General features: G+C 49.7%; 12 protein-coding genes across 15 annotated transcripts in view; 7 read left to right on the forward strand and 5 right to left on the reverse strand.

Annotated features, from left to right (window-relative positions):
* Window positions 1-13,067: 13,067 nt before the first annotated feature.
* On the forward strand, window positions 13,068-15,105 carry LOC311308825 (photoreceptor outer segment membrane glycoprotein 2-like; the record flags this gene model as incomplete). The annotated part of the gene is made up of 3 exons (XM_084437887.1): window positions 13,068-13,648; window positions 14,078-14,324; window positions 14,839-15,105. 3 exons carry the CDS (start codon window positions 13,068-13,070, stop codon window positions 15,103-15,105), a joined length of 1,095 nt encoding a protein of 364 aa, XP_084294013.1.
* Window positions 15,106-16,998: 1,893 nt separating this feature from the next.
* Window positions 16,999-36,022, reverse strand: ubr1 (ubiquitin protein ligase E3 component n-recognin 1). The gene is made up of 47 exons (XM_084438831.1): window positions 35,972-36,022; window positions 35,145-35,404; window positions 34,757-34,835; window positions 34,344-34,454; window positions 32,852-32,979; window positions 32,560-32,698; window positions 32,040-32,102; window positions 31,803-31,929; window positions 31,521-31,628; window positions 29,728-29,816; window positions 29,538-29,636; window positions 28,960-29,114; window positions 28,753-28,852; window positions 28,256-28,384; window positions 27,937-28,117; window positions 27,689-27,750; window positions 27,364-27,474; window positions 27,189-27,254; window positions 26,974-27,075; window positions 26,502-26,565; window positions 26,266-26,390; window positions 26,111-26,163; window positions 25,921-26,023; window positions 25,705-25,753; window positions 25,422-25,576; window positions 24,889-24,988; window positions 24,644-24,747; window positions 24,363-24,443; window positions 24,060-24,241; window positions 23,477-23,688; window positions 23,297-23,393; window positions 22,973-23,125; window positions 22,656-22,756; window positions 22,430-22,526; window positions 22,182-22,330; window positions 21,953-22,008; window positions 21,743-21,839; window positions 21,331-21,398; window positions 21,091-21,238; window positions 20,888-20,975; window positions 20,606-20,742; window positions 20,395-20,503; window positions 20,016-20,072; window positions 19,814-19,891; window positions 19,422-19,592; window positions 18,531-18,632; window positions 16,999-18,228 (listed from the first exon to the last, which is right to left on the reverse strand). Exons 1-47 carry the CDS (start codon window positions 36,014-36,016, stop codon window positions 18,087-18,089), a joined length of 5,232 nt encoding a protein of 1,743 aa, XP_084294957.1. The 5' UTR covers window positions 36,017-36,022; the 3' UTR covers window positions 16,999-18,086.
* Window positions 36,023-36,598: 576 nt separating this feature from the next.
* On the forward strand, window positions 36,599-44,437 carry atxn3 (ataxin 3). 2 transcript variants are annotated; one of them, XM_084438745.1, is made up of 10 exons: window positions 36,599-36,643; window positions 37,559-37,723; window positions 37,826-37,870; window positions 37,984-38,069; window positions 38,192-38,258; window positions 38,396-38,483; window positions 38,581-38,716; window positions 38,814-38,983; window positions 39,132-39,297; window positions 41,518-41,653. In XM_084438745.1, the coding sequence occupies exons 1-10, from the start codon at window positions 36,620-36,622 to the stop codon at window positions 41,606-41,608; spliced, it is 1,038 nt and encodes a 345-aa protein (XP_084294871.1). In that variant the 5' UTR covers window positions 36,599-36,619; the 3' UTR covers window positions 41,609-41,653. The 2 variants fall into 2 exon arrangements, with proteins under 2 accessions (XP_084294871.1, XP_084294870.1); XM_084438744.1 differs by lacking the exon at window positions 39,132-39,297 and having other exon boundaries at window positions 41,518-44,437.
* A 2,059-nt stretch (window positions 44,438-46,496) lies between these two features.
* Window positions 46,497-49,169, forward strand: serpina10b (serpin peptidase inhibitor, clade A (alpha-1 antiproteinase, antitrypsin), member 10b). The gene is made up of 5 exons (XM_084438046.1): window positions 46,497-46,559; window positions 46,863-47,485; window positions 47,781-48,054; window positions 48,175-48,322; window positions 48,584-49,169. Exons 2-5 carry the CDS (start codon window positions 46,879-46,881, stop codon window positions 48,773-48,775), a joined length of 1,221 nt encoding a protein of 406 aa, XP_084294172.1. The 5' UTR covers window positions 46,497-46,559; window positions 46,863-46,878; the 3' UTR covers window positions 48,776-49,169.
* Window positions 49,170-49,188: 19 nt separating this feature from the next.
* On the forward strand, window positions 49,189-53,524 carry ddx24 (DEAD (Asp-Glu-Ala-Asp) box helicase 24). Its single transcript, XM_084438047.1, has 9 exons — window positions 49,189-49,248; window positions 49,468-50,525; window positions 50,657-51,211; window positions 51,324-51,477; window positions 51,567-52,079; window positions 52,310-52,385; window positions 52,473-52,661; window positions 52,994-53,123; window positions 53,231-53,524. The coding sequence occupies exons 2-9, from the start codon at window positions 49,472-49,474 to the stop codon at window positions 53,491-53,493; spliced, it is 2,934 nt and encodes a 977-aa protein (XP_084294173.1). The 5' UTR covers window positions 49,189-49,248; window positions 49,468-49,471; the 3' UTR covers window positions 53,494-53,524.
* A 457-nt stretch (window positions 53,525-53,981) lies between these two features.
* Window positions 53,982-55,590, reverse strand: LOC311308946 (ubiquitin thioesterase OTUB2-like). The gene is made up of 6 exons (XM_084438048.1): window positions 55,336-55,590; window positions 55,146-55,226; window positions 54,932-55,050; window positions 54,723-54,807; window positions 54,383-54,574; window positions 53,982-54,207 (listed from the first exon to the last, which is right to left on the reverse strand). The coding sequence occupies exons 1-6, from the start codon at window positions 55,336-55,338 to the stop codon at window positions 53,998-54,000; spliced, it is 690 nt and encodes a 229-aa protein (XP_084294174.1). The 5' UTR covers window positions 55,339-55,590; the 3' UTR covers window positions 53,982-53,997.
* Window positions 55,591-56,058: 468 nt separating this feature from the next.
* Window positions 56,059-60,194, reverse strand: ccdc197 (coiled-coil domain containing 197; the record flags this gene model as incomplete). Its single annotated transcript, XM_084438414.1, has 9 exons — window positions 56,059-56,226; window positions 56,362-56,478; window positions 56,596-56,706; window positions 56,799-56,974; window positions 57,132-57,214; window positions 59,059-59,216; window positions 59,446-59,622; window positions 59,835-59,877; window positions 60,070-60,194. 9 exons carry the CDS (start codon window positions 60,192-60,194, stop codon window positions 56,059-56,061), a joined length of 1,158 nt encoding a protein of 385 aa, XP_084294540.1.
* A 2,449-nt stretch (window positions 60,195-62,643) lies between these two features.
* Window positions 62,644-65,764, forward strand: asb2b (ankyrin repeat and SOCS box containing 2b; the record flags this gene model as incomplete). The annotated part of the gene is made up of 8 exons (XM_084438419.1): window positions 62,644-62,699; window positions 62,986-63,155; window positions 63,368-63,523; window positions 63,842-64,087; window positions 64,218-64,389; window positions 64,488-65,091; window positions 65,210-65,363; window positions 65,607-65,764. 8 exons carry the CDS (start codon window positions 62,644-62,646, stop codon window positions 65,762-65,764), a joined length of 1,716 nt encoding a protein of 571 aa, XP_084294545.1.
* A 982-nt stretch (window positions 65,765-66,746) lies between these two features.
* LOC311308999 (protein FAM181A-like) lies at window positions 66,747-67,568 on the reverse strand (the record flags this gene model as incomplete). Its single annotated transcript, XM_084438124.1, has 1 exon — window positions 66,747-67,568. One exon carries the CDS (start codon window positions 67,566-67,568, stop codon window positions 66,747-66,749), a length of 822 nt encoding a protein of 273 aa, XP_084294250.1.
* Window positions 67,569-72,150: 4,582 nt separating this feature from the next.
* Window positions 72,151-80,848, forward strand: LOC311308648 (proline-rich membrane anchor 1-like; the record flags this gene model as incomplete). The annotated part of the gene is made up of 4 exons (XM_084437647.1): window positions 72,151-72,333; window positions 73,368-73,509; window positions 76,287-76,419; window positions 80,749-80,848. The coding sequence occupies 4 exons, from the start codon at window positions 72,151-72,153 to the stop codon at window positions 80,846-80,848; spliced, it is 558 nt and encodes a 185-aa protein (XP_084293773.1).
* Window positions 80,849-86,735: 5,887 nt separating this feature from the next.
* unc79 (unc-79 homolog, NALCN channel complex subunit) lies at window positions 86,736-119,128 on the reverse strand (the record flags this gene model as incomplete). 3 transcript variants are annotated; one of them, XM_084438717.1, is made up of 51 exons in its annotated part: window positions 86,736-87,070; window positions 87,197-87,238; window positions 87,320-87,397; window positions 87,785-87,988; window positions 88,153-88,336; window positions 88,467-88,642; window positions 88,820-88,909; window positions 89,018-89,095; window positions 89,204-89,308; window positions 90,503-90,613; window positions 90,834-90,902; window positions 91,013-91,186; window positions 91,513-91,598; window positions 91,720-91,832; window positions 91,987-92,025; window positions 92,125-92,265; window positions 92,518-92,620; window positions 92,763-92,879; window positions 93,431-93,532; window positions 94,399-95,703; window positions 95,840-95,989; window positions 96,149-96,311; window positions 96,644-96,826; window positions 97,313-97,614; window positions 98,186-98,254; window positions 98,689-98,868; window positions 99,254-99,455; window positions 99,666-99,847; window positions 100,967-101,124; window positions 101,203-101,351; window positions 101,540-101,619; window positions 101,900-102,035; window positions 102,552-102,779; window positions 103,049-103,252; window positions 104,929-105,069; window positions 105,936-106,059; window positions 106,204-106,394; window positions 106,732-106,962; window positions 107,114-107,285; window positions 107,626-107,843; window positions 109,392-109,420; window positions 109,892-109,932; window positions 110,333-110,421; window positions 111,341-111,405; window positions 111,553-111,682; window positions 111,815-111,870; window positions 112,022-112,117; window positions 112,375-112,545; window positions 113,384-113,697; window positions 117,073-117,193; window positions 119,107-119,128. In XM_084438717.1, the coding sequence occupies 51 exons, from the start codon at window positions 119,126-119,128 to the stop codon at window positions 86,882-86,884; spliced, it is 8,103 nt and encodes a 2,700-aa protein (XP_084294843.1). In that variant the 3' UTR covers window positions 86,736-86,881. The 3 variants fall into 3 exon arrangements, with proteins under 3 accessions (XP_084294843.1, XP_084294842.1, XP_084294844.1); XM_084438716.1 differs by having other exon boundaries at window positions 97,313-97,650; XM_084438718.1 differs by lacking the exon at window positions 98,186-98,254 and having other exon boundaries at window positions 97,313-97,650.
* Window positions 119,129-123,162: 4,034 nt separating this feature from the next.
* The window catches only part of LOC311309525 (BTB/POZ domain-containing protein 7-like), a gene marked incomplete at its 3' end in the record, with an annotated part of 22,283 nt that continues 7,945 nt past the window's right edge, over window positions 123,163-137,500 (forward strand). Inside the window, 4 exon segments of the mRNA XM_084438851.1 lie at window positions 123,163-123,371; window positions 129,946-130,194; window positions 131,727-132,823; window positions 132,825-132,903. Of these exon segments, the coding sequence (XP_084294977.1) occupies window positions 130,113-130,194; window positions 131,727-132,823; window positions 132,825-132,903 (1,258 nt within the window). The 5' untranslated portion in view covers window positions 123,163-123,371; window positions 129,946-130,112.

A 137,500-nucleotide genomic window follows, 5' to 3' on the forward strand; every position in this document is an offset into this window, starting at 1 on the left:
AAGGCGCTCAAAAGCCTTCATTACCACAGAGGTGAGGGCAACGGGTCTGTAGTCATTGAGGCCAGTGATCCTTGTTTTCTTGGGACGGGGATGATGTTAGAGGTCTTGAAACAGGCTGGTACAGTACGTGGCATGACTCTAGTGAGGTGTTGAAGATGTCAGTGAACACCAGGCTAATCAGACAGGTTCTATCTCTTGAACAGGCATGCTACTGTGTCTGATATTCAACCTTGGTCCTTGCCTAAAGCCTTTGGCTTGGCTTGCCACTTACTAACTACACTGATTACAACACTGTTGAGATGTATGTCATGTCCTTGATGACAAAATGCAGAACACTCACATTCTCATGATTGGGAAATAACTAGGCGAGCACTGGCAGTCTGTGTTGTTACACTTTATTATAGGAACTTTATGCACCTAAACAAGAGCAGCCAGGTTAAGGACATTCCCTTGAAAGATGGCGGGTGACCAAGATAAAATGGCACAAAAAAAAACTGACTTAATAGGGGTCAGAGATGGGTTCGGCAGGAGAAATCCTGCATTAGCCAGTATTAATATCCCCGCGGTTTCCTAAGCGTTCCTCCAGCCAAGCACATGACAAGTATTTATAAAGGCGCTCTACAAACATCGGGCCGTTATTTGTATCCATCAGCTAGCAAGCGCCGTGTCCTCCCTGTAGGTGATTAATGTGTCATTTCGCCACTCCGCAGCGGCCACATATTTCCATGACCGTTATCAAATCACAGATTAGTGTGAGTTATTGTACGTGGGTGGTCAGGAAATTGATTTTGTTCCAAGACTGTGTGTCCTGGTGTATGGGTTTTCTGCGTCATTATGTATTACCAGAGGTTTCGTTGGTTTTGAGCGTCTACATTGCAGTGTGTGTGATGAGATCCACAGTGTTGGATTTCTTACCTGGGGTTATTACCGCGTTAGTGCTCTTGTATTACACACTGCGTGATGTAAGTGAAACTATTGGACTGAAGTAAATCTATGTGCTCATGTAACCTAACCTGATGCCTACAGGTAAACTATGTGCAGCCAAGACCCAATCACTGTGTACTCTGGTTCCCTCCATACTGTATAAGGCATCTAAAACACTGTCTGCTCTGTGCAGTAAAGCCTGTTGTTACACCTGGTGAGGTCATACTAGCATCATACAACACACAACAAACACAGATGCACAAACTTAAGCACACACACTTGAATAATGCAGTGTGTGGGGGCTCTTGGACAGGCCAGGGACCCAGGGACCCCCAGCGCAGAAGTGTGTCAAGCTGAAATGTGTGTTAAGTTATTCACCCCCAAAACGAGAGAGAGAGAGAGAGAGAAACGAGAGAGAGAGAGAGAGAGAGAGAGGGAGAGAGAGAGAGAGAGAGGGAGGGAGGGAGGGAGGGAGGGAGAGAGAGAGGAGGAGGATAGAGAGAGAGAGAGAGAGAGAGGGAGGAGAGAGGATGCAAGCCCCGTCTGTCCCACTGGGCCCTGCTGTGCAAATGTGGGGCGAGAGGGCGAGCAGCAGCCAGCGTTGGAGGTCATCCATTTTTCATGAGGAGGAAAAGCAACATCACTTTGGTAAAGGAGGAAACTACAGAAAAATCTGGAACAGAAATGTGAAGGACATCATGCTATGCTCTAAGAACTCAGTGCAGCGTTGGTCTTTATGCTTACAATCATCTCAAATGTCCTTTTATCTGCTGTAAGGATTGAGGCAGTACCGATCATCTAATCTGAATTTCCAATTCAAGAATCATTTAATAATGTATGCCATATCAATAATTGCAGAGAGATTAATTATTGACCGATGTTTTTTTTGTGTGCGTGTGGTATTACCTTATAAGGAGAGGGGTGTGTCCAGTCATGCAGGCCAGGTTGCTACGGAAGTCAGAAGCTGTCACAACAAATCTGACCACTCTATTAGGAAGCCGAACCCCATGTGACAGCAAAGGGGATGTAGAAGCTTAGGGTCAAAGGTCAACCCATGGCAGCCATGGTGACGATCATGGCTGTTCTAGGCTTGGTTGCATTACGGTAGTGGCTACTTCCCATAAATTCAGAGACCGGTCAAACCCTAACCACAGCCCTAAACCTAGCCTTACCCCAACCCTAAATCTAAACCTAACCTTAACCTAACCTTAACCATAACCTAACCCTAAACTTAACCCAAACCTTAACCTAACATAAAACCCTAAGCTAAATGGCCTCTGCGTTTATGGGAACTACGGTAGCCTTTACCGTTGCATTACAGCGAGGGGAATAACATTTAGCATTCTGAGTAACTTCACCAGCTCCTTTTAGAAAATCACTGTTGCATTTATTTGCATGTGCATAGTTTTAAATGAGTTACTGTGATTAATCTATAAAATCAACAATCTATTTATTTTATTTATTTATTGAATATTTCCGCAAAGAAAAAAAAAGAAAAAAGAGAAAGCTCTAGAAGCCGTGTGTGTGTATGAGTTGATGAACAACATAATCACTTGCTATTAAATCTCTATTTTGAAATGTTCATCTAATTGTGCATGCACATACGCACACACACACACACTCATAATACAACATATCTAACATAATACTGTATAATATCTTTAGCATAATATAATAATTCTTTGCGTGACGTCAGGCCTTCTTCACACGCTTGACCCTCCTGGGCCACGCCCCTCGCTGCCGTGGCGTGCCCTGCTCCTGCTCCGCCCGCTGCTGAGGGGCCGTCCCAGAAGCCCCGGGGGCTGCAGGCTCCTCCTCCTCTGCCTGCACCATTGGGGGACAACAGGACAGCGGCAAACAGACACAATTAGGCCCTCATATCCTGCACTGTGATGTGGTGGGGGGTGATGAAATATCCTGTGCCCATTAATCTCTCCGCAGGGGGGTGGAGGAGAGTCCAACCGCAGGGTCAGGGGCTGATTAAATGCTCCTAATATGGGCCATTCATCTCCCTGTGAATACCCTGCATGTGTTGCCACAACACAACACAGTGCAACGTAACACAACACAACATCATCAGTCTTCTTTATCCATCATGACTCTCTCTCTCCATACTAATATTGCACATTTTCACAAATATCCCATTCATAAACATGCCAACCTTGTTTCCTCATAAACGATGTTTCCTCATAAATGATGTACGTACAGTAAGAGGTCACGTTGGATGTTTACCATAAAATGTTATGATTTACATAAATTATTATAAATGAACAGTGGTAAATTAAGTCATTCTAATATCCTGCGTCCGTGTTATCTTTAGCTAGTCCTGCATTTAACTACTGATGATAATGACTTTATAAGACTCAGCTCAGTATTTCATTTTCACCCATTAGTCATTGATATCTCTCAATCTGCCAATCTATCAAAACACAGAACCCTGTTACTCTCCATCACAGATACAGTACGTGGCAGAGATTACAATCAGTTATATACAAAGTAAAATCAAGCATTATGCGTTATAATATGTTAATACTAGAATAAGACACTATTCTTTTTTGGCTTCACCAGCACAGTATGTGCAATATCAGCACTTCAGAAGCAGCCACCATTAATACAGACTGTTGTAACAAATATACTGCTGCTCGCCTAAAGCCCCTATCATCTGGTGTGCCATGATGTATTAACTTTCCTTAATTACATTTCACCTGCCTGGTTCCATATGGCTCCTGTGACTCCAACAGAACAATTAGATGATTACATCCCAATTAAGCAATTATCTAATTAAATCCAAATTAAACAACTGCCTAATCATATCCGTAGAGCTGCATTACAGTGCACATGCTGTTCATTCACTGCTGACATCATACGTTTACCGGGTCAATTTAACTCAAATGGTTTTTGAATGATTTATTACTAAAACAGAATTATTGTTTTGCTTTATTTTGCGATGCTTCTCAGTAGATTACATCTTTGGCCAGTGAGGATAAGAATCTGGTTTATACTGTATAGAAGAAGAAGAGGGAGGGGAGTGGGAGAGGAGGAGGAGGAGGAGGGGGGGAGGAGGGGGAGGAGAGAGGACACCTGCTGGGTTGGGCTGGGCTGGACGGGGCAAGAATGAGATCATCTAAACTGGAGACAATAAAAACTGCTGGAACAATACTGCCCTCCTTTGGCCATAGTAACTATATTTTTTTATAAATTCAAACATACACACACACACATTCACACACACTCACAAAATACAAACAAAAGCACACACCCACACAGCCACACACACACACACAAACACACACACACACACACACACACAACTGTGCACACACACACACACACACACACACACACACACACACACACACACATACGTCTATTAGACTGTACCTGTTCGACCTCCCACTTCTCTCCTTTCTGCTTAGCTGACTGGTCCAGAGCGGTGGGACTGGGAGAACATGGCCGCCCAGGAGCAAGAGATGTCCTCTCTTCTGAGTATGACAAATCAGAATGTTCTTTAACTACAGACAATGTGTTGAGCTACATTAGCCACTCTCTGTCTGTAACAGGAAGAAGACACACAAACACATCCAGGGATACAGGATGGCGAAAGAGAACGGAGGATGTCAGGGTCACTTGTCATTTGAAACTATTGATTTAATTAAATGTCACAGTGGTTCCCTGCTGTGTGTTGCTGTGTTCAGCCGCGGGGCCAGTGACAGGCAGGGGCTGGATTGTGATCCAGCAGGCTCATGGTTCCCCCAGGTGGTCATCGGTGCGGCCCAGCAGAGCTCCATCTGCTTGAGGGTGAGACCAGTGGCAGGCCCAGGCCCGGAGCAGGGGGTGGGATTCATATCTCCCCCCCCCCCCCCCCCCCCACCAGCAGCCAGGACCCCCTGCCTTTCAAGACACACACCTCAGTCCCCCTCCCACTGTGGACCTGGAACAGCCCCGCAACAACAGCCAAACAAACACAGCACACACACACACGCATACACACACACATGCACACAATCACATTTCATGGATCAGGGGCTGGTCACGCCTGTTAGCCATGTGTGACACCACCAGTTGCCTGCCAGGATCAATCCAGAGAAAGGGTATTTCTTTCTCTCTATGCTTCCCTTTAAGTGGGAAAACATGAAAACATATTCGATTCTTCAACATAAATGGTAAATGGTAAATGGACTGCACTTGTATAGCGCTTTTCCACCTTAGCGGCACTCAAAGCGCTTTACAATGGCCTCTCATTCACCCATTCACACACACATTCACACACCAATGAGGGTAGCTGCCATGCAAGGTGCTTACCTAACATAGACAAGTACTGTAGATAATACATCCTATGCATGGATATGAATCAATGATACTGACTCTGGTGGATAACTATCCTTCCGTTGACCTTCAGTAGTGGTGACACTAAATAGCTTTTCTAAATGCAAGCCTGTTATCTCTACACACATCCACATGATTTCCAAAGAAACCTTTTGGGATTCAAAATGGCAAATATTACATCTCTTACGGCTCTGTATATTTCCTTGTTTGTTGCCCACCTGCAGTTGTGTTTCTCTTGTTGTTTATTGAAATTGCAGCATTATAACATACATCAGAGTGTAGTGATTTGCATATGAGCGTGTTGTAGAGACATTACCTGGCATGGTGGGCACCTGCTCGATGGGGGGCAGCGGGCTGCTGGGGGCTCTCTGTGTCTCCGGGGCCTGTTCCCACCAGCTGTCCAGTCTGCAGTGGCCATGTCGGCCTGAGCTGCTCCTGACACCGGCTGTCTCCTTCCCGGGCGAGACCTCGACCGCTCCAGGGAGCCCGTCCCTGCCGGCGGTCTCTGCCCCAAGGGAGCGGCGCCCGGGGATGAGCAGGGAGGAATCCTGCAGGGAGAAACGCCTCCCGCGCCTCCCCGGGCCCCGGCTGTCCGGCTCCCCCTCCGGGGCTGAGCAGCGGTGCGGCCCGGTCAGCAGCAGGTCTTGCTGGGTGGCCTCGGTCAGCGCACAGGAGGTCAAGATCTCCGGCTGGTCCACTGCATGCTGGGAGTCCCGTCGGAAACACTCCAGCGCCTCGTCAAGCTGCAGTGGCTCAGACGCTCTCTAAATAAGCAGAAATACAGAAATACCATTGGCCAACAGGTGATTGATTATCCACTGTACATAATGTATGTGATTGGATAAGAGACACTTCACCTGCAAGGGCTCCAGTTCCAGGAAGCAATGAGATTTGACAGGCCCAATCGCAATGGAGGTTTGGGGGAGGACTCTCTCTGATTGGTCTATTGAAGCTGTGACAGTGAACACAGACGTCACATTCGGAGGCCAAGGAGTGATATCTTCAGACACACTCTTGCAGTAGTCCAGTTTATCTGCAAATATATTATAGATTGCTATCAATGTCGAGATGTCAATTGACTTGACATCTCGTTATCTCTCATTGTCAGATGCAGGTGCTCACCGTAGTCAGGTGTCAGGAAGTTGTGGCTCTCCATATGACTCGCGGAGGGCACTGATTGGTTGTCTTCATTACTGTAAAATTGAGGAGGGAGGTTCAGCCTGCCTCTTGGCCTGTCAATCAAACAAGGTAATACTGTATGTTGAACATGCACTGTAGAGGTCTAATTTACTCTGTTTCATTAAGTCATTCAGTCTGTTTTTTGAAGGCATAATCTAAATACTGAGCGGGTGTCAGTTTGTCATCAAAGGTGTGAGGTTTGTGTGAGGTCACCTTCTGTCTAAAGGAAGGTCCTGGACCGCAGATCGTCCTGCAGTCTCCCCCGCCAGCGGAGAGGAGCTGGTCAGGATCTCCTCCGCTCCCCCTAAGGAAATAACAAATTATTTTCAGGATCACTAAAAATGGAGCTAATGATTTGGTGGTGAAGGTGGAAAAGGCAGCTATTAGTCTACAGCTCACTCTCAGTGAAGAACACCAGCTCCTCCACGCGCTCCTTGCTCAAGCTGTTGAAGGAGTCTGAGTCTGCGGCGCCCTCTAGTGTCAGTGCCAGGTCAGGGCGGCCCGGGGGCGCGTCCACCGAGGTCGCCCCGCTCTCCTCCCGCCTGCCGTGGCACTCCAGGAGGGCGGAGATCCACTGCAGCGTGACGGTGCTCTCGTACTCGTACGGACGCCCCCGTGTCGGTCGGGGCGGGGAGGACGAGGCCGAGGTGAGGGAGGAGGCGGAGTCAGAGCTCTCCGTGGAGGCGGACGGAGCGGAGAGGTGACCCGGGGACCGGGGCTTCTCCTGTATTCAGAAGACAAACACGGATGAAGTTTGTGACGTGCATCGTGGTTAAGACAGCTCATCATCCTCCTTTACGTTATTATACTTATCAACACAGCACTGGTCCTCAGCTCATTCCTACACTCACTTTGCCACATGGGTAATATTCCGCAGTTATGAGGGGCTGATCTTCCTCCAGGTCAGGTCTGTCCACTGGGGAGGGACCAGGGAGGAGGGGAGGACCAGGGAGGAGGTGGTGTAGAGCCTGGCTGGACACGCCCAGGCCGCTGCGTCCATTCTCCGGGGCCTCACACATCCAGACCACCTCACTGAGACCCAGGTCAATAGAAGGAAATACTTGATTGTGCTCACAGACACGGACACAGCAGGTACAAAGTGTCGGTCTCTTGGATAATGTACCTCGCTCTTATTCGGGGCGGGCGCAGTTGTCTCACGGCCTCCCTGAGCAGTCTGAGAACATCCTCTGAGGACAGTTCGTTGGTTTTCTGAGACTGGTACAGCAGGGCGGAGAATGGGCGAAGAGGCAGACCTGCAATAAAACGTCGCTGTGAATTCAGTCTTCAGGTTCTCATGTCATTCATAGTCGTTTACTGTAGTAACAGAAATCCGTACCTGATTCTTTCACTGCCAAGTGTGTCCACAGGGTCCTCTGCGGTCGAAGAGAACTCTCTTCTTCTCCATCATCATCATCATCATCATGGTCTTCACTCTTATTACAGCAAATGAAAAAAACAATCATAAATGTCTGGAAACAGTTCACATGTCCCCAGGGCCGGCGTCTCCTATAGGCGGAGTAGGCAAATGCCTAGGGCCTCCAGCCTCGCAAAACTTTTTTTTTGTACTCTATATAAAAAGTGTTAACGTTCTCATTGGATACTGTCCATGCCAGAGATCATAAAACCTAGATTTCAGTGAGGCCTTCTCTCCCCCAGCAGTACTGAACTGTAGATTGATCTGATTGGCTCCATTCGAACATTATACTCAAGAGCGTACTTCCTGCTGCTGATAGCCTAAGGTTACATTACGAAGGAATGATAGCGCCTCAGTCTTTATTGCTTGATGGTGGGTGTATTTCAAAAGGGGGCCGCCACAGAAAATGTTGCCTAGGGCCTCCAAAAGTCTAGAGCCGGCCCTGCGTGCCCCCCTTATATCTGCAGTGTGAATGTTTCAAAGAGATCACCTTGTACACTACTGCTGCTTTGCAGTTTGAAGCCTCCGCACACAAGCCAAGCCGCTCACATGCTTGGAGGAAGTACCTGACAATGTCATCACTTCCTGTGTGGCCTTTTCTTATAAGCGCCCAGGCGTCCGTGACCCGACTGAGAGAAAAACATAAACACAACAAACAAAACGATACCGAAACTGAATCATAAGAGTTACATCTTGCTGTGCAGCCATCGTGAGCGTTATCTGGCTGTACCCATTCTGCAGGAGTACTTCCACGCAGAGTTTGAGGTCGTCGGGGCCGTCCATGGTGGGGCCTGTCCAGAGGAGGTACTTCAGTGCCGCGCGGGGCTGCTTCCTGCGGAGCAGGCTGCGGAGGATACAGCGATGCTGCCAAGGCCGCCGGGGGCTGGCGGATCTGGGGCTCAGCAGTAGCTCCATGGCGCCCTACACAGGGGCATAGGTGTTTGGAAACTGCAGCCGCCATTTTGACTCCGATGCAGCTATGCGTAAGGCGTGGATACCAGGCTGTGTAGAGCCCAGCGGCCCCCTGGTCGACGTACCGACACGTGGCCGTGGTCGAGGAGCCAGAAGCCTCTGATCTGCTGGGAGACGCGGGGAGGGATGGTGAAGGCGTGGCAGAAGGACTGCAGAAGGTTGTCTTTGCACTGCAGGAAGTTGGCCATGTCCAGGATGAAGTACATGATCTGAGACATACCGTGTTAAGTGCGGTTCAGACATAAACATTAAAAAAAATAAAAAATAAAATAAGATGGTCAAACTCACTCAAATATTTAGAATAAAGACATTTTGGGAGATTCGTATTAGTTAGGATACAATGGCCTGGACGGACATGTTGTCGACGTGAGGCACCAGAGCCAGCTTGAGCACAGCCTGCAGGCTAGGGGGAGGGTACACCTGGTCTGCGCAGTCCCCCAACGTCCAGACGGGTCCGCGCTGTTTGTTCACCTGAGCCACCATACCCTCGATCAGAGAACTCCACCTCTCTCTTCCCCCCTCCTCCCATCTTGTCGAAGAAAAGCAGAGAAACAAGGGGGATGGTGGGGAAAAGGTGAAGTATGATTGAGGAACGAGGAGGAGGAGGAGGAGAGAAGGAGGGAGGGAGGGAGGGAGAGAGAGAGAGAGATTGACCTGAGCCACTATACCCTCGATCAGAGAACTCCACCTCTCTCTTCCCCCCTCCTCCCATCTTGTCGAAGAAAAGCAGAGAAACAAGGGGGATGGTGGGGAAAAGAGTATGATTGAGGAACGAGGAGGAGGAGGAGAGAGGGAGGGAGGGAGGGAGAGAGAGAGAGAGAGAGAGATTGACGAGTTACCCGGGTGTGTGCACAGAGGCCCTGCGGTGGCTGTGATCCATCTCCCTCCACATCTGGGAGATCCGCTTCAGCTCCTGGGCCTCTGTCGGGACGAGCAGAAGACACAGCGGCACATCCATCAGTGTCTGCCTCGCCCAGGGGTCCACTAGGAGAGGTTTTATAGCGAGGCGGCGTTCCCGCCGCCGTTATAGGCGGTCCTACCGGGGTACTTGGGCAGGAGTCCCGTGATGCCCCACCACTGCACCAGCCTCCCCAGCCAGATGTGCCGTTTCAGGGCCCGGCGCTCCCGGTCCCAGCAGCCCCGCCCCACGGCGGAGAACCCGCTCGCTCCGCTGCACGTCTCGCACGGCACCCCCAGGCCTGAAGAGAAGACATGCACGGGCAACAACAACCGACGGTAATTATCCGATGCGTCCACGAGCGGCTGCGAGTTCCGGAGTATTAAGGAAGTGTGTAGCGCGGAGCGGTACCGTGCCAGAGGTGCGCCAGGCTGAGCTGCCTCCTCCCCCACTGGGCCAGGATGAGCAGGTTCCTCAGCCTCTGGACCAGCAGGTGCACCCTGGTGAAGGAGCTCTGCTCCAGGAACATCCACAGGCCCTGGCAGCGACTGAGACCTGGAGCCGGGGGGGACCAGTGAGGAAGAGACCGTCAAGTTAGGGGGGATATACTGTATCTGTGGTAGGCTACTGTAGATCTGTGGTACTGTAGATCTGTGGTAGGCCTACTGCCGGCCCTGCGAAGGGTGACTACAGTGTACCAACTTACACAGGGTGAGTAGTTCCTTTTTAGAGAACTCTGCTGTTCTCTGCACCCAGCGGCTGAAGGTGGCGAGGCGTTCATCCACCTCAGCGTCACCTACTGGCAAGACGAAAGAAGAAATGGCCGCACTTGTTACGGCATATATCCCTCCCAGGACAGATGAAGATACGGTAGAGATATGAATGCTCTCACGTTCGGCTAAGAGGCTGCGTAGCCAGCGGAGGATGACCCTGACGTTGTTGCTGGCCAAGGCCCGGGACCACTGCTCCTCTGTGTCCAGCATGCTGGTCTTCGCTCTCACACCGTGAACAGTGAGGGCTCAAACTGAAGTATAAAATGGTTGAGTGACTGCGGGCGTCTTTACAAGCAGGCTTTAGACAAAGACAAGTTCCTGTTTGATGCATATCAAGGGATTTCCTGCATTGATAAAACATACCGCTCTATTCCTCATTTCAATAGGTCATTGCTGAAGCTAATCCCTCATATATATTCACAGTTGGCTATGCAATAATCCCACTGCATTGGAATGGAGACCTTAAACAGAAGAATGTTAAGCCATAGGACAACATGAACGACATTCTCTGACATCAGAGGTTCACTGCTATTCAGACATTTACAGATACATTTAAAGACACAAAACTTAGGACTTCACTCAGTCTATTAAACTGTCATGGATACTGTACATGAAGCAAGTGAACAGGTGGACTAGTTAGGTAACGTGGGGCGGTAAGTAAGCCTGGACATCTTCTCTTCATGATGTTGACACACCACCAGGTCCATGGACCGTTTGAGAACAGATTATCGCTAGTTATTCCATTTTTAAAATGTTTTGAGGTAGGCAGCAGAAAGAGACGCGGTCTCCAGAACCTACCTGTCCTGTCCTGTCAGCGTTGTGGTACAGAGTGGTAGAGTGGTGGAGTGGTGGAGCGATGCCAGCTTGGGGATCATGTCATCTCTCTGCGTGGATCTGCTGACTGGGACAGTAGAGAGTTCTCTTCTTACACAAGCTCCTTTGGAGCAGGGTAATCCAGTAATCTCACTCTTGGTGAACATCTCATTGGTTGACTTGGCTACGTGTGTGTGTGTGTGTGTGTGTGTGTGTGTGTGTGTGTGTGTGTGTGTGTGTGTGTGTGTGTGTGTGTGTGTGAAAGAGAGAGCGAGACAGGGAGTTAGACAGCATGTGCTTGGTAGGACTGAGGCTCATTAAATTAGCTACTGTAGTACAACTGGTAAGAGGCTGAACTCTGTCTTCATTCTCAGTCAGCGCAAACTCTCTCTTGACCCATTAAAATTCCCAGATGGCTTGATTATGTGTAGTACTTCAACCCAAACACCAGAGGGCAGCACTAACTTATTTGCCCTCTAGTTGAGAATTCAGATGTTGAAAAAAATTCAATCTTAACTAATATGACACCAAAACAGTATTTCTAATGTTGCACAACCTCTTTGCATATGGACATATAATATCGAGTTATTACTATGAATATTATGGTATATGATGTCAGCACTGAATGTTAGATTTAGCCTTTGTGCATCCCCTTCACTCTTTCAAAGTCATAGTAAAGGAACAGTAAGACTTCTCATACCAGGAAAACACACACACACACACACACCCACACCCACACCCACACACACACACACACACACCCACACCCACACCCACACCCACACACACACACACACACACACACACACACACACAAGGAATCTGGCCACTACTACTTTCAGGGCTGCCGCAGTCAGATTTGTGCAGGTGACAGAAGGTGGTTGCAAATCCCCGCAGGGCTGATTAATGATTAGAGCTGATTACAGGGAGTGGAAGGACTTGGCCAGCAGACTGCGATGCTGCCGGCCACAGGCGTCCGCTCCACCGGTGTCCCTTCAGCCAGCCTGAGGGCCGAGAGGATGTCTGTCCATAGAGGGGAAGACCAACCCCTAAGCACAGGCCGGAGGGGTGTAGGACCGACCATGTGAACGCTACCCCACACTGAGGTAGGTGAGGTTGGTCGACTCCCCCTGTTCCTAGTCTGCAGGGAAGACCTGGCTCTGCTGTGCACTCAGCTAAAGCACCTAAAAGGACCTCTGTCTGTTTGTCTGTCCGTGAGTGCAGGTGAAGGTCCTCAGGGCACTGCTATTGAATGGGAATCCTCAGGTGTTGTGTAAATAACCTATTAGAAATAATTGTTGCTTCATCCTGTATGCTGAGTTTTTTTTTTATCGTTTTATCTTCCTAGAATAGGTCTTTGTGTCTGATATCGAATGTCAGACCGATAATTGCTGCATCAAAGTGTTATGCTCTTGGATTCAACTGCACTGGATCTGATTATATGTCATGCTTCATATCTGTCAGCAAAGAGCCAATTTACTTTAAATACAGCACTTCAGAGAACATCGTGTAGGCACGCATTCAGTGTGCTTATGTTATATTGGATATTGATCGTCATTCCATTTTCATTTCTCAGGCCTTGCCGACACCTGTAAATGGAATGCATGTGGTCCGGATATTGATCATAACTAAGCTGCTTATGTGAGGACCTTCAGAGTGCTCCCATCCGTAACCTCCCCCCCTTCCTAAGTCCCCCATAAGAGATAGATCCCTACACCCCCCTCCCTCCACCCCCCACCCTGACCCCAAACGACACGACCGATCTAAGATGGCCGTCCTGCGGGTGAAGTTCACCAAAAACAAGAGGGACAAGCTCGCCCAGGTGCTGTGGATTCTGAACTGGGTCTCGGTGGTGACGGGCCTCATCCTGTTCTGCCTGGGCCTCTTCCTGAAGGTGGAGATCAACAAGCGCTGGGAGCTGATGGCCGAGAGGGACATCCACTACGTCCCCAACATGCTGATCGCCGTGGGCCTTATCGCCTGCGGCATCAACTTCCTGGGCGGGAAGATCTGCTACGACTGCGTGGACACCACCAAGTTCCTGCGCTGGAAGCTGGTGATGCTGCCCTACATCATCTGCACCTTCTTCTTCACCTTCTCCGTCCTGGTGGGGGCGCTCATGTGCTACAGCATGCACAGCGAGCTGGAGGACTCGCTGACCCAGGGGCTCAGGGACGCCATGAGGTTCTATAAGGACACGGACACGCCGGGGCGGTGCTTCCTGAAGCGCACCGTGGACCTGCTGCAGATCCAGTTCCAGTGCTGCGGCAACACCGGCTTCAGGGACTGGTTCCAGATTCAGTGGGTCAGCAGCCGTTACCTGGACATGTCCCACAGGGAGGTGGTGGAGTAAGTAAAGACATGTCCTACATACAGTACATGGTCAGGTCTACTGGTCATGTCCCACAGGGAGGTGCTGGAGTAAGATAAGATTGATAGTATGTCCTACAGTATACATGGTCCAGTCATAAAGGGAGGTGATGGAGTAAGTAAAGATTGATAGGATGTCCTACAGTATACATGTTTCAGCCATAAAGAGAGGTGATGGAGTAAGTAAAGATTGATAGGATGTCCTACAGTATACTACATGGTAGGTTCATACAGAGCGCCTTGCTGTCATCGCTGGGCTCCTCAGTCCGTGCGTAGACTAGATATTCAAGAAAAGACGTCCATTTACAGTCACCGTAACCGTCGCGCTCTCCGACCCAGAGACTGGGGTATCCCACAGTAACATCTCCCCTCCTTGTCACCCCCCCCCCCCCCCCCCCCCCCCTCCAGCCGACTGAGGAGCAACGTGGAGGGGAAGTACCTGATGGACGGCGTCCCCTTCAGCTGCTGCAACGTCAACTCCCCGCGGCCCTGCATCCAGCACCAGATCACCAACAACTCCGCCCACTTCAACTACGAGTACCAGGCAGAGGAGCTCAACCTGTGGATGAAGGGCTGCCGCCATGCACTGCTGGAGTACTACACACACATCCTGCAGTCCATCGGACTCACCGTGCTCATCATCTGGCTATTTGAGGTCAGAGGTCATGCCGTGCCAGGAAGTGTCTTTGTGTGTCTAATAACGGTTGCGTTTCTACGGTCCGATAACGGTCGCGTTTCTATTATGATCTCTGCAAAGGTGATCTAGCTCTTGATGGAAACGGATTAATGATGGTCTGATCTGTGTGTAGCTGCAGTAGGACATAAGTCTGTGAGGAAATTTATTCCGACAGGAAGTGGAATTGTATGTTGCCCCCTGGACCCAGACCCACACCCTCTCTACTTCTGCGCTGTGATTAGTCGTTTGTTCATTCACTTTGCATGCTGCCTAATCCCTTACTAAATCTCTAGTGTAACATTAGCCCCGGGTGATCCATGCAGCTTTCTTCGTGGACACACCCTTTGTCCTCTCTCTGCTGGGTCATATGTGACAATCCCAAAAATACCTACAGTTGCTTTGACCACATACATATATTACATCATAAATAGTTTGTGAACTATGAGTTGATTTACAGTAAACAAGTGACCGTGTCGTCGTCTCTAACCCGTAGCTCTCGGTGCTGACCGGGGTGCGCTACCTCCAGACCTCCCTGGAGAACGTGTTGAGGCAGGGGGACCCAGACTCCGAGTCCGATGGCTGGCTCCTGGAGAACAGCTTCGCGGAGACGGCCCGCTCCAACTTCAACATCATCAAGAACCTGGGCAAGTGCAACCAGATCGACACGGCCAACAACGGAGACCCCAACATAGACGTCCCCTCCACAGCCCACTACGGACCAGACAGTGTGCGACCAAAGCAGATACCCATTGCCAGTTGACCTCTGCCCTAGCACCTCTCCAGGGGTCCTAGTGACAATAACAAACATGGCTACTGTAAACAAAACCCTGTGGAAAGGACGCTTCACGCGGGTCTTGGACTCTTGTGACTGGCCAGGATTTTAAGATGAGTTATGTCCATGAGAGCAGATTGGACAAATTAAAATAACAAACTGTTTTAGCCCAGGAGATCAAGATAAAGAATGATAGAATAGAATGTAGGATAATCAATTTCAGATAAGAATTAGCAACTGGTTTAAGAGTGAAAGCCAAACAGTACTGTATCTACTACACATTTACTGTAATCAGCCACAGAGGCCATGTTTATTCAAGCCAATACAATAATTCAACATCTCCAACAAGATGATATTTTTCTATTTCCATTACTGCAAATCAAAGTCAACAGAACAGTAAAATACATGTTATGTGCCTCAGCCAGACTGTATCGCCTACAGACACCGTAATCTAAACTGTAAGGACCACTGTGAACGTGAACACCACTGAATATAGGTAGAAGGGGATAAATGGGAAATAATGCCCCTTAGTGATTAAAAAAAATGAAAACAAAACTAGCTCTGTCCTGTTTTATTCTCTGTAGACATCCCCTATTTCATCGAGCACTGTAGACCAGTGCACTGCAGATTGTATGTTGTGAGATTGTAAGTGACAGAGTAATCATAATCAAGCCTTTAACACATTGATCTGGGACAAGGTACATCGTTTTGTGACTTAAGGAGGCTGTGGGAAGCCTATTGCGGGTGTAGTTCAGTGCTGTCGGTGAGAAAATAATTGCCATAATAACTATACTATAAGACCATTATGAACCTTTCGATCTTTTTTTCAAACACAAGATCATTCCTGTATCATTAAGTGGGAATATGACTGCTATCAGACATTTAAGGGACTGCCTCCTACGGAAGTGTGTAGACTGAGAATAAGGTTCCATCACTTAAGTCACCATCACAGGTGCTATCTTTGTACTCTGATGTGCAACACTTGATCATCAAATGTGTACAGTATGTCCATTTTCCTTTCATGCTGTGAATTGTTAAAGTGCACAATAAAACAGTGTTCTTATTGAAAGTCAGTGAGTGTATTATAGGGATTGGTCCTGCCCGGGATTGGGGACTGTAGGAGGTGGTCCTTGAGACCCTCCAATGTTAATGACGGCCCATAATCTGAGAGCTAATGGGATTCACCTCCACGTCTCAGCTCAGCTCCAGCCAGTCAGCATACACACATATTATTACTAGAACACAGGGACAAAGGGAAAAAGGATTTAAAGATCGCTCTGACGCGCTGAGAACTACAAATTTCTACTGAGAACTACAAGCTACTACAGTAGCTCCTCCTTCCTGGCAAGAGTCCAGTGTGGCGTCTCTCTCTGTCAAAGCAGCGCAGCACAGGACATGAGTGAAGCTTACGAGGCACTTTTAAATCCAATGTATTACTATTATTATTTCACAATGACATTAAATGAGGTGGTGATTTTAGCACGTGCTATTCATCATAGTAGTGTGTTCCTCAGCCGCCATCAGCAGCCTGCTCCCAGAGCAGGTCATTGGCCAGTCAGACTAGTCCTGGTAGCCAGGGGCTGATTACATGACTGAGCACTCATCCTGCTGAGCGAGAGAAGCTAAGGGGGAACGGTAGGAAAATAGGATTCACACTAGAATACAGCACTACGGTAGCCATTCATTAATATCTATGTATAGTAACTGGATATTCTCTTTCTGTAACATGTCGCTACAACGGTCTCTTTCGCATCATACGATCCCTTGTGATTGGTTCCTCATCAATGAGTGGGGAATGGACACCATTAAAGAGAAATGGTATTCTAACTCGTATAGAGCATGATAGAGGAAACAGGAGCTGGTCATCTACTGTAGATAATATCTTTATTTAAACAGCCTGGTTATCATACAGCACTGTTAAGCACATGAGGAAAATAAATCCAAATAAAACCATACAGTATATGCACACATCTTCAGCTTCCTGAAAAGATTGATGTATAAAGGTCCACTTAATTATTAAATCATATCTTAGTGCCGTATATTCTCTCCAATAAAATGTACAATATTGTCTCAGGCTATTGCAGTAGCATTTTACTTCTGTGTTTTATTGTCCTACTCGTTGCTGGTAGGAAGCGGCATCTCCTCCATCATTAGTGTTCTATTGTAAATAAATTTGAATAGAATATCCACAGCAAAATGTGATTAGAACAATCCCGGTTTTGAATTGAGCGGTTCCCATAAATAGTTCCTCTTTCAAAGATTAAAGACGTGACAAAGAAGTGTGTGATGCATGTATCTGCCTGGCCTATCGGGTTTCCTCATAGTTAGCACGGTAAATATGCCGTTTTCACCCAATTCTTTACAAGAACTGAGAACAAGATAAATTAATATACATGCATGTTTAGAGAACAGTCTGGATGTAATTTCAAGTAACTGCTGTATAATGTGAAGAGAGAAACGCGGCCGACATTTTAGGAACGTTTCAGAGCCAATATAAACAGATCGCACGACGAGATCTGATTTAACCACACACACACGAGCTGACGATGACAGAGACATATCGGGGTGTGTTCCGTTCTTTTTTTCTGTATTTCAAGAAAAGCGACTTTGGAGAGGAGCGGGGGAACGTTGTTCCGAGTAAAACTCAGAGGTTCCCTCGCGGCAGACATGAGGCCACTCGGCCCTCCCACTCGTCGTCTCCTTCTCTCTGCCCCGGCTGTCTGGACTCCGTTCGGGGGTTGTGGGGGAGGGGAATGGCTGCTCTGGGGAGGGGGCGGGGGAGGCTCCGATTCGCTGCGAGGATGTGTGTGTGTGTGTGTGTGTGTGTGTGTGTGTGTGTGTGTGTGTGTGTGTGTGAGTGTGTGGGCGCTCGTGTGGCTGCGTATCAGGCGGAGCGACGCCGCAGGGCCCTGCTATACGGCGGCACCCTCCGCCCCGGGGGCCCCGCCCAGCACGCACGGGCGCGCCTCTCACAGCATCTGCCACTCGAAGGCGAACATGACGTTGACCACCTCCAGGCTGCGGGCGATCTCCTCCAGGATGCAGTGCTGCTGCCACAGGTGGTGCAGCTTCCTGTAGCGCTCGGGACACAGGTGCAGGGGGTTCCCCCTCCTGGACAACGCATAGATAAACACACAAGCGCACGCACGCGCACACACACACACACGTGCACACGCACACACACGCACACACACACACACACGTCTGTCAGTGATACATGATTCTAACCACACTACTAAGGGTCAGCTTTGGAAAATATACATAAAGTCTAAAATCTTAAGTAACTGTTGAGGTGAGAGAGAGAGAGAGAGAGAGAGAGAGAGAGAGAGAGAGGGAGGGAGACAGAGAGGGAGAGCGAGGGAGAAAGGGAGAGAGAGAGGGAGGGAGGGAGAGAGAGAGAGAGAGATGCCTACCCTAGCTGGGGATCCGTCTCGCCGTAGTCGTCAAGGTAAGGAGCGGGGTACGTGCTCCCTCGCGTCTTACTGGCCATCAGTACGATCTCACACTCCCTTATCCTGATGGGGGGTGGGTAGAACAGTTAACGGTCGGAGCTCTGAACCAGACCCACCCAACCAGGCGTGACCGTACCCCCGCCCCGCCACCCACCTGAGGAACATGCTCACCCCCGCCCCGCCACCCACCTGAGGAACATGCCCACCCATGCCCCGCCACCCACCTGAGGAAAATTTCAAACCCCCGCCCCGCCACCCACCTGAGGAACATGCCCACCCCTGCCCCGCCACCCACCTGAGGAACATGCCCACTCCCGCCCTGCCAGCTTCGTCACCCACCTGAGGAACATGCCCACCCCACCCCCGCCCCGCCACCCACCTGAGGAACATGCCCACCCCCGTCCTGCCACCCACCTGAGGAACATGCCCACCCCCGCCCCGCCACCCACCTGAGGAACATGCCCACCCCCGCCTCACCAGCTTCGTCACCCACCTGAGGAACATGCCCACCCCCGCCTCACCAGCTTCGTCACCCACCTGAGGAACATGCCCACCCCCGCCCCGCCACCCACCTGAGGAACATGCCCACCCCCGCCCTGCCAGCTTCGTGACCCACCTGAGGAACATGCCTACCCCCGTCCTGCCACCCACCTGAGGAACATGCCCACCCCCGCCCGCCAGCTTTGTCACCCACCTGAGGAACATGCCCACCCCCGCCCCGCCAGCTTCGTCACCCACCTGAGGAACATGCCCACCCCCGTCCTGCCACCCACCTGAAGAACATGCCCACCCCCGTCCTGCCACCCACCTGAGGAACATGCCCACCCCCGCCCCGCCAGCTTCGTCACCCACCTGAGGAACATGCCCACCCCCGCCCCACAGGCGGCGGCGTGCGCCGTGCAGGCGCCCACGTCGTCCCCGTCCAGCTGCGTGTTGCAGCAGGTGCTCTGGGAGCACAGCATGGCGCCGCAGAACAGGCACAGGGTGGGGTGCTTCCGCTCGTCATCCGTGGACTTGGGACACCTGGACGAGGACGGAGGACAGAGAAAGAGAGAGAGGGAAAGAGAGAGAGAAAGAGAGAGAGAGAGGGAAAGAAAGAGAGAGAGAGAGAGAGGGAAAGAGAGAGAAAGAGAGAGAGAGAGAGAGAGAGAGAGAGAGAGGGCTTAGGGTAGTGAACCTCCAAAGTGCACTTGTCCAGACCAGGGTGCGCATGAGTGTGGCCGGTTTTTGTGTCGCCCACTTACTGAAAGTGACTGGCTTGATTGAGGAGAGCGCTGTAATCCTCCGGAAGATCGATTAAGCGGTTTCTTCTCCTGGGGTACCTGCAGCCACGGGGGCGAACAATCACATCGGGTCCGGTTTTGAGTCGCGCAGAGACTAGTTACGATACGAGAATTCTCCATGTGAAATCCATCAGGCGGTTGGAGAGTGAGACTGTGAGCTCACCTGATTGTCTGGATTTCCCCTTTCAGGGCTTTGGTCACAGCTGGACTCCCACACCACCTGGGGATCAGAAGAAGGCAATGACTTGTACAGGGGCGGACTGGGGAAACAATTCAGGTCGGGCAACGTAGCCCCAGTCGGCCCACTGAACGGGCTTTCCGATTTGTTGAGTGGGGGGGGGGGGGGGGGGGGGGGGGGTCTGAGCGATTTGTTTGGCCGGGGGGGGCATTCGTGCTCGTGGGCATCCAAGCCGGCCCACACCGGCCAACTTGACGACTGGCCCATCGGGATTCGTCCCGAACGTCCCGATGGCCAGTCCGCCATTGGACTTGTAGGATCATGCCTTGTAGCCTTGTCTAAATGATGCATTTCCTGAACCTACCTCTGTAGTAAGGGAAATACAGTTGCTCTGTGCTCCTGGAAGAGCTGGAACAAATTGGAGGGCAGAGACAGATAACTGCACAGCGCCTCCACCTGGCTTTGAGTTGTAACTGCAACACAGAAAGGTAGACATAATATATGGCTCAACAAAACTCTCACGGAAGCCTGAATTCAACACGTACTGGAGCAGGTGGGAACCTTGAGGGCGCTACCTGCAGTACTGGAGAGCTCCTCTGGAGGTGGCACTCCTGTAAGGCAGTTGAAGAAGAGGGCGGCGCAGCGCAGGAAGGGAGTGACCCCTCGCCTCACCCTGTCGGCCACAGCGCTGCTGGACACGTCAGGCCTCAGTCTGGGACACACGCACACACCCACACGCGCACACACACACACACACACAAAACAATCAACCCTTCTCTCCGCACTAGCTGCTAAGGAGCACTGCGACCTGCGTCTCGGACAGAAGCGCACTGAGAGGAGAGAGGCGTGGCCCTTACCCCTCGGTGATCTGCGACACCGCGGCGTACAACTCCGCCGCCGCCTTCGCCTCCTCACCCTCCTCCCCACACGACACCGCCGGGAAATCTGCGCACGCACGCACACACACACACACGTAGAAAGACGAGGCGAATGGTGAACCCTCGTTTAGTGAACCCCTTGACGAAAACGAAAGAAAACCGAAGTGCGGTCGCGGTCCTACCTGGCGAGGTGAGCAGGACCTGCAGCGTGTGAGCCATGGTGACCAGGTGCAGGATGTGCAGGTGGTTGTAGGCCGAGCTGACGGCGGAGGGCTGCAGGTCCACCGCCTCCTCCTGGTAGAGAGCGGGAACTGACAGCACCAGCGCCACCTGTTGGGCGCGCAGGGAGACAAGCGTTAACGGGAGGGAGGGGCGGGGCGCGAACGGGCGGAGAGACGGACGCCGGCCGACAGGCGGCTCACCAGGAGATGGAAGAAGTCCACGTCCAGGAGAGAGGGAGTGCTCTCTGAACTCATGGCGGGCAGTAAGACTGGAGAGAGAGAGAGAGACAGAGAGAGAGAGAGGAGTGTGTGAGAGAGAAGGAGGGGTGAGAGAGAGAGAGAGAGAGAGAGAGAGGGGAGAGAGAGAGAGGGGAGAGAGAGAGAGAGAGGTGAGAGAGAGGTGAGAGAGAAGTGAGAGAGGGGAGAGGGAGAGGGAGAGAGAGAAAGAGAGAGAGGGGAGAGAGAGAGGGAGAGGGAGAGAGAGAGAGGAGAGAAAGAGAGAGAGAGAGAGGAGACAAATGTTATGACCACAGACATCTTCACAATGACTGACCAGGGTACTGTGGTGGACAGATAAAGCTATCTGGAGAGCGTTTAGTTTAGGCGAACGTACCTCCTAACATGCCGGCGAAGTGCCTCTGGACGACGGTCTGCGAGCTCTTGATTCGCTGGGCCGCAGAGAACTGGACCACCGCCTTCAGTCCGGCCAGCTGAAACGAACACAACACAGCACTCACAACTGACCGGCTACTGCCGAGACCAACGGCACAATTTAACGGAAAGAGGACTTGGACTCCCCGTGGGTCTACGCATGGTATCTCACCTGTCTGTTTTGTAAAGAGCCAAACAGCATCTTGTCCTCCTCCTGCAGCATGTTCTCTGTTAGGAGACAGAACACACACGGGCATGAGCAGAGAGCACTCCAGGTTCAGAGAGAGAAGGAGAGAGAGAAGGAGAGAGAGAGAGAGAGAGAGCGAGAGAGAGACAACATGAGAAGGAGAGGAGGAGAAACGGCAGGTATTGGGGTGGAGTGGAGATCCGGACAGTCTTACCGATGGCCTGGATGGTGAAGGCACAGGTGTTCCAGGTCATGACGGGCACGCGGGGGCACAGCTCGTTGGGCGCCGTCTGCAGCCCCACCCGGTGGACGGTGGTGGCGCACACCGCCAGCATCTCCGCTATGCTGTCCGAGTACTTCCTCCTGCGGAGACACGCACACGCGCCGCGCTCGCCGTCATTCAGAGGCCAACGCGAGTCTCTCAGAAACATCCGGAAAGGACTCAGGGTAGCGACCACTCACGGCTCTTGCACTCCGAAGCTGAGGATGGAGCGGAAATCCGGCTCTCCCTCCCCGCAGAGCCCCGAGGCCCCCGCGTCGCTGACCTCACTGCTGACCTCTGGAACGCACATCAGAAGGGGCCAGAGTTACTCTAGTGACCGGGGGGGGGGGGGGGGTGAGCTGGGGAACTGAGGAATTGACATCATAGGGGGGTTGAATACAGTAGTGTATATTTATATATCCGTACCAGCTCCCTGAGTGACGAACTTGAGTCCTTTGATTCGGGCGGAGAGGACCTGGATCCAGCGTGGGAGGGTCAGCAGCTGTCCCACCAGCTCGGCGTTCTCACTGCAATGAGGCAGAGTCGTTCAGACAACCGGCCTCGCTTCATCTCGGGTTCATCTGTTTTCAATTCGCCCGGTTCGACTCGAGATGTTTTCCTTCCTAAAATAGCGCCGTCGGACGTCACGCATACGCGACCCCCGCGGACATAGAGTGCCCTTGAGTAGCCTCTGTGGTGGAGGCGCGCGGCCGCCGGTCGGAGCGGCGCCCGGAGGGACCTACTAGTTGATGGTCAGCGCCTCCAGGGGGATGAGGGGGACCACGGTGTTGCACAGGGACTTGCAGAGGGGACACAGGTACTCCCCGTTCTCCAGGTCGATGATGAGCTCGGCGTGGAGCCGGTTCCTCGTGGTGTTCTGGACCGCCTCGAAGTACCTGGAACACACAGGCGAGAGTCGCCGCCGGACATGAGTGCGGCGCCGATGGGCCGAGACGCCGAGCGCTCCCGGGGATGGCGCGGCGCCGATCCGAAAAAACGGCGGCGATTTCTACACCGCTACGATTTGACGGCACGCGCTAGCCGTGTGTTTGACTGCAGTGACTCACTTCTGCCAGCAGGTGGCGTGCATGACGTGTCCGCAGCTGCCAGTGTGGGTCCCCACCGCCAGGTCAGGTGGCATGAAGAGGGGGTAGGGCGACGTCTCTTGAGGCACACAGAGAAACACCCAGGGCATGAGCACATCATCTTAACCCGCAAGAAAGACGGCAATGAGATGGGAGACTGACCGTCTGCTGCCTTGTTGGCCAGAGTCTTGCCCCGGCACTGGGTCAGCACCGTGGACCTCTGGACGCAGGCGGTCAGCACCATGGCCGGGGAGCGGGCCTGGACCTCCTGCTCCTCCTGGCACAGGATGCAGGTGAGGACCTCCCTCTCGGCCGGGGTGGACCCTCTGTGAGGCCCCACCGCCACGCACGACTCCCCCAGCTCCATGGCACAGCTACCAGACAGGGGGCGAACGTACGGCATTACTGCAGCAATGTCATGGTCAGAGGGACACAGCACTCCGAAAAGGACCACTGACTTAGATGATGAGCTAATTCTTTTGAAGAGAAAGACTCATTCCAGGAAGAAATACCTAAAAATGACCCCCTAATAATAATAATGCGATTTCAAACGAGAGGCCAATTGAGCTCCCTCTCTCTCTCCCTCTCTCTCTCCCTCCCTCCAGCTCCCTCTCTCTCTCTCTCTCTCCCTCCCTCTCTCTCTCTCTCTCTCTCTTTCTCCCTCCCTCCCTCCCTCCCTCTCTCTCCCTCCCTCCCTCCCTCTCTCCCCCTCCCTCCCTCCCTCTCTCCCTCTCTCCCTCCTCACCTCTCAGCTGTTTCCATGGGCTCTCCCGGAGTCCCACATTCCAGAATGTTGTCATACAGCATCTTGTTGGACTCGATGAAGTTCTTCTGCATGGCCGACATCTGGGCCATGATCTTCTGCCGGTGGAGCTTGGCCGCCTCCGCCTTCCGCTTCCGCTCAGCCTTCTCCTTGTCCTGGACGTTCTACGTTGATCACACACGCACACACACACACGCGGCGGGGTGAGGCTCTCTCAAAGAGCAGCACACAGGAAATGCTCTAGAATAATAACGTCTCTGGATGTCGTCTGCGTGTTCTCCCTACCTCCTCCGGTCTGCTGGTCTCCACACTCACAGAGGCTGCTGGACTGGACTTCTCCCTAAGGCACTTCACCACCACAAACATCTACCAGAGAGGGGAAACGAGACAGGGGAGGTTCACAGAGGAGGAGGAGGTCAAAGGTGAGCTGGCCTCCAGCTGAGTCTGCTCCTCCAGCAGAGCCTGGCCTATCAGGCGCAGGGGCTGTGACACACAGATGACCCCCCCCCCCGCCCCCCCCACCATCTATGCAAATGAGAGGTGACAGATTCCGTCACGTGACCCACCTGCAGTGTCCACTTGATCATGTCTTTCTGAGCCTCCAGGGAGGGAAGGGCCTTGACTTTCGACAGCAGGTGGAACACAGACTTGCCGTGCTCGGAACCGATCCCTGAAAGAGAGACCAGACAGGAAACGTCTCAGAAGCAATGGAGGATGAAAGCTGTGCTCTCTCTCCACATGTTCCAAGGAAGAGCAGAACTAGGAGCGGAGGGACAGCGTTAAAACGACGCTGAGAAGTCGGCACACTCACGACGAGCCTTGAGGCTGAAGTCGAAGGTGACCTCCTCCACGGAGCTGGCCTCCAGCTGGGTCTGCTCCTCCAGCAGAGCCTGGCCTATCAGGTGCAGGGCCTGAGACACACACACGCACATAGGCAGGTACACGCACAGACACACACAAACACATACACGCGCACACATACGCACAGACAGACGCACGCACAGACACACGCACACACAGTGTCAACTACAGCTGGGGCTGAGCAAAAAAGGACAGTGTGGGACAGGGACAGAGACAGAGAAGTAGAGTGAGAGAGTGATAGAGAGAGAGAGCGAGCGAGCGAGAGAGACAGAAGAGAGAGAGAGAGCGAGAGAGAGAGAGAGAGCGAGCGAGCGAGAGAGAGAGCGAGCGAGCGAGCGAGAGAGACAGGAGCGAGAGAGACAGGAGAGAAAGAGACAGAGAGAGAGAGAGACAGAAGAAGAGAGAAAGAGAGAGACAGAGAGAGAGAGAGAGAGAGAGAGAGATACAGACAGAGAGAGAGAGTTGCTGATGGAGAAGGCTCACCCTCTGGATCATGGCCTCTGTCCACTGCGTGGCGCGGTCCTCGGCGGCTCTCTGCAGGACCCTCCTGAGGACGTGGACCAGGACGTCGCAGCAAAGCAGACGCACGATGCTGGAGAAGGCCGGGCAGAAGGGCGGGGGCAGCGGGGGGCGCAGGGCTGGCCGCGGAGGGAGGAGGCACCGAGGGGAAGGACACCAGGGGTTGATGAGTCATGAGTAGACACGGGCGAAAACCACACTGGCTGCATAGAGCAGAGCTGTGTAAAACGATGGGGGTGACGCTCACCTTTATCACTGCCATCCTGAGTCCTCCTCTTCTTCTGGGCGTCCTCCGCCTGCAGAGGTAGAGACAGAATGTTTGCACGCGAGCCACTCGCCAAAACTACGAGAAGCAATGATGACAGGAAGCCGACTGTTTCTAGCGATCATCGTTCTCGACTGAAGAAACGTGTTTCTGAAGTGTTTGGTTTCGCGACAGTGGTGCGGGCAGCTCCGCTCCTACCTTGCTGTGCTGGGATTTCGAGTAGTGGTAGTAGAACGGGTTGAATTCCGCCAGACATTCCTTTTTCACTTCATACAAGCCATGTCCGGAGACGCCAGGTTTCCTGGAGAGGGAGGTCAAACGGTCAGTGTGTACATTCTCCTCTGACCACTAATGACCTCACCCTTGTGTTGATCCTCTGTCCACTCACTTGAAAGTGGCCACTTTGGGGATGACCGTTTCCAGGCCGGTTTCATGGCTCTCCTGTGAAGAGAGAGAGAGAGAGAGAGAGAGACAGGACAGTCAGGAGTGGCTCGTTAACGTTGCGCCGGGATCTGGAAGGTTTGTAACGGCGCGGCGTCTCACGTTCTCCGGCAGGCGGTTGACCAGGCCGCTGTGGGCCATGGGCTCGATGCACAGCAGGTGGATCACGTCCCTCATCGTCACGTCCTCCTTGGTCACGTGACTGATCCCTGGGACGTATCGCTCCCCTGGGGCACATCAGAAACACTCTGGGTGAGATATCATACAAGAGCGACACAGACAAGACCGACATTTTCTTTACAAGAGTCGATATTGAGAATACGACTCGGAACACTTACCGATGATGATTATAAGGAGGTAGAGCATCTCTTCGGTTAACCGGTTCCACTGTTTGAGGAGTTCCTACCCAGATAAAATAGAGTTTACCATTATACCAATTATAGTACCATAGAATGATTTACCGCTATACTAGTCTCATGATACCAGACACCGCCTCCAAAAGTCTGGAGACATCTCCATTGAAAATCGTTGCTAGAACAGCGCCGAAAACTGACACTACCAATCAGCACCACTGCCTACATCTCCAATAGGGTGAAGGGCCCGCCTTACCGGAAATGTTGTGCTCCAAACAAACTGGAGTGGACAAATGTCTTCAGTCTCTAGTGGAGCGCAGCGTTTAGAAACTGACTTACTGACTTATGAGTCTACCATTATATCAACTATAGTAACACAGAATAATTTAACATTATATACCAACTATAGTACCGCAGAATCATTTCCTATCAACAGGTAGGTGTGGATTTTTCTTACTTGGTCCTTGCTTGAGGTACTTCCATTAAAAACGTCAAAGAGCTCAAATTTCAGCAAGATCAGCATGAGAAAGTGGTTGGGGTCCATTTTGGAAGCAGCAATCTGGGAAACATTTGAGAAGACGGGTCAATTTCTATTTGTTAGTAAACCAACAAGACCTGAAGTGCACTGCGTTAAGAGTCCTTATCAAACATCTCCTCTTGATGGAAACTAACCTGTAGCATGACGATGTCCTTATCAAACATCTCATCCCTGCATTTCACATCCTGGTAGTAATAAACCTGGAAACAACATCACAATCCGTCAGTCCCCTCAAACCAATAGGTGTCACTAATCCTGAAGCTCGGTCAGATGACGGCAGCACCTCTAACATCACCGGATGTCTCTCACCTGGCTGACCAGCGAGAGGCCGTTCCGGCGCCACATCTCGGCAGAGACCTGGGCGGCCAGCACCACGCAGCGCAGAGGCTGCTCGGCGAACTGGGTGAAGTCACAGCTCTCCTGAAACACAGACAACACGACTGACCGACTGACCGACCGACCGACCAACCGACTGACCGACCGACCAACCGGCTAGCCGGCATGCCAGCTGGCAATACAACGACCTTACTGACTCAGTAACTCAGCTCCGACTGACTCCATCACTAAGCACATTTGGAACTCAATCGTACGGTGAACAATACGCCTCGATAAGATCATGTCCGATATCACTTACGGGCTTGACGTACTCGTGGAGGCGTTTGACTGCGCCGGTCCTGCACAGGTTCACGTACAGCCCTGGAGACGAGCAGGAAGTGCTATTAGAGGTTTTACAAACGACGCATGTACAGAGTAACACACACACAGGAACAAAAAGGTACAACGAGATCCTATCGAAAAAAACGAGCCACATTCCACAGTCCACAGTGCATTGAGCAGAGCAGAGGCAGACAGGGGGACAGAGGAGCTCTCCTCCTTCCTCACCAGCGAGCAGCCTGGTGATGGGCAGGTAGATGCTGACTGGCTCCTGGGACACCTTGTAAGGGTGGATGTTGAGGATGTGCTTGCACATGTAGTAGTCTGTGGGCTCGCTGCCGAAGGGCTGGTTGCTGCAGCGCATCAGCGCCTTGTGGCACTCCTTGAAGGCCTGGAGCAGCACCGTACCCTGGGGGGGGGGGGGGGGGGGGCAGACGAACACACAGACACGCGGTCAGGGACGGACAGACGCGGCGGCGGAAGACAAGGGGGGACGCCGTGCGCATCGGGGTTCTGTGGCCGGCCGGTGGGGTCTCGAGGGACTCACGTCGGACGAGCACCAGTCCTGGAACATGGCCAGGATGTGTCGCAGCTGGATCTGGATGGAGAAGCCGGCCTCCCACTCCGGCTCCACCTCGATGTGCTGACCAAACTGACGCTTGACCTCCTCCATACCCTGACCAGAGCAACGCTGGGTTAAGCAGACATCTAAGGCCTCAAGTCATATTTACAGGCAACTGCATTACATTACTGTGTACATATCTAGTGTATATCACAAACATTATAATGCATACAACAGATATCTCACCCATGGGATTACATAATACACCCATGCCTTTATTTGTACAGCCAGTACCACCCCCCACACAGGTTATTTATATCTATATTAATAGCATGTACATAACACATAAACATAACCTGTACCTTTATTTGTATAGCTCATAACGGAGACGGCAGCAATATTTCACCATACACTGTACCTTATACATTGTGACAAATCAGAATCTGAATACATGAGTCTGTCCTTCCGACGGGGGACGGTACCTGCATGCAGCTGAGGAGCCCCAGGAAGACGCGGAAGCCCTCCAGGAACTGGGTCCTCAGCAGCTCGGTCCACACCGAAGGCTTGCTGATCAGAATGTACCTGGGAGAGGGAGGGGGGACACGACCATGTGGGCTGAGCACCAGCTACAGTAGCAGGCATAAGGGGAGTCTTCTTGAAGGGGCGTCACTGGCCGTCGCCCTCCTCACCTGAGATCGTGGAAGATCTGGATGCGGAAGAACTTGTCGGAGTTGTAGCCCTGGAAGTGGAAGCGGAGGTTGGCGTCCAGGTGTTCGCAGAGCATCTCCATCAGCGTGTCGACGATCACCTTGATCACGTTCCCCTCCTCGATCAGATGCCTGGCCTGGACGCACGGACACAAGGTTCACGCTTTCAACTGGTCACCACATGGTAGTCAGTACAGGCTGGAATACATGGGCAGAACAGGGTCTGTCTATATATATATATATAGAGAGAGAGAGAGAGAGAGAGAGAGAGAGAGAGAGAGAGAGAGAGAGAGAGAGAGAGAGAGAGAGAGAGAGAGAGAGAGAGAGAGAGAGAGATGCATGTAGGCGTATGTGCGTATGTATGTATGTATGTATGTATGTATGTATGTATGTATGTATGTATGTATGTATGTATCCTTATTTGGTCAATAAATGTTTTGATATATATATATATATAATTACAATACACAACACAACAATAGTAGTCTTTAAATTTAAGTAAGGATTGTTTGTTCCTCATGGCTTTAAGTCATCTGTCTGAGAGAGAGAGAAACCCTTACCAGTGTGGGTACGGTGAAGATCTGCACAGACAGAGCTGTGATGGATATACTTCTCTCATGGTCATCACTGATGAAGTCCTTCTGGAGCTGTTTATAGTGCTGAGGTCAGGACGCAGAGGAGAGAGGGTTTCTGGGTTAGAAACAGCACTGACAGCACAAAAGACAAAGAGGGAATTTCTGAGATTCGTACCTTGGTGAACTCTATTGCGAAAAGCCTCTTGTACTCCGTCTCCATCAGTAAGCTACAGAAAATCAACTCATGGACTATCTTGCGACCTCCTGTAGGAATTAAGGAAAAGGAAGAGGAAGATCTTAGCTAATATTACACCCCATTTTTGGGTGGACAACTTTGAATCTGAATGGCGGCAAGTTCAAATCGGTGGCAAGACCCTGGTTCGGCCTCATTTTCATCCAAGGGGGGGGTCCACATGCGTGTTCTTCCTATTCACTACAATATGATGTTGTCATGGTGCTCTGCTCTGGTCTATCTGGTCTATCGCTGGACTGGAGAATAATACCATACCAACCAAGAGGGTGCGCTGTTTCCCCAATAACAAGCCCTGGATTACTAGTAAAGTGAAAGCCCTACTGAACAAGCAAAAGAGGACTTTTAAGGCAAAGGACCAGAAGACTTTGACAAAGGCCACTAGGCCGAAACGTCTGATTGATCAAATCACCCAGCATCGAGAGCTTGAGTGTGCGGTTTCATTTCTTTTTACAGTATATTTCAGCCGTTACCGGCACTTCTCCAAGACCACGGTGTGCGTTTTCTCCTTTTTCCTCATTCTCAAGTGCCTTCAACACCAATCTTGGAAAGCATGTTGATGGTCGATGCATGTGGACGCCCCCCTGGTGAACTGGATTACGGTCTACTTTACTGGTAGACCACAGTATGTGAGACTTCAGGACTGTGTGTCAGACTGGTCAGCAACACTGGAGCCTCACACAGTATTGTCCCCCCCCCTCCTGAAAGACTAAAAAAGTCTAAAATAGCGGACTTTTAGATCGCGGCTAACGGACATTTTCTGACTGGGAGAGATCATGAAATGAAAATATTTTCTGTTGCTGTAGCTAGCTACATAAGTAAACCACAGTATAGTGTATGTCTTCTGATGTTAGTAATTACAGTAAGTAGGCCAACATTAGCTGGGATATGAGTTGTGAACTAAATATGTATTCAAGTTGGTTCAAATTTTTCCCATTTAGGCTATGCATTTTCAGCAATGCTTTTGCGATTTAGCATTCACGTGCATTTTCTGCAGGAAATGTATTTTTTTCTAGTAATATGTTTTTATTTGTTGTAAATATTGTTAATGTTTAATTACGTAAGCACTCATTTCATCTCAGCTCAGTGAAGAGAAATGCACCGATATAAAAAAACATGGATATCTAACAAACACCTTACGTCTATGACAACACTGTTGACACCATGTATCCATGACAGGCACGCCCCGTGATAACAGTAGTAGTTTCGGGGGGCCTACCACCCCCCCTCGAAAAAAATCCTAGGGGGAAGACTGGACTCAGAGACTCAAGTCTTAGTGGCAGTAGTTACAGAAGGAAGAATGCTGGTCGAACGGAGGGCCATCATGGACAATGTCTCCCACCCTCTTCATGACACTCTGGTCAGACAGAGGAGCACCTTCGGCGGCAGACTGATTCTGCCAAGGTGCTCTATAGAGCGCGTCTGTAGGTCCTTCCTACTAGCTGCCACCAGACTGTTCAGTGCATCCCCTGACTGGCTGGACGGACCTGAGCCAGCTTGGAGTGGGCCGAGACGGTTTGTTTTGGTGCTCAGACGTTTCTTAGACATGACGGTTAACATTATTGATATGACTTGAATTTACACACAACTTGACTTGACTGAGCCGACAGCCTGATTGACTTGAATTGACTACAGCTGAGATTGTGGACTCTCATTTTTACTACTTTTTTTTTTTTTACTACTACTCCGTCAGACATGGACCCGCCCGGACAACTTGCCTTTGTAGAGCATGGAGTCATGCAGCATGAGCTGGCTGATGAGGCTGGGCCGGTCCCCCTCTCCGCTGGGCTCCAGAGCTACCTGGCAGAACACCTGCCTAAAACCCCCTGACAAACACAACACGACCAGATCAGAACACATAACTGGACTATCACCTTCAACTCAACTTCGGTTTAGGGCATACGATTTCACATGATTGCAAGACTAAATCTGAGATGTCCAGGAAGCAGATTACAGGTGTAGATTTTTGTATCAGTGAATGGTGGACGCAGCTGCCATACCGGAGTCTGAGCCAACGATCTGCTGGAACCAGGTCCCCAGACGCAAGGCGAAGCTCTGGTGGGCCATGACGGCCGAGTGGAGGATCTCCACGCGCAGGGGCTGCAGGGAGATGTGCTCCGAGTTGGACTGCAACGCAAAGCAGGGTTCAGAGAGCTGCCCTCTGGGACTTGAACCAGGAAACGCTGACATGGTGATGATGACCCATTGCATTCATAAAGGATGTGGTTGAGGTTTACCCTGATGAGATCTCTGGCTTGCTGGCAAGAATGGAGGGTCCCTCGCTTCACTGCCCGGCGCCCCTGCGTTCAGACGATCATTGTCAGTTTCAAGTCCATATATCATACCGACATCATCTCGCCACCTGTACCTCTACATTAGAGTGCCATAATTTCTGTGTATTTGTTAGTAGCACCATGTAACAGGTGTAATACATGAGTAGCTTGTTTTAGCATATTTTAAAACCTCTGTGACCTGGATGCATTTGCGCAGAAAGGCAATTCAAAATAGTTTTGGGTAGAAACATTTGTATCAGGCACTGGTAACACATTTAATACTTTTTTCTGCAGGTATATGTTATTTTTAATATCCATAATAGCGGAAATAAATAAAAAACTGAAAAAAAATTGAAATACACCATAGTAAGGAGAATATTGTAAAGTAATTGTTAATATACAGTGCACTGATCATTACAGGAGGATAGCATTTGTTTGTATTTTTATACCTAACTAATGACTGATGACAGAACACAGAAAGTACCTCTTTATCGATGAGGGCTGTGTGTGTCTGGGCCTCTGTTTGGTCGCAATGAACCGAGCGCTGCAGGGTGTAGATCACGTGGTCGTAGGAGTGGTGCTCGTCATTGTACAGCACGCAGTAATACGTGTTCTCCTTCACCCTGTACAATGGGACACAGTCAGACAGACAGACAGTCGTAAAACATGGCTGTAATCAAACCCGTTGGGATCTACGATACCGGACTGAACCGCTGGCGTTAGCTGCGGGTACGGGGGCCACGGGTACGGGGGCTGCCGGTGCGTGGCGGCGGTACCTGGGCTGCAGCTCTGCTGACAGCTCGCCGTTCTCCTCCCAGACCAGCAGGTCTGTGGCGTAGCGCAGCAGCACCTGGAACAGCTTCTGAGCGCGCTCGCGCAGACCCGGCTCCAGCACGCACTCCTCCTGGGGGAATTACACGCCGTAATCAGCTATTACGCTATAATCAGTAACGTCTGTGAAAAGAACACGTTAATTACACAGCCGTCTCACAAGACGAATGGAAGCGTATTTTCTCACATGATTAAGACAAAAGATGAGAGTGGAGATTGGGTCGAAAATGCTTCCAGGACACGTACTGTATAAACAATACAGTACGTGTATAAACAATGTATAACTTGGCCAGCGTTCAAGATCATCAGATACTGTAAATGTTATTACAATAGCCCCACTAACTACCTACTACTTCAGCTCTAAATGGACACTCTTGATTTTAAAGTTAAACCACATACTGTTTTCAGTAATAGCTCCATCAAGAATAAGGCAAACAATTTCACCATATAAGACCACAACTGACATCCTACAGAGTCAATCACCATGCCTTGAGGACACAAAGCCAAACGCAGCAACATGGGAATTTAGACAAGCGTTCAACATCTGACACATGGGCAAAACATACACACACCGCGTGGATGTTTATTACCACCTCGCACAACCTTGTCAGAATAGGGTCTGGAATCTATCACAGAGCATTAGGGTCTCGGCCCTCGCTCGTCTGAGAGATGTCGTGTTTCCGGCCGTCGTCTTGGGAGGTGCCACTGTTACAGACGCAGACAGGACGCCAGGAAGCAGCACACAGGCCAGCGCTGGGCCCCCTGTCAGACCCGCAGCCTTTAGCACAAGCACCTGCTGTTTAGGGAAACAGACGATTAACCGCAGGCGCAGGGGCCAGCCGTGTTTGTTCAAGGAACCTGGGTCTGATCTTATCAGAGGAAAAGTCCAGTGATCGTCGCACGCTGAGAAAAGCAATGACAGCCGACACCTGGGAGGCATACAAGGCTCTGTTGTCTGTCTACACTGTTGCACCGTTTGGTCCTGTGTAACCGGTTATAACATTAGAGCTGAATTTTGTTCAATAACTACTGTCAAAGCAAATGACTGTGAATCCGCCCTACTACCTCGATATAGTAAACCGCAAGCAAACTCCAGTCAAATGAGATGAACGACAAAGCCATGACTCCACATAATGAAAGATGTGGACCACGGACACAACATCCCCGTTCTCATCCCGAGGCTTGTTGTCCTCCGTGTATCCACCCTCCACCCCCTTTCCTCATTCCAGCTCTAATTCATTCAGTGACGCAGGTCAGCTAAGTGTCATTTTCCCAGACACATGCTTGTTTCCGGAGCCACAGGGCTGGCCAACAGAGCATTATCCAGATTTAGGCAGGACAAGATGTATTCAGGAGTTCACTGACATTGAGTGGAAAAGAAAACATGACCGCCCCCCCCCCCCCCATCACCCCCTTTCCAGATATTGTGTAACGCACCGTTTCCATGGCAGCGGCAGCCCCTGAGTCGTGTTTGGAGCAGCAGGGACCGGTCTTCCAGGCCTCCAGGTCACCGCAGTCACAGAAACCCCCGCCTGATGAAGCATGCATCTGGAAAACACACACACACACACACGCACACACACACGCAGACACACACACACACACACACACACACACACACAGACACAGACACACACAGACAGACACACACAGACAGACACACACACACACACACACACACAGACACACACACAGACACACACACATTACTGAGGGACAGCAATAGATGGGAACTTTACAGCAGAGACTGAGGAACATTATTAACTAATCTAAAATTATTAACTATATCTAATCTGACAACAAATTTATGAATGACATTGTGATAAAAGGAAGATTAGTTTAGAACCTACTTTGTAACGATGGCCCTTGTGCACGCTGTCCTGGAAGCAGTCCATGCAAAGCACACATGTGGGGTCTATCGCACAGTCCCTGCAAACAGGCCCGTTGGTCATTTGATCATCCACATGTCAACAGATGGGTGAAAAAACCTTCAAGCCTACACCTACACACACACTAGCATACAGTCACACTCACACACCTGAGACAAAGTTCACCTATGAATTATTCACTATAGCCACTTAGCCCTAATTCACAGGTGTTGTCGTGTGAGTCGAGGTGATCAAGTTCACAAATTAAATCACTGAGGAGAGAAGCACGATGATCTCTTCTATATCTGCATTTAGATTTTACTTTAACTCTGAATGATCAGGAATCTTGGATGCATCCGTGGCCCTCTACCTGCAGGAGTAGACTGTCTCTCCCTCTTTGAAGACACGTCCGCAGAGCTGGGAGGAGGTGCTGCCCTGCTTGAGCTTCTCCAAGCCGACCCTGGGGTCCTCGCCAAACAGAAAGTACTCCAGGGGCTCTAGAAGGCGGCTCTGCACCAGCTCCTCCTCCTCCTGGGGATTGGACTCCAACTCCAAGCAGTAGATCAGCGGCACCTGCTCCGCAAGGTAGCGGAGGAGCTCTGCCCCGCTGTCCGCAGCATCCCTCCATCTCTGCAGGACACCCGGGAGGGGGAGAGTGTGACACTTACTGTATTATTACGCTGCCAAGGAGTCATCTCTCTTTACCCGAGGCAGCTAAATTGACAGCCACTTGTCGTAATGAGAGTCAAAGTGTAAAATCAGTCTTAACGCTTTAACTGTGTTGCCAGTGGCTTTGTGTGCATTAAATAACGTACGTGCTATCAGGAGCTATCTTGGAATAAAACGCTGTAACTCACGCAATCCGACAGGACCGCAGCTTGCTTTATGAATACATATAGTTGCTCGTTCGATATGTGCAGTGAAAAATTCGACTTGATCCGAAAAGGCCAGGAATAACACATTCCCAGACATACTCAAAACATAACCATCTAGCTAACGTTAGCTAGCCACTTAGCTAGTTTTCAACAGTCCTAGCTGGTTAGCATTGGGGTGCGCAGGCAGAACCCGAATCGATTGTTATGGGAACTATCGTTATACCTTTCAAATATCACATGTAAACATGTCGCATATAAGCTACTCAAAATATACCATGTGTGATACACCACGCTTGTCCAACGTACATCAAGGATAACATACCTTGCTGAGCTCTAGCCCGTTTAAGGATTTTTCACCTTCCGCCATATTCCTTATGCCGTAAAGACTGTTACTAGGGAAATATTGTGGCGTGAGCGATGCCTTTTTGCGACGGTCCTCGCCCCTAAACTATATTTTTAAGAAAGAAAAATTAATTAAATGTATTGTTTATGAGGTATGCGTTAATATAAATAATGCCGACCCTAGCTATATGTATATCTTATGTATACATTTAGTACAATACGTCTTACAAAAGTCACTATGTAGACAACAACAAACAAAACCTGCAAGCTGATAGGCTGAGTTATGGTGTGTTCGTTTGTGGTCGGAGGTGGCAAGTCGCAAGTGGCAAAATACCTACCTCCGACCTGTGTGCATTCGAGCTATATACCATTATATCACAGTTACCTAGTTATATCTATATACCATTATATCACAGTTACCTAGTTATATCTAGTGCATTCGAGCAACTGGGGGCTGAGAAACATATCCGAATTTGCGACGAGGAAGTGCGAGTTCATGCGGTGTTTTATTTAATCATTCCTAGCAAGACGCAATTTGCCACCTCCCAGTTATAAACGAACGCACCATTATATGGTCGCACTCTGCAGGGTCGGAGGTCGGAGGGCGATGTTTGACAGAAAATGAAACATGGAGTCCATCTTTCATGAAAAAGTAAGCTGGAGTATTTTATTTCATGACTGAACCATATGACCTCACTGAATGTGCATTCTGGTGGTATAATATTTTGCGTTTTTGAATTGTATACAGTTTCATCGAAAGGGGCAAATCAGCCTTGTTTAGCTAGCTAGCCTAGCTACCAATGTTTGCTATTTGTTGTTAGCAAGCTAGTCTTAGCTGCTATGCTAACGTTAACTTTAAGCACAGCCAACCTATTAAGCAACTATGTGGTGGTTAGCTTGCTAATGTTAGCTAAACTTCTAAACTACTCCCAACTTTGAGGTTTAATGAACCAGACCACTGTTTATTCTGGAAATGTTTAATAATAAGCCAAATCATCAAATACATGTCATGTCAGTTTGGGGACACTGATGTAACACGCTCGCGCACTTATGGTGCGTTCGTTTATAACTGGGAGGTGCAAATTGCGACTTGCTACTAGGAATGATTAAATAAAACACTGCATGAACTCGCACTTCCTCGTCGCAAATTCGGATATGTTTTTCAGCCCCCAGTTGCTCGAATGCACTAGATATAACTAGGTAACTGTGATATAATGGTATATAGATATAACTAGGTAACTGTGATATAATGGTATATAGATATAACTAGGTAACTGTGATATAATGGTATATAGATATAACTAGGTAACTGTGATATAATGGTATATAGATATTACTAGGTAACTGTGATATAATGGTATATAGATATTACTAGGTAACTGTGATATAATGGTATATAGCTCGAATGCACACAGGTCGGAGGTAGGTATTTTGCCACTTGCGACTTGCCACCTCCGACCACAAACGAATGCACCATTAGCTTCCTAGATTAGCTGGCTAGGTTAGCCTATCCGAAGTTAGAGTAAGGCTACGTGTTTTAAGCAGGTATGCTTTACTGTATTTACAGCAAGAGGGCTCTCTGTGCGCCCAGCATTGCCTAAATAATCTTTTGCAAGGCGAGTATTTCACCCCCGTGGACCTGTCGTCCATCGCTCATCAGCTGGATGAGGAGGAGCGGATGAGGATGGCTGAGGGGGGCATGGCCAGTGAGGAATACAGGACCTTCCTACAGGTATAGGGGGGAGTTGGGTTTGAGGTGTGTTATAACTGCAGTTCTTGCAGTTATGATATAACTGCAGTTCTCATGCTCATTTATGTTTGTGTGTGTCTGCAGCAACCATCTGGTAACATGGATGACAGTGGTTTCTTTTCTATACAAGTGAGTTTTGGGACCAATAGTTCCCTTTTGTCTGGACAGAGAAATGAATCATTCCCCCAGCAACTGATCATTTCTCTGATTCTGAGCCCTGTTGTGTGATGTGATACGTACAGGTTATCAGCAACGCTCTGGGAGTGTGGGGCCTGGAGCTCATCCTCTTCAATAGCCGAGAGTACCAGCGACTAATGATAAACCCCATGTAAGAATCTCATGGGTGTGATGCCAAATTACTTATGATAACATTTCACTGCTGGGCAGTGAAAGAAAAAAGTGGAGTGGAGATTATGACACATTTTCTGAAATATTGGCCTTGTGTTTCAGAAACGAAAAGGCATTTATATGCAACTACAAAGAGCACTGGTTCACAGTACGGAAACTTGGGCAACAGGTATGAGTTTACAAAATACCTTTTTTATTTGCATCAGATAACAATTTGTAATATTCTATTGAAAATTGATTCTGCTTCATGCACAGTACCAGAATATATATATACTCAAGTATCACTTTCCCTGTTTGTCATTGCAGTGGTTTAATTTGAACTCATTGCTGACTGGACCAGAGCTGATATCAGACACATATCTAGCCCTCTTTCTAGCACAGTTACAACAGGAAGGTAAATTAAAACAAAATCCTACAGATATTTTATTCTAAGCTTTTATAGGATTTTTTTAGGGTAGTAGTGATGCTAAAGAAGGCCTCCCTGCGCGCAGGATACTCTATATTTGTGATCCGGGGGAACCTGCCAGACTGTGAAGCAGAGCAGATCCTGAACATCATGCGGGTGCAGCAGCAACAACGTCCCAGGCTGATCGGAGAGGAGGAAGGACAGTCGACGAGCGGCCAAGGGTATGACTGTACAGAATGGGCACTGGGCCCGAGACATTCGAACAAGATGTAACTGCTTAGTTTTTTAAGTCTGGTGTTTCTTGCCTGGTTTGAGCAGCAGGACATTAGTGCAGGGTCCGCTGGAGACGACGGCCCCCAGCGTGGAGGAGGCGGTGGTGGACGAGGACGAGGAGGAGCTGAGGAAGGCACTGGCTCTGAGCAGACAGGACATGGAGGTGGAGGACGAAGAGGCCGACCTTCGCAGAGCCATACAACTCAGCATGCAGGGTAACATTCTAGATATGTGACACACCCATACATGGCTACATAGTATGGACACACTGCGGTATCAGCGAAAAACTCACTGTAGAAACTTTGTATTCCAAAACTGGCATGAAGTCAATGATTTAAATTTAAACGCTATATCTTTTCTTAGGGGCAGTAATGAGCAATAAGACGTCTACAGAGCCTAGTGCAGGGCATGTTGCCAAGACGACTGTCCAGGCACCAGGGAGTGCGGCAGGAGGTGCGCCAGGAGACGCTCAGAGTGAGACACTCACAGCTGAGGAGCTACGCAGGAGGAGACAGGCTTACTTTGATAGGTGTGTGTGTCTGTGTGTCTGTGTGTCTGTGTGTCTGTGTGTCTGTGTGTCTGTGTGTCTGTGTGTCTGTGTGTGTGTGTGTGTGTGTGTGTGTGTGTGTGTGTGTGTGTGTGTGTGTGTGTGTGTGTGTGTGTTAGGGATGGGTATCGGGAACCTGTATTTTTTGGGTACCGGTACATTATTGGGTCAGTACCGAAATATCAATAAGCTCATGGGCAAACGGTGCTGCTATCGGTATTTAATGCATTCGTTTCATAAATCCATGGAGCCGCGTTCGTTTCATATGTCGGTCAACGCAGCTGGCATCCGTCCCCTAATCATGACGAAGCTGCTGGTGACAGACGATGATATCGCATTGTTATTATTTGTCTCTCGAGGAAGTAGGCATAGTGGCGGACAGAGCAGCAAAATGGTACTTCACCAAATCTACCGATGGTGCTCAATGCAATTTATGTTAAATGTTAGTTGTGTCCAAAGGTTACACCAGCAACCTCATGAAATACTTACAAGTTTCACATTCTGTAAATGTGAGGCAGTGCAGCGTGTTTGACTGCTTAGTGAAGTGGCTAATGCTAACGGTAAATGTGAGGCAGTGAAGCGGCTAATGCTAACACTGATAGATGCTGATGAGCCAAACTAAAGATGCAGGTAACATTCATTATCATTATTGTAAATACGTTACTGTGTTTCCCCTATTATTGCTTTGGAGGGCCCCCATCCAACGTGACCTCCCGCCCCTCCTGAAAGACCACCCAAAAAATGCATGCCAACAATCGCAGACTTTTAGATCAATAACGTTTTGAGCAAAAGTCAATTGAGTTTAACAACATTTAACAATTAGCATTGCGATTAGCTGACATTTTCTGACTGGGAGTGAGAGATAATGAAATGAAAATATTTTTGGTTGCTGTAGCTAGCTACATAAGTAATGTAACCACAGTTTAATCTATGTCCTCTGATGTTAGTAACTGTTACAGTTAACAGTTACTGATAACTGTTGTTACTGTAGGGCAGGGGTGCCCACACCTTTTTGGCTTGTGAGCTACTTTTAAAATGACCAGCTCAACAAGATATACCACCCCCGGAACACCCAACCTTCTGTCACTTGTCACTTAATATTGTCTAGGTTTTAATTCACATCTCATTGAGGTCATATCTTATCTTAAAAAGAATCCCATTGCTGAAAATCTATAAAAAATAACCTACAACAGAAATAACAACATATGGCTACTGTTTCAAAATCAAAGAATACATTTATTAATCAAGCTACCAATTACTTCACACTGGAAGTGGAAAGTTAACTTTGTTGTATATATTCCTTGCACAATCTTAACAGGTAACAGTCAGCTAGTTGTTAGAACAGAGTGTCTTTAGCCTACTTAAATGGCTCAATCACACAGCTCAATACACTAATGACTTGCACTGAATGGATCAGCCAGTGTTGCATAATTCTGACTTTTTTCGAGTTTCTAATTTATTTTGCTAGGCTACTATCAGCAATCAGCTACACATACAAGCCTAAACAATGATGAAATCAGCCCACACATGATACTAATGCTCAGTTAAACTGCAGTACAAAAGGTCACATTTGTGATCTACAAAGTAGCAGGAGGAAAGAGTTGCTCATCTGGACGACAAGAGGTGACATGACTGCTTGCTTCCACACACGCATCTTCAACGCCTTTTCTGATGAATGGCTTGAGATCTACCAGCATAGCCTCTGCGACCTACTGGTCGATCGTGATCCACGTATTGGGGACCCTTGCTGTAGGGAGATGACCACAGCCCTTAACCCTAGTTACCCCCCCCCTTCCAGAGGGACATTATCAGACACCCTCATACTAGTTTGGCATGCAGTTGAAAAGAGAAACATCATAGGTGAGCTTGCCAATGTGTCAAAAGTACCCATAACTAGCAATGGCTGGACAAGTATCACACAGGATCACTATATTACAGCGACAGTCCACTATGTAAAATGAAGGCCAACTGAGACAGAAAGTCCCATCGACCCAAGCAGTGTATGAGCCCTAAAGTGGTAGAGTAGTATCGATAAGAGTATTGATAAGTATTGGCGTCAATAAGGAATATCGGTATCGATAGCAGTATTGATAAAATCCTAACGATACCCATCCCTAGTGTGTGTGTGTGTCTGTCTGTCCGTCCGTCCGTCTGTGGTAAACCCCCTTTAAATGTTGATTCAACCCTCTTTGTACTACCCAGGCAATCCCAACAGCAACAAGTTCAACCAACCTCTCCTCACCAGCAAGACAGTAAACCTGAAGAGGACCCACAAACCAAGCGCAGCCAGTGAGATGGAGGAAGGTCCAGCTAAAGCCTATGTTGACTACCACCTGCCTGGACTGGCAACCCCGCTGAGGGGCCGTCTTCCCCACCCCCACCCCCCTCCTCTAACCCTTACCACAGCGAACATATGGCTGGCCAGAAGGCCGACACACCTCCCCTGCCTCGTTCGCAGACAGGATGTAGAGAGGAGAATAACAACCAAGAGAAGGCAAAAAAACACTGGTCTAATCTAACTCTGAAGTGGCACAAAGTGGGATTAGGGAGGTTACAGAATTTCAGTGCAGTTATTCCAACTTCCAAGTCTGTGATGGCCTTTGCACCACAGCGCCTTCTATTTCCAATTTCTGTTTTTTGTTTTTTTATTGCTACTCTTGATTTTTCTCTGGAAGGGGTGGATAAGTCTTTATGCAGCATTCTGTGCCCAACTGTTTAATGGGGGGTGGAGGGATATATCAGTTAGGTGGATGAACAGACAGAAGGGGATGAGCTAGAACCCAGAGTCATCCACCAGCCTTGAATATGGAGGAGCTACATGGGACCACTGGTTTGGTAAAAAGTGTTATAGAGTGTAAGAGCATCCTGCCTTCTCCTTGACTAGTATTGTAAGAGATGACCATCTCCTCTGTGAGAAACTGATCGGTCTATATAAGTAAAGTAAATTCATTTTAGCTGTCAAAATATGTCTTGTAACTGGTATACAGTATGGATAGGTATGGGTTGCTCATATACTTTGACCAAAACATTAAATATTATTCAGATTAATATAGCCTAATAATCATTCAACTACTTTATTTAAAAAATTCCCACAAACCTTTTTGATTTGATTAAAGGTGCACTGTGTACAATTTAGTGGCATCAAGCAGTGATGAATACCCCACTCACTCCTCCCTTCCCAACGACGTACTGTAGGAGATAGTGGTGGGAAATTCCATCTCTTTTTAGGAAGCCGGATCCATTGTCTCATCTGCGCAAAAAGCGCCGGCTCTTTCACTTCCCCAACAGCTCTTCAGCCAAATGTAGCAATGTTTTGACCTATGATTGGTATGTGTGCACATATATCACTTAAATTATTATGTAATTATACAAAACTTTCCAGAATACATAATTTAACATGTAAAAACCAAAGTCCGGCATGGTGTTGTACCATCACCTGCATGCCCCTCTCTGGACAACCGTGGGAAGGCTGCTGGGAAATAGAGGTAGTCTATGGCGCCAGTGTGTAAAGAGACGTGCTTGGCATGTTCCCGAGAGAGAGACAATTCTGATTGAATCTGACCTGCAGAGCTACTCCAAAGGGAAAGGTCAGAACCTCTCGAACCCCTTCAATAAACGGCAGAGCTACGCTAAGTCCTATCCAGGCTGTAACTTTAACACCAGCTCGAACTTTAACACTCAAATCAGCTTTTCATTGATAAGCAGTTGGTACTTGGAAGTTCCCATGGGGATTATTGAGGTTCATCTACCACTGCCTATGCAGGAAAAGCCCACACCAAGGCCAGTCAGACCATGTATGGTAAATACTTTACATGGCAAAATGAAACAAGATGCATGTATGTACAGTTGCTGAATGGCAGTGGAGTGGACTTTTCTCTGAAACAATGAATAAATCTTGATTCTAGATGGGGGTCATACAGCCACTACTTCAACAATGTGTGAAATGTATACACCATTACTAATGCGTGATATTGTTTCCTATCAATTTAATGTTCATACACTTTATTTTCATTCACCTGAGTTTGTTGCCCCGCTCCTGAGCCAAAGTCCAAAAAATGGTGAATGGGCGACCGTGTGCCGGCGGCTCTGTGGCGCCCGCCTCGGGTTGGAGCCGGCCGGGGGCAATTCAGTGCACTCTGGGCTCTCCTCGCGCACCCCCCAGTCCCGTGTCTCTAGCCCCCCCACATGGGGATCTGGCTTTGTTCAAAGTTTTGTTTTAGCATGTGCATATGAGCAGGACATGTTTGGTATTGCTACATTTGTTAGGTCAAGAGCTTTATTCCAGTCCAAACCCTGTGTCTCTGTGACCTTCCTACGTCTGGATATGGCCGTTTCAACCCCCCCCATTGACAATGAATGGGGGAATTCTTCGCTCCTGTAAGATGCCAGTAGCTACTTCCAAAAAACCCATTCTCTAGAGCCGTTTGTCCATTCTGGACCACTAGAAAAATGTCGGTACAACATGGCGGGCTCCGTGGAAGAGGACCCGCTCCTTGTGTAGATATAAAGGGCTCATTCTAAGGTAACAACAACACAACAATTCTTATTTTCATGGGATTATACTTTATTAATTTATATTCCATTTCTGACAAGTCCGTTCCACTACATGCACTACATTCTACACATAGTGAACCTTTAATAGATGGAAAATTGATATATGTACATTGAAACAGTATATACATAGTTTTACAATCATTGTGTTAACAAAGGACTTTCCGCTGAATTATTTGGACATGCCAATTGAGTATAAAGTATAGTGTGTCCATGTCTTTCAGAAATAGAAATACAGCAATCCCATGTAGAAATTAGAGTGGTGCTCCTACAGTAGAGATTACTTCCAGGGCAATTCCATGATTTTATTCCATTTCTTCTTTTCTTCTTTCTTGAAGTAGTTTTATTTTGATTCATTAGGCTTTTTGAAATTTGAACTGCAGTTGAAATGGAACATAGGTTACAGTTATGGTGTTTTTGGTTTTATGATGTCATCATTTTCACTTCTTGACATTCTTCAATAGATAACATTACTTAACAATGTGATGTTTGTTTCACTATACATTAGTCTGCTATTTGACCATACTCTTAACTGCATCAGAACCATCTTCTTTCTAGAAATAAAGTGATATTTGCTCTTAATGAACCCTTCTGTATTTCTTGTCAGATTTGCCACAGTATGTGAGGCTTCAGGGCTGTGTATCAGAGAGTCATCAGCAACACAGGGGCCCCACAAGGGACTGTCCTGGCTCCCTTCCTGTTTACACTACACATTGGACTTCAGAGACATGTACCTGCAGAAGTCCTCAGACAACTCTGCTATTGTTGGATATGTACGAGGAGGACAGGAGGAGGAATACAGAGACCTGTGGTGTGCAAAAGACCACCTGCAGCTCAACGTGGGGAAGTCCAGAGAGATGGTGGTGGACTTCAGGAGGAAGAAGGCTCCGCTGACACCCGGTTCCATCCAGGGGGTTGATGTTAATGTGGTCCAGTCATACAAATACGTTGGCGTGCACCTTGACAACGAGCTGGAATAGGAAGGAAACACCCAGTCATTTTAAGGGACAGAGCCGACTCTACTTCCTGAGGAGGCTCAGGCTCTTTGATGTATGCAGAATAATGCTTAACATGTTCTTCCACTCTGTTGTAGCATTCTCCAGCACCTGGACTCCGCAGGCACCTACACCAGGATCCTGTTTGTGGATTTAAGTTCTGCTTTCAACACCATCCTCCCGCCCATACTGGAGGACATGCTCTCCCAGCTGCACGTGCCTGACTCCACCTGCAGGTGGATCACCAACTTCCTGTCTGACAGGAAGCAGTACCATGAAGCTGGAAAAACACATCTGACTACAGGACCATCAGCACCGGTTCCCCCCCAAGGCTGCGTCCTTTCCCCTCTTCTCTGCTCAGCTGCACCTCCAGTCACCGGTCTGTCGAGCTCCTGAAGTTTGAGAATGACACCACCCTCATCAGACTCATCTCTGAGGGTGACGAGTCCACCTACAGGTGGGAGATCGACCAGCTGCTGTCCTGGTGCAGCCAAAACAACATGGAGCTCAACGCTCTTAAGACAGTGGAGATGGTTGTAAACTTGAGGAAGATCTCAGCCCCCACCCCACCCCCCATCACTCTGAATGACATCCCAGTCAACCCTGCGATTCCTTCCACTTCCTGGGCACCATCATCTCCCGGGACCTCAAGTGGGAGCTAAACATCATCTCCCTCACCAAGAGGGCACAGCAGAGGATGTACTTCTTGAGGCAACTGAAGCAATTCAACATGCCAAAGACAATGATGGTACACTTCTACACCTCCATCATCGAGTCCATCCTCGCCCCCTTCATCACCACCTGGTACTCCACCACCACAGCCAAGGCTAGACTGTAGCACATCATCTGCTCCGCCGAGAGGGTGATCGTCTGCAACCTGCCATCCCTCCAGGCCCTGCACGCCTCCAGGGCCCTGAAACGGGCTAGAAAGACAGTGGCTGACCCCTCCCACACTGGTCACAATCTCTTTGAACCACTCCCCTCCGGCAGGAGACTGCAGTCCTCGGGACAAAGACCTCACCCCACAAAAACAGATTTTTACCCACAGCCACCAGCCTCATCAAGAAGACCCCCCTGACCCCTATGCCCCCCCCCCCCCCCTCTGACTCTGTCGCCTTTGCACTACTTGCACACGACTACCGACTGTACTGTAGATAGGCACGCACTGCACACACATATCACAACAGCACACACATTGTACAGTATATGCAAAAACATTGCACACACTATCACTGTACACATACTGTATATACACTCATCGTGCACCATTTTGTATTTCTCACTGCTCATTTGCACTGTCCCGTCTTGTCCGTGCACCCTGTCTAATGTTGTCTCCATCAGTGTTATGCACCAGTTGACCAAAGCAAATTCTTAGTATGTGTAAAAACTGCCTGGATAATAAAACTGATTCTGATCTTCTTTGCAGTTGTGTGCTGGCCAGACAGCATTATCAAGGCAATTGACTTTGTTGTATGTGTTTTGTTTATTCTGTGTACCGGTTACCTATCCAGGACACTGACATTTTGATTTCAGTGAGAACTTTAGCAAAGTAAAAGTCGAGGTTAGCTACTGTATTTGGGTACGTCATAGTTAATAGATAACTCTAAATGCACACTTGCACTTTGCCTCCCCAAATAGTGGATGGAGGTTCTGGACACCAAGGATTCAGGATACCAAGCTGATACCCCAAGCTGAACGGTAGGTCATTGAATGAGGAGAATAATACTATTTATTTGTAACTTTTATAAAATATTTGTAAGCTACATTCCTTACTAATAAAATACCTGTATTTATTTGTAAAGCTGTAACTATGTATGAATAGTGACCTAGATTCTAAAACTGATCAAGTTTTTTTCAGCTCTTATCCAGCCTTGTTTTCAATGCACCACGCAGTAGACTGATTCAACATTGTTCTGATAACTTGGAATCCAATAAATTGTATATATTCTCAGTCAAAAAATGATGTCTAATACCTAAAACATCTAATCTGTACGATTACAGACGGGACTGTAGTGAGATGACCTACAGTAGCAAAATGAAGATGGGACTCCTTCTCTTCCTGTGTTGCGTCTGCTCCCTTACCCCCATCTACCAAACTCAGATGCAAAGCCCCAACATCACAGACCTCACCTTTAAGAACATGGACTTTGCTATAACCCTCTACAAACAAATCTCCAGTTCTCACGACAATAACATATTTTTCTCCCCCCTGAGCATCTCTGCGGCTTTTGCAGCCCTCTCCCTGGCTGCAGATGGTCTCACACGAGATGAGATACTGAAAGGACTCAACCTAGCCCAACTGGAACAGGAAGACCGACCGCAACTCATTCCAGAACTTTTCCAGTACCTCAATGGGAATATCACACAAGATGGATCACTGAAACTGGACCAGGGCACGGCTCTCTTTGTTCAGTTGGGTTTTGATGTAGAGAGGGTCTTCTATGACCAGATCAAAAAGTTCTTCAATGCTGACATCAAGAGTGTGGACTTTTTAGACTCAGCGGCCAGTGTTGCCTTAATAAATGAGTACATCAAGTGCAAGACTGGCAACAAAGTAACAGAGATGATAAGCAGTGTGGATCCATCAACCCGACTCATGCTCATCAACACCATTTTCTTTCAGGGTAGGTGAAATAGAAAGCGCTTTGTGTAACACCACGCAAATACAATGCTACATACACAGTGTTACACAGACCCTTACATAAAACATGGCATTATTTTCAACAAATAAAGTACTTTTCCTGTTTAGGCTTAGATTTCTTTTGAACACGTTTCCCATATATACAGACATGCTGTATCAGACCTTGCAATGTTATGTTTGTGTTCACACTGTATACTATTACATATTCTGAATTGCCTGAATGACAGTTATGTTTTCTTCCCAATACATTTGTTTTGATATGTCATTACCTACTGTAGGTGAGTGGCAGACACATTTCAACCCTAATCACACCGGAAGTGAACGCTTCTATGTGGACAACTACAACATTGTCCAGGTATCCATGATGTTTAGAGAGGACAAGTACTACACCATGGAAGATGCTGCCCTGAAAGCCAAGGTCCTGAAGCTTCCATACCGGAACGGGGTGTCAATGCTGATCCTCCTACCCGACAAAGGTCGGGACTATACCACCATCGACGATGAAATCACCGCTGAGAGATTCCTCTATTGGATCAAAAACCTGAGACAAATGTTAGTATAGAATTTTCGGGGGGGGGTGTCCTGTAAATGGAACACTGCGACATTCTATACATTCAATAAGTGTCTCCTATTGATATGTACAATGTGAAAATGGTTGCCTTTTCTTCATAGCAAACTGGAGGTTCAACTGCCCAAGTTCAGGCTGGAGCAGTCCTATGAGGTACATAACATCCTGCAGGATCTGGGGATCATCAGTGTCTTCCGCGACTCAGCCAATCTCACTAGACTGAGCAAAGAAGTTCCCCTCAAAGTGTCAGAGGTCAGTGGTTTAGTGTCTACAGCGACGTTCACCTCAGATTCTCCTCCCATCTTCCTGTGCACTGATTCACTCTGCATAACGGGTTTAAAAGTAATGGATTGATGTAGACATCAGATAGTAGCCTACATCCATCCACTGTTTTGACACCTCTTTACGAGTAAACAAATGCTCAGGTTTGAAGGAGTAGAACCCAGTGGGTGTCAATAGAAAGGGGAATTAAAGCAGTTCAACTGATTTTTTTTATTTTTTATTCTGTTGTAGGTGCTGCACAAGGCTGTGGTCGAGGTGGATGAGAAGGGCACCACTGCAGCTGCTGCCACAACTATTGGCTTCACAGCATATTCCCTACCCCCGACCTTCATCATCAACAGACCCTTCTTCTTCTTCATCTACCATGAGGCCACCAACAGCTTGCTGTTCATGGGCAGGGTCATAGACCCCACCAAACACTAATGAGTGATTTCTATGTGGAGAGATTGCTGGTACTCGTCATCTAGCCGATACATTGTGTAAACATTTTTAATGTTGGAAATTCTATATATATAAGAAGTAACAATTGAATTACTTATCAAAAGTTAGATCACCACATTGTATACTCACTGAACCAGGTCAGCCTATCTCCAACGTTTGTGTGTGTTCCTGATTTTAAATGTTCAAATAATAAAAAAAGAACTACTATATAGATTTTTGTGCATCAAAGGTACATAACAACATTGTATACTCACTGAACAGATTACAATAGTTTGTGTGTGTCCCTTCAACTGTTTATTGGAGATACTATACAGTGAGTACGTCACACTCAAAAGACCTACTGGATGACTGCTAATAAAGTTTTTTCAAACCACGTGATGACTGTCATGGCTGCGCACTCGTGTCGTGCGTGAATGTGGTCAAATCGTACATAATAGTCCAGGCAGCAGTTTAAGGTAGGTTAAAACGTGTTGCTTGTCAAATGCATGATTCGGTTATAATGTACTTTATCTATGAATACTTAACGGCATAGGCGTGCAGGCTGCCGCTAGTTAGCTAAAGGTAGCTAACCACCGCTAATGTGGTGCTCAACTTCGTTGTAGCGAGGCACTGTATACGTTTTCCTGCTACTACACAAACGAAGTATAACCTAACAAGCTGTACATATTTCATAGGAACATGAAGACCAAAAAAGTTCAGATGAAAAACTACCGGCCGTCCTCCGGGACGAGGCCAGTCAAACGGGGGATACATGTGAGAGGCAGCTGGAAAGCAGTAGAGCTGGACCCCAGTCTGTTCTCTGAGGAGGGTATGGGGGGGCTGGTGTGTTTTGAGGAACTGACAGACTACCGTCTCGTCGACTCTGCCAATGTGGCAGGCACAGAACAAAAGGAGCAGAAGAAAAAGGCTAAGAAAAGAAAAGCTATTGAGGGAGCGGAAGAGGGTGGAGCAGGGGAGGAAGAGGCTGGTGACGGAGGAACCGCCAAACCTGAAACATCAGAAACACCAGCTAAGAAGAGGAAGAAGAAGAGGAAGAAGAAGAAGAAAGTGTCTCAAGAAGAACCCACCAAACCTGACAGCTCTGCGGGTGGGGAAGAGAGAAGGGAGGAGAAGGAACCGGACCAAACCCCTGAAGACGTTTCGGGAACGGTGACGGAGAAGACCCCTGAAGACGTTTCGGGAACGGTGACGGAGAAGACCCCTGAAGACGTTTCGGGAACGGTGACGGAGAAGACCCATGAAGACATTTCGGAGACAGTGGCAGTGAATACGGCTGGAGAGAAAGAAGCCGGGGAAGAAAGTGTGTCACGAGACGTCGGTGTTGGGAAGGGAGCCCAGCCACAACCAGTCACCACAAACGGTACTGACAAGAAGAAGAAGAAGAAGAGAAAAAAGAAGAGACAGGCAGATAAACCAACAGTCCCAGAGGCTCAGACAGACAAACAGGAGCCTCAGACAGAGCTCGAATCTCAGACGACGACAACAGAGCCAACCCCTCAAGGCAAAGTGGTTAAACTCCCCAAGAACAAAGCGAAAAACTGGACCAACGCCGGCCTCTCTGGTTCTGTGGACCAGAACTCGGATGTGGGCGCATGGAAGGATCTGTTCGTCCCTGCCCCGGTGTTAAAAGCACTAAGCAGTCTTGGGTTCGGCTCACCCACTGCCATTCAGGCCCTGGCTTTGCCCCCAGCTATCAGGGATCATATGGACATAGTGGGAGCAGCCGAGACAGGTAAGATACTTTCTCTCTTGGTGAGTGTTACCTGTAGAGATTAAGCCTTGAGGTAAACGTATCAATTCACTGCACTTGGATCACGCCTTATTTCCAGATCTTTAATTGGTGTTTGCGATACACTTTTACAGGAAGTGGCAAGACGCTGTCTTTCGGGATCCCCATGATACACGCCATTCTTGAGTGGAAGAAGGGTTCTGATGGAGCAGAGGATCAGACTGAGGCGGCACCTCAGGTGGAGAGCCTCTACCTACCGTCGGCGGAGGCGGGCGGCGAAGAGGGCGGCGCCATTCCAGACGACGGCGAAGAGACCGAAACCGGGGCAGCTCTCTCAGCAGAGGCCGGCGACGCGACCGCCGCCGTGGCGCCCGGCACTGAGGAAACCGGCGAGGCGGAGCCGGAGGGGAGCGAAGGCGCGACGGAAGAACGCGACCCGGGTGACGAAGACGAGGGAGGCGGCGACAGCGCTCAAGAGATGGAGGAAGAGGAGGAGGGGTGTGACGACGAAGGGATGGGCTGCGTGAAAGTCATCGAGGACGTGGAGTTTGACTTCGACAACGCGGCTGAAGAAGAGGAGGCGCAGGCGGCCGTTCAGAACCAGCCTCTCCTTGGCCTGGTCCTCACCCCCACCAGGGAGCTGGCCGTCCAGGTGAAGCACCACATCGACGCTGTGGCAAAGTTCACAGGTAAGGTGTCGGAGAACAATATTCCTCCAGCTGATCACATTCAGATAATGTATACTCCTTGATTTCATGAATAGCATTTCCGCAAAGCTAATTGACTGTGTGGCGTGCGCAGGTATCAGGACGGCGATCGTGGTGGGCGGGATGTCACAGCAGAAACAGGTCAGGATGCTGAAGCACAGGCCCGAGATCATCATCGCCACGCCAGGTCGCCTGTGGGAGATGATCAAAGAGAGGAACCCCCACCTGCTGAACCTCAGACAGATCAGGTACGTGGCGCCCGTACGCGACCCGCAGGATCTGTTTGAAATTTCGGAAACGAACACGGCCATTTTGAAACATTCCTGTTTTCCCTCAGGTGCCTAGTCATCGACGAAGCAGACCGCATGGTGGAGAGAGGACATTTCGCCGAGCTGGAAAGTCTCCTGGAGATGCTCAACACGGTCCAGTTCAACCCGAAGAGGCAGACGTTCGTGTTCTCCGCCACCCTCACCATGGACCGCAGCCTGCCCACGCGCATCCTGCAGAAGAAGGGGAACAAGGTGGACCAGAGGAGCAAGCTGGAGCTCCTCATGGAGAAAGTAGGGATCCGGTCCAAGCCCAAGGTCATCGACCTGACCAGGAAGGAGGCCACAGTGGAGACTCTGACGGAGACCAGGATCCACTGTGAGAAGGAGGAGAAGGACTTCTTCCTGTACTACTTCCTGCTCCAGTACCCGGGCCGCAGCATGGTGTTCGCCAACAGCATCGACTGCATCAAGAGGCTCAACTCCCTGATGGTCATCCTGGAGCTCACGCCGCTGCCGCTGCACGCCAACATGCACCAGAAGCAGCGCCTCAAGAACCTGGAGCGCTTCGCAGAGAGGGAGAGGTGAGTTATAACCGCAGCGTGCAGTCATGTGTTTGTTTTGGTCGAGGGTGTATTTAGTCATCATGCAGGCCTTGAACCATGGAGGCTGTTTGTGTAAGCAAGTCTCACACTGGGCTTGCAATTTTTTAAATGTGTTTCTTGGATATGCGCGGCATATATCAATATTTATTTATTTTCATTCCAAAACACACGGCCGCATTAATAACCGTGTATTATTTTATTGTTCGTAGTTGTATCCTCTTGACCACTGATGTCGCTGCAAGAGGACTGGATATTCCAAATGTTCAGCATGTCATTCACTACCAGGTATGTCTTACTTATTGCGATCTTCTAGTGTTTGCTGTCTTTAATCGTGGACGGTCTGATATCAGTCTTGTTCTTATTCGTTTTAAGGTTCCAAGGACATCCGAGACATATGTCCATCGTAGCGGCCGGACGGCAAGAGCCACTAAAGAGGGTCTCAGCTTGCTCCTGATTGGCCCAGATGACATGATGAACTTCAAGAAAATCTACAGGGCCCTAGGGAAGGACGAGGACCTTCCCATGTTTCCCGTCCAGAGCAAGTGCATGGCAGCCATCAAGGTGACATGAACAAACCAAATAGGCTGAATGAACTAGGCCATAATGCACTCCTGTACACACTCCTAAATGGTTTGGAGTTAGGCCTTCAAAAATCTGTCCTGATGAAGGTGGCAACACCGAAACGTTGTTTAAAAAAAGATTAAAGCAGAGAAAAAGTGTGTGCGGGAGTCTTGTATTTCTCATTTTGAAACCTTAAAGGGGATTTACTCCCAGCACCACCATTTTGTAAGAGTGTGCATGTTGTTTTTTTTCACTTGGAGTTAGGCCTTGCCTTATATACAATTTGTTTTTCTTTTTACCTAATGCAGTATGTGTGTGTCTGTTCTTGATAGGAGCGAGTCAACATGGCCAGGAAGATCGAAAAGGTTGAGTACCACAACAGCAGAGAGAAGCAGCACAACTCCTGGTTCAGACAAGCAGCCGAAGCCCTGGACGTGGACCTGGATGATGACGTGTTACGTGGTAAGACTATAAACATAACAAAACGCATTCCAATCCCTCTCAATGTTCGGAAACCCAGAATGGGAGAGAGTGAAGGTACATAATTGAGTACACCTTTTTCTTTCCAGGCGGTAGGAAGGATGAGGAGGATGATCGCCAACAGCAGAAGATGGTGAAGGGTATGAAGAGACACCTTAAGCACCTGCTCACTCAGCCCGTGTTCAAAAACGTGATGAAGACCAAGTACCCCACCCAGATGGGCAAGCTGTCACTGCCCTACATGCCTCTTGCTGGTGTGGAAACGGCTTTAACCAGTGTCTCCATACAGAGGAAGAAGCAGAAACACAAGAAAAAAATCGCAACAACAACAACAACACCTGTGACCTGTTAAGAATGAGTATGTTCAGAAAGACTGTTGGAGATTGAATTTATGTAAATGGAGGTACAGTGCAATTGTAATCTTCACATAAAATAATTTTGAGAGACCAGAGTCATGCGTTTTAAATTACCCAAGACAAAATTATTGTACTTTACAATATGCGGTTAAATACAGTTTGAACATTATTTTCTGAAATGCAACTTTGGCCCGGGGATCAGAAAAGTACGTACTGCTAGTATGACCCATGTTAAGGACTTGCCCAGGGTGGGATCCAAACCCATGAACTCCTGCTTGTGAGGCAGACACGCTAACAGTTGCAACAATAGGGACATCCCTCTTGGAGGGACTGTTAGCGCTCCTTTGAAGACCGAGTTTAACCAACTACTCGCTACCACTACCTGGGACTCATGAGGACACTTAATCACTCGATTACACTAGTACTACTAAAAGCACAGTTAATATTTATTGGCATACTAGAGTGACCCTGAGATGAGCTTCAAGTCTGTGACTGGCCTGTCAGTGAGGAGCATGGGGGTACAGAATGTCATAGTGGGATGTTTTGTAGAGGAGGTGCAGGGAGGGCTCTGAGCCCTCTGGAATGGTGTGGTGGGCCAGTTGCTGTTGGTCACCCCCCTCCATGGAAACGATGTGGATGCCAACACCTAGCGCCTCAGACAGAGCCAGCATGTCCACGTGGTCACACTCCATCGCCATGGTTTCCACTTCCTGAACAAGAGAGAATTCAAGAATGGGACAGCACGTTACCTTGCATTCTCCAATGAAGCAGAAAGACAAAGCAACGTTCTCTAGAGAACAAAAAAAAAACATTTTTTCGCTGCGGCCCCCAAAATCGCAATGCCCCACCACTAGAGAGCAGCAAAAGCCCTGTTCAGATACTGACCTGAGTACAGTACACTTTCAGATTGGGGGATTCCACAAAGTGACTGAAGAAGTCTGCGTGGTTTTGCAGGTAGGCTGAGGTGAGCAGCCGGAGGTACTGTACCAGGCTGTCAGAGGTAGTCTGCTCATTAAAGGACTGCATCAGGGGTGCTTCCCGGCCTCTAACTTCACACTGTTCCACAACATCTATGAACTACAAGATGAAATTGATCACACACTGTTCTCAATTACATGAAGATATAACATTTGAGAATTGTGTCAAAAGGAGTGTGCTCACTAGGGGCTTCCTATGTCCCGTATATTCTAGATTCTAAATTTAAGGGGTAGATGAGGTTACTCACAATACTGAGCAAATCTTTGAAAGAGCTCTCATCAAAGCCAGCAGAAACCAACTCTTTTCCACTCTGCATCAATGTATCCTTGAACCTAAAATACAAAAGGGAGGAAAACACCATCTGTTTGAGGCTCTTGGGTAAAGACACTCTTGGAATCCAAAATATTCTACAAGACCTGCTGCACATGGAAAGGTATGAAAAGTGCTGGAACATACCTTTGTATAGCCCTGTCATTTTGTAACAGAGATTCCAGATGCCCGAAGCAGAGGGCTCTGTAAAAACAATTTCCATCTCCCCGGATTTTTCTCATGAATCCAAATTGGGTGCATATCTCCTGGAAAAACAGACAAGCAGATAATCTAAAACTAGTATTGGAATTTCATTAGGCCTAAATTGTCACCAATTGACTTCAGATGCCCGTAAAGTTACCCGATATCTGGCCTCCTCGGGATGGTCAAGTAGTCTAGGGGACATTTCCTCTCTGTTTGAAACCAATGGCCGTATCTCCGCCTGAGGACGAGTCGAAACAGTGATCAACAACCGTCGTATACATGAATGAACTTAAAAAACATTCTGTAGGGTAGCCTTTAAATCAACAGAGTCGGAGGCAAAATATTACCATAGGCAAGTAATCTCCAGGAACTATTGATTCGAATGAAGTCGAATTACTCGGTCTCTGGAGTAGGATCCTACATGAGCATTAGCTAACAATAAAGAACATTGGAGGTAAAAATTGTTACAAAGTGAAACATTGCCATTGCCAGTATGGCATGCTTGGTCTCGTCTATATCAATGAACTCGGTACGCATGCAAAAACACGACATTGCGTAACAACGTAGCCGCGATCTGAATCATTCTAGTGTCTACGAGCTTGCTACTCTTTCATTTTTGTGCAACAGTAACAACACAGTAAGAACCGGATATTTAGCACCCCCACGTGCTTAGTGTTTAAAGGGACAGTGCAGTCAGTGACCAGAGAAAGCTATGAAAAGGGAAACCAGCTGAGTCCGTATAACAACCAGGCTTAAGATAAATTAAGCAAACAACAAAGCTCTCTAAAATCTGTTTATTGAAAAATCATTCGTGTTATCCTAAACACACACAGCAGTTATCCTAAACACACACAAAAATAAATAAATAAATAATTCACACCATGATGTTATTACAGTACAAAAATAGGGCCACTCACTCAACCTGGCTGTAAAGGTCAGAAAATATCACTAAAATGTTGATGGTGTGTGTGTGTGTGTGTGTGTGTGTGTGTGTGTGTGTGTGTGTGCGTGCGTGTGTCTGTGTGTATGTGGGGGTTATAAACAGTACATGCGCAGCCTAGCGTTGATCTTCAGCTGGACAGTCCACTCTTCCTGCTGATCTTACTGATGCTCTTCAGCTGTGTTTTACTACCGATGTTCCTCAGCGATCCTCTCTCCGAGGCACTTGTCATTGCAGAGCTGGAGTTCATCAGTCTTGTTGTTCTTCTTTCCATGTCCGCCATCTCTAGAATATACTCCTGACAGACCGTGAGAATTTGGGAAATGTGATAAATAATACAGACATCGAAAAAAAAAACAATATAAGACTAATTACATCTGATAACATTGTATTTGCAATGTTCTTAAGAATGCTAAAATCCATGATTACCAACCTTCACCATGTCCATCATTGTCAACAGGTCCATCTCCTCCAGTGACCCATAGCTCTTTATGTAGCACTGCTCTCCAAGGTTCCTCACAGCTATGAGCAGGCCCCCGATGTCTTCAACCTGAAAAAAAAAAAGGCATCCATGAAGTGTGTTTGTCTCCGTTTCTGTCCGTCCGTCCGTCCGTCCGTCAGCTTGCCACACACAGGTGCGTGTTGTGATGTAGCCTACTGCTCAGACCTGGTCTCTGGACAGGCCCTGGTGTGTCAGCAGGTTCATCTCCCTCTGTTTGTTCTGCTCCTTGGCTCGGTCCCACTCGCCATGCAGCTGAGACAGCTCCCTGTTCGTCATCTGCAGAGAGGATTTGAACACTCTTTATCCTGCGTGCCCTCAAAGCCGTTACCCTGCTACGTCTGTGTGATGTCTATGTCTGTATGTCTGACCAGCCTGTTGGTGTTGTGCTCCTGCCTCAGGCTCTCCAGGCTGTTCTGGCCCTCCTCCAGCTCGTCCACCAGCCGGCCCACGAGCCCCACCAGGTCCTGGTGGGTGATGGACAGGGTCTCGTAGCGACGGATGATCGGCATGACCAGAGACTCTGACCCATAACCCAGGTAATAATCTAAGCGGGATTGGATGTCACATTTATAGTACACTACATTTTAACCAGTGCCTCTGGTGACCTTGAAAGCCACGTCATGATAGAGCTGTAACGATATATTCGATTTCTATATTCATTGTATATAATGATCGTAATGGCTAGTAAAACTCCAACTTACTTTCTGGGAGAAAATCTAAGATTCTCATTAGATAGTCTTCATACATTTTGTATTCGGTCACTCTGTTCTTTAGATATTGCTGCCTGTGACAGGAGATAACAGTTTAGGACATGTATATAAATGAGCTCAATCTAGTCTAGCTGGAAGAGCTCAATCTAGTCTAGCTGGAATATATATATATATATATATATATATATAGTCAAGCTGGAAAGTATAATATATTTATATATATTTACAGTCAAGCTGGAAAGTCTGCACACCCCTTTCACCTTTTCCACGTTTTATTACGTTACAGACTTATTCTACAATAGATTGAGTTTGTTTTTGCCTCAAACATCTACACATAATAGCCAATAATGATGAAGTGAAAACAGAATTTTTGAAAATATGCAGTTTTATTTTACTGACAAAAATAGGTTATTTCGGGGTTATATATCTGTACACACCCCTAGCCTAATACTTGGTTGATGCACCTTTGGCAGCGATTACAGCTTCAAGGCATCTTGGGAAAGAAGCTACGAGCTTGGCACACTTGTTTCTGGAGACTTTAGTCCATTCCTCTTGGCATATCCTTGCAAGCTCCATTAGGTTGGCTGAGGAGCGTCGGTACACCGTCATTTTCAGTTCTTTCCATAGATGTTCAGTTGGATTCAGGTCTGGGCTCTGGGTGGACCACTCAAGGACATTCACAGACTTTCTCCGAAGGTACTCCTTTGTTCTCTTGGCTGTGTCCTTTGGGTCGTTGTCATATTGGAAGGTAAACCTTCGCCCCAGTCTAAGGTCCAGAGCGCTCTGGAGAAGGTTTTCTTCAAGGATCTCAGTGTACTTAGCTGCATTCATCTTTCCCTCAGGATTAGTCGGCCTGTTCCCGCTGCTGAAAAACATCCCCACATCATGATGCTGCCACCGCCATGCTTCACTGTAGAGATGGTGTTAGTCCGGTGATGAGCGGTGCCTGGTTTCCTCTAAACGGGATGCTTGGTATACAGGCCAAAACGTTTTACCGATTTTGGTTTTAATAGACCAGAGAATCTTGATTCTCATGGTTTGGGAGTCCTCTAGGTACCTTTTTGGCAAACTCCAAGCAGGCTGTCATTTGCCTTTTACTAAGGAGTGGCTTCCGTCTGGTCACTCGACCATGAAGGCCTGATTGTTGGAGTGCTGCCTGGATGGTTGGTCATCTGAAAGGTTCTCCCATCTCAAGGATATGCTGGAGCTCTGTCAGAGTGACCCTCAGGTTCCTGCTCACCTCCCTGGCCAAGGCCCGTCTTCCACGATTGCTCGGTTTGGCCAGGTGGCACGGTCTAGAAAGATTCTTGGTGGTACCAAACTTCTTCCATTTACGAATGGTGGTGGCCACTGTGCTGTTTGGGACCTGTAAAGCTGCAGAAATGTATCCATACCCTTCTCCAGATCTATGCCTTGACACAATCCTGTTTATGAGGTCTGCAGATAATTCCTTTGATCCTATGGCTTGGAGTTTGCTCTGACTATCAACTGTGGTACCTTATATAGGCAGGTGTTGGCAATCCCTAATAATGTCCAATCAATTGAATTTACCAAAGGTGGACTCCAATTAGGTTGTAGAAACATCTCAAGCAGTATCAGTGGAAACAAAATGCACCTCAGCTCACTTTTGGGTGTCATATCAAAGGGTGTGCACACTTGTGTTCATATGATATTTTACATTTTGATTTTAAATAAATTTGCACAAATGTTTAAAAACCTGTTTTCACTTTGTCATTATCGGCTATTTTGTCTAGAATTTTGAGACAAAAATGAACTCAATCTATTGTAGAATAAGTCTGTAATGTAGTAAAACGTGGAGAATGTGAAAGGGGTGTGCAGACTTTCCAGCTTGACTGCATATATAATGTGAACACATGAACACTCTTGTTAAGAAGTAAGGAGTCCAAAGCCCTCTCACCTGGCTTCCAGTTTCTCCAGCTGCTGTGCGAGGTCCTCTTCCTCTCTCTGCTTCAGGATGTTCTGTTTCCTGGCAGCCTGGTACTTCTTCAGGGCGCGGTGTCGCTTCACCTCGTTGTCCTCCACAAACCTCTCAAATTTCTTTGCCCTTTCTTTGGTCTTTGGTCAGAATACAAACCCCCAGGTGCAAAATATTCACACGTTACGTTTGTCACCTCACATAAGCAGGTCACAATTATCTCAGTAATATGAATCCACTCAGAATTTTAATGTCAGTGTATGTTACCCACACTGTCAGAGACATTACTGTCAACGTCAGTAACTTAGCTGTAGGCCTACTAACTGTTATAAGCCTGTTATAAATGGACAGTGGTATAGAGTGACTTACCGCCCGCTGTTTCTGCTCTAGCTCGGCCTGCCTCTGTGCCACAGTCTGCATGCGCCCTTTAAATTCCTGTCGTTTCAGTGCCAGCTGTCTGTCCACCTCGTCCATCGCCACCTGCTTCTTCAGGACCAGTGTTCTCTGTAAAGTGTTCACTCCTGTCTCCAGGAGCCTGCTAGATGTCTGGGTAGAATATGACCATTAGAGGTTGGTGTTAAGTTAACTTCTACAACTTTTATTTACAATAGGACCCTATAATAAAGTGCACCACCAGTGACCAGAGGTTATGATTATACATAATAATGCATTATTATGAATAATCATATTCTTTCACAAATGTAAGAATGGTATCTTCATTTTGAACTTGCTGATTGTACAGTAGACCTAAATCTTACCTCTGTTATAATTGGTATGTGATTGACAATTTCATCTTCTTCTCTATGATGTTGAAGAAGTGTTGATGATAATGAATTAATAACAATAACATTTACAACATGTTGATCATTCGTCATTGTTTTTTAAATTACCACCAGCACTGTCCATAATACAAATGGAAATTCGATCAATACAATATTAAAAGTTTATTAACTTTTATTTTGCAAACACCTAGGCTATCTTAAACAGGATTACGTGATTATGTCAACATACCTTGCATCTTCAAATTGCGTTACAAAAATGTTTCTCATTCTACTCTCCACTTTGAGCTTTAGACGAGGATCGTCTTTATGTAAGAAATTAACAGAGCCAGGCTCCATGTTGGCTGTCGGTGCAACTTTTATTTTTCAAGTATCCTTGAGAAGAGAAAAAAAAACTGCTCTGCAAGTTCCAAAAAAAAAGCTGTTGTATCTTTGTAAGAATTGTTCCTTGCACACGAACAAGAGAGCTACGGGTCTTTCCGGGTAGGGTGTTTTCCTGAACTTGTGTTGATGTTGCCGGGGAACCGGAGGGGGGATGACAGGGAATGCGCGGGGATCGTTTCTCCGTTGCTATAGCAACTGCCCGGGAGGCGTTCTATTTCATTCAGAGAAAACAAGTGCAAGGTACTTTGGACCACTAACTCGTTAGGACTGATCTACAGAAAGGTTTATTAAAAAGCAAGTGCAGCATGTTATTTTCCATTTTAACTTTTACATTCGATTTATAATTTATATTCGTTGTCATGCATTGTTCTGATTCATCTGGTGCCACTATAGAACTAATAATAGCAAGGGCCCATTCATACCATCTGCACCCCGCAAAAATTCTGACAGTCTCCCACAGTGTCTGTCTGTGTGTGGCCTCTACCACTGATGCTGTGGGGCTCTGAGATCATACTTTTAGAGACATTACCCTTTAAGTCAGGAGATATGTTGAAGGACCTGTTCTGGTCACAGGGAGCCGGTCAGTAATTACCTGTTGCAGTAGAAACAGGATTTTCTCACTGAAATGTCCTGCGTGAACATAACTCTAGAAAAACTACAGACCTTCTGTTTTTAGACATACGTAAGTCATAGTATGATATGAGATTCTAAATATTATTGAGAAGGCATTGATTTACAGAAAACAGGAAGTCCTCAATCTTGGACCAGTTATTATCAGAGATGATCATCTGGAGGAGTGCTTTGGGATGCTCTGGAGCAGATCAAAGGAACACAGGTCAGTGGTGGGATAGTTACTCTAAACCCAAAACCTTTAGCTAGACCTTTAGCTAAGTTCAGCTTTGATGCTCGATTAAGCTACTACATTTATAAAATCCACAAAATCTAATCCACATATCTATGATGACTGTATGTAACCTTTGAACTTCCAGAATTTCTGTCTCAAGGTCTTGCATGCCCTTAATGGAAACTCTTTTCGGAGTGATTACCATTTGTATGATGAGGGGCTAGTGTAATCTGGGACGGTGAGTCATACTATGCTGAGGGTGATTTGTAACGCTGCTGTCAGGGCTCAGGCCATAGAAGCCTTTGGTGCTGCAGACTCAAGTGGAACCAAACAAAGTTGAACATGCCCTTAAAAGGCATCCCCACTGCTGGCTCTGCCTGATCCATTTAGTCTGGGTGCACAGCTCGCTGTTCTCTCTCCCATCAACACCACAGTGCCTGGTCCTCAGGTTACTCTGCAGACCGCCTGTGACTGTAGGTATACAACATGGGCTACTAATTCACCATTGTGTTCAGTTTTGCATGCCATTAATCAAGAACCAGAAGTTGATGGTAATTGGTTATTGTGTTATTTTCCTTTCCTGTTCTGTCTCTGTTGATGGCAGCTTTTTTTCTCTTTGCATTGTAACTTCGGGGCCAGTTGAATCACTGAGCTATGCCAGCAGAGAGCTGTGGGGTCACTGGGATGGTGTCAACATGGTGACCACCAGTGGTGGGGGTATATCAACCAGCCAATCCAGGACACTGTGCCAGGGACTACCTCTTGACCAGATACCCTCTACAGTTCAAAATGCTGGCAACATAAGGTGAGCACAAGTTCTATCCTGTTTTATTTTTGAATAATATAATTATTTTATTTTATTTCATTTTGTAATTATAGGCTTAGTTGATTCTTTGTGAATCGTATTTTGATTAAATCATGTCATAAAGCCTTGATTAAGTTTAGGAATAAGACAGAGACTCATTTCGGCATCTCCGAAAAAAAGGGGCATCAACCCAAGCCTTTTTTTTTTTTTTTTTACCTTTGTTTATCTAGGTTATTTATTATTTAACATTGATGTCATATTATATCTAGCCTGTGTTTTTCTTGGATTGAGATATTGGAACTTGGTACCATTAATCATTAAATTATTACTGAGTAATTGTACAATATAGGCTAATGTTACAGAGATGTAGCCTAAGGCCTTCACAGTGGGGGGAACACAGGCCAGATGAACCCTTTCGCGTGGATGGGAGTAATGTAGGCCATATCTTAGAGATACTGATACGGTTTTGTTTTTATCAATACTGTTGCAGTGTCTTGACATATATGGCGTCGCCCCCCCCCACCCGCGTGTCAATATAGCCTACAGTCCTAAAATAATCTCAGAAAGCACAGCTGAGACCCTCTGTGTTCTCCCCCCACTGTTGTCATTGCTCGACCGCTGCCGTACCGTTTCCACTGTTCAGTGCGTGGTGTGGACCTAAAATAATGACTCGGTTTAGTTATTCTGAGTATTTATCGCAATTTAGAAATGGTGGAAGCAAAAGTAATTCCTGGTTGGGAAAATCACCCAGCGATATGAGGCGCTGCGCGGAGAGGCGACGGCAGAACGGTGTAACGTCAGAGTCCGCTGAGTGAGTGCCTTTGTTTCTGGAGCCTAGATCAGGGGGACGATCTCCGGTGGCTGCAGTCGTAAAGGGTCATTCTATTACAGTCTGGGAATAGGCTCTGGGAAATACCTCCATGTACAAATGTTTTAAAACGGAGTGGATTGACACCGAGGGTCCAGTAAGACAATATTATTTTCCATTTGAATTAATCACATTTAATGCATCCACAGTCCAAACCCACAAACGATGTGAATTATTATAATTATTATTTTATTATTGAAAGATATGCATGTTTACACTTTTGCAACAGCGAAGTTGATCCAGTAGTCTGCGCCATTCGCAAAGGGGATGTCGAGGCTGTGAATGAGCTGGCCTCGGCTGCACCACACAGCCTGATGAAAGAGAACAGCGACGGGTGGATACCTTTGCATGAGGCGGCCTATTGTGGGCAAGCTGAATGCATGAAGGCACTACTGAGAGGTAAATTCTGAGAGCATCATTGAAAGTCCATGAAGAGCATTGCCTTTGTTAGGGTTTGATTTAGATAGACCGAATGCTCACGTTGGTAGAAACTTGGTCATACTGTTCAATATCATCATGGGAGAGAGGGATAATGCTATTTAAGTGGCTAAACAACGTCAGCTGGAAGCCGTGGTGTTATAAGTGTGCATGTCATGTCATGTCCCCTCTAGCTCAGCCAGGCCTGGTAGACAAGCGCACCTTGCAGGAACAGACCGCTTTGCTCCTGGCGGTTTCCGGTGAACACCTGTCCTGTGTGCAGTGCCTCCTGCAGGCGGGGGCAGACCCCGACATCAGCAGCAAGAACAAGGAGACCCCTCTGTACAAAGGTACACTCTCTTCTGAACCAGGAGAGATACCCCTCTACTGAGTGAGTGAGTGAGTGAGTGAGTGAGTGAGTGAGTGAGTGAGTGAGTGAGTGAGTGAGTGAGTGAGTGAGCGATCGAGTGAGTGAGTGAGTGAGTGAGTGAGTGAGTGAGTGAGTGAGTGAGTGAGTGAGTGAGTGAGTGAGCGATCAAGTGAGTGAGTGAGTGAATGAGCGATCGAGTGAGTGAGTGAGTGAGTGAGTGAGTGAGTGAGTGAGTGGAATCCTGGACCAGGCGTGCCTGTCGTGTGTCATTTCATCCCGTCTCCTCCTCGTCCGTCAGCATGCGAGCGCGAGAGCGTGGACATGGTGAACCTCCTCCTGTCGTTCGGCGCCACCGTGAACCAGCGGTGCGGCCGCGGCTGGACGGCGCTCCACGAGGCGGTGTGCCGGAACAGCACGGAGATCTGCGAGCTGCTGGTCAGGGCCGGCACGGCCATCAACCCCCCCAACACCTACTGCGTCTCTCCGCTCATAGTGGCAGCTCAGCAGGGACGGCCAGAGGTGCTGCAGTACCTCATTCAGAGAGGTAGGAGGCGCTGTTTGTAGCGCTGCCTTTGAGGAAAGATAGGCCACAGAATACACCCATGCCATTGAATGAGTTAATAGCCCCCGCGTTGCACAGGAACGTTAAGTCACTGTCGCGTTTGCTCTCACAGGTGCCGATGTCAACGTGCAGACGTGCGACGGCGCCACAGCCCTGTACGAGGCCAGTAAGAGCGGCCACGGGGAGGTGGTGTCCCTGCTGCTCTCTAACAGCGCGGACGCCAACAAGCCCACCAAGGCAGGGCTGCTGCCCCTGCACATCGCTGCCCAGTGCGGACATCATGAGTAGGTCACAGTAGGGTCACGCTTCTCCCTGTCCCTGTGTGTCTCATTTCTATTATCAACCCCCCCTCGCCGATGTCCTGCCCCCCCCCCCCCCCCAGGATCGTGACTCTGCTCGTCCCGGTGACCAGTCGGCCCAGGGTCCGCCACAGCGGGATCAGCCCCCTCCACCTGTCCGCCGAGCACAACCGGGAGAGGGCGGCGGCCGCGCTGCTCAAGGCGGGCGCGGACGTCAACGCCACGCTGTCCCCCGGTCGCTCCGCGCGGTACGCGGACCGCCGTGCCACCGCCCTCTACTTCGCCGCGGCCGGCGGCGGCGCCGAGACGGCGGCGACGCTGCTGAGAGCGGGCGCCAGCCTGAGTCTGGACCCGGTCAGCCCCCTGCTGGCGGCCGTCCGGCGGGGCTGCGTCAGGACCGCGGCGCTGCTGCTGGAGAACGGGGCGGACGCTAACGCCAGCGTCACGGCCTGTCCCACCGCCTTCGCCAGTGCCATCGCGCTCTGCAAGAATAACCTTCCTCTTCTCAAGTGCCTATTGGACAACGGGTGTAACGCCCTGGCCTGCATCGCGTGTACTCACGACGGCGGCGGCCCGCGGCCCGCATCCCAGAGCCCCCGCGTCAACATTGGGGGCGTCGACAATGAGCTGCTCAATGGTGACATGCTGGCTTTAACCTGCACAGAGACGTCTACCAGCAGAATACAGGTATATCGTCAAGTACCACAGGCTTTATTTATGTGTTAAATTTTTATTTTGAAAGGCAGTCTATAAAACATTCCTTATCTTAACCTTTTGACCTTTCGACTGTCCCCGTCTTGTGCAGTTTTGCGAGTGGATCTCGTCCTCGCCTGCGTGCGACCAGGCCGGGCCTGTCATAGACCTGCTGCTGGATTATGTGGGCAACGTGCAGCTGTGCACCACACTCACCCAGCTCCTGGACAGCAGGGAAGAGTGGCGAACGGTCAAGAGGAAAGCAGGTGAGTACCATGAGGCACAGTCACTCTCTCTCTTCCTCTCACTCCCTATCTCTCATAATAGACACACACACACACTCACACACACAGCCATGACTCTGGAATATGTAGAGAGTGGGTCGTATGCCCACCTCCGTTGTTCTCTGTAAAGCGCATTATGTTGCCTCTGGGTATGAAATGCGCTATACAAATAAAGCTTTGATTGATTGATTGATTGATCCAGTCTTCCCCTACTGTTTCCCCCAGAGTCACCCCGTCCACTGCTGCACCTCTGCAGGCTGGGAATCCGTGAGCAGGTGGGCGTCGCCAGACTCAGGTCTCTGAACACCCTACCTCTGCCGGACAGACTGCTTCAGTACCTCCGCCTGACCACAGAGACTTCAGGCTACTGGCCGGACTACTAGCACTAATATCATAATGTCACAGACACGAGTGGAGCTAGCTGGTATCCAGGCAAAAACATTTTCTTTTGTCTGTTTTTCTATACTGTGTGCTGTGCCTTCTGGGTGAATTCACTTATTATTTGTGGAACATTTTTATTTATGTGTTGGTATTGGGTCACGTGAGTCATGTTTTTGTATTGAAGTCTAGTATTTTAATTGAGGAAGTTTGGCACCTCATATATAGTACATGTGCACATGCCATAGGGCCTTAGCTCAGCAAGTTTACACAGTCTTGAAGTGCCCAGGAGTCCGGGGCAAAAATACTGCCACACTAATATAATAATGAATGATGATCATAATAATACATTGTAATTATATAGTGCCTTTCCAGATGCTCAAAGCGTGGTCACTATGCCATAATGTAGGCTACAATCATAAAATATTATGAATGATGTAAAAATGTTGAAGCCAAAGTTGAAACATTTGTTATTTATTAAAAAATATAAATGCCATTGTTCTCGATTATGCCTATCCTATAATTTTCAGAACAATTATTTACAACTAACAAAAACGTGGGAAATAATTTGCTTATCAGTAGGCCTGCAGTATTTAATTACTGAAGTCTGGAAACTTCACAACTTCAAAAAGATTTGATTGATTCTCTGCACCAAGACAGCCCGTAGCCTACCGTATTTTATTCACATTGTACTGTAGATCACCTGTCTTATCAAAAAGTGGGTCAATGTCACATCAAATGTTACCCCACATCTTTACTTTTGAGTTGTGTTATGCTATCTTTTCAATAACCACAATTAAAAGTTATTGAAACTAAATGTATTTAGAATACCTATTTAAGTGCTTCAGATTTGTTTTACACTGCTTGAAAAAGAAAATGATCTGTTGTAAACAAATGTCCAACATCTCGCTAATCACACAATTTACAATATGCCTATTATTAAGCTATTTACAATTCCAACTACAGCCTACTTACACGCTTATGGTGTTAAATGAAACCAAATACGCTGAAAATAGATGACGGGACGGTGGGTTTGGTCGGTATGGGTTTGACCACGACGTGGCTGTGATTCGGTCTATGTGGCCTGTCAGGTGTGTCGGTTTCAGCCACAGTGGCTTTTCCCCAGAGCCCCACAGCCGCGTGGGGAACCACAATGTGACTCTGGAAGACGTGGTGTCCATGGAACTGGAACGGGCAGCAGCCGCACAGACTCACGTTGTGAGAAGTCATGTCCAGTGTCAGATGCTCTTTGTCGACAGACCCGCGTCTGTTGGATAGAAGCACTTTAGAATCCTCGTGAGCTCGTTTCCTCTTCTCCCCCTCGCCAGGCCCCGGCCCGACTGCGCTCTTTCTCCATCCACACTGTGGAGGGTCCCTGTTGGTTTGCGCTAACCTCGGTTCCTCCCAAAACGACGCAGGGAGTTGACGTTTTCTCATGGGCAGCTGTTCTTGCTTAGAGTTATCACTGTCTGCTGTAGAATTCAGGCCCATCTTTGTATTCTCCTCTCCTTGCGCATCTGAAGTCTCTTTTTCACTGTCCTTCATGCCACGGTGTACAGTTCCCAGGGGATTTGTGCTCGACTTCTCCTCCGGTGACTTGGCGATGCCGTTCTCAGTGGATCTGTAAGAGTGGCATCTTGGTATCCGAGAGTATTTCTGGGAAAACCGCTTCAGCTGTTTCTGCAGGTATTTTCTGTGGTCCACGGAACGTCTGCAAGGGGCTGATTTGTCCAGGGCCGCCTTGATATCGCTGGATGCCAAGTTTACAAAATTCAGCAATGTTTTGACTTCACTGTCTGGGTTTGCCATTTCTAGTCAACGGATTTGAACTAGTTAGGCTAATCCATTCTACCAAACCAGATCATGCATGGAAAATATAATTTTCTCCATCTTCATAACCTAGAGGATGACAGATAAAAACAAATGTTTAACTTACGCGGCGTGCGTAATGCAATAAATTACATTGTTCGTAGTTTTAATTGGATTTCACAATTAATCTTAACTATTGTATTGTATGCAAATAAAATATTTGGGCTAGGGGTTGAAAACTTTCCCAAAATAAATTCCACAAAGAAGACTCACCATCTAGTCTCTGTATAATCTTCAGACTCTCTCAAAGATGCAGTTTGAGCACTTCAACAAGTTGAATGAATATAAACTCCGTGTAGTTATGGTGCTTTCCTTGAACCAATCAGCGACCCCAGACCCCTTACAATGCACCCCAATCAGCCTCCGAGGGCCCTGGTATCGAATTCTTAACCACTGCAAATTGTTGTCATGGAGATCCCCCAAGAAAAGCGGCTAATAGACGTGATATTCTTTAGCGGCGGATTGCAGGTCCTCTGCGCGCGCTCACGGAACATCAAGTTTTCGAAGTGTCTATAAAAGGTCCCATTGCGGTGCTCAGTTTTATAAATGAGTCTGATGAAATATGCATGCATTTTTATGACTGCGAGGCAGTTTATGGACTGGGGCTACTTTGTTCCGATCTAGACACCCTCCCTAGGAGCTCCCCAAGAGTGATGTCAGATGTAGGATTTGGTGAAGGGGGGGTCTAAGGAGCACATATCCATGGAAAGGGGGCTTGAACGCTCAAGAATCTTGTCTTTCTATTTGCCCCCTCAATCGAGCGACACAAAAGCTGAATTACTCATTCAAACCTCGCGGGACAAAGGGAAAGGAGCTGGATAGCACTCCTGCATTTGTAGTCAAACATTTAGAGACTTAAATCGAGTCGTCATGAAGGAGAAAGAGTTGGACAAAGCCCATAGAATTGCCATCAGCAAACATTTTCCTGTGTCATATTAGTGGGTCTCCATGGCTCCTCCTGGCCCGCGGACAATAGCACAAGTTTGCACACTCGAATACTGTCACCCTGCCAACGGCAACAAGAGGCCAAAACAGGACAATCCCGGGAGAAAGCATGGCCTCCGCGGGGAAGGGTGAGGAAAAAGGGACTTGTGAAATGCTAATTGAGCTCCATCCCCTTATTGAAGAAAAAGAGTACCTATCGTTCCATTGAACCATCTCCTCTTGGCAGCAGTGTGGCATGAGATGTGAGGAAAACCGTTTGTCTGGTAAGTAACCTACACCACATGCCTATAACCACGATACCGCTCTGCTGCCCCGAGCCGGTGAGTCCCGACCGCAGGGCGCTGTTCATGCGCACGCGTTGCCTGTAGGAAGCATTCAGATGTATGCCTAGGGTATAATGAAATGTTTCATGTTAGTTTAAAAATGTTTACGCACAGCTGCGGGGAGCGGCTTTTGGCTTAAACGCGTTTTATGAGCGTTAAACAAACGTAATAATCTGAAATGCAGTGTAGGACATTTCAGGGGCCTATGTCGTGTCGTCGTCGAAGAATAATGGTTTGTTAAAATGCATGTCTGCTCTGACTAGGCCTGCTCCCGAGGGGCAGCCTCCATTCCTCGCCCACTGCTCAGGCGCTCGGCCTCTGGAGAGGCAACGGCCGCGGGACTCTATTGTCCTCCTCTCTTCTTCTTCGTTCACCTCTCTGTTCGTCTCAAAAGGCCAATTAACAATGGCGCACCCCTCCCCTGGCCTGTCGCCCTACTCCTGTGCTTTTGAAGTGACTGAGAAAGAGAAAGAAAGAGGAAGCACAGTGGCACCAATAAATCCCACCATGTGTGCCTGTCTTCATGCTAGTCCGAGTAAGACGGATGGGTGAGAGGTTTGTCAACCATCTTAGATTTATGTGAAAGGCTCCCAAGATTCATAGATTGTGGACTAGAGCTGGACCTCCTTAGAAAGAGGACCAGAAGGGAACCACAGGTCAAATCAAATCATAAATCACACAAGGTGCCATTTGAAATGAAAATTATTTAAAATAAATAAATAAATACAAGTATCCCAGTAGGGCCTACTCGGCCATTTTTAAGACCTAATTAAAAGTAAGAGCCCGATAGGCATTCACACACAAACAAACATCAGTGGCACCCGCAATCCACTCTGTCATCACGCGGGTCAGTGTGTGCTCTGAGTTGACAGTGCATGACTCGTCCTTGCCCTCTGAACCCTGGGCCCACTCCCAGCACCAGAGCTCCCTCTTCACTAATTCCAGCATCGTCCACATAGCCTACTAAACAGCAGAATAATGTTTTACATTATACATCACTGTTTTAGTATAAGGTTCAGTAATACTTCAGTAATTACTATACACATTACACAAAAAGAGAAGACTTAATATTGGGTGTTGCCATTCTTTGCCACTAGATGGCAGTGTATTCCTGCAGTAATACAGAAATGGGACTTGAGACCAGCAGCAATACACATAAGGTGAATGTGTTGTTGAAGTGGAACTAAATAAAAGAGATTGAGTATAAAATACTGATGGGGGGCTCCAGGTACAACAGAGACCCTATAGGTAATAGGTGGGCGTAGCTGCGGTGTCGGGTTTAGCTGCTTTTATTCTGCCCTGCTGGAATACAGGAACGACCACTCTCTCCTGGCCAGTAAGACAGCCATGCTCTGAATAGTGTGTGAAGTGAAACGCTGTGAAGGATGTTCTGATGGAATGAAGTGGGGTCAGCTTCTTCCCTGTCAGTTAATCAATACTGGGGAGAGGATCGAGGAGCAATATCACTCAAAAGCTCTGCTTAACTCCAGCAACAGAGGACTGGTTTATACTTTTATACTTTTAGAAGATGTGTTCCACAGATGTGTGTGGGAGTTTTAGTCATACATTATGGAAAGCTACCATAAGGTAATGATACCTTATATGATACTTGTTGAATGAACAGATCTTAATTTGAAAAATAGTATCGTTGGATCAGAAGCTACATTTCCTGAAACAAACAGCATTTCTAAATGCCAGGTGTTCTGCACAATTTATCTAATGTCAAAATTGTCTGCAAGCTCTGGTACTTAAACCCCAAGCAGCAGATCCTTCAAATGCCAACTCCCCCCTCAGGCTCACTCTAATGAGCCCTGGCCTGTCATGTATGCAGCGTGCTCTAACTCAGGTCTGTCTGACAATTATAAGGGGGAAAACTGATGTTGCTGGAGGAAATGCTCATTAAATTTGACATTTGACATCTATATCACAAAGACAATATTGGCTAATATTGAAATAGCCATCTACATTATGCAGTTCATAATTTATTTGTATGACACAAACTCTTCAACTCCATGACAGTGTTATAGGTTATAAGTACCAGATCACTATGTAACATGTTAGTATAATGTTATTACTGTAGTAATTATAGTGTTATTACACTGTATGACGAGAGATGCATTCTCAGGAAACCCCCTCCTCCCCTCGTGTCCTTTTCAGAATCTCTATCATCCATTCATTATGACTGGGTAAATATTCAACATAACACCAGGGAGACGCTGTATAGGTTCTAACAACGGTCTTAATTGAAATGTAATCCTCACAAATGTCAAACATTGCACAAATTAGAGTACAGGGTCTACTTATCATAGGGAAATTGGTTATTTTGTTTTCCAGGCTTTGGTGTAATGGTTATCCACATGTAGTAGTATACATCCCATCACACCAAAATATATCGGCCTGTGGATTAAATGTACTGTAATGCAACAAGAACAAAATATTAGAGATATAGGCTTGACCAAATGATGTGCCCTTATCTCTCCCGCCCTCGCTCTCTGCTCTCTGACTGAAGTACTTGACTTTCATTCGGTCTATGAAGCGTCTTCTCACTCGGACTCGCATCGTGCCCGGTGTTCCAACACCAGTCCGCGCTGTCAAGCTTGCCTACTTCACAAAAATGTTATTTTCTTGCACAATGAACATTTCAGTATACGCGTCTCGGCAATCACTGGTTGTTTGTTAAACTTTATTTAACATTTTGTTCGCAATTTCTGGAATACTCTGCTACATCCAGTGCGAGGTGTACTTCCACTAGATGCGCGATGGTACGGCGCTCTCTGCTGAATCCACAGCCCGCTCTGTTTTGGCTGGGAAGGGATGCATCAGTTTAAACCTTGGCTCTTCTCTCCGGAGTTGCACATTTGTGTACATATCGCTTCACTAAGTTGAGGATGTGTTGGGAGTCTGCAGCTATTCTGGAGAGTTCTGTCGAACAATATTTCTCAAGAGATTTCTCAGCATATGCTTCAACTTCGATGGCTTGAGTATTTGCACTCGTGTATGCTGCCGAGGAGGGATGTAAGGTATGGGCCGTCTACCACCCTCACGTCAAATGGAGTAGCGGCAGACCGAGCGCCGTGATTCGGATTGCTGTTTGAGCAGCGGAAACAACTTTCGAGACATGCATCATCGACATTGTCAGGCCATTTGTCATCGTTGCCTGTCCTATGCCATCGATAACAGAATTTCACAATGATTGTGGCATAAACTGTTCCCGGAGACGCCTGTCACAGTCGCCGCCGAATCGGATACGGTGGATGGTTATTTCCCCAGCGGTCCAGTCCTATGTGTACTGTGTTTGTTTGTTCGATACGCTGCGTAGTGTCTTCGAGAAGAGCGCAGCAGGAATGCTGGTCCAACATCTAATGCCATTAACTCTAAGTTTATGGCCCTTTCTTTTCGGTCATTGCCTTCTCTCACTGGTTTTGCTCTCGTGCCAGGTAAGTTTGCTATGTGTTCATGCGCGCCACTTGTAATTTTACGCATGAAGAGCTAGGCCTATTACCCAAATGTGAGTGGAGTTTATTTATTACTGGGTGGCTTTGATAGACTAATATCGGTTTTTGATTCACGTGAACTAAACTGTATCTCATTGTTACTCAATCTACATTCCAAATCTCAACCCAACACTTGTGTAGGTGAGTCGGGTCATACGTGTAACGTCTCCTTTGAACTAGCCTAGTGTAGCATCAGCTGCCAGAAGTTAGTGATGGATGTTTGTCCTCTTATGCATCATTTAAGGTGATATTATTATGGGATGTGTATCAGGTGTTTGGGAATAGATCACAGACATGAACATGCTGGCATACACATGTGCCCACACTCACAGGCTGGATGTATTTATCGTAGTGGAGACCAGTCAGCACACAGCGAGCTTCAGGATCCCGCGAGGCGCGAGGCACATGCTGAGGATGAGTGCTGCATCCTCACCCCTGGCCCTCGCCGCTGCCTGCCTACAGATAGTGTTGAGCTGTTGAGCAGGCGCGGGATGTTGCCAGGGTTCACGTGTAATGCGATCTACTCGAGTTTCCAAGTCCACCCCCACACACACACTCCTCAAGGCAGCCCGCGGCCCACTCGGTCGGTGGGCGGCTACTCTCAGGCCGTAGACGTGATACCGTTCTGCGTGTCTACAGATGCCTACAGCAGCGAAGGGAAGAATCCGTGGCACTCTGAGGAAAAATCCAGAGGATCCAAAAGTAGGATGTTTCAGCCGGCTGGGGCATCAGTATTTATGGCGCGTGATCTTTCTGTGGACCGGTGTCATTTTCCTGTGTGCGTCCAGTTCATTAACATTCCAGTCTCTCCACTACTTGAGAAGAGAACGCAGAGAAATTATGCAGACTGCATGTTTGAAATACTGCATGGCGGTTTTGGGATGATTTGGATCTCACATGGAATAAATATTCATAACATAATGAGTTGCTCTCTTCCTCCCCCTCTCTCTCTCTCTCTCTCTCTCTCTCTCCATTAGGGTGAACTCCAGAGGTCATGCTCACAGAGGGTAACAGAGAAAGTTAGCCAACACTGCCAGCTGGCATGCCAGTGTAGAGGGTACCCTCCCTTCCCCCCGCCCCCTCCTCCCCCGCCGCCCCCGAGACTAATCGGTGCCACAGGTAAGATTCCGTCTCTCTCACCTGTCTCACTCTCACCTGTCTCACCCTCACCTGTCTGAATCACTCGTATGCATCTCGGTCACATCTAACTTAACAGAGGCAACAGCTGGAATAGGAAGTCGAGGTGTCCCAGAGTAAAATATTTTAACGTCACATTTCTGAGAAGTGGAAGAGTGCTGTGTGTGTTTGGGTAGAAAAATGCCTTTGTCTGAGCAGACTTGGGAGTGTGTGATCTAGACGGCAGGATGTTGACAGCCGAGCAGAGGGCTAATTTATGCGTGGCTTGACCTTGGGGAGTACCCGGCTGCCTATGAGAACTCTGCCTGCCGGGCTGCCAGGCTCATTGGTTGGGTTTCCCCTGGGGGACCCCTGATTAAAACGCAGATGAGTTAATTAATTTAGGGTTTGATACAGATAACGGGCTAATGAACTGGCTCAGTAGTCCCATCCGCATTTTGAAGTAGAGCCGCGGGCAGTGTGTGTGTGTGTGTGTGTGTGTGTGTGTGTGTGCATGCCTGTGTGTGTGTGTGTGTGTGCATGCCTGTGTGTGTGCGGGCACACATGTGTGAGTGTGTTTGTGTGGAGGTAGGCTATGTATGCCTGTTGCCACCCAGTTTTCTGTGTTTTTTTGTGTTATTCCAATCCCATGATGGCACAGTGATGGAAAGATAATATTTTGTCCCCTCCCCTTGCGGATGATGTTTATGCCATCATGAGGACTTTAATGAGCGGTGCTGTGAAATATGAGACAGGCACTGCTGCTGATGCAGGCATTCCAGGGTTTATTACGGAGACTTTTGTAGAATCAGTCATCCAGAAGCCTTTAGAACGTGTGTAAGGAGGAGCACTCCATCATCAAACACTCGACAGACGGCAGCAGAAAGGTCTCAATCAATCAGCTCCAACGATTTTCTCCGTCTGGTCAATTTGGACGGGTCCCTTTTTCTCCCGGCTCACCGCGTGAACCCACGGACAGACAGTTATAGACCTCTCCATGACTATCGTCAAGGTTACCGCATGACACTGCTCCACTCCTCTGACCGGATGCTAATGTGGGCTAATATGCTCACGTAATATAGCCTACATATTATATAAACAGAATATATAAACACAACATGACATGGCAACAGACATGGCAACGGAAAGTTAACAAACGGCCATTTATATGAGGGGAATATAAAAACCAATTGTTTTTGGTAAACTGAGGGAGGAGTAGAACATGCCCTGAGCGTATTGGAGTTTCCACACGTGCATCAGAGGCCTACTGCTGTAGGTATTATTGCATCCATGGCTCACTGTAAAGCTGGTGTGTTTTCATGTTTAGCAGAAGGGTCAGAGCTGGTCCTAGTTTTCGCCATGCTCTTTAAAGATGCTATAAATAGGCCCATAGCTAGCATGAGGAAGTGGGACAATGACAAGAGACCGCATATTATCTTCCAAAAGTTTGAGGAAACGAGGGGAAATTGGCACTGTTGAGTAAGAGAGGCTGTGCTCTAAAAATGGCTCAGCGGTCCCTTCAAAGGAGAGAGCCTATCACGACCAAGTATGTGCCCTGCCCCCGTACTAAATCCCACAGCCGTTGACAATATGTGGGATTAAAATGGAAGTTGACTGAGAGGGACTTTAACATTCATCGTGCCCACTTTAGTCATGACGCGGTGGGTTTTGCTGGCCAGGGGAACCGGCGCCTTGTCATCCAGCTCTGGGAGAACCCGCCGTGCTGGGAGATTCTCCCCGGCATTACTAAGGCCTCTGCGTTGCCAAAGTCCCCGTTCGCCACAGAAGTCGACGGCAAATCGCGCCAGACGGTAGCTAGCCAGTTCTTAATAGCCGCAGAATGGCGCGGATGGCAGAGAGAAAGAGAGAGAAAGAGAGCCCGAGGGTTTGAAGAGGAACGGAGAGGTAAGCGAGAGCGTGCGCTACTACATGGTGCACTGGATGTTACACAAGGTCCCTGCTAGTGAGTGGTCTTAAGCTACAGATATAATGTGACAGCGGGCTGCAGCTCCCGCAGGTATAATTGGTGTGCATATGGAGAGTGCCAGCGTAGGAAAAGCTGACTGGCCTTTAAATGATTCATGGGGCAGGGTTGGATATCTCTCAGCGCCGGTCCTTCGGCCGGGGGAGGAGAGGTGAGCGCTCGGAGCCGCGGGCTGAAAATCACTTCCAACACGCGGCCTCTCCGGTCCGATGATATATGTAACGCGCCGGAAGATGACTGAGAATCAATACATTTTTAATTGGAACGCCGGCGCGTTGATTTACAACACGGACGTCGTGCTACATTAATGATGAGCTTCCACCACGGCCGTCATAACTGGCTGGGGCTGTCTAAGAAGAGGTGATGTAATATGTAGGGTAAACCCCCCCTCCCTGTCTCCCTCTCTCTCTTTCCCTGTCTCCCTCTCTCTCTCTTTCTGCCTCTCTCTCCCTCCCTCTCTCTCTCTCTCTCTCTCTGCCTCAACCTCTTCTTCTCTCTCCCTCCCTACCTCTCTCCTTGCCTCTCCCTCTCTCTCTCTCTCTCTCTGCCTCTCCCTCCCTCTCTCTCTGCCTCAACCTCTTTCTCTCCCTCCCTCTCTCCCTACCTCTCCCTACCCCTCTCTCTCTCTCTCTCTCTCTCTCCCTCTCTCTCCCTCTCTCTCTGCCTCAACCTCTCTCTCTCTTTCTCCCTCTCTCTGCCTCTCCTCTCTCTCTCTCTCTCTGCCTTTCCCTCTCTCCCTCCCTCTCTCTCTCTGCCCCTCCCTCTCTCTCTCTCTGCCTCTCTCCATCTCTGACAGTGGTGGAGCCCATGGCCCCATTGCTCAGGCCCTGGTGGAGGGAGATGGAGATCATAGTGCTCGGATCGGTGGGCTGCGCCTCGGTCGTTCTCCTCCTGTCGGCCCTCATCATCTGCTACAAGGCCATTAAGAGGTAGGTAACCTGAGCCCGGGTTCTGGCGGCAGTACAGGCCGCACACACACAGCCCACGCGCTGTCACATAGCCTCAACTGACTCGTCACTCACGCACACTGACAGCGGCGTGGCCATGACCCTACCTCCCATCCCGAGTCAGCGTGAGGTCAGAGGTTAGATTCCAGGCGTAGGTCACCTAGGGAGGAGGATGCATCAGCCGAAAGTCAGTCATATATCATCCAGGAAGCTGTGTAGCTACTATAAACACAGAGGGTTCAAGACTGTTGGTTTGCCAGTATTATCAGGCTACCCCGATTCAACTCAAACCGGCGTGCACGTTGTTAAATGACCCAGCGATCGACGTTGTTTGTTTCATGACAGCGGCGTGCCTTAGATTGTCTCATCACCATCATCGGCGGGGGGGGGGGGGGGGGGCATGTGGGTTTTAGCCTGCAGCACAACCAAGACCCAGTTCCCTGTCTGCCATCCACACACACACTCACATTCACATTCACACGCGACTGATATACACACCGAATATACACACTGCACAGCGCGAACCGACCGGCGTAGCGCACACGCATCAACAAGCATAGTAAAAAATACAAACCAAGGCTCACACACGTAGCAACAGCTCTAGTCACGTCGGCACGCTATCTCAGCGGCGCTATTCATGAAACCGTATGAGCGCATGCTGAATATATCTTTCCTCGGTACATTTTTTTTCTCCCAAAACAACAACTCGGCAAAGCCAGGCAGCGGAAGTAATGGGCGGGTTGGCTCAGGAAGTCATTATGGCAATTCTCCAGCCTCCCTCCGTAGCCAAGGGGCACCTTTTAGCAATGCAGCAGCAGCAGGGGAGTGTTGCTGCTGCAGTGCTCGACTCTGCGGACCCGAACCCTGGCCAGGAGTCATTATTTATGAATTAATTTGCGCAGTCATTCAGTCGCCGGGGCCACATCTTTTATACATGCGAGCGGGTCGTGTCCTGAAGCTCTGGCCGGCGCGGGGCTCTGTGACAGAGCAGACAGCGTGCCACGCCACGCCAGCCGGCGACTGAATGAGGGAGGGATGAACGCACGGGTCTGGTCGAGGCCGCCCTCATTAGGCATGCAACGGTCTGGAGCCAATAGGAAATCAGTCTGGAGAAAAGCTGACGGGAATGAAAAGGAAAAAAACAAACGTTTCTTTGAAAAATGTTGCCGCCGCTCTAATCACACATCCGGAGCGAGAAAGTGAGAAAGATGGATAGAAATGTTGTCTGCCAAAGCTGGGGAAGGCAGTAATTGGGTGTCTTAGTCAATAACAATGTGAGAGAGGGTTTGTCAGGGAGAAACACAGAGCCAGTTATATATAGCCCTCCCAGCCCCTCAGTGCTCAGGGCTTTCCCACTGAACATCAGCTGGACTGGGGCCAAGGCACTGGCAGCACAGACACCAGAGCAGCCAGCACTCACTCACTCTCTCTCTCTCTCTCTCTCTCTTTCTCTCTCCCTGTCTCTCTATCTCCCTCTCTTTCTCTCTCCCTCTTTCTCTCTCCCTCAGTCTCTCTATCTCCCTCTCTCTCTCCCTCTCTTTGTCCCTCTTTCTCTCTCCCTCTCTATTTCTCTCTCTCTGTCTCTATCTCCCTCTCTCTCTCTCCCTCTCTCTGTCTCTCTCTCTCTCCCTCTCTCTCTCCCTCTCTCTCTCTCCCTCTCCGTCTCTCTCTGTCTCTATCTGTCTCTCCCTCTCTCTCTCTATCTCTCTGTCTCTCTCTCTCTATCTATCCATCTGTGTCTCTCTCTCTCTCTCTCTCTCTCTCTCTCTCTATCTATCCATCTGTCTCTCTCTCTCTCTCTCTCTCTCTGGTCCTGCACACACTCAGCCTTCTTTTGTTTTTTCATAATCTTATTCCGCCACTCATCTGTCAAAGAGCTTGGAACAAACCCTTTCCACTCAGCTCTATTCAGTCCAGTCCAGCAGCACTGGGAGAGTTGGTGTGTGTGTGTGCGTGTGTGTGTGTGTGTGCATGTGTGTGTGTGCGTATATGTGTGCGCGTGTGTGTGTGTCAGCGCTGGGCCGTCCAAATCAAAGGCATGATGCTGCAGTCCAGGCAGGGAGCCCAAACGACCCCGACACAATACGACATCCTGACGAAGCCGGCCTGGTTTCTCTCAGTCTCTCTGAGGTTTGTTTAACACACTGTCGAGGAGGAAAGCACAATTGGTTTTGTCCAATTTTTTTATTTTTTAAAGAATTAAACCAAAAGAAATAAGACAAGGACACAATTGACCTTTAAGGCTAGTGTATTCGTTTTGGATATTCTTTTTGGTATTGGTATAATTAAAGTAGCTATATTCAGATTTTGTCTCAATAAATGTTGTCTTACCACCCTAAAAGAGGTCAAAGTAGAAAGACGTCTTTGAACAGTTGCATGTTCCTCTTTCCAGATGGTTAGTGCGACTGTAAACAGGCCAACACGTCACGGTCTCAACATTCCCCAAACTTCAAACAGGGATGCTGCGATTGCACAGCTTTGATATGAAATATTAATCTCACCTGTGAAGTGTTGTGTAGCCACCTGCCGCATGTCAACAGCATGGCATCCATTATTGAAGGCCTGGGTCAGGGTCGCAGAGTGGCTCAAACGGTCTGTCCTGCTCGCTGGCCTTGGAGGGACACCGGTGATCTGAGGGAACATTAGGTCAATTTAATACTCATTAATACTCCATACTTGGTCAACATGCAATAACATCTTACTGTCTTAGTGTTGCCTAACACGGACCTACTGCACAGGATACAGCCGAGCTTGAAATCTCCTTTCTAAAGTAAGAAATAGAAACAAACTATGAGTGAATGGCGACCATGTCAACAGCTGCTCATTTCCTCTGAGGAGATATTAATCCTAAGTGTATTTGTTCGCCCTGTAAACAAGGTATCCCATCATCCTTCTGGCAGGTGTATCACAACTCCTCCAGGCGCACACACACACGCACACACACGCATGCACACACACGCGCACACACACACACACGTGCGCATACACACACGTGCACACACAGACACATACACACAAGCCAATCATCTTCCCTGTAGGGTGTATTACTGCCCCGGGGCTGGGTAGTTTCCTGCCCCAGCAGGCAGTCCTGCGTCCCAGAGGGAGGCTCAGGGGTCAGCAGCTGTCCAACATGGCCGACTGGGTGGCCAGCAACATTCTGCACGTTCGACTTCTGCCAGAGGATATTCCAATAGGTGTTCCCTTGCTGCAAGTTTAAGGGACAAAATACACACACTTAGTCATTGCCTCCATGTTTTAGCCTTACTTGAGATCTAAGTCCGTTGTTAGTCTGAGAGGAAGCCAGTTGGCTTCAGTGACTTTGCATCTGTCACACATCTCACATAATTAATGAAAATATTTGATTGTAAAAGTGATATTTCTAACACAGGTAATCAAACATAACTATGATTGATCCAGGTACGAGGCAGTGTGGGGAGAAGGGGGAGAAGACCTGTGCTGGGAGTGGACTGAGAATGACCGTCCCTCATGTCAGGCTGACCGGCCGTGGCTTTCAGGGGAGAGAGAGGGAAGGAGACACTGAGCTAAGATGTAGCTTAAGGGTGCTCTGAGCCACTGAAGGCCTGTACAGTATTGAGCGGGACAATGACTGTACTGACTGTATTCAGATCTGTCTCCGCGTTACGTAAGCCCGGTTGGAGGAGAGAGGGCGAGGCAGCCGGGTGCAGAGGACACAGTACACTGGACAAATATAATAAGCGCAGAAGCACTGAGGGGCGCATGAAAGGGGGCCGCTCTGAATGATGCCGCTCTTCACAGAGCGAAAGCGGATCATGCGTCCCCGCGCGTTTTCGCACCAGAAAGCGCTCACAGAAAGGGGCGGGGCCGGATCAGAGGGCTACCTCAGGAGGAGAAGGGGATTTCGTGCGTGGGTTTAGCCGCAGTGCGTGTCGGCGTGGGTTTTGAAACCCGCGTAGGCGTTAATCGGTACTGCAGTACACACACACACGCACGCACACACGTGAGTAGCCTCATCACCGATGAAGAGAATCGCATCCGACATCAACACATATAGTGTGTTGAGCGCCAGATCCCTCGTCGCGTGCTCGCTCGGTACATTTTCCCCTCTGAGAGAGAAGTGACCTTTTTAGCGCTCAGCTTATTAGAAAGTGTAGCTGGGAACCGTGGATCTCATCCATCCATTCATCCACAGCAGCCTGTGAAATCAAATCACCCTAAAGGTTAACAGTCGCCCATCTTTAGTTTAACGACACGGGCTTTAACCGAATGTGAACGGAGCACAAACAACGTTGTGAAAATGTATTCTCACAGTCCGTGAAATGTCTTTCACAGGAAACCATTAAGGAAAGAGGAGAACGGGACGAATCGGGGGGAATACGCCATGAGCACGCGCAACAAGAAGGCCATGGGGTCCAACAACACCGTGGTGTAGACTGTCTGCTGGCGGAGGGAGGAAGTGACATCGCTGCGACCATCACTTCCGTCCCCTACCCCAAATGCAACAACCCCCCCCACCTCCCCCCCTCCTCATTCAGATGGGACCAGGGGTCCAGCTGTGTACCTTTTCTCTTCTCATGGCATGTCGCCTGGACGACACCCGGTAAAGCTGGAGAGACAATTGAGTGAGAGACCAACTCCACGTGACGTTTGTGTGACTGAATATCGTGTTCTGAGTAGGAAGTGGTGCTCACAGAGGGAGGGGGGCGGAGGGCTGAGGGACTGCTGGCGGGATTGGGAGGGTCTGCCTGTCTGCACAGCTCTAGAGCTCCAGCCTGTCATGGAGGAACGGAGAAGATCAGAACAAACGAGATGTGCATGCAGTTTCTATACCCTTCCATCCATCCATACTGCCATCCTTCCATCCATACATCTTTCCATCCTTCCATCCGTCCATCCATCCTTCCATCCATCCATCCATTTCTCATGTTTTCGTTTTTGGAGGCAGACATCTTGTCTTGTAGGTCCCAGCTTTGGTTTGGGGAGCGTTGAGTGTTCATCTGACTATGCAATTCAAAGAAATGTACAGGTTACATCACTGAATGAATCAAGGGGGTGGAGCTTAGATATAGGACATACTGTAGATCCTGCCGACATTTCTGCCTAGCTACAGTAGCAACGCTACCAGCGACTGAGGCTGGAGACTTGACATGTGACCTGCTATTTTCACCCTGTCCATTCATCCATTTATGTATTCATTTATTTATTTGTTGGCATATTTATCTATCGACAAAATCATGTTTGGGGCATACAGTACATGTTGTCTACTTATTTATTTACATACGTCTTGGTTAAGCAGTTAATTTGGTTATTTGAATGGGTCTGCCTTTTAAGTGGATTATTTATGAATCATATAATTCATTTGTGATGCTCCATAGCTTTGAACTCATTCTCAGATCATGGAGACAGTGATGCAGAAAGTGTGCTTGATCCGCTAAATGTTTCTGGGTATCACTTGTTGGTCTCTGGCTGCTTGATATGCCTTTCTCCAATCCACTGCAAAATCAGTTAAGAAGTCAGGTTTCTGTGAGATGAGTCTGTGAATGTGTGTTTTCCAATCATTATTTCAATACAGTCGCTTACTTCCCTCTCAAACGTTTAGCCCTGCAAGTCAACAACAACATTTGTTTAGTCACATCTTAATGGGAAAGGTGATGGGCACTAGAAAGCTCTCTGCCATGTTTTGATGTGATTTCATAGTCTTAATTTTTCCACCTCGGGGCAAGGGGAGAGGCCATCGCTATAGAAACGAGGCACATGAGCCGAAGGCTGGCGTTGTGATTGGTGGAAGTCAGGAGATAAGCCAGAGATCAGGTTGCAGAGAGGATGGCCTCAGCAGGGACATGTGTGGCTCCCTGGAGCCAAAGACGTGTTCCATCACCCCGTTACAAAACAGAGCGAGTTGATTCAGAGTGCAACACCGCTTGCTAACATTCTATCCTGTGTGTGTGTGTGTGGCTGGTAATATTTCTGTCATGTCTCATTACTTTTGAATTCTGGGAACACAGAGTTTGCATTCAGAAATGCACAGGTGTTAATATACAAAACAGTATATCCCTATAATGTACCGATAACATACATCACTTTTACACTATGAGGGAATTGACCATGGATGCATGAATGTAAATATTGATATTTGAAAATATCTGCCTTCTGGACTGTTAAATTACATGTACAGTGTAACAGAAAATATGTTTATACATAGTAGAAATTAAAAATTGTGCTACCAATTAGAGTTAAATTAATGTTGTCATGTTCATGGAGCAAGCCATTCATGTATATTTGGCAATTAAAAGGCATTGCACAATTTATGCATTATATACCAAAATGATACAACATGTGCATAAGTTAATACAAATGCTGACTTTTTTTCATTTGTAAATAAACGTGTACAGAAAGATAGACACAGTCACGGAGTGTTTGGCATTGGGTTCAAGTGAACTGACTCCAGACCCAGCCTGTGTGTGATGTGCTGGAGCTGCTGAGTTGTGGTGTTGTTATATTTAGCCCGGGTCCGTTCTGCCGGTGCGCGTCTCTCGGGGAGGGCTGGGCCGGATCGCTCCTGGGCTCCCCCACGGCGCGGGACATGTTTTCAGTCTGTCTCTCACCCCTGCATCTTTTATGAACCACTATTATCAAACGTAGTCCACTCCGTTAAAGGGATATTCTGGAATTTTTGAAGTAGGGCCTCATTTTCGACTTACCTATGGTGTTTTTGACTGATGGAGATCATTTTCAGTTCATTCCATGCTGTAGATAGCTTTGGGTCGTTCCAATTTCCACTGGTGGCTCATGCTAGTGCAACAATGAAGCCATGTTAGCCTGTCCAAAAAAAAAAAAAAACACCCAAAGTGCACCCAAAAACAAATTAAATATGAGCAAAGTTTCTCAGGATTCTTTTGTATCTATTAACCATGCGTTTTGAATTCAAATGATCGTGTAATCCGTTCTGGTTTGGGGACCTATATTTCTATCGCTTGTGCTCGCACTTTGTTGACATTGACCAGCGCTGGCTCCAGGCTGGCTCCAGACAGATCTAACTGAGTGTTACTCCGCCTTCCGACTCACAGACAGAAATATGAACTCCACAAACCAGAACGGATTAAACGATAGTTTGAATTCAAAACGGATGGACATAGACATATACTCATATTTAACTTGTTTTTGGGTGTTTGGGGGTGTTTTTTTGGACAGGCTAACGTTAACATCATTGTGTTGCACTAGCATGAGCCACCAGTGGAAATTGGAACGACCCAAAGCTATCTACAGCATGGAACGAACTGAAAATGATCTCCATCAGTCAAAAACATCATAGGTAAGTCGAAAATGAGGCCCTAGCGCAAAAATTCCAGAATATCCCTTTAAGGGGCACAACAATGTACACAGGACAACTCACTGCGCGGGTTTCTGCGGTGGTTCCAACGCTACTAGTTTCAAGTGCCAGGATGCAGAGCCCATGGCCTGCTGGGAAGACACAGGCTTTGATTGATACAAGCATTGTTTGTTCTGATGAATTAGATCATTTTTCTTTTCAGAAATGCATGCCCGCCCCCCCCCCACATTGCACATTCAACTGATCCACATTCACATGCTAAATGAGAGACTTGAAAACCCCATCGCTTGGTACGGAAGGGGAGGATCCTCCAGGGTCCGGGTCAGCCGTGTGGCGAGGGAGGCGGCGAGCGCACCGGGGAGGAATGTAAATGAATTACAACGTGAATGAGAGGCTTGTACAGTAGTGTGCTCCTTCCCTGCTTTGGATAGACCACTTGACGCTAATGCCAATGGACTCCCCGAGCAATTTAAACATTCATGCATTGTCCGGCCAGGAAGCAGTGGACGGCGCTGGGATAAAGGGGATGTGACAGGGTCGAGCACGGAAGCCGAGGACTCGCACTATCTCAGCAAGCTTGGTATCACTCTCTCAGATCATGAAAGGGAAGGCGCTTCAGCAGTGTCCAAGGGAAAATAATAACCTTCTCTGAATTTGAGTTTAAAAGTTGATGCACACGCATATATGCACACATTTGCAATCCGCGCGAGCACACACACACATACACACACTGATGGAACACACAGACTCTGGTCTGGGGCTGTTTCAGAGTGAGTGCCTCCATCAGTCTTCTCTATTAATCAGGGATATACTGGTGTGTGCGTGCGTGCGTGTGTGTGTTTTTGTGTGTGTGTGAGTGACCTTCACCATCTTTGAGGACCCACTCACACCCTCTCTGCCTGAGAGGCCTTTGGAGAGCGTTAATTACACGCTGACTGTATCTCCAGCTGACTGTATCTCCAGCTGCCCGCTCATCAGGTCAGCACGCCCATATGGTCCTCCAGGAGGCGGCCAGGAGACAGGCAGGCAGACAGACAGGCAGGTGGGTAGACAGGCAGGCTGGAAGTAAGCAGACAGACAGGCAGGAAACAGATAGGCACGCCAACGGAAAGACAGACGGGTAGGCAGGTAGAGAGGCAGGAAGGAAGCACACAGACAGACAGGCAGGTGGAGAGGCAGGAAGGAAGCACACAGACAGGCAGGAAGGAAGCAGACAGACAGACAGGTGGAGAGGCAGTCAGACAGACAGGCTGGTGGAGAGGCAGGCAGACGGACAGGCTGGTGGACAGGCAGACAGACAGGAACACAAGAACGCGAGGTGGAGAGGCAGGCAGACAGACAGGCAGGTGGAGAGGCAGGAAGGAAGCAGACAGACAGGCAGGTGGAGAGACAGACAGACAGGCTGGTGGAGAGGCAGGTAGACAGGCAGGCAGGTGGAGAGGCAGGTAGACAGGCAGGCAGGTGGAGAGGCAGGCAGACAGACAGGCAGGCAGGTGGAGAGGCAGGCAGACAGGCCAGGGTGGGGAGAGTGCTGGATACCTGTGGGACACTGATTACATAAGCAGCTGCTAATGAGAGAGGTTCTCTGAAAAGGGCTGTGAGTTCAAACGATCATGGCGGTGGCGGTGGCTAACAGATGCAGCCCTGGCGCAGGGGGACTTGATTACACACACACAGGCACACACACACACATACACGCGCACACACACACTCACGGGCACACGTGCACACACACATGCACACACACGCAGGTGCGCTCACAAAGAAACACTTCAGGAGAGTGAATGCCCCTTGGGAACCGCAGACTCGTTTAGCTAGGGGTCAGCAGGGATGTTCAGAGGTGAAGCCTGTGGTGTGTGTGTGTGTGTGTGTGTGTGTGTGTGTCTGCCTGCTGGTCTACCACATGGTGTGATATCATTAGACAGCACTCAAAGCTGGTGACTCATTTGACAAACGCCTCTCACAGAATACCCTCTTACAAAGTGCAGGCATAGGGATGGTATAGAAAACCTTCAACATGGGTATAACCTAATCTCCCCATGTTTCCATCAACAGAATGCTTCCCAGTAGAAAATACATTTAAATCATCTATTACTTTGCGATTCCAACGCTCGATAATAAAATGCTTTCAGCGCGGCAGAGGAGAACCAACCAAGAAACAATGGCGGTTGCTGCTGTCATGCCTCCTACCCTTCCCAGACAAGTGGCCTTATGTAATCAGGTTAGCTCCCACGACAATCCTTAATCACGACAAACCGTATTAGGGGCATTGTGGGTAATCGTGTTTGGCTGATGTCTGGGCGCTGGGCAATCTGTCTTGCCGTGGCAGGTAAGGTGGGGGTTGTCTCTACGGGACGGAGGGGGGGTTAGACCGTCTTGTTTACGCCTGTCGTCTGGCTCTGCCTTATCGAGTTACAACTCTGCTCCCGATCGATCTGGGCTCTGATGGCGAGAGGCGACCCTGGATGGGCCCGAGCTCGGTGGATTGGCGCCGGGTGCTTAAGGGGATGTACCTTCAGTTAATCCGAGGACAAGGCTCAACTGGTCCCTAGAGACAGCATCGCCGAGAGGGTTTCCTGATGTCATCCACCGCCCTCCGCAGTGTGGAGCGATGGCCCCTCTACAGATCACACTCAAGATGACATCACACGCCTTCAATTTGAACGGCCGTCTGTTCAGGATATAAGCAGCCAATATGACGAAGCGGACACACATCTAGAAAAAATTGGCTTGATTTTATTGTAATGTCTGACCAAGCAAACTAAGCAGTTCAAAAAGTTAGACCTTCGACAGACCTCTAGACATGGTTTAGCTACTCTCCATCCTGTCGCGACCCAACACGTCCGCTACACACACCCAGTTCAGACAGCGCCTGAACACCTGTTCTTGACGCTTCTCACACATCTGCCCTGCCCAACCTGGTCTCACCAATCCCCCTGGTAGCACATAAAAATAGCATATTTATATTAGCTAGTAAATCAGCTGAAGATGGAGTCTGTGATCGTGAGGTTCAGCCGAGGTTTGAGTCCTACGTCCCGATGCTTCGAGGGCAGGCGGCGGACGAGACAGGCGCATGCTGGGTCCCGAGGACGACTCGTCTCCCCGGAGGACGCCCCCCCCCCTCTCCCCGGGGGGTCACATGGGGTAGAACTGCGACGCGGCCTCGGAAGACTGGATCTCCACCTGCGCCATCTTGAACTGGGTGCACTGCAGCCACTTGCGCAGGGCGAAGGGCAGGGCGCCCGGCGTCTGGCCCTGGAGGTACTGGTGGTTCACCCGGTTCTGGATGGCCTGGAGACGCAGCTGGAGCCCGGCAGACAGGTGCTGGGAGGAGTCGGTGGGAGGACGCGGTAAGTGATACGAAAAGCCCAGAACAACAACAGCGTGAGGCGTGAACTCCGCATCTCGATTGAACACTACGATTGTATTTTTAGGCGTCGGACAGCTTACCTTTAAGTTGGACTGAATCATGGGCAGCCACATCGGAATCAGCTGAGGGACAGAAAGAGAGGAGGAAGTGTGAGGAAGGTGTTGCTGGATATCAAGTGACAAGCTCACTTAACAGGCTCTAACCTTGACAAAGATGGTTGAGTTGCACTCCTGCAGGGCTTCCATCAGACTGATGACGTGTAGACACACCATCTCCACCATCTTGGACGGTAAAAAAAAGAAAAAAAAGAAGGCATTTTGTTTTTGTTGCGCATTATTAAAAAAGTCAATTACATTACATTACCGTCGTTTAGCAGACGCTTTCATCCAAAGTCACTTACAATAAGTGCATTTGTAGGTAGTCAAGTGCACTACTACTACTCACCAGAACTCATAAGTGCATCTCTCTAAAGAAGCATCTAAGAGCCTAACCTAGTGCTGAAGTAAAAGCGCCAGGTCAGCTAAATACAAATACAATAAGTGCAAGGCGGAAGGGTTAGAGTTACATTCTTGATATTCTGTAAGGCAACGATATTCGCACATCAACTCTCCGGGCCCTGTGTGCAGCAGGCCAGCGAGCGGGCGGGCAGGCCGCCTCCCCCCTCTCACCACTTTGTTGTGGGCCATGAGCTGCAGGATGCTGGGCGTGACCCGGCTCCAGAACTCCAGGCCCGTCAGGATGGCGCCGGAGGAGAACTCGGTGTGGTTCTGGTTCTGGAGGGCCGGCGCCGCGGCGGCCTGCTCGCAGTAGATGGTCCACAGCTGGGCGAACATGAAGGCGTGGAAGAGCGAGCACATGTGCAGCACTGATGTCTGGGGGGGGTGGAGAGAGAGAGAGCGGGGGGGGGTCAGTTGCGCCGACCGGTCAAGCGGTCGCGAATCAGACCCTCACAGGGCCATACGGGTCACAGCGGTCATCCTAACTAAACAAGGGTTAAGTCAACGTAGCGTTCCCCCGCCCCTCCCCCCAAACCAACCTTGGACTGCTCCGGGAAGCCGATGAGGATGACGATGAGGTGGTCGGCGATGTGTGAGCCGGCGTCCAGGGGAATGGGCATGCAGGAGGTGGACCCGGGGTGGAGGGCGCAGTGGGTCAGCGAGCCCAGCAGCAGCCAGGACAGCTGGCGGATGTGGGACACGCACTCAATGAACTCCTTGGGCCTACGGGAGGGGGGGGGGGGCGACAGGGCGGAGAGCAGAGGTTCGTCGCCGTCAGCCGCCGACCGCTCGCAATGACGAGAAACGAGCGTGGTCGCCCGCCGCCCTCGACGGCGGTTGATTGGACACTGACCCCTGCTGCATGGCGGTCGGCGGATGGTAGAGCCAGGGCAGGTAGCGGATGACGGCCTTGTTGTCGCGGTGGTTGCCCTTGCTGATCTCCATGGCGGCCACCTGCGCCAGGCCCACCTTCAGGTTCCCGCCGAAGGTGTCCTCGTGGAGCGGCTGGCAGCACGCCTTCATGTGGCTCTGGAGAGGGAGGGAGAGAAAGAGAGAGAGGGAGAGAGGGAGAGAAGGAGAGAGAGAGAGAGGAGGGTGGTGGACAGAGACAGACAATGGTGACTTTGTACTATGTAAATACATTTGTAAATACTATGTAAATACATTCATGAGTGAGTGAGGGGCTCTTTGCGGAGGAAAACTCACTTTCAGTTTGGTCAGCGTGTGCATGTCGGCTATGAAGTCCAGCAGCTCGCTAACGTACTGCCGCATGCATTCCATCGCGGCCGTCGTACACTGCGAAAGGGCAAGATGGTTATCTCGAAGCGCGCAATTCGCTTAACCGACGGCGCGTCATTAGTCCGTTAACTCATGAGGGGACGCGGAGAACGTCTTGAGTCTTACCGACGGTAGAGATGAGATCATGTGCTTTTGGAGAATGGTGGATTCTGCCAGCCTCGTACCGATGTCTGAACAAACAAACTGACAACATACGCCGCACAGGACGATGGTGTTACGACCAAGAAAAAACCCTCATATCTGAGCCTCGACCGTAATAATATATCGAGCGCCATTTAACATGTGTTTTACCTGGACCAACAGTAGCAGGTTTGTGTCAGGCAGAGGAGACTTGAACTTCAAGGCCTGCAGAAGCTCCAGCACCACAATCCGAGACATGTAGAACTTATCTCTCTCCTGAGGGCGAACAGAGAAACAGACGTGCTATTGTATGGTCTTTACCTTCTACGCACTTCTCATCTAGTGTGTGTGGAACCTGAACCCCAGTTGTGTTCTGACAGACAGAGCAGATTAGAGCAGACCACAGGCCAGATGTCCCACAGTCCCAGCCTAGGTCAGCCTGCCAGCCTGCTTCCTCCCCCCAGACGATGGACAGCTCTCTCTCTCTCGCTGTCTGTCTCTCTCTCTCTCTCTCTCTCTCTGTTCATCCCAACAACACAAAAGCCTGCTGTCTGTGTACAAGCTCTCAGCTCTCTCTCTCTCTCTCTCTCTCTCTCCCTCTATCTCTCTATCCTCTCTCTCTCTCCCTTTGCAGTAGTGTTTACTCTGAGCTTCAGCCATTCGTTCTGTTTGTATAGGAAGCAAGATTGCTGGTTGTTTTTGCGTTGTTTTGCGATGCCTATGCGTGCTCTTATAATTGAAAGTTAATGGTGCATGACTGGTAAATAATGCGTCATAGGCCGCTCCTCAACCAGGCACTAAAATACTAACACACATTAGATTCCATTTCCTCCTCAACTTTCTGAGACCGTTGGAAAGAGCTCAGCTCGCCTCGCTGCAAGAACAGCGCAGGAACGAGTGCTTCTCAGAAAGCCATAACTCACGTTGACTTGTTAAAAAAAAAAAAGGCGGATGTTATATATTGGGGATTAAATGGGCTGGAGAAAACCAATAACGCTGTCGACATAAAGTGCGCCTCGGTGACAGTGGTGGCGGCACGAGGACCCATCCGTCCTGACCGGGGGAGACAGGCCCGGCTCGGGCTCTCAGCGAGACGGCCCCGTCGGACGCACGCCATACATCGCCAGCCCCTCGCCGGCCCCCGCCCCGCCACTAATCATGTCAATCAATACAGGCTGATTGCCTACTTAATCATCCGTGACACTCCGCCCTCCACATGCCTGCCTGGCTGGAGAGGCCGCATGAGTTAGTGTTATCGCTGAGAGAGAGAGAGAGATAGAGAGAGATAGAGAGAGAGAAAGAGAAAGTGAGAGAGAGAGAACGATGACTGCTGTACAAGTATGTCTGCAGGGGGATTCTAACTACCTCACCAGGTCCTGAGCTGCCGATTTCTCTAACCGCCCCGTTGGACTGAATCTCTCTCAAGAGGCCATTTCTTTTTGATTGTTTTTGCTCAGGCCGACTCGTTACCTTGTTGAAAGTTTTGTAGCAGAGGCCACAGAGCTCCACCAGGTAGGAGAGGCTGAACACGCCGTACTGCATGACGAAGCTCAGCAGCTTGGAGAAGGGCTCCAGTAAACTCTGAAGAGGAGGAGGAGGAAGAGGGAGGAGGAGGAGGAGGAGAAAGAGGAGAGGAGGAAGAGAGGGAGTAGGGGGTGATGGGAGTAGGAGGATGAGGAGCAAGAAACAAGAAGGTAAGGTTTAGGCCTTTCGAAGCCAGATTTCATATTCGCTTGAATTCACCCCGTTCTGACTGTGGAAATCCTAGCGTATCTCCAGGCGGACAGAGAGAGGCGCTCACCCGGGTTGCGCTCGTGGTGGGGATCTTCAACAGACAGATGATGATCCTCAGACTGGAGTCCAGGGGACACTGATGGAGACAGATCATTCACTGGTCATGTGCCCGGAAGCTGGGAACCCTAGCCGTCTCACCGAACGGCAAACCATCGCCGAGGGTACGAGGGGAGTGTAGGTGGGTACCTTGAGTGGTAGGACACAGGGCAGCTTGGTGAGGAAGGTCTGGAACTGGTTGCAGATGGTGGTCCACAGGTTGCTGGGGGAGTCCATAGGCAGGGCCTCCATGAAGGTGGCGATGTTCTCCAGGCAGTGCAGCATGGCGCCACCTGCTGGCAGACTCTTCTTATTGTTCAGACCCTGCAGGACACAGTAGGGGTTTAAAGGACAGGATGGTTACATAATGAACGTTTATTGCCTGGAATATTACATCTGGCTAATCATTCATTTTGGATACGATAGCAGTATGGAGCAGATGTGGTTGAATGTGCATGCAGAGGTACTCTGTTCCGTATTTCCATATGGCGTTATTATCATGCCATCCAAATAGCAGGGTCGTGTTGATTTCTACTTTTACAAGAGCTCCTCCTGCTGGTTGAATGATGGAACTGAGACATTAACCGGGCCGACAGACGGCGCGGCGCGAAGCTTTCATCCTTCCGCCAACAAGCCGGTGGAAACCCCACCTCCAGCAGCTGGTTGAGCGCAGCAACAGAACTCAGTTCGTTAAAGTCGATGAGGGAGGATGCCAGTGTCCTCAGGAAACTTCCATCTGGAATAAGAGAGAGAGGGAGTGAGTGAGTGAGAGAGAGAGAGAGAGAGAGGGAAGGTCAGAGCGTGTCCCTTGGGATAGCCAGTGTCAGTAAGCGGCGTGTTGGGCGGAGGGGGCAGACCTTTGATGTTGCTCTGGAAGAGCTGTGGCAGGATGCCGTTAGGGGCCAGCTGGTGGAGCACACAGCGCAGGAACTGCTTGGCCACGCCCGCCACGTTCCCCGGGATCAGCATGCTACACGACGACACCGAACACACACACACACGACGCTCTGAAGATTCGTACCCCTGTTTTGCCGAATATTTCCGTGTAAAGCAAAGCGTTCAGCGTGAGCCGGTAGCTAGCGTTCGCTTCTGTTTAAAATGCATCGTGCTCAGGTTGTGTTTACCTCTCTGCTTGTCCAGAGAAATTGGCGCTCGAGGCCAGCCTGAAAGAATCCAGACATCGTATTGACACGGTAAGATTGCATCAACAGACCAGAGACAGTTCAGTCACAGTGGAATTACCGGCGGTCAACTTTACAAACCTTCCCACAGACTGCATGATGTCGAGCAGCAGAGGGGCGGCCATTTCGGGGCTGAGATGGACGAACATGGACAGCACGACCACGGCCAGACCCAGAGTCTCCTCGTCGTACTCCTCCAGGACCGCGCCGCAGTCACGACACCTGGGGCCACAGCACAGTACTGTCATACGGTAGTGGCTAGTTCCCATAGACGCAGAGATCGGCCCAACCCTAACTCTAACCTTAACCCAACCCCTAAACCGAACCCTAACTTAACCCTAAACGGCCCCTGCGTTTATGGGAACTAGCCTTTCCCACTGTCATACAGGCACAGGACGTACATAGGACCGCCGCAACCGGCCTTTAACTGCCCCAGTGGTGTCAGGGTGGGCGGCTGGCGATAGGCTCGCTCACCTGTCAGTCATGGTGGTGGGCTGCTCATCGATGAACTCCTCGGGGGCGGGCACGAACATGCTGACTGAGCTGGGCGCCGACAGGAGGCTGGTCTTGGTGGGGCCTGAGCACAGCACAGCACAACGCCGAGCGTTTCATTTGACATGCTACTCCAAGCAATGACAAACACACCCCCTTGAACCTGAATGAGCCTTTCTAAACCATCGTAGGAAGCACTAGGGCGCCCGGGGGCAGCAGTGGCTCACCGGTGTCCCAGGTGCTGATGTTGTGGGGGGCGCTGGACTGGTGCTCCAGCTGTCTCTTCATCAGCTGGCTCATGGTCAGAGCCCCCAGCGAGCCTCGCTTCGCCTGACGGTACTGAGCTGGGGGTTGGACCGAACACACAGAGGAAATACCGCAGGTTGAGCTGTCTGCTCGCTTGAAACGTATATTTGAGATCTTAACCCAGTAACTAGAGTACAGGAAGAGGCCGGGGTAGCGGGACACGCTCACATTCTGAACTATAAACCAAAATGAGATGATTCAATGGCTTTGTTGGGTTATATACATGATTTATGAATGAATTCACTGAATGGCATTCTTAATCAACCTACTTCGTGTCCGATATTACTCTAAAATTAAAATTTAGTATGTTTTATTTAATCAGTTACAGTAGACTATTACATTCAGTATGTTGCCTACTCATGGAATCAATACTGAATGAAAAATGAAGTGTCAAAGTAATATATTGCATCCCTGTGTGAATGCACAGAGAATGGGAAACCATAAAAAAACACGGTTCGGGTAGAACATGAACAAAAATGTTGAAAAAAAGTAGAAGGCCAACGTGATAGCCCTGGAATGACCGGATGACCACATTCAGTTTTCCTGGGGTTTGAGAAACAGGTGGAAAAACAAAGCATTTGGATCCTACTTGACACTGAAGAGCGGTTGCTTGTTTCGGGCATAGCAGCTTCGAGGGTGGGGGCGGAAGCAGATTCCCGGGGCTTTTCCAGGGCAGACAGAGCTTTGGGATCTGGAAGGCAATGTGGGTGAGTGATGGGCAGAGCAGTGGTGCACCTGTCTGACCTGTATGAGGGCCAGGAGATACTGGACGCGATTTACACACGCAATGTCATATAATACAGCTGTAATATAGATCCTATCCCATTTCTATAAAAGTCAGCTAAAGTGAATTAACAAGAGGAAATTGCAATAGTTTATTGATTTCCTATTTAGCTAACATCCTATTTGATAGATTGGCAATGAGTTTTTAATGATTGAACTCTTTGATATAGATTAAATGTCTATTTTGTGGGGTGACAAAGGTCTTAAAGGTTTACAAAAATATTTTATTCTTATTCAGTTTACCTTGTTATCTTGTCCTTTAATCTTTATGTAACATTATGCCCACATGTTTGTTAATCATGAGTTGGAATGGGAGAAGTGAGAACACAGAGCACGCCACAGCACACAGCACAGCGGGGGAGCGGTCAAGTCGAGATTTGAGGCCGCTTGGAAATGTGACTTCAGCATGAGAAGCAGACGCTTAATACTGTGTTCATGGCGAGTTTGTACAGTGTTAGTGTGGCTTGCACTTCAATGCGGGCATCAACTTGGGGCCATTTTATGGTCGATTATCATAAAAACTATGTTGTGTCCTTTCAGCCTCCACAAATCTTAAGAGGGATCACCGCTGAAAGTGCTCATCCATAATAAGTGTGAAATGTATATATTAATATTGTATATATATATATATATATTGTATATATACGTATATATATATTATGGAGTAATCTAGGTGATCTCAGGGATGTACTCTAGCACAGGCTGTGAGAGACTGTGCGCTGGGAAGACTCCGCCATCTTAGGCCTCCGCCCCCCTGGCGCCGCCTGGTCTTACCCGCCTCGGCCGACTGCTCGCCCAGCTTGTCCAGCGTGTTGAAGGAGATGTCCAGGTACTCCCTCTGGATGGCGCTCACGGCGATCTTCCTCTGCTTGCGCTGCCTCGGCACGATCTGGATCTTGAACTCTGCCTCGTCGTTGTCGTCGTCGTCGGGCTTGCGGTCGCCGTTTCCTTCGTCGTAATCCTCGTCGTCGTCTTCCTCCTCCTCCTCCTCCTCGTTGCCGCCGCCGTCTCCGTCCGGCGGGGTCTCGGCCGCGTCCTCGGGGATGCCCACGAAGACGGTTCTACCGGAGGGGCTGGTCCCCGGCGCCGCCGCTGCGTCGGGAAACGTGGTCGCGTCGTCCACGGACGAGTCGGGGACGGCGGGCGTCTTCCGCAGCAGGTCCCTCTTCTGCTTCAGGGTCATGGGGCTCTCGGAGCCTGCCTCCCTGGAGAGCGCCGGCCAGTCGGGCAGCTCCAGGGAGCCGCTGGGCGTCACGTGGCGCTGGGGGGGCCTCTTTTCCGCGGCAGCCTGCCGGGGGCTTCCCCCGCCACTCGCCGGGGGCTCGGCGGCCTCCCCGTCCCCGGAGGAGTCCTCCACGCTGACCTGCACCACGGGGGAGAGGCGCGTGGCGCGGCGGGGGGCCGGGGCGGCGGGCGTCCCGCCGCCGTCGAGCCCGGTGCAGTTGGCGGCGCCCGGGTCGCCCTCCTCGTCGCTCTCCACGATCCTCAGCGGCGGCAGCGGCTCGAACACCAGCGAGTCGCTGTCGGACATGGACAGGATGGAGTGCTTCTCCGGCACGGAGGTGCAGTCGGAGGAGAGATCGATGAGGTCCTCCTCCTCCTCTTCCTCCTCCCCCTCCTCCTCCCCCGTCCCCCGCCGGGGTGAGTCCCCCGCGGGCGGCGGCAGCGGCGAGCCGGCGTCCGGCCTGTCCTCGAACGTCTCCATGCAGCTGAGACGCACCTCGGGGATGACGGGCCGGGAGCAGTCGGAGCGGCGGTCGGCCTGCGGGTCGCTGCCCTCCGCGCCCCGCCCTGACGAGCCGTCCGACGATCCCGCCTTGCCGCCCCGCCCGCCCCTCCGGCCCCCCGAGGAGGAGGACGGCGCCGGCGGCGGGCCCTGCAGGTCGCAGCGGTCGATGCAGGACTTGCGCCGGTGCTCGTCCAGGTTGTAGAGGATGGAGTCGGTGTTGGAGATGTCCAGGGACTTCTGCTTGTGCATGGCCTGCAGGCGCTTCTTCCTGTTGCCCTCCTCGCGGACGCAGTGCAGGAGACTGTCCTGCAGGGCGCTGGCCTCCCGGTACTCGGACAGCTCGATCTCACCTGGCACACACACACACACACACGCACACACGCACGCACACAGAGAAGGAGAGAGTCACACTCTACGTTGGATTGAAACAGGCAGACCCCCCGCGGTGCGACTGGCGGTTTTCGAAGCGGTCGTCGCTCTTCGTACTTTTCTGGGCGTTGAGCTCCACCGGCTGGTACTTGACAGACTTGCTGCCGCCGATCCTCTTCAGGCGGGCGAAGAAGGTCTGGGACTCCTTGCCGCCGGCGCCGGTGGGCGTGTCGTGGATGTCGGACTCGTCGAACACGCTGTCCTCCTCTGGGGTGGGGTGGGGGAGGGGTGGGGTGGGGGGGGGAAGAATACACGTTCAAGAAAAAAAAACAACAAAACAACACGACAAACGTAGCGCGACAGAAAGTACGCCGCGGGAGTCGCAGTGCATCGGTCGGTGCGGTCCACGCCGAGGACGGCGCTCACCCTTCTCTTTCTCGCTGTAGCGGCTGATGTTGGAGTTGTCGCTGTACAGGGGCCCGGCGGAGGCGTGCGGCCGGCAGCTGTGGTACTGGGCGTTCAGGGTGTTGATGGTGATGTGGATCAGGTGGAGCACCACTTTACTCACGTCCATGTCCATGTAGGGGTACTGAGGAGAAAGAAAGAAAAAATCACACCCAGGCGGCGAAGTAAGCGGTATGGGGGGGGGTTTATGAGAATCTCCACTTCCCTCTGCTTGGTTGATCGGGGCAAATATCACGCTGCGAACGGACACACACACACACACACACACACACACACACACGCGGACACACACGTCACGTATAGAAGTGTCTGCACCGCTTAAAAATACAGAGAGCGGGAGGAGAGAATAAAAATACAGTTGAAGACGCTCTTCATCTAAAAGAATAAACTCCTGTGATATGTTGACTCCTGTACCCTGAGGCGTGTGAGGTTTGTGAAACGCCAGGTCGGGGGTACCTTGTAGAGGATGACCAGGAGGGCTTTGAGCCACATCTGTCTGATGTGAGGCCGCAGGGCCCAGAGGGAGCAGCGCGGGGGCTGCTGGAAGTAGTGGCGGAGCTGGGGACAGGTGCAGTACTTCAACACCTGCACCACCAGGGGGAGCAGCTGCTTGCCCAGGCCAATGTTGTAGTCCATCACCTGCAGGAAACAGCAAGCTGTAGTTCCCACAGTACTATGCTTCATACCATTCAGCGCCAGCAGCAAACGTGGCATAGAAAGCAATGGAGCCAGAAGGATATTAAAAACGTTGGTCACACGTTACAATGAGGGTCACAAAAAACATTAGTTAACTGTTAACTAATGCTAATTTAGGGTTAGGTTAGTTAATCCTAATTAATACCTTAGTTAAGGTTAGGGTTAGGGTTAGGTGAGTTAACCTTAGTTAACATAAATAATATTAGTAAATGGTTAATAGAGACATTAGTTAACTGTTACTTAATGCTTAATAATGCATTAACTAATGCTTATTAATGTACCCTTATTGTAAAGTGTTACCAAAACGTTTAACATAAACTGAGGAAAACTGGGTGCTTTGGGATAGTATTAAGATTATTTCAACCTTTATCCTATATTTTGACACCGATACCAAAAGGCGATCATCGTTGGGAGTCATCTCTCACGCACCTGTGCGATACCGGCGATGAAGGCGTTGAAGCAGGTGGAGGTGCGCATCTTCTGGGGGGCGATCATGAAGCAGCCCTCCTGCTGGTCGTAGCCCAGCAGCACGTACAGGTGACGCTTCACCGTGTTGAAGGCCTTGGCGCTGCCGATGTCCACCTCGGCGCTGCTCCGGTCCTTGGCCATGAACTTCATCAGCACCATGATGAGCTGGTGCACCGTCTGGTGGTCGATGCCGGCGTCCTCGGGGAGCAGGTCCCGGATGACCGAGTCGTCCTCGGGCGACGGCGTCTGGCCTGGGGGAGGGGCTGAGGCGTCAGGGTTAAAGGGCGGGAGGAAGCGTGCTGGGTGTGGGGAGGGGGGGTGGAGGGGGGGGTGGGGGGGGGAGGTTGGGTGTTGCAGGGAAGCATAGACAGACAGACAGACAGACAGACAGACAGACAGACAGACAGACAGACAGACAGACAGACAGACAGACAGCCCGGACGGACGGACAGACGGACAAACAGACATACAGACAGACAGGGGGTAGTCATGTCATCTGGTCCGATCCTCTCAATCCAACGGGGTGATTACATGTACATTGTTGCACCGTGGACACCACTTATACGGGACATGTGGAAAGGGCACAGACAGAAAATGTGATGAGCTAGCCATTAGCAAGAGTGACAGTTCCCATCTCAACCTCATTTGTTTGTGACTAAAACTGATGGGACTACACCATCTTACAAAATAACAATAAATGTCGGGAGCAGACATGGCTTTTTCCATCCATGTTTTATACCGGTACAAGAACATGTATCCCTGTGTGATAATGCTGAAGGGAATTGCTGATATCTCTGTTCTGATTACTCGTTAGCGGTCGCTGGTGTTATTTACCTGGTAGGACTCTCTCTATCATATCTCCCAGAGTCGGGGCAGAGTGCTCTTGCCTCGTAAGCCTTAGCGCTAAAAACCACACATGAAGAACACAAGAGAATGTTCAGAGGAGGCGGCGCGGAACGTGCGTCTGAGCTTCCGGACGGGCCGACACATTCCTGCCGTGCACACACAACCCAAACAAACAACATGGCGTCAACGTGTATGTGGATGCTGAGTGGTTTTAAGCAATGCTATCAACAACAGAAAGATACAGGTGTGACAGTTAGAAAAAGGCAGAGCGCACACACTCAACAGCCACACGCAGTCCGAAAGCCAACGGCGGATCCCGTCTCCCAGAAACTCAGACCGCATTCCGTGCAGGGTCAATGAGAAAGACACACATGAGAGACACGCGAATACCCGGAGAGAGACAGTAGGAGGACGGGAGAGACGCGGGCTCAGACGCAGACACGGGTGCAGCCCGACGGGCAGACGGACGGACAGACATGCCGTAGACTCACGTATTCGGTTGGTCAGGGTCTCGGGGAGGGAGAAAGCCCGTTTGGACTCGGACGGGCCCTTGACGCTGTCGCGCAGCGAACGCACGCTCTTCTGACGGTTCCTGGCGAAGCGAGCCCGTCTGATCTTCCACATGGCCGCGTCGCTGAGGTTGGCGACGTTGGTGCGCACGGCGGTGATCGCTGGTCGAAGGAGATACAGGGACAGGCAATGCAAACTTGCGGTACAGTCAAGCCAAAAAGCGCACGCTGATACATTTAATTCTGAACACACACACACACACAAGTCAGCCCCACTGGAACAAGCAACTGTACTGTAGCTCTCAAGACGTACTGTACACACCTGGGTCGAAATACTATTTGAAATCATTTTAATTACTAATCTGTGCTTGACTGTTCTTGTCTGGCACAATGGAAGCAATGGGCTGTTCCCAAAAAGGAAATCCTCAACCACTTCACATTCCGGGCAGACTCAAGCAAACGCTGAAGTAATTCAAATGATTTCAAACAGTCTACTAGATAGTACATAGTGTGTACGTAAGAGATCTAATCCCAGAAGTGGGCGTACTGGTGGGGAAGGGGAACTCCTTGTTGCAGTCCAGGTGGAGCTGGGCTTCCAGGGACAGCGTCTCAAAGCGGTTGACAAAGAACTCCCAGCTGAGGGCCGGGACCTCCTGCTTCAGGAAGTGCAGCATCAGCAGCTTACTGAGGATGATGGGACGGTCGCGCACAACTGTGTCAAACTGGAAATCCAGGCACACACACAGACCCTGGAGGCCACACACACACACACACACACACACACACACACACAGACATTTGCGCACAGACACAGAAATACACACAATCATTACTTGTTTGTTATACTGTAGGTAACTGATGATGTGCTACGAAGCACATCTTCTAGGACCATGTGGCCTTATGAGTGTGTGTGTGTGTGTGTGTGTGTGTGTGTGTGTGTTTTCGTGTGCGTAGGTCACCTGTAGCGCCGGCCTCTTAATGGTGTCCAGCAGCAGTCTGGCCCTGGTGGCCACGGCAGGGTTGACGTCCTCCACGGAGGCCAGGAAGCAGCAGAAGGCGTGGGCCAGCGAGTACTTCAGCAGGTGGTTCTTAGTGACGGAACAGATGTCCAGGAACCGACACAGAACCGCCACCTTCTCCACTGGGAAGTTCCACAGGAACACGATGGACAACAGCATTTTTTTTCAGTGTCATAGCCACACAGAGAGGGCAGGACGCACATGTGCTAAGTTATAGCTTTCAGAAACTAAATTGAGCTAAATTAAGTTATGCTAACGTTAAGATAAGATAAATTAAGCTAAGCTCAGGAATTGAGGTAACATTAACATTAATTTAGCTAATGCATTTGGGATAGAGGCAATGTTAGCTAAATGCTACTTGGCACTTTGAGATTGTTAACAATGAAGTGTTAAAAAAATAACAAATTATTATTATTATTATTATTATTATTAATAATATTAATATTCAATTTACAGTATAAAGGCATGCAGAAGATTTAAAAAAAGCCTTCGTTTACTACACTGTGACCACGGTGTCAGAGACCGCCACTAGGTGGCAGTGTAGCAACAGAGGGAAGCCAGCCAGTGACCTCATGGCCATATTGGCTGTGTGTTATGGCAGCCTACTGCCTTGGCAACCCTCCTAACTGGTGGTGTCGTTTCGGTTGATTTGCACCAACAAGTAAATGACCATCTGTTTGAGAGTGGCTGTGGTGTAATAAGATAATTAGAATTCCTGACCATCAAAGGACTCTGTCTACAGAGCCTCTTATCAGCACACATCATTTCACTTGGGCTGATAACAGTTATTATTCTTTTTAATGTGATCTCTCACTGTCTATTACTGTGTGCTACGTGAATGAAATTGATATTCCTTCAATAACCTTAGTGTGTTTATTTATGTCCCTCTCTGTTTTCTCCTCTTCCTCTCTCCATCCTCCCTGTCCTCCAACTGTGTCTCAAGGTCACACGGCCCCCTCTCTGCCAATCACAGGGGTGAGGGAGACCTGATTAATCCCCCACAATTCCTCTGTGCCGCCTGCTGGAGCCACCTAGTAACCATGACAACACGGGGGCCGGGGTTGCCAGTATGGTTTGTGGAGATTATAGTCTTCCTCTAACTGCCTCACTTATAGAACCGCCTAACACACACGCACACACACACACACACACACACACACACACACACGCACAAACATAGACAGGTATACGTTCAGGGAACTATTTGTACTGTATATCTCACCGACCGCTTCATCTCTCACCTGCTTCAAATCGTGTCTTCCAGTCCTTGCTGTTGAAGTTGCTGTCCACCAGGTTCCAGAAGATGTCAGCTCCGTGGGAGAGGGAGAGGGCGTGGAGGAGCTGTGGCACAGCCAGGGAGGCCAGCTGGCAGAACTCAGACTTCAGCATGCACCACAGGCTGGGGGACGCAGGCATGACATTACACACACACACACACACATGTACACACACTCACGTACGGTATCACTGCTCTCACCTGGGAATGAGCATCTTCTCCTGGATGTAGGCCAGGAACTGGGGGTGGTCCTTGCGGGCCAGGTAGAGACACTCCCCATGGAGACACAGGGTCTTCAGACAGTTTAGCATGTTGAACAGGATGTCTGGCTCCTCGAACTTGGACATTTCCTGCACAGGTTAAAATTTAAAAAACAACAACAATGCTTTGCTGTAGCTCACACTGAACTCAACCAATGTCTTGGTGAGGTAAAGGGACGATATTTACTGACATAGAACTGTATTCTTTTCCTCACACATTTACAGTCCAGTGCAACAAATACTGTACATGAGTGTAGGCAGACAGGAAGGAGCCTAACCTGTAGTATGGTGTAGATCAGCTTCAGAGACACCGGTAGCTGCTGGTAGGAGAACTTCTTGTCAGCGTTATTCTTCAGTGCTGGGGGGCAGAGGAAGGCTTTCATGTGAGAGAGAATTCTCTCAGGAACAATGCCCCTTCACGTTTCTGTCGCTGCACTTGCGCAGAGACGTTTTTCAATGATTCATCCAATTAATACTTTGATATATTGTCGTATTATTCTTTTTTTGCATTAGTCAGCTAAATGAACACGTTGGAGATTTGGTTTTCTAATTCACTGTTCCGCTGTGAAAATTGTGAAACACCTAAAAGTGAATCATTGGGATGCTTCTCCAGAGGACCCTGTGGAGAGCGTACGTACGGGGCTTGTCGGGGGACAGCTGGCTGGGGTTGTCGGTCAGCGTGCCGGCGTGGTTGTCGTTCTCCTCCGTCCTGTGCTCTGCGCCCAGGGAGAACTCTGACTGGACCAAGGTGTCCTCCAAACTGTCTGTGGCCTCCTGCGGGGAAGGATACGTCTTTAAAAATGAGGGTTCATTCACTGACGCGAATCAGGTCAGCCTGTGTGCGTGCGTGCGTGTGTATGTGTGCGTGTGTGCATGTGTGTGTGCCTGTCTGTGTGTGTGTGTGTGTGTGTGTCTGTGAGTGTGTGTGTGTGTGTGTGTGTGAGTGTGCGTGCCTGTCTGTGTGTGTGTGTGTGTGTGTGTGTGTGTGATTGTGTGCGTGCATCTGCGAGTGTGTGTGCGTGTGTGTGTGTGTGCGTGCTTGAGTGTGCCTGTCTGTGTGCGTGCGTCTGTGAGTGTGTGTGTGCGTGCCTGTGTGTGCCTGTCTGTCTGTGTGCGTGCGTCTGTGTGTGTGTATGTATACGCCTGTGTGTTTGTCTGTGTGCGTGCATCTGTGTGTGTGTGTGTGTGTGTGTGTGCGTGTGTGTGTGCCTGTCTGTCTGTGTGGGTGCATCTGTGTGTGTGTGTGTGTGTGTATGTGTGTGTGTGTGTGTGTGTGTGTGCGTATCTCACCACCAGTCGAATCTCCTCCCTGGGGGTGAGTCTCTCCAGGAGCTCGCAGCCCAGCTGGTAGCACAGGATGCTGGACTGACACAGGCTGCACTCCAGGGCCTTCTCGTCCTTCTGACAGGTGTGCGAGCCGCCCCACGGGGCCTGGAAGACGTTGTTGATGATGCCCACGATGTCCTTCCCCAGGCTGCTGTCTAGACCCAGCATCACGCCGTCATCCTGGAGCTCCATCTGGGTCAGGGGGAGGGGGGACAACAGCAGCTGAGGTAGAGGACGGAGACGAGACACACGCACACCCAACACGCACGGCTGGGGCGGTGTACCGAAACAGCCCGCCGCACAACAACCAGTCTGTAAACAACAGCTGATCTGTAAACAACAGTCTATATATATACACACGCGCGCAGCTGCGTCGTGTTTGTGCGTGTGTGTGTCTAGTTCTGGGTTCTGGGTTCGCCACAGCGGCAGGGAGATGTCTGTGCGCTCCGAGCCCCGGTCACCTGTTTGAGGATGAGGTCGAACATGAGGATGAAGCAGCCCAGGTTCATGTCGTCGTCGTCGCAGTCGAGGTCCAGGGCGCAGTGGCCGGCGGCGTGGCCCAGGTTCTTGAAGGGACTGCAGCGCAGCGGGCTGCGGAACGGGCTGGGGAACGGGCTCAGGGTGTGGTGCTGCCCGCGGCGGCCCGGGTCCGAGACCACGCTCACCTGGGAGGAGCGGCACACACACACATACGAGCACACACGCATACAACCATGCACACACACACACACATACAGACACACACAGACACACATACAGACACACACACACATACAGACACACACACACAGACACATACAGACACACACACACATACAGACACACACACACACAGACACACATACAGACACACACACATACACACATGCACACATACAGACATACACACACACAGACACACACACACACATACAGACGCATACACACAAACATGAACACACACACAGACACACACACACACACATACAGACGCATACACACAAACATGAACACACACACGCACGCACACACACAGACATATGAACACAAACACACACAGACACACCCAGACACACATGTACAGACACATACAGTACACACATGAACACACACACACACAGTATTATATTTGCACACAATCCTGAGATCCACCCATTTGCTGCGAGAAATAAACGGAACATTTCTTCCTACAGTATCTCAAGAGCTCAGTTAAGAATTCAGACATTATCATGGTAACTATCATGTGACGATTCGACAATAGAGACCAGATATTGTACCACTTTTTATATTGTGAGTATCTGACCCCTCATGACCCGGCTGTGGTTCCACTACAAGAAACATCGTTCTTGGGATGGGTTCATAGCTATTGGGTTCTGTTAGATGGGAGTTGGATGGGTGTTAGATGGGTGTTAGATGGGAGTAAGATGGATGTTAGATGGGAGTAAGATGGATGTTGGATGGGAGTTGGATGGGAGTTGGATGGATGTTGGATGGGTGTTAGATGGGAGTAAGATGGATGTTGGATGGGAGTTAGATGGATGTTGGATGGGAGTTGGATGGGAGTTGGATGGGAGTTGGATGGGAGTTAGATGGGAGTTAGATGGATGTTGGATGGGAGTTGGATGGGAGTTGGATGGGAGTTGGATGGGAGTTAGATGGGAGTTAGATGGATGTTGGATGGGAGTTGGATGGGAGTTAGATGGGAGTTGGATGGGAGTTGGATGGGAGTTAGATGGGAGTTGGATGGGAGTTGGATGGGAGTTAGATGGGAGTTCGATGGGAGTTGGATGGGAGTTGGATGGGAGTTAGATGGGAGTTGGATGGGAGTTGGATGGGAGTTGGATGGGAGTTGGATGGGAGTTAGATGGGAGTTAGATGGGAGTTGGATGGCAGTTGGATGGGAGTTAGATGGGAGTTAGATGGGAGTTGGATGGGAGTTGGATGGGAGTTGGATGGGAGTTGGATGGGTGTTAGATGGGAGTTGGATGGGTGTTAGATGGGAGTTGGATGGGAGTTGGATGGGAGCTGGATGGGAGTTGGATGGGAGTTGGATGGGAGTTGGATGGGAGTTAGATGGGAGTTAGATGGGAGTTGGATGGGAGTTGGATGGGAGCTGGATGGGAGTTGGATGGGAGTTGGATGGGAGCTGGATGGGAGTTGGATGGGTGTTAGATGGGAGTTGGATGGGAGTTGGATGGGAGCTGGATGGGAGTTGGATGGGAGTTGGATGGGAGCTGGATGGGAGTTGGATGGGTGTTAGATGGGAGATGGATGGGAGTTAGATGGATGTTGGATGGGAGTTGGATGGGTGTTGGATGGATTTTGGGACACACACACGGCCACGCTGGCACAGATGCCTTACCCTCCGAGGCCCGGCAGTGCCCGTCAGGTCAGAAGCCCGCGTCTTCCTCTGATTGGCCAGCTCCTTTACAGAGTTCACCCCGTCAGAGAACATCCCAATCAACAGCTGCAGAGGCACCACGATGTCCAGCTCTGACAGCACCTGCGTGGGACCACACACACACACACACACACACACACACACACACACATACAAAGACTCACACAAACACACACACACACACACACACACACACACACACACACACACACACAAAGAAACACACACAAAGACACAAAGACAAAACACACACAACAACACATAGGCGCAAGCGCACGCAGATGCAAAACAAATTGAAATGGACAAAAAATGAACACAAAAAACAGAGGAACACAAACACACACAAACATAGACATAAAAAGAACACACAAAAACATGGACATAAAAACACGCAACAAAGAGAAAATGTGAACACACAGGTAAAAAAAAAAAAAGTAGTTGGGACCTACTCCTATCCTGTTTCTAATACACAACTGTGACCCAGACTCTGAGACAGATTTATGCTATTTCTTGATCACAGCCATGACAAAAAACCTGACAACCATCCAAGTATATAGGGCAGCAAGCGGTGGGAGCATATGGCGTGAAAAACAGCCCCCCCCCCCTCCCCCCCTCCCCCCCTCTCTGTTAGAACTCTCCCTCTCATACCAGTCTCTCTCCGTAGTCACCTGACCCAGATCCATATTCAGTAGGGCCCCTGGCCGGCCACTCACACCCCCTGACAACCTGCTCACTTCACACTTACGGTAAACCACAGGAAATGAAATGACCACTGAGGTGCGTGTCTGTGTGTGTGTGTGTGTGTGTGTGTGTGGGGGTTTGTGTTTTTGTGTGAAAGAGAGAGAGAGAGAGAGAGAGAGAGAAAGATAACGTGTGCACAAGCTTGTTTGTGCAAGCGTGTGTGTGCACAAGCGTGTGTGTGTGCTGTACATGCGTGTGTGTGTGTGTTGTGCGCACGTGCCACTCACGTGTAGCCAGAGCAGGGCCTGCTCTTGCACGGAGGCCGGGTAGCCGGAGAACCTGCAGCTGATGAAGCTGAACATCTCCTCCATGGAGAAGGGCAGCGGGCACAGCTCGATGTCGAACATCTTACTGCGGGACGAGCGGGGACAGACGACGGGACTTTCAGAGACGCCACGTGTCCACGGGAGCGAGGACCGACGCGTAGCTCAGCCTCTACAGCCCCGGGGGGAGGGGGGGCTTTAGAGGAGGTCCTGTCGACGGGCGCGCGCTTACCTCAGGACCTCCCTGAACTCCTTGAGCTGCTGGTCGGGCACCTCGGTGCGGATGGCCTCCAGCCACTCGGGCATGAAGCACTCCCACAGAGGCTGGCTGATGACGTTGTACGGGATCAGGCACAGGATCCGGTTCAGGCCCTCCTTCAGCTGGGTCACCACGCTGCACGACTTGTCCCAGTAGCCGCCCACCTGGGGGGGGGGAGGACAACGGGGTGACAGTCGTCACTCAGACATCAATCACGTTCAATCCTCTCCCGACACTATTTTGCCAGGGCACCGTGGGGCAAAAAAACAACAAGCGTTGCGTCGCCCGAGACGATTGTGGTTGGTTTTAAAGAAATACACCGTTTTCCCCCCCTATCTCAGACTGATAATGGGTCACAGAAAGACCTCTCTTCAGTGCTGGAAGCGTGGAGATGCTGTAGGTTTGGCCGCGTGAGACTAGCCGCTTCGAACCTCCCCTCGTTCCCCGACGCCCCTCCCTCCGGTCAAACCCCCCCCCAATCCCCATCCTCCTCCTCCTCACCCTGGCGAACTCCACCGGCTTGGGCAGCAGGCACATCACCATGACGTCGAAGCGCACGTCGCAGACTGTCTTCAGCCACTTGGTGACGAACAGGGGCTTGAGCTTCTCCACCAGGCTGCCCACCTCGTCGTCCATCATGTAGGCGGTGGAGTGGAACCACTGGAACACCATGCTGACCAGCCGCGCCAGGCTCTCCGTGGGCGTGTTCTCGCTGGGCGTGCACAGGCTCACCTGGAGGGGGGCGTGACAAAGACGGGACAGCGGTTGTACGCCGCTGCATCAAGTCTGAACTCGTCTAAAGAGAGAGAACAAGAGGGCGCAAGCGCAAACGTCGGCGTTAAGACGGGATATTCTCCCGGTGACGGGAAGCGCCAGCACCCACCAGGAACCAGATGCCGAACTGGCTCAGCAGCCGCTGGTCGTGCTGGTCGTCCTCCTTGTTGTCGAAGTCGATGTTGTCCAGGGAGTGGTGCGAGGCAGACAGGCCCATCTGACGGCGCCGGTTCATCTCGAACTCCCGCAGCTCGGCGTGGATCTCCGCCTCCTTCAGGAGGCTGGGGCGCCGCGGACGGGTAAAAGAGAGACGAGAGAGAGAGAGAGAGAGATGGAGGACAGAAAGTCCAGCAGTGAAGCGCAGTGTGTGTGTGTGTGTGTGTGTGTGTGTGAGGGGGAGAGAGATAAAGAGAAAGAACAGGAGAGAAAAGATGTATTGACCAGTCACTGCTCCCCATTTTTATATAAACACACACATGTACAGCACTGTGTAATAGACAAACGAGCAAAGGTGACGGGAAAAAAATCTCAGGTGTTTCATCATGTTCACTGTGGACGAGCGCAGTGTTACTACGGTACCGACAGCAATGGCGGCCTGCGTGCGTGCTCCCCGCGCGGTACCTTATCACGGCCTCCACGGTGCACACCAGCTCCTCGGCGCCGCACTCGCGCGTGTTGATGGGCGGGGGGGACGTCTGGTACAGATGGGCCTCCATCTCGCTGCTGTGGTGGTTGACATGGCAACGCTTGCAGTAGCGGACGGGCCGGTTGCCATGGCGCCCGCAGCAGCCGGCCGAGAAGCAGGTGACGACCGCCCTCCTGACGTGAGAGCTGCAGTTCTACGCGCACGCGAGAGAGAGAGAGAGAGGCGGAGAGAGAGAGAGAGAGAGGCGGGGAGAGAGAGAGAGAGAGAAAGAGAGGCGGAAAGAGAGAGAGAGAGAGAGAGAGAGAGAGAGAGGCGGAGAGAGAGAGAGAGAGAGAGAGAGATTGAGAGGCCGCGAGGAACGAGTAGCCCAAGGAGAAACATGTGACTGTGGGTACTTACCCAATGCAGGTTTGCCTGTACTGTATGTGTGTAGTGATTTGAAGTATTAACATTAGTAACATTGTAACATTGGTCAGTAGGCAATCATTACTTTTCTGGATGCAGTTTGTGTCTCTGCGACTCATTTTTCACCCCCCAAAAATCAAAAGGGTGCCTTAATCTGATCTGCCTCTGAAAGCTCCGGCCATTCCAGAGACGCATTATCAAATTAACTTCTATGTGGCTGCTCTCTCCACTGTGAGCAGCATGTCTACCGAAACCAGGACAGAGACGACCGTGTCTTTCGGCAACATTCAGTGACGGTCCGACGCCTATCTACCTCCACCCGCTTCTCGCAAATGTGTTTTTAATACTTAAGGTGCGCGGGGAATCCCCTGTCCCTATTCTGTTCGCCTCTCTGACAGACAGTCACCTCTCAGAGCGGACAGTAACGCTGCTGCTGATAGGCCGAGGGCTGACAGGGGGTCGGGTGGGAGTTTAAAGAGCTCTCTGCTGCAGGACGAACCCGATTCAAGAGGCTGTGGATTAAATGGACAGCTGCTTTCCCACGCCGGCCCCCGGGGGAGGGGGGAGAGGGGAGGTGCTCATCTTGACACAGTAGTGTGTCACCACCGTCCCAAACCCCAACGGATCGCGCGTTTCCGTGGAAACCAGAGGGGAACTTTTGTTTTGCCCTTGGGATCGTGTCCCTGGAACAGACACCGTGCCCCCGGCCATCAGGACCGCGTCGTCCGTCAGAGGAACCCTCCAGAGAACAGACTCTCCACAGGGACACACTTGAGAAGCCCCCTCGAAAACCGCATAGATAAATCTCATGGTGTTCTATACAAAATGACATAATGCAAAGTCACTTTTACAGGCACCAACGGCTCGACTCGTTCCTGCTATCGGAACCCGAACGCAGAAGTCGTTCGCTAACTTGCGTAAATGTACAGTGTGTGAAATGTGCCCGGTGCTTGATTTACTAAGTAATTCTGGATGATGAAGGGATGAACTAATGCTGTTTGGATGAGAGGGTATAGTACACAAGCACGACAACCACAAACACGACACACCAATCACAGTGTTAGTGTAAACAAGCCCGGGGTCAGAGGTCAAGAAAGAAGAAACCGGGTTAGAAAAGCAAAGCCATCCAACAAAGGAGCAACCAATCACAGCACCTCTACTGTACGCCAACTCAAACGGAACATGACTCCATGAGAGAGTACTTGGGTGAGGCCGATCAATAAATCCATGAATAGCCATGAGATTCACCACAATGAAGATGAGCTGATGAAAGAGCGCACAAACACAACCATCCACAAACACCGGCGCACGGAAAGATCAATACTCAAGATCTTACCTTCTTCTGACAAATAGCCGATATCTCAGCTGTAAAGACGAGGTCACAGAAGCGTTCAACATGACACACAGCAGAACATGGCTTCACCCCCAAATACACAGCCTTAATACCTGTGTGTGTGTGTGTGTGTGTGTGTGTGCATGAGGGTGTGCGTGTGTGTGTATATATGTGTGGGTGTGTGTGTGTGCATCTGTGTGCATGTGTGTGTGTGCATCAGTGGGTGGGTGTGCACGTGCGCATGTGTGCATGTGTGTGTGCATCTGTGGGTGGGTGTGCACGTGCGCGTGTGCATCAGTGGGTGGGTGTGCACGTGCGCGTGTGCATGTATGTGTGTGCATCTGTGGGTGGGTGTGCACGTGCGCATGTGCATCAGTGGGTGGGTGTGCACGTGCGCGTGTGCATGTGTGCATCTGTGGGTGGGTGTGCACGTGCGCGTGTGTGCCTACAACCGAGAGAGGAACCTTGATAGAGAGAGTGTCTACATGTTTGCCGACACTCACCTTGGGGCAGGAGCACATCAATGAGCCACTCTGCATGGTCTCTGTAAAGGTCACAACGTATAAAAACAGTCACACTGTGAGCTGACACTACGGCACCTCAGAGGGTCCAAATCTCACTTGGGATGTGTGTCCTCTAGAGGAACAGGGATGTTTCAGAGCGGCAGGGGTAGACATATGTAGGCTGCTGTAAACCGTCCGTCCTCATGTGCCAAACAAAAAAAAGGGGGGGGGACAAGCGAACACATTGTTTTGCGATGATGATCTCATTATCTGCACAAGGGAATTATGTAACCATGGCGATGCCTTCCCCCGGAGGGAAAGAGTAGGGGAGTAATCAGGTCGGCAGCAGGTGATGCATGTGTGGAAAGGCATCTGAGAGAGAGAGAGAGAGAGGCGGGGGAGGGAGGGGGAGGTGGGATGGAGGACGAGCTAGAAACATACCCCGCGATTCTTTGGCTGCACTCCTCGCATATGTAAAGCGGCGGGGGCTTGTCTCCCAGGGCAACGGAGAGGGTGGGATCGATGCACATCTACGAGGGCGAACACACAAGAGTTTTAGCCGCACAGCAGCAGGGTATACAGTGCAACGCAACGACTAGCTGCTATATTCCATCGTGGGGATGGGGGGAGGGGGGGGTCTAGAGGGATAACTGCCGTTTTCTCCCCCCTGCTGTTTACCCCAAGCCAGATTGGCGTTCAAGCCTCATACTCAAACTAATCAATAAGCGGTTATCTGAGCGAGCCGGCTTCCTGCCCGCCGTGTTCTCTGCATGGCTGGCTGCACGCATATGCTCGGCTCCGCTATCTGTGATCTACGGCCCGGCCGTGTACGAGACCCGCGGCGCTCGTGGCCTAGATGTTCAGACGGCGCTCTGTAATTTACCGCTCTCGCTTACCGCCACCCCCGTCCACCGGGGCGGCGTGGGGTCAGCGCCTCCAATTAACCCCTCCCCCACCGCCGGCACACACACACACACACATCGTCCGCGCTCCCTGTAATTGAAATGCGGCCCTGTCCCCAGAGCCCGCTGGATCCTTGCTCCCCTAGGAGCGGAGAACGGCGGAGAGCTGTGGGAGCAGCGCCGTGCACGGACCTTGAGTATCATTACCCCACTCACACGCTCACTCGAGCGCCGCCTCATTTATTTACCCTCCGGCTCCGCAATAGAGAGCAAACACTAAGACGCCACCCTAACTCGCCATGGCAACCTGGCACACGCTTTGGGTACTTGCTTTATTTTTTTTTATGCTCAATGAAGGTTCTTGGGGGAATATTTTTCAGCACTTTGAGACTGTTTTCAAAGTAAAAAGTGCTTTATAAATAAAACTAACTATTGTTTATTATTATTATTATTATTATTAATAATAATAATAATAATCATAATATCCGGCACCCGGTTCTAGTCTGTGTCCACAGTGGCACAGGCGTTTCACAGGCGCCAGGATTACCTTGACAGCAGGTTTGTTGATGGCGTTGTGACACTCCATGTGCTGGCAGTGAATGGGGTTCCAGGCTGCGGAGAAAGGGAGGGAGAGGAAGAGCAGGAAAGGAGGAGGGAAGGGAAAAAGGGGGATAGAGATGGAGGGGGGGAGAGTTAGGACCTCTATTACACAGTCAAAAACCCAACGCCGTTCTGAAGCGGACGCCCTGCGACTCCCACCTGTGTACTGCAGTCCTCGGTACTCGCTGATGGCGCCCGGGGGCTTCAGATTGGGCCAGTAGTGGAAGAGCATCTGCACCGCCGGGGGCTTCACCTGGGACGGTCCGTAGGATATGACGTACAGCAGGTCCTGACACCACACACGACATGCACCGTGATGAAACGCTAGCGTTGGCGAACGTCACCGACACTGTCTCTGACAGAGACGGTGGCATCTGGTAACCCATGTGACTCTTAAGAGGTTAATTTTGTCATGATGTACCTTCCAGACTTCCTGCTTGTGCTTCATAAGACACTCCAACAACTGACAGTGGTATACTAAAAAAAAAAAAAAAACACAACAAAGGAACACTGAGAGACTCCGATCAGGCAGGTCAACACGTCTGACCACAGCTCAGAATACTGTAGCCATCAACCAGGCAGGTGCGCAGTCACACGCTGATTGGAGCAGACCTGGTTTCTGGTTTACCTGGGTTGGAGGTGTACTGCATAGCAATCATAAGCATAGAGGAGGCAGACAGATTGACATACGCTGGGACGCCCCCTTCTCTCCGAGTAGAACCCACTACAGACAGGCAGAGGACATAAGAAGATAAGAAGCAGTCTCTTTTTTTTTTTAGGAGTCGGTGATAGATACACACTGAACGGTTCTCCTTCAAGCTCCTCCAGTTTGGTTCTCCTAAACACATGTACACTATTTCTTCTTATCAATACACAGAATGGCCTGTGTGCTTTACCAATCTATCCCTCAGAAAAGGGGAAAAAAATGCAAAGGACCCGTTTTAGTCGGTCGGCCATTTCATGATGGGGCATGCTACTCACATATAGCCATGGGGAGGAAAGAGTTGCTCAGGTACTCAATGATGTCTTTGTGCAGAAAGGGGGGGAAGGTAGCTAAGGTGGAGATCATAGTATAGGGCAATGTGCTGAGAATATCATCACTGAGAAAGGGCAGGAGGCAGGTTGTAGTGTAAAAAATGGACTGTCCCAGATCTGAGGAGAGAAGGGGAGAGGTCGAAAACACACAGACAAAGAGAAACAAACACAGACAACAATTCAATGAAATGTACTTATGGTACACAAGCTAGCACATCATTTATCAAAATAAAGCATTTGAATTGGAATACTAGGAAATAAAATACAGTATTGTATAAAAATACATCAAATTCCAGAGATTGCATTTGGGACTGTGAACCTCAGTGTAGCTCGGTGGATTTTCAGTTAAAAAAGCCGTTTATGCTAAACGTTTGCCCTCAGCAAAGCATGGAGCATTCCAGTGAAGACAATGGGATTTCATGCTCTTGAGCTTTTCTGGACACTTAATAAAAATATTCATGAAAAACAAAGAACACTATCCACTACAGCGGCAAATATTCCTCATCAATATCTCACTATTCACACAGGACTAGCGTACTGTATACAGAGATGCAATCGACAACTACACCGTCATTTACGCCTGTCAAACTACACTCGCTTTTTTTTTCTTTTTTTTTTACACAGACATATCAATTTTCAGTGCATTTTTCTTTCCACCATACATGCTCATGTAAACAGTATGTCATCACACATAATGTACAGAACAGTGGGACTGCGTGTGGCATGTCCCCAACAGGTTATCAACAAGCCAAGCACGTTGACAGGATCCGGTGTGTTCCCCATCACCCCCATGCATCCCCCTCAAGATCCTCAGTTGGAACTTCTCTCTTCCCGTTTTTTAAAAGAAAAAAAAAAGCAGCGGCTTCATGCAGTCGGGACGGTGGCGGGTGGATAGGTAGGTAGGTAGGTAGGTAGGTAGGTAGGTGGCAGAACACCGGTAGGGGCCGTCACTCACCATGCTGACCATGCTGCAGCATGGGCACCAGGTCAAGCAGGGTCACGAGGGTCACATAGAGCCCCTGATAGTCCAGAGAGGGGTACTCTGAGAGCTGAGCGTCCCGACTCTGCTGCCCCTGCCCCGCGCCGCCTGACGGGGCGTCACGCAGAACGCTGTAAAGGAGGGAGCGAGTAACTGTGGGGTTGATGGAACTGACTTGTGGTCTTAGAGATGGGGTGAGTGGGAATGGCACAGGAAAAAGACACATGGTCATGGGCACGGCCAAATTGGAAGCTTCCTGGTTCTCCTTCCTGCCTGTGCGGGACAGAATGCTGCTCCGGGGGGGTTGGGGAAGGTGGGGGAGGGGGGGGGGGGAAGGGAGGGGAGGGGGGGACAAGGGAAAAAAAGAGACAACAAAGACACAAAGAAACAGCACATTACATTGAAATGGCACTACAGAGACAGCGTAGATAGAAAAAAACCAACCCAGATAGACCCCACATAGGATGCAGTGTCTCACTCTTTGGCTATAGATTCACTGAAGCCACGGGCAATTTCTCCCTGCTTTGTCTGTTCAGTGTGTTCAGTTTTATAATTTCTCTTTCACTGAAGAAAAAAAAAAAAAAAACATGAGCAGAAACTGCAATGATCACTGCATCTCATGCGTATCTGGCGACAAGGAGCAAAACTATAAAAAATGGCATGTTTTCAGTGGCAACCCCATACTTCTCCAAAAAGGGACACTGCAAAGGATTGTCCCTCTGTGGCTGCAGTACTTCCAATCAATAAGTTCAGCGGCCGCAATTTCCTGTCTTTAGTGGGGCTGTCAAAGATGGGAGTGACACCAAATTGGCGTTCGGGGAAAATACAGAGGTGACACTTTTGAAACATGCTTCAGCCAGTAATAAACATGTGCGTGTGCGGTTTTAGATCAAGGGCTCCTGGGTCACAACACATGTTTATTGCACCAGAGAAATAATGTCTGTATGCATACGTCATGATACTGTAACAGTATCATCAGGGGAAATAAATGAGAGATCCAACAGGCATATGGATTCGGGTCTCTGACAGAAACGTAAGAGCTAGTCTACGGTTTTGGAGAAACTATGAAGACAAAGGAATAGGCTGTTTCAAACGGGATGACCGGTAGCATTATGCTTTGGGGCTAATGGAGGGGGGGTGGTGGTGGGGGGGAAGGGGGGTTGGTGAACGTTTGGGTTCGCTGTCCCCCGGGGAAGGCGGACAGACAATCCGTTCGTTAGGGAGAAAGGAAGATCTCGTTTGGTTGTGTGTGGAGCTACTGGGGGTGAGGGGGTTGGGGGAGGGCAGCTGGGGTGGGCAGAGAGAGCGATGCTCTTTTTGCTACACATTATGTAAATGCACTAAGCTGCTCTATCAGTAAAATGGATCTGAGGCACCTAGCATGAGAGCCCAGATTATAAATGCTGATGTATTGTTTTAGCAAGGTCTCTCACAGAGGTAGGGGCCTGGAGCATTCCTACAAGGACAGTGAGTAGGGGATTTTAGTGTAAAACTATAGTATAGTAAAAGTACAGGTTAACACTATCATACACTGTTATCTATAACCCTTTTACAGTATCGACAATGAGGCCTGTAGTGGTAGACTAATCCCCTGAAAGTTATACTCTGTAAGATGTCAGCCAATGTTGATCTCTACTGCTTTAAACCCTATAGTTGAACTGGAATAAATTCATTTCAAATGGCACCAATCACAACAGTGGACTGTATTTTGCAGAGTATTACTTTTTATCACTGCCCAATTTGCATAATTACACAGTATTAATCTGAATACACACAGACACACACACATTCAATACATTCATACACATTCATACACAGACACACACACACAAGACACACACTGTACACAGAAATGCACAAATACAGACACATGAATACATACATATATAAAATCCTAGAATAAAAGTTCTCCTCCACATTCACTAACTAGTTAAGATGCTCTTCCTACAGTAACATGACTATGCTAGACTATTAGAGGGGATTACATTACTAGAGAGTGTCGGACTGCATCTTTTTCCCCCCCTAGTCACTTTAATCAGTGACAGGATTTGGTATGAGGCCAGGCAGCCCGTGAATCCACGGCTCACTGATGCAGACCACAGGACTGTGACCTGTGTTTTACTACGGTGGGAAGGCAAATACAGCACCGTAAAGTCACTAAATGGCATATGGCCCAGCGCTCTCATACACAGTATGGGTTAAGCCCCCCTAATTGAGCGCAGGTACTGTATAGCCTGCCCCCTTTTGTACTGTGACTTACATTTATAGCTCTCTGCGCTGCCGTATAAAAAATTAATGTGGCCGTTCCATCCTCTGTCTGCGTGGGACTCCTTTCTTTCTAGGAACGCGGCATATGCTGCCAGCTCGCCCGGTCGTCAAGCCTCGTCACCCCCCTGGTCCTCGCTCGCCCCTCGCTCGCCCTCTCTGTACTTGTCCCTCGCGCCCGCTCTCCTCCAACCAGGACGGCGAAGTACAAGCCTCTGGATAACGCCCGCGTTTGGACAGAACAGCGCAGAGTGTCTCTTTTGTAGCTTGTTGCGGAGAGGAGACCGGCTAGGGGGGGGGGATAAGCGTTACGGTAATTGCCTTCACACTCCGGCGGTACTGAGCTTGGGAGAGTGTGCTGTCGTTTGAGGTAACATTCTGCCGTGACACCGGCTCACACAATCCCATGCCCTGGCTGTCACACTCCGCCTGGGCCAAGGACAAACAAGGTTTATAACAATGGAGTAGGTTGCCAGGTTAAAACAACAATGGAGTAGCCGCTTTCTGGCGGGGCATCCCTCAGACAGGCCGGAGAGATACAGGATAGTTCTATTAGAATGACGAACTGGAGTAATGATTATGACTGGCCATGTCGTATCTATTACGCAGAAGAATACTACAGTCTCAAATGAAATGGGCCACAATCCCATCCTTTTTGTAAGAGTAGAGCTTCAACGGTGTGTCTTTCATAACCCCCCCCCCCATCCCACCCCTTGGTGAATGTGCCTAATAATCCTATTACTGGGTGTTCATTTTATGTTCATGTTATATCATTATCATCATCAAAGCACTGTTTACTCTGTCCTGTTTGCTCTTGGGCGCCGTCATAACAGCTGTGGCTGTGCTGGCTGCCTCACTGACCTGCTCTGGGAAAGACACATTGTTTCCTTACCCTACTGCTTTCACAGTGTCTCTGGGGACCCTGAGACCCTCAGGATCAGAGACCTCCAGGCAAGACCCCAAGCAGTTGCTCTGGGAAACTGACACAACAGGCCATCCCTGGGAAGGGCTCATCTGACAAGACCAGACAATCACTGAATAGCCTGTATTGACACTCAGGCATTTCTACAGTTGCATAGTAGAATGCCTTACCTCAGTCCACGGGTTATCTAGCCTAGGCATTGGTTCTTTGGAACGCTATCGGACACTAAATGCAACACTCCCACAGCCTACGGTGGCCAATCACAGAGACAGAGGATGGAACCGGCCACGCCCTTTAGTTAAGAGCATCATATTCATGTCCGACCTCAACGGTAGAACTTTCTACTGTATGATGAAGATTAATTCCTCTATCTAAGTCTATCTAAGTCGTCTCACCTCTTTAAAATAAACTGTGCTAAATATCAAACATTTTCTACAGCTCATTACTACACCTGTTGGTTCCAGCACGGGGTACTTACCTGAGCAGCGTTTGGGAAAAGTATTTCAATGTGTTTGCAATGTCTGTTCCAGAGGGCACGGGGTAAATATTGTGTTGGACGCGGTTGTGATACTCTTGCAAGTATCGTATCTTAGAGGCAACTAAACAGAATAAAGAGCAGAATGGCAAACAAATTAACCACTGAAGAGATGAGACTAGCTATACATATTTATTAAAAACTGCAGTTGTCCAAATATCACATTCAAATCTTCATGCTGCAGATTTTCAAGATTCCCATATTATTAGCAGGGTGTGTAGGCCTAAAGATGGCTTTGCCTTGCAATGTGACCCCCCCTCCCAAATTAAGAGGAAGGAGGAACATGGCAACCTTCCTGGATGACCTATCTGAGGACCTTTGGATGATCCAGCTAGTTCAGGGTCACCCCCAGCCCTGGAGTGGGTGACTTAGGGGTTTGGTAACTGTAGTATTTAGTTCTCTCTGGCCTGTAAATTACCCAAAATAGCATCCCCAAAATAACAATAACTGCAGGCTGGTGTGTGTGTGTGTGTATCCTTTGTCTTTTTTGTCAGAAACAGTTGCATAGGCCTACATACTGTAGGCCTACCAGTAATGTCTTAATTTACCCCACTCCATAGGCGATTTTACCCTCTGAGAGTAGGGGGGGGACATTTTGACGTGAGAAAAAAAAAAATGCTGCCGTCCAGTCCCGTCCCATCTATTTACAAAGAAATGTATGCCAATCCGTATGACAATTCAATATGCACAACACACTTGCTAGTGCTAGTGCTAGCTTCGATAGCCTCTGGAGCACTTCTGCATTCGATTGCACCTGCTGCGGTGTCATTTCGAGTGGTAGCTTCTTCATTAGCATTGCCAGTTTTATTTTTTTTTATGAAGAAGTGGTCAATTGTTTTTCTAGCTCTTTTCGCCATTGTGAGCAGGTTGGCTAGTTGTAGTTTGTTGAGCACTGAGCAGTATAGTCAGAACTCTTTTTTTTGCGGTAACAGGTCAAACCGGAAATAGTTTAGGTCGATGGACAAGTTGTGCCATTGGTGGATTAAGATTTTTTTTATTTTTTAAAGGTAGCCTAGTTTAAGTAATAAATACACTTTTAAAATGAATGATGACCTAACACAAACTGGTACAAACCACAATTATGTATTTAATAATTGTGTTAATTAGTAAAAAAAAAAAAAAAAAAAAAAAAAAAAAAAAAATACAAATTGAGCAGAGTTGGGCTGGCCAATCAGGGGGGGCACTTGCCCCCCCCTGCCCCGCTATAAAATCGCCCATGCCCCACTCCATTGAATAAACAGTATATACTAATATACTAACAGTTGCAACATACACTGTAATTACAGTGGATCCATAACGCAGGAGGCTACCCTAGATTAATCTTGCCATTACCGATAGCCTACATGGTAAAAAAAAAAAAAAAAAAAGTTCGATGAAGTTAAGGGATATTTCTGGACTGGCCTGAGCTAGTCAAAAGCCAGTATTTCAGGGAAAGTGGACTAAGACAAATACAAATGTCACTGATATTTCTCAATTTGGTGTGCTGACTGATAGGCTACGAGTTGACGGTGGGATTATTAAAATCAGTCGGAATTATCTTTGATTAAGCGGACAGGACACAGTAACCGCAGTTCACATATCCACCTGTTCGGAGGAGAGAACTCGTAGGCTGTATGTTAAACAGAAGATGACAGGCCAGATTATTGATAACCAATGCCACCATGTTGGGAAAATTGTCAGGTCGACCTTGAGACAAATATTGCTCTACGCACCAACCATACTTCAACATGTCAATCAAAAATTACTGCGTATATTCCCATGAATATATTTCGCCGTTTTGTTGTTCAGCACCGCTGTAATAAAACAGCGCATCTTCGCCAGCAGACCCTCGAGCCATCCTCTGCAGAGAGGACGTGTTGCAACCTGCCTTAGCAACCGCGGTTTCATGACCAAGGACAGCTCCTCTTTCGATTCATTAGAAAATGACGCCTATGGATGGCATGAAAATACAAGAAAACGATGGAGAATAGTACTTACATTGCTCTGCTTTCGTAGACATTTTGAAAATAGCCTACTTCACCAAACACCAAACACTGTCAATGTTTTCGCCCCTGCGGTGTGCGCTTCCCCCTCAGTCTTGGAAAAAGTGAGTAACCCCCCTCTCGCTGAACCGGCGGGTGGGTTAGTACCACTGGCATGGATTGAGGTAATAGCAACCGCAGTGATTTCATGGGTTTGTAGTCTATACAGTTTACAAATACTCGTCTGTGTAGCTGTGTAATAGAATGGGATTCTCTGAACGACTCATTTGCAACCAGAGCAGAGAATACAACTGTATCCTACCTCTTCAAATGGACTGGTCCAGCTTTGACAAATTGTCATTCAAGACTGCATTAACATTCTCTCCTCATCACAAATGACATAGTGAAAATCGGCATCAGCTGCAATTGCAGGAAGAAAATACTAAAGTAGGCCTACAATGACAAATTACATCTTTTAATAGCCTATATAGCGGACTAGTTAGCCTTCTGTACATTCAACAGATGGTTGTCACAGTAACAGGCTATAACAACAGCCTGTAATCTATGGTCTGACAGTCATTTTAAACAAAATGTGTAATGTAATGTAACATCAAGTTTCATATAATTGGAGGATAACAAACTTATAATTGATGGTATAGTTACAAATCATTGTAGGCCTATGAGTCATTTCACAAGCAGGAGGAGGGTGGGGGTACTATTTGTCCAGGCCTAATTACTGGGAGATTAGTGGCAACTGATAACAGGAAGAATTTTCTTGTTTATGCAAGTAATTAAAATTCTCCCAATTCACCCCCGCTGAAAGATAAACAGTGGTATTTTCAGTTCTAAGACAGAAATGGAAAATGACACCACAACCCTTCCCAACAGGCCGTGTTTTGCGCCAAGAACAAGTAATGTAGCCTATTCCCATCCCCAGCTGAAGTAAAGTAACAACATCCTGTCTCAAGAGTCTGGTCCTAGACTGACCCTTGTGGTTACCAGTTTTCTGACGTCTCTTGGTCTAGGAGATAATGGTAAGATCATATTGTATACAAGCATTCCATTCCATATTACCTCATTCCATTTTTGATTATGTTACATGCATGCCAATACTGAAACAATAATATGCCACATATCCATTTATTGACACTTAGGCTATACTGTATGTGATTACAAACAGAAGTGAGGGTAATTCTAGAGTTGAATACATACAGTAATGTGCCATCAAGCCCAATAGTAACCTTTTTTTGAACCCCAGGAGGTTATGAAAACATCATCCCATCATCTATCAAAATGTCATCTGTTCTCATTATACTAATGTACTGTGTTGAAACAATTTTCCACAGAATGGATTGTGGTGTTGAAGCTCATGGTTCTGGAGGTGGCCTCTGGCGGTAGAATGGGATGTAATGCATGACCCATCCTGCTGGGCCCAGAAGACCCAGCGCAAACACCAGCATGGTGAAGAGAGATTGCTGGGAGGAACCAAAGAGAACATACGATAAGACCTCATACCATCTCTCTCTCTCTCTCTCTCTCTCTCTCTCTCTCTCTCCCTCCCTCTCTCTCTTTCTCTCTCGCTCTCTCGTCTCTTTCACAGACACACACACACACACACACACACACACATACACACACACACACACACACACGCACACACACAATCCTCAGTCTAGTCTACGAGTCACTCTCTATTTATCCTGTCTCTCTCATCCTGCACAGGTTACATGTAAGTTTACGGTAGAGAGGACCAATGGACCTATCCCCCACAGGGCCATGAGCCTAGCTTCTGAAGTCTTCAATACTCCCCAGTCTCCTATCACTATGAAATTCATGGTTACAAGCGTCAATGACATGAGGCGCTGTCTCATAGCTCCATCAAAGGGTCTTCTCTTGTTGAGGAAAGCATAACTACACTAAATTATTGTGAAAATAAAATATATCTCCTGTACTGTATCTCTTTTTCTATCTATCTATCTATCTATCTATCTATCTATCTATCTATCTATCTATCTATCTATCTATCTATCTATCTATCTCTCTCTCTCTCTCTCTCTCTCTCACACACACACACACACACACACACACACACACAGAACAGTAAAAAACATATTCGTTTGAATTCATCAGATCAGAAACTACAGTATAATGGGATGTTTTACAAACGCCTACCCAAGATCAAGGTATGTACTGTAAACTTACAGGAAGAAAAACAAACAAAAACAAAATGTAACTGCTGTGAATTGTTCTCTTTAACCTCGACGCTTTCTTTTAGAAAAACATTTAGATAAGTTAACACAGATACGTTACGACAGAGAAGTAAAGAGCTTTGGTTCATACCCCCAGCCCGATTGTATCCTTGGGTGGCTTGCTGTAGATATTGGACCTGTGATCCTGCAGAACCGCCTTCATTTGAACAAGGGACCTGGTTTGAGCGGGTCCCTTAAAAAGAACAAACATGCCTCTGTTGGGTCCTGTATGTGTGGCCGTACTAGTGTCTGAGGTACTCTCAGCCCCTGGATAGCAGTCAGTGTCTCTGGGTGACTTCCTGTGAGGTTTGTGACAGATAGTTTGTGCTCCTCAGGTCTCACCATCAGTATCATCTAGGAGGAGCCTTTTCCGGGAAAGGAGCCAAAAACCATCTATTGTTATGAGTCATCCAGTAGCCTTCTGAATATATACCCAGAAGTCAATAATTTCATAATCTCAAATATCCCTGAGATATGTTATTCCGATTGACTAAAACTTCAAATTGAGTCTTCTGCATGCTTGTGAATGAGTGTGTGTGTTTGTGTGTGTGTGTGTGGGGGGGGGGGCACGTGTGTGTCTGTGTGGGTGTGCGCGCGTATGTGTATGCTGTTGGGCGGCAAGAATGGTCTCTGAGTAACTGAGATTGTTATACTGCCCTGTGATTTCTCCATAATTGTTTCAGGGTCGGTTCGGAGCGAGGAAGTAAGGCGAGGAAACATCAGCGCAAAGCTGTATGTGTCACGGCTCCTAAGGAAGCCAGACTCGAGGCTGTGGGTAGACTATAATAGAGACAGATGCTGCTTAAATGAGGCTCAGTAATGGTAAACACAAGGCCTGGTTACTGTAAACAGCCTCTTCTGTGAGTCGAGAGATAAAGACTCTTCAGTCTGAACTATTCTGGGGGTGTTTGCTGAAGGTAGTGATTGGTGATGACCAAATAGTGTACAGAAGTGCTTCCATTGAAACTATTCTGTCATTAAAATCCAGCTAATTAAGAACCAGAGAGGATTACTCATCATACAAATTAACATTTTTCTCTATTGAGCAAACCAGTCAGTAGGCCTACACAGATCGGCGTGTACTTACATTGAGTCAGAATATTAACACAACACAGAACTACATGAGAAAACTCATATGTTTACTTTACCAACCACAGGTGAGTCATTGTGACATTATTGTTGCTTCATACGTTTTGAAACCTATACCCGGGTTCCTAGGCATTCTGTGTAACCTGTCGCCCTCATTTGGGGAACACAGGTACTACAACCGCAGGCGTCTCCCACAAAATAATATGAAATTGTGTAAAAGCATTTCATCCTCTTTGATTGTGTTCCATCATTGTGTTACATTTGAGTGAAACTGGAAACACACGTTTTTCCATTATATTGCTTTCTTAGAGAAATAGTTCTAATAGCTTAATTTAAGAATCCAGATAGACCTATTCAGCCCAAACTACCCAATCAATGACGATGCAGGCGTATTTTTTATGAATAGCAGGATTTTTAATAACCTAATAAATAAGTTAAACAATAGTTTTTAACACAGTAAAACAGAGAATGTATTACACTGGAATCGTTTTACTCCGGTAGCCTTTTGCCACTGTCTGAAGTGTACAGCTAGAAGGCGCTCGCAAACTGGCAATCTTATTGTAATTCCAGAACCCAGTCGAGCCAGCCAGCAAGCAGCGTCGGGATAGGCCACAGCAACCCTCCAACCAGACGAGGCTTGGATGAGGGACAAGCAGCCCCTCAAGCAGCCCGAGCTAAAGCTGTGTCAAAGAAAGGAACACGTCTCGAGTCCCGATCGGCGGAAAAACAGGCAAATTACTGAAAAGTCGATACAAGTGGTTGTAAAAGCATGTTTGATCAACCGTGGATATGACATGGCGTCGACCTCTGCGAAATTACTGGAGTTCGAGAGAAAGGAGTTCAGCTGATTTTTTTCTCGATCTGGGAATCATAACTTCAGTTAGGAAGAGGGTGTTGAAGAAGCTGTATTGATATAAGAGGAAGCATATTTAACATAATCAAGGTAGGCTATAACCGACTTCCAGTCCTTGCTGCAGACATCGCAAAGTCCAGTTCCATCCCTTTTGACAGCATAACTTGTTAGTTTTCGGAGGAGCAAGTCATAGCGGGCTCAGCAACTGCAAGTCTAATTACAGGGTTGGTGTAACGTTGTCCCCGGTTGTGTTTCTGTCTTTACGTTACATTTTATGCGGGCGTATCATTTACCTGTTTACATGTTCACTTTCATGATTGTGCTTAAACGAAGGTGGGCAGGAGGATTTTAGAAGAGGTGATCGAATACGACCATACGGCGTAACAAAGCGTTGCACTGCATTCTTCTGATTTTATAGTCTTTATTTGTACGTGGTTGGCTACATTCAGTCACCCTCCAGTCGATGTAACTGTTGCCTCTAACCGACGTCAATAGTAGCCTAAAACTGTCGCCAGATATCGTTACTTTATGTTGCTACTGTGTCGCCACTAGTGAAGCCTATCAATTAGTTGCTGGCGGCTTGTGCTATGGCAACATTGTAGCATACAGTCAGCCTGCTTCTCCACCCGAGCTTACTGTTCCACCTCGGCCTGTAAATGTCAACGTAAGATAGATTGCAATTTCATTTTGCTACAATGTGTATCTAGGGTATCCATTTTGTAACAATATTGATCCCACATGGTAGAATTATAAAGATGAATGTTCTTTTACAGGTGCCTCAGTTGTCTTCTCCTTGATTCAGCATCTTCCCCCATGTAAGGACAGTTTTAGGCTTATGACAGCTTCTTCTGTGCCTAGTTGCTAATCTACCCCTTGAGAATGTGTGTGTCAGCAGCGGGCTGTTGGGGTCAAAGTGTAGAGCTGGGAACCCATGTAATTACATGGTTACATAGACCCTACCTGGAGTTCATGACTGCCAGTGGTAGCCTAGTGTATAAACCTGTTTCCTTGGAAACTGAAAAGCTTCAGTTGGACTTAAAACCAAGTGCTGTTTAAGCTGGACTAATCTATGATGGTGAACTCACACGCCATACACACTGTATTAAACTCACTAATCAGCTCTCGAAGTAGAGTCATTGCTATTGCTGTCATCTTACTGCCATCTGCTTCGAGATGGCTCTTTGGAAACAGGCCTTTCGGAGGCTGTGTTTACATAGCCATTAAAAGCATACTCTTCCTGCCTCTCCTTTGTTCTCAAACAACCTCCTGTTGAACACTGCTTAGCAAATCGACCCCGTTTTGAGAGAAGCGGGTCAATGACTTTGTTTTCCTAGATAACAAATGACACTACAACTGAGAGACTACTGGGCCACTTTGCCACCGATATCCAGCTCCCTGCATTGTGCCATAGCAGACTGTGGAATGCTACGCCCATTCATTCAACACCAGGGTCAAACCCGGACCACTGCTATGACTCATGGTGACGAGCAGACCACCTTTTGTATCCTCAGGGATTTCTTTTTGGTCCTGTCAGTGTGGCCCAGGCTTCTGTTTCCAAGCACGTTCCGGTCGTTTCCGGCATCGGCCCTGACAGAGAGACTGCATGTAATCAGCTGAACGACTCCCTGGTCAAAGTCTGCTGAAATCGGTCTGATCTGCCGAAGCCAGAAGTTTTACAGCCGGTTGCCTCGCGACCGCCCCAACCGCAGAGTTCATTCTGTCCTTGTAGCTGTATATACACTTATACATAAAAGGCTAGATGTTGCCATTTTGTATGGGGTGAAATGTAGAGTTTTGTTACTCATCAGTGAGACGATGCTGTGGAGAGACAGGTTCTGACGACTCATATCACAGCTTCCAATAAAATACAACAACGAGGAGAATGAAGTCCGGCATCACCGGGAATTATTCACGCCACACACACACCACGAAACAAGCCACCCCCCAAAAACATGACTCCATCATGACCACATCAGGGAAGGAACCAGGTTCCAGAGAGAGGTTATTGTCAGCCCCGGTGGAAGGAGATGTGACAGGTCGAAGCTCGGTATTAATAGTGTCTAGATGGTATTAATAGTGTCTAGATGGTATTAATAGTGTCTAGATCGGTGGAAATGTCTTGCCTATTGTGTCAGATCAGACAGCTGAACCAGGCGACAGGGATGGTGAAGCAGCTGTAGAGCTCCACTGCTGTAGACAGGAGCGTGTGTGTGTGCGCGTGCGTGTGTGTGTGTGCGTGTGTGGGGGGATTACTGCTGCAGACAGGAGCGTGTGTGTGTGCGCGTGCGTGTGTGTGTCCATGTGTATGTGTGTGGGGGGATTACTGCTGCAGACAGGAGCGTGTGTGTGTGTGTGTGTGGGGGGTGGGGGGTGTTCTGCTGAGATTGCTGGTTGGCTGACATGATGCTGTGGAGTCCTGGCCGAGCCAGAGACACATGTGGATTACATGACTGCTTCCATGGCGGTCAGACTCATGTCCACCGGCTGTAAGATTGCGCCCCCATCAGAAGGCTTACTATGACCCCATCAGACACTGTATACTAACCAAATTCCTCAAATAAGGGTGGACATGTGGGCTACACTGTGTGTGTGTGTGCGTGTGTGCGTGTGTGCGTGCGTGCGTGGTATTTGTTTGTATGGTAGTGGAGGTCTGCTTGGTATTCTCTGCACAGCTTGTTCAGGCATCTCTAGTCTACAGCCCAAACTTATGGTGCGTTCGTTTATAACTGGGAGGTGGCAAATTGCGACTTGCTACTAGGAATTATTAAATAAAACACCGCATGAACTCGCACTTCCTTGTCGCAAATTCGGATATGTTTCTCAGCCCCCAGTTGCTCGAATGCACTAGATATAACTAGGTAACTGTGATATAATGGTATATAGCTCGAATGCACACAGGTCGGAAGTAGGTATTTTGCCACTTGCGACTTGCCACCTCCGACCACAAACGAACGCACCATTATCCTAGCTCTGGGGTCAAAGTTCAGGACCCGAGTTTGGCCTCTGGTGGTATCTTCCTGAGATTCGTTAGTTAATGAGCAATTGGATTTTAGACTCATTAACTCTAGCTGGGAAAAGTACCCCAAATGAAGAAGCCTCAGAAATCAATAGCCCTTTTCCTCCTTCTCATAACTGACCAGGCCGAGTGGGGAATCCCGTCAGGGTGGAGGCCAGGGAAGGTCTGTCATTATGGGCTAACACATAACCCCTGTGAACTGATATTGCATAGCATTACCAATAATGGAATTATCCAAGACCTCTTTTATTAAATACAAATACAGTATATATGTTTAAGCACACGTTTGATGAAGAGATGAAAGAGCCGCGCTCCCTGTGTTTATGATAAACTTGGCACAGGATGTTGTCCTGTAATAACACGCTGTGGAACGATCACACCTCTCTCGTCTGTATAGCGAAGCTCTTTCACCGGCGCGGTGATTGGCTAGAGAGAGATGAGAGTTGCACAGAGAGCGGTGTGAAGGGAGGGGATTTCATCATCGGTTTCATTCAAGGCAATTCTGTGCAGGTCAGGTGAGGTCTCCAGAACACCCTTTTTTGTGGCACGCCGTGCACAGACAAACAAACGACCTGTGTGTGTGTGTGCGGGCGCGCCCGTGTGTGCGTGCGTATACATGCGGCGGGTGTGAGAGGGTGTTTCCCCAAAGCGCGGATGATTTTGGGACAGAAAGCTCTAAGAACGACGTACGAGACAGAACGACGCGTGGACATTCTGGAAATCTAGCTGAATGGTGTCCTAGGACTGTCTGGGGACGCTTTATAGACTTGAGTCCCTTTAGTAAAATTGTCTTTTTGCATCCCGTTTGAATGTGAGCTCCCAGTAGGTCACTTCGCTTCAATCTGTTACTCTCACACTTAGGCAAATGCGCCACTGCGCACACATTCACGTTAGCACAGTTAGCCGGCCGCGACATGGCTGGTTGGACCAGTCCGGTAGCTCTGGTCAGGCCTAGCCAGGATGGGGGGCCGGTACAGATGAATTTAGGGGAAGGTGATTGACCGGAGGCTGGCCAGATGTCTCCCCTGTCACCTTCTTCCTACCGCTGATGAAGAGATCCATATAAATGATTGATCAGCTGACTTCTGAATAATACATTGGTCTTATACCCCTGCCAGCCATTTTGTGTGGTAATCTGTGACGGGAGGATGGAGTCCTGTCTCATTATGCCTGTGTACGTGTGCGATTTAAAAATACAGTGGCCCCCACTGAGGTGAAGAGGGATTGCGAGACGCGCGTGCATGTGTGTTTGTGTGTGTGCGTGTGTGTGTGTGCGCGTGTGTGCGCGTGTGTGTGCGTGTGTGCGTGTTTGTGTGTGCGCGCGCGCGCGCTCGACAGAGTGAGATAGATGGGGCGGGGGAGTGTTGTGTAGCCTTTCCCCTGTCACCTCTCGTTAGTGACACATTCTCCAGCTGGCGTCGCCCTCCTCGACCCGTCGAGACTTTGGCGCTTTGCACTCCGCCAGTCTCTCCCTGAAACCAACACAGCCCTGCTTCTGTCCAGGCACCCCCCCCCCCCCCCCCCCCCCCCCCCCCCACACACACACACACACACACTCAACAGCACCAGTAGGGCATTCCCTTTTACTCAACATCAGAAATAGATAGTCCATATGTTCATTTCCAAAGCTTGAGAACCAACTTTCTCAAGGAAACAGTTGGCCTATAAAACATGCTTCCAGGACGCTGCAGCTAGATAGATGTGATAAACTATGGCTTTTCGTAGGGGAGTGCGTTTTGGCTCGGCCCCGCTGTTTCCGGGAGTGTGTTTGTCTCATACGATGGCTGCGTTGTCCCGCGCGGCTCCTCGGAAGAGGAGACCCTCTTTTGTGAACAAACGCGGCCGCTCTCAGGGGCTTTCCCCTCCCTCCCCCCCCCCCCCCCCCCCGTCCTGGGCCGAATATTAAAATTCACTCCTCGAGAATCTGGTCCAGGCGAATTCCCTCTGAAGCGCATCTTATTTATGCCTCCAAAAATCTGATGAAATATAGATGAACTGAGAGCGTATTTGAGGGCGATATTCCAGCGTGAATGGTGTGGATGTTGAGTAAGAGCTTGTGGTTTTCCAGCGAGCCCCTGGGAGGCTGCTCAGAATGCTGCCCTGTGGGAGCACACACTGATTTATTAGCGTGATGGTGGGGGCAAAATGGCAGTCTGAGATAAAGCAGATCTCCCATCACATCGGCGCTCCCAGAACTGCGTGCGTGTGCGTGTGTGTGTGTGTGTGTGTGTGTGAGAGAGAGAGAGGGAGAGAGTGAGTGTGTGTGTGTGCGTGCGTGCGTGTGTGTGTGTGTGTGACAGGATATGACACGAGCGAAACTTTTGCATGTTATCTGTCATCTGTCATGTCATCTTATTTTACGTGACAAACATACAAACACACACGAACACACACGAACACACACACACACACACACACAGTCTCTCTCTCTCTCTCTCTCTCTCTCTCTCTCACACACACACACCCAGGTAATTGACTTGACATTTTCGTGGCTCAAAACTTGAAGAACCACTCTGTCAGCCACAGCCTAGATCTGTGCTGTGATTGAGTAATAGACTGCGACTGAGAGATATCTACAGGGTCGGATAGCGGGGCCTGGAGCTCAACAGGGAGAGACTCCGCCATGGGCGTGTCGGTTCATGACCCGGTCGGGACACCTCACGCTTAACCGCTGCTTGGAGGGCCGCCCGCCTACCGCTGTGCCTATGAGCAAGGCACCCAACCCCCGACGCTAGCTCATAACGTCCAGGGGCGCCGGTCACCCCGGCTGACCCTGTGCTGGACTCCGCCAGTGGTTGAGACAGTAGAGCAGAGGTTTCCTCTCGGTTTAATACAGTAGAACCAAACACACGCCAAAAAAAAAGCGTGTCTCGCCGTGCATCTGCATTACATTTCTCACGCCTGCCAGTCTGTGTTCCCAGAGGGCCCGGCGGAGGAAGTCTGCGTGGAGCTAAGCCACCATGGATCGCTGTCGCAGGGTGTAGTCTAATCTCCTTAAAACACAGCCTTCCAACGGAGGGGGGGGGGGGGGGGGGGGATTTGTTAATGATTAACTTTTTGTAAGAATCCCTGGAATTCGAGGACGCCGGCAGAAGAAGTCGTCCTTCTTGTTCTCTTAAACGACGGGGGCAGACGATGGGTTTCCCCCCCTGCGTCCGCAGCAGCTGTGACCCTGCGATCATCCAGAGGGTTATTATCAGGGATAGAGTACTTCAGACACACCAATCCCATCACGTCTCAATCCCAGTTGATAGGCTCCCCCAGACTGAGTGAATTTAAAAACAATCCAATCACCACTGCCCCCTGGCTGACCTCCCCCGTTCTTTCTCCCCCTCCCCCCCTTCTCCTCCTTCTCCCCCTTCTTCTCCTCTTCCTCCTTCTTCTCCTCCTCTTCCTTCTTCTCCTCCTCTTCCTCCTCCTCCCCCTACTCCTCCTCCTTCTCCCCCTTCTTCTCCTCTTCCTCCTTCTTCTCCTCCTCTTCCTCTTCTTCCTCCTCTTCCTCCTCCCCCTCTTCCTCCTCCTCCCCCTCCTCCTCTATCTCCTCCCCCTCCTCCTCTCTCTCCTCTTCCTCCTCCTCCCCCTCCTCCTCTCTCTCCTCTTCCTCTTCCTCCTCCCTCTCCTCCTCCTCCTCCTCTCCTCCTCCCCCAGGAATGGCAGGCAGTTCCGCGGGGTTGGAGCGGGCTCCCGAGCGCCAGGCCCCGGGCCAGCAGACCGACGGCTGAGGACCGGAGCTCTCCGCCGGGGGCAGGGATGACGCGTCAGGAGGGGCCGTCCCTGGACAGCGAGTGAAGAACCGACCGAGGAGGAGGAGGAGGATGGGAGCCAACGGGTCCAGCTACCCACACGCCTGCTCCCCGCGCATGGGGGGGAATGCGCAGGCGCAGCAGACCTTCATAGGTGAGGCCCCCCGAGTCGCCGGCGTCCTCAGTAGACCTTTCGAGGGGTGGGAGGGGGGGGCGATGATGATATAAATAGCTTGACTGGACATTGATCAGACACGCGACACCGGCGGGGGCGGGGGACCGTCGACCGCAGCGTCCCGGTGTTACGTTTCAATCAGCAGCCGATCGGATGATCCCGAGGTCGTCGTTTTTTTACGAGAAGAACGCCTGTCAGTCAAAGTTGTTTTTTTCACCCCCCCTTCCTGGGATTATGAAATCTGTGTCTGGTTTGCTGGTCTGGAAGTATTCAAGCTGTATTCTATTAAGAGTTTTATTTTCTCTGGCGGGTCTCGCCCTCGTCGAGAAAGAGCTGCTCTCCATCATGCGTCCCGCCTAGCATGTTAATTCCTGTCTCCGGCTAGGGAGCGCCAGCTCCTCATTAGATCTCGCTAACCGTTATTGATGGCCGCTTACGAGCGGAGACACCCGAGTGTGTGTCTGTCCCCATGTTCCCGAGAAGCCTTCGGAGGCATATTTTGGATTTTTTTTTCGATCGGCGTCTGTTTAACGCGAACTCCAGCCCCAGACACCCCCCCCAACCCCGCCCCCCCCTCCCCGCTCCCCTTTTCCTGTTTGGAGCTCAATGTTTTTCCCCAAAAGTTGCAGATTTGAGTCCAGGAGGGAGGCTGCATGGAGGATGACCAGTAGAGGCAGATGTTGCACTCAGCTCGCCAGGCCTCTGAGGGGTTAGGGGCTAGGCCTCTGAGGGGTTAGGGGCTAGGCCACTGAGGGGTTAGGGGCTAGGCCTCTGAGGGGTTAGGGGCTTGGCCTCTGAGGGGTTAGGGGCTAGGCCTCTGAGGGGTTAGGGGCTAGGCCTCTGTGGGGTTAGGGGCTAGGCCTCTGAGGGGTTAGGGGCTTGGCCTCTGAGGGGTTAGGGGCTAGGCCTCTGAGGGGTTAGGGCTAGGCCTCTGAGGGGTTAGGGGCTAGGCCTCTGAGGGGTTAGGGGCTAGGCCTCTGAGGGGTTAGGGGCCAGGCCTCTGAAGGGTTAGGGGCTAGGCCTCTGAGGGGTTAGGGGCCAGGCCTCTGAGGTGTTAGGGGCTAGGCCTCTGAGGGGTTAGGGGCTAGGTCTCTGAGGGGTTAGGGGCTAGGCCGCTGCCGTGGGTCTGACCGCCTCGCTGGCCCAGACCAGGGATGATTCACAATATCAGAATGATTACTATGTGGGTCACACTGATGGATGCCTCCAGAAGTGGAGGGAGGGAGGGAGAGAGGGAGAGAGGGAGGAAGAGAGAGAGAGAGAGAGAGAGAGAGAGAGAGGAAGTGTACCGAGTTACACTGCCGGACAAACTTCATATGACCCCAAATCTTCCCCCCCATATTTCGTCGCTCTGTATAACTGTCTGGGCTTTACGGAGCGCATCCCTGTTTGTTCCAGCGCCAGCCCTGACCTCTGAAGCAGCTGACCTCTGTGTGTGTGTGTGTGTGTGTGTGTGTGTGTGTGTGTGTGTGTGTGTGTGTGTGTGTGTGTGCGCGTGTGTGTGTTCCCAGGGACTTCGTCCTTCTCCCAGCAGGGCTACGGCTTGGAGTCGAAGCTGTACAGCCTGGAACACGGCCACGAGCGCCCCCAGGACCGCAAGAAGAAGAGTCTGGGCCTCGCCACGCTCCGGCGCCGCTTCATCCGGCGCCGCAAGTCCAGCCGCTCGGCCGACCACGCCCGGCAGATGCGCGAGCTGCTGGCGGGCTGGGACGTGCGCGACGCCAACGCCCTGGTGGAGGAGTACGAGGGCACGGCGTCGCTGAAGGAGCTGAGCTTCCACGCCGGGCTGGCGCGCGCCGAGGCGCCCGGCCTGCAACGCGACCTGGCCGCCCTCTACCAGCACAAGTACTGCACCGACGTGGACCTGATCTTCCAGGACGCCTGCTTCCCGGCGCACCGCGCCATCCTGGCCGCCCGCTGCCCCTTCTTCAAGACGCTGCTGTCGTCGTCGCCGGGCTACGGCGCCGAGGTGCTCATGGACATCGAGACGGCAGGCATCGACGTGCCCATGTTCTCGGCGCTGCTGCACTACCTGTACACGGGCGAGTTCGGGGCGGGCGGCGCCGAGGACGCGCGCCTGCGCAACGTGAACGTGCTGGTGCAGCTGAGCCGGGAGTTCGGCACGCCCAACTCGCTGGAGGCGGACACGCGCGGCCTGTTCGACTACATGTGCTACCACGACGCCCTGCTCAGCTTCTCATCCGACTCGGAGCTGGTGGAGGCCTTCAACGGCGGCGGGGGCGTGGCCACGGGGGCGGGCGGCGGCAGCGGAAGAGGGCTGGGCTCCCCCGACGAGGACCTGAGGGCCCACAAGGCGGTGCTCTCGGCCCGCTCGCCTTTCTTCCGGAACCTCCTGCAGCGCCGCATCCGCACCGGCGAGGAGATGACGGAGCGCACGCTGCGGACCGCCACACGCATCGTCCTGGACGAGTCCATCATCCCGCGGAAGTACGCGCGCGTCGTCCTGCACTGCATGTACACGGACGCCGTGGAGCTGGGCCTGGTGATGAGGGGCAGCCCGTCGGCGGGCAGCCTGGGCGAGGCGACGGCGCCGGCGCCGGCCGGGGGGCGTGGCGGGGGGAGCGGCGGGGGGGGGGGCGGGGGGCGCTGCCGCCGCCACGCGCACCGAAGAGGCCATGGAGCTCTACCACATCGCCCTGTTCCTGGAGTTCGGCATGCTGGCGCAAGGTGAGCCCGCCGCCACGCCTGTCCTGTGACACACACACACACACGCACGGTTGAAGGATGTGAAAGGCTCTCTCTTCTCTTGGGAGAATATTCAGTCTTTTCAGAGGGGGGGGGGGGGGTGGTCTCAGCAGCCAGTGATAATACTTTAGGACTTTAAATCCGTCAAATCAGTTTTGTTGCCGGTTGAGTGGGTCGGCCGCGACGCCGGAGTGTTATTGTGATGGAGTCGATGCCCCCGCGAGGCGTACCAGTATGGGGCAGATGGACGCCGCCATAAACTCAAGTCCGCTTCTCTGTCTAGAATGTATTACTGGCTACAAGGTTGGGGGCTTAAGCTATTCCACTTCCTGATTATTCATCCATATATTCTACACCTCTAGCCTATAGTCTCTATAACCCCCCTGATCTCATCTCCAGCCCAGCTTGAATCCGAGTAAATCGAATTGAAGTATGCGTGCATGTGTGTGTGTGTGTGCGCGTGTGTGTAAATAGAGAAGACTGATTGTGATGCGTTTCTCTGCCGCTGCCCCGGCGCTGTGAAGTGAAGCAGATTGCCGAAGGCGGGAGGGCTTGTTGACGTCCCGGGTGACAGACAGACCTGTTGATATGCGCCCCCCTCCCCGCCCCCTGCTGAGCGCCAGAGCCGGCGGCGCCGCTGTAACGGGCGCCTCGACGCTCAGCCTGCCTATCAGAGGACCCGCCCGTCTGTCTATCCGGCCGCCGTCGGTCCGTGACTCCCCCTAGCTGCCCGTGACCCCCCCCCCCCCCAGCCGTGACCCATGACCCCGCCACGTCCGTTTAACACCATCGGCAGCCCCCGCTCCAGGCTAACGCCGGCTTTTCAACCTGGGAGGGAATCGCGCTCGCGTCCGGCAGCGGGTCAGTCAAGCAGATTTTTGGATTCACACCTGGGTGGTACCCGTAGTCGACTCTCGCTTCGTCCAGGGGCAGAATCCATCTTGTCCCGGGGAAAGACGGGGTTATCAGTAACGCGCGGGCTAAGCTTCAAATAAGCTCTAAAATAGCAGCACTCCTCACGTGTGAGTGGGGCAGGAGAGGAGAGCTCAGTGGCGCTGAGGCTGTACTCTGTGTTTAGATAGTGTGTTATCAGACACTTGGCCCACCCTCTCTCTCTCTCTCTCTCAGGGGGATTAAGATCAAAGCCGCCTCGGTCACGCAACGTCTTCCCAACATCCCTCACCGACAGGAAGCCGCCTGGCGCGTACGGCCACAGCAGAATTACAACCTCGGTCTGTCGCACAAACACGCGCGACCGCCGTTTCATTCGTAAAGCCTTCCTCGGCGCCTCCGGCGCGCCGTTGAAACAGCGCGGTCTCGGGGGAAACTTGTGGACGCAGACCGCTCGCCAGAGCAGCTCTGGAGAGGCGGCGTTTTCGGCGGCGGTCTCCGTCCGCGGGGTCTCGCGAGAAGCAGAGAGGTTCTAGCGTGGCGGTGATGTGCTCATCGTTTAGGACCTTCAGAAGGATCAGAGCAGCGGCAGCAGAAACACACACATGCACGCACACACACACACACACACACACACGCACAGCTGGACAGACCCCCCCCCCTTTTAGTGTCACTCTCAGGGTCACCCAGGCAGCTTAAACACCAGGCTGGCTGTTATCCACGCACACACACACACGCATACACACACACACACCCACACACACCCCGAGCCCCTACTCTCCCCCCAGTGTATTTATATCTCCTGTCCTCTCCTCCCAGTCGCCCACAGACATGCCGAGCTCTAATCATTTCCCAGGGTGCCCGGCGGTGTGGGATAGCTGCGGCTGACCTTCTGTGTCTGAGGGAAGGTCCCCCTCGTTTTGTCTGTAGAACTCCTCGCTACTCAGCCCGTGACTCTTTTTATAGCACTCTCCTCTTTCTCTCTCTCTCTCTCTCTCTCTCGTTTCTCGTTCCTCTCAACCAGTTTCAGCATCAGCCTCTTTTTGTAAGACACCTTTTTAATGTGATTCACACACACACACACTCACACACAGACCTCGACACCGACACCGCCAGAAGACTCCGAGACGGCGTGCTCACCCAAGCGTCAAATGAGCTCGGAGGGCCCGCGATTACACCGCCGCCTGACTCCTCCCCCCCTCCCCCCGCTCCACACCCGCTGACACCAGCGAACCTGCACTCCCACCACTGAGCATGCACGGTTTAATAGTAATGGCGGATAGATACGCCGCGGCTTCAGTTGAACCGGCACAACCACCGCCGCCGCCGCCATCGTTGCTAGACAGGCTTATCATATCAGGAGGCTTAGCTCCCCCTCCGGCTCTTCCTTTCTCTCATCTGGCTCTCGTCTCCTCTACGGACCGCCATCGCCACCGCTGCCCCCCCCCCCCCTCTCCCCCCTCCACCGGGGTGATCCGAGGCCAGGCCCGTGCCCTTCCATCCCGTCCGCAGGGCCGCCATCCATCAGCCCTTAATCAAGACTCGCCGGCTGGCCAGCCGGGACAGTCCCTCCCCCTCGCTCACAAGCCGACCCATATTAAAAGCCTTATTAATTTTTCAAGTGCCCAGCGAGGGAGAGGGATGATGATGGATGTGTCGCGCCGCGTCGGCAGCGCGCATCATCCCCCCCCCCTAACCACCCTCCGATGTGCTCTCCTCGCGGAAAGGCGGCCGCTGCGATCGCCGCGCGCGCGTTCCGGAGAGGCCGGCGCCACGGGCGTGCTCTCGGGAGCGCGGCGGCCCCTCGTTCAGTCTCAGGGATGCTGGGAGCCGTCGTCACACCAGAGGGATTAGAGGCGGTATCTGAATTGTGTGTCCAAGCCCCGCCTGTGTGACTAACGGCGTTAGTCCTGCCTTAACACCTTCCATTAACACAGTCAGGTCTATCCCTCCTCCAACTCTGGCTTGCCTCCCCCTCTCTCTCTCTCTCTTTCTCTCTGTCTATCTATTTCTTCCTCTTTCTCTCTCCGTGTCTCTCTGTCTCTCTTTCTCTCTGTCTCTCTCTGTCTCTTTCTGTCTCTCTTTTCCTCTTTCTCTCTGTCTCTCTGTCTCTTTCTGTCTCTCTTTTCCTCTTTCTCTCTGTCTCTCTCTCTCTCTCTTTCTGTCTCTCTCTTCCTCTCTCTCCCCCCCTTCCCTCCATCTTTCAGCCCATCGATGGGATTGGACGTCGGCCCTCCCCCTCGTCCGCGCCTTTGTCCTTCTTCCTCGTGTTACGAGACCCCCGGAAATAAATAAATAAAAGCGGCGGGAACCAGGACGCGGTCCAGAGGGCTCCAGACGTTTACATGCCCAGAGCGCCGCTGACGTCTTAAGTGGCTCTGGAAACGGCGCGTTCCGTAAACACGCGGCCTCCAAATAATAACAGCGGAGGCAGGATGCGCACATCCTCTGCCGCCGCTGCGACAGCCTAGAACAAGCTCTGGCCGTAATGTCCGTTACGTCGGCGGTCCTGTCGGCCCACCGGGCTCTGGCGCATGTGGTGTGCCACCCGGGGAGAGAGAGGTGGGGGGGGGGGTTGGGGGGGCGGAGGCGATTGGGGTGGGGGGGAGGGGCTTTAGTATTGGATATAATGCTGATCCTAATCCGGCCGGCTCATAATAATAAAAGTGCAGAGCTTTAAACGGCTGAATGGGGCTGTGAATTCTAATGGGTTAATAGGGAACAGAGCTGTCTGCTTTCATGTGCTGCAGCTCCCCGCTGGCCGGCCTTTACCTTTCAAAGTCTTTTGTGGGCGCGCGCGTGTGTGTGTGTGTGAGTGAGAGTGTGTGAGCGCATGTGTGTGTGAGTGTGTGAGCGTGTGTGAGCGCGTGTGCACGTGCGTGCCTCCGTGTGCTTTTATGTATGCCTGGCCTGTTTAGGGATTGAGAGAATCCATATGCATATAAGGGAGGGAGGGAGGGAGAGAGAGAAGGAGGGAGATGGAAGGAGGGATGGAGAGAGAGAGAGAGATGGAAGGAGGGATGGAGAGAGAGAGAGGGAGGGAGGGAGGGAGGGAGGGAGGGAGAGAGGGAGGGAGGGAGGGAGGGAGGGAGGGAGGGGTGGAGTGTTTGTTTGTATCTTAACTACTCTTATTGCATGCTCTCTTACCTATGGACTACAAATGTATCCAGAATGCTGGGCCGGTCTGTTGTATGTATGTTTGTTTATATATTGTTGCGTGTATGGATATTTGGCTTCCAGACATCCTGTCTGTCCCTTCTGTGTTTGGGAGAAACTGGGCCCCCTACTACAATCTTTGCTTGGGGCAACCCGTTCGTGCATCCAGCTATTGTAAAATGTCTATTTATCTCTTTATGATGATGTGTGTGCATAAAGTAGCTCCAGGGAGGGAGGGAGGGATGGAGGGAGGGAGGGAGGGATAGCGATGCAGAGAGGAAGAGCTCGTATCAAGAGAGGGAGATAAGGAGGAGGGAGGAGGATGTGTGGAATCCATTCCCGCTCTGCCTGTCTGTTTATGGTAGATAAACAGGCAGAACGCCCCGGCTTTCAGGTTTCAATTTCATCTGTTCTCTTAACGACACAGGGTTTCATCCTGCCTTTACAATACTGTAGGACTCTGTTACTACCTTTACAACACTGGAGGAGTCTTTTACTACCTTTACAATACTGTAGGACTCTGTTACTACCT

The sequence above is a fragment of the Borostomias antarcticus genome, assembly GCF_949987555.1.
Source record: "Borostomias antarcticus genome assembly, chromosome: 5".
NCBI lineage: Eukaryota > Metazoa > Chordata > Actinopteri > Stomiiformes > Stomiidae > Borostomias > Borostomias antarcticus.

What these genes read in the sequence shown, in the direction of transcription:
- ubr1 (XM_084438831.1), bottom strand. Translation starts at nt 36,016, where the DNA reads ATGGCGGAAGGTGAAAAATCCTTAAACGGGCTAGAGCTCAGCAAG. An exon ending in CCTCCTTATAATCATCATCG is followed by an intron (nt 26,391 to 26,501) that starts GTAAGTGTTCCG and finishes GATGTGCCCCAG; the next exon opens with GGGAGCGATACGTCCCAGGG. An exon ending in TGATCAAGTGGACACTGCAG is followed by an intron (nt 24,444 to 24,643) that starts GTGGGTCACGTG and finishes CCTCTCTGGTAG; the next exon opens with ATGTTTGTGGTGGTGAAGTG.
- serpina10b (XM_084438046.1), top strand. Translation starts at nt 46,879, where the DNA reads ATGACCTACAGTAGCAAAATGAAGATGGGACTCCTTCTCTTCCTGTGT. An exon ending in ATCAAAAACCTGAGACAAAT is followed by an intron (nt 48,055 to 48,174) that starts GTTAGTATAGAA and finishes TTTTCTTCATAG; the next exon opens with CAAACTGGAGGTTCAACTGC. An exon ending in TTCCCCTCAAAGTGTCAGAG is followed by an intron (nt 48,323 to 48,583) that starts GTCAGTGGTTTA and finishes ATTCTGTTGTAG; the next exon opens with GTGCTGCACAAGGCTGTGGT.
- ddx24 (XM_084438047.1), top strand. Translation starts at nt 49,472, where the DNA reads ATGAAGACCAAAAAAGTTCAGATGAAAAACTACCGGCCGTCCTCCGGG. An exon ending in CTGAACCTCAGACAGATCAG is followed by an intron (nt 51,478 to 51,566) that starts GTACGTGGCGCC and finishes GTTTTCCCTCAG; the next exon opens with GTGCCTAGTCATCGACGAAG. An exon ending in AGTGCATGGCAGCCATCAAG is followed by an intron (nt 52,662 to 52,993) that starts GTGACATGAACA and finishes TGTTCTTGATAG; the next exon opens with GAGCGAGTCAACATGGCCAG.
- LOC311308946 (XM_084438048.1), bottom strand. An exon ending in TCAAAGATTTGCTCAGTATT is followed by an intron (nt 54,575 to 54,722) that starts GTGAGTAACCTC and finishes TTCATCTTGTAG; the next exon opens with TTCATAGATGTTGTGGAACA. An exon ending in TGAAAGTGTACTGTACTCAG is followed by an intron (nt 54,208 to 54,382) that starts GTCAGTATCTGA and finishes TCTCTTGTTCAG; the next exon opens with GAAGTGGAAACCATGGCGAT.
- atxn3 (XM_084438744.1), top strand. Translation starts at nt 36,620, where the DNA reads ATGGAGTCCATCTTTCATGAAAAA. An exon ending in AGTCCATCTTTCATGAAAAA is followed by an intron (nt 36,644 to 37,558) that starts GTAAGCTGGAGT and finishes CTGTATTTACAG; the next exon opens with CAAGAGGGCTCTCTGTGCGC. An exon ending in GTGGTTTCTTTTCTATACAA is followed by an intron (nt 37,871 to 37,983) that starts GTGAGTTTTGGG and finishes TGATACGTACAG; the next exon opens with GTTATCAGCAACGCTCTGGG.